General features: G+C 37.7%; 1 pseudogene; it reads left to right on the top strand.

The window, feature by feature from the left end:
- The first annotated feature begins 83,079 nt into the window (after positions 1-83,079).
- LOC116268907 lies at positions 83,080-84,280 on the top strand (annotated as a pseudogene).
- The last annotated feature ends 59,899 nt before the right edge of the window (positions 84,281-144,179 follow it).

The following is a 144,179-nucleotide window of genomic DNA, read 5'->3' as shown; positions in this document are numbered from 1 at the left end:
ATGATACCTTACAGCCAAATCCAACAGACATTAGCTGCTGCTCAGGCAGTCCCAGGATTTGAAATTGCTATCCCCTAGAATTCCTATCTTTCTGTGGCTCCAGGACACCAAGAACTTTCTGCTTTCCCTTCTCCTTCTCAGTTCCTATTTTTCCCTTCCCACCCTAAATTTAGGGAATTTCCAGGACTCAATCTTTGTCCTTCTTCTATGGTCTGTCAAAGCTAATTTTATATATCCCAACAGTTTTAACTACAAATCTGTGCAGGTGACTCCCAAATATAAATCTCCAGCCATAATCACTCTGAGACTCTCCACCTGGCAATCTCAACATCTCAACCTCAATGAGTTCAAAGAGAATTCCTTATTCCCCTCATGAACCTGCTCTTAACGCTGTGTCCCCAGATTGTTTCAATATTATCACCTTCTCCAAGGTCTCCCATACTACATCTTTTAACCTCTTTCAAATTAGTTATTCTACAACAATTCTACCTCCATAACATTTCTAATGCGTGTTTCCATCTCTATCTTCCCATTGAAGATGCCCTAAATTATGATATATGTAATATGGATTTGAGAGACAACTAATTATTGTCACTTTTCACTTCAGCTCCTCTGACAAATTAATCTTGGATTAAGCATCAGAAAACATCTCTCTGGTCATTTTCATTTTCTTGCTCACTTTTGGTAGCACCCCATATCTTATAGATTAAAAGCTAATTATTAGAAGAGCTGCTTATGCAATAATTGTTTAGTAAGTGTTGGGTAATACATCAAACACTATACTATGCATCAATTATCTTACTAACTCTTAGATAGATGTGATTTTATAGTTATTTGTATGATTGTATTGATTAATACATATCTCTTCAATCAGACCATAAACTCCATGAGATCAAGGACCTGAAATACAGGTACTGACTGAATAAATAAATGAAGCCTTTTTTAAGTCATCACTACTAAAAGTATTCTTTTCTTTTTTCCCCTCTGAAATTATATAGCAAACTCTTATGTCCTTTAGCATATTATATATTGTATATTGTGCCCATGTTAAATGTAGAGAATGACTGTAAATGAATTTTAGCAAGATGACTTCCATTTCTGCTAAGGAACTATACTAGAATATTTCAGGATTAATAATATATTTCATCTTCCTGACAGTAAGATTTCCCATCCTCTGTGATCTGTCTTATGCATCTTTCTTTAAAAGTCCAGTCCCTTTTTAAAAAATCAAAATTGAATTAATAAGTAGGTGCTCTCCTCTTAGAACTTCCAAGGGAATTTGTTCAACCAACTTTTTTTTTAATTCAGAACTTACTGAATGGAACAAAATAGGTTATAAGAATACCACAGTGAGTAGTCAGACATGAATCTTGATTTCAATTGATTTGCGGATTAGTAAAGAAAATAAAGCATGTGTTTATGTGGCTGTAATTCCAAGGAAAAATTTGTAGGTTGCATAAGAAATATACAGCTAAATTGTGATGGGAGCTCAAGGTAGGAATCTATCGATTTCAGTTGAGAGGATCCCAAAAAGCTTCATATACAAATACAAATAATTTGTATTTGACATGGTTTATGAAAGATAAGTAGGATTTAGGTGTCCAGGGATGAGAATAACTATGTATTCCAAGAGAAATAGCATTAAGAAAAATGTAGAAGTCTTAAAAATCATGGGATGTATACAAGAAACTTCAGGTGGTAGAATTTATTTGTAATGATTAATTGCATTATGACTATAACATTCTATTTGAAATATGCAAATATATAATGCTATAAAATAATTATTTATGCAGAGTCCATGGGGTTGTTATATCGGTAAAATGACATTTTTACTATGATAATACCACTTTCTAAATACTTGTCACTGACCATTGTTTTTGTTTTCAGCAAGTCTACCCTCTGTAACAGAATAAGGCCTAGAGATTTGGACATCTCAAACTGTATTGAGCCACAAGGGGACTGAGCTTGCAGAACTATTTAGTTCTTAGATACAAATTCATAAGTCTGGGCATTGTAGACAACTGAGGTAATTGGAATCCCTCTAAGTCAATTTTTAGTCCAAATCTTGTTTTTAAAATAGTCTGAGAAAACTTGACTTTGGGGCTAAACATCTCTGGTTGATATTTTGTTTTGTTTTCCCTATTGGGTGAGTTGTTATTTTAGTTGATTTTGGTTTAAGTTTCTTCCCCTTGGATGTGTGCTATAAATCAGGCTTATGGCAGTTTGCATTCCAATGATGCCTTATCTTGGCTGTACAACTGTTATCTCATCTAAATCCCACAGCTGTGTCACTTCCTAACGACCACCATCCCTGCAAGACAGCTGTTGCTCTTAATTGGCAGGAATGAAACAGATGAGCATTAAGAAACTAGCCCAGATGATGTGCTGCACAAAGAATTTACATTTTTTTCCAAACTATTTGAAACTAGAAAAGAAATTTACATTTTTTTTTCTGAACTGTTTGAAACTAGAAATGGGAGGGCAGGAGGCTCCATCACAAATATGTTGATGGAGTATTTCTTGGTCTCCCACTCAAAATTTTACTACTGAGACTGCATACAATCAAGCTGCCTCTTGGCCAGTCAAAACCAGAGTCCCACCCACAAAAACATTGAAAAGCAATTTGAAATATCTTGCAAAGTTTCCTGATGAGCTGATAAAGAAGAAATCTGTCGTAAATCAGTGAAGCTTCTCAAAATCCACTTTTTCCATCTCACCTTCCATAGCACACAGATCGCAGGAATTACCTCAGTATCTAGTGACTTGCTACTCAAAAGTGTGGTTCACAGACCAGCAGCATTGGCATTATTTGGGAACTTGTTAGAAACACGCTCTCAGGCCCCACTTCAGACCTATTGAATCAGAATCTGTATGTTAGCAAGGTCTCCAGGTGCTTTATATGCAATTTACTTATATTTAATTTAAAAACATTGCTTTTGTCTATTAATCTCCTGCTATAGCGTACTGTATGTAAGAATCCCCTGAAGGCACTATTATAATGAAGATTCCTGGACCCCACCTGAAGTGTTTCTGAGCCAGTAAGTCAAGTATTTGGATACCACCCTGCTTTGATAACCAGAACCTCCAGTGGACCACACTTTTGATCTTAGTCCATGAAAACTAAACTCTCATTAATTCACCGTGTTGTTTTTTCTCAATCCCTTGCTTCTCTATTTTCTTTCTATACTTTTTAAATGTGACTCAATCTAGCATATCACGACTTGTGTTTATTTGTTACTAGCTTATAATTGTCTGCTGATTAATCTCCCTATAACTACTCTTAACCCTGAAACTCTTTCAGATAAGTCTCTATTAAACTTAAAACTTATCAAAAGTATACAAGCCGAAGAAAAAGTGGTAACTTTTTCTTCTTAGAGAAAAGTAATAGAACCATTTAATTGTTCTGGCCTCCCTTCTGCTATGGCTATTGAATCAGGATAAAGGTTAAAAGGTCAATTCAGGGTTAAGTAAGTAGGAGAGAGAGAAGCAAAGAGAAATGGGAATATGTATGGAGAGTGATGATGAACACACCCATGAGCCTATGACAATAAAAAATGTAAATATACACACAGAGGTAATGTGGTTTCAGAAGAAAGACCACTGGACTTGGAGTCATGGGAGGCAAATTCAAGTTCTTTGTCCAATCCTGATAACCATTATGGCTGTGAGTGTATAATAATCTCTAGTGACTTCAAGTTCTTGTCTATAAAATACGAATAACATGTACACTACCTGCCTCACAAGGCATTCGATGAAATAAAATTATAATAAAATATGAATTGCGTAAAACTTTGCTGAATGAATTAAGCTGGTGCTGTGGAGAAGAAGGAATGAATAAGGCATAGTCCTACTTTCAGGGAGTTCACTGTCTAGTAATGGACACAGATACACAGACAACAAGCCGTATCGCTGAATTAATTAATGTTGCATTAAAAGTACATGTAAAACGCTAAGAGAACCCTGAAGAATGAATCAACTATTTAAAAGAAGGAAGGGATGCTCGTGACGAATTGACAAGTTAGCTTTTAGGTATTATGCTAATATTCTCTATACCATCCTCATAATAAGGGTTAATTCAGCTGGAATGATGATAATAACAATGTTTATAATTAGTCCAACAAACATTGTTATGGTGCTGATTTAGTTTAAGAAAAAAAAATGTGTCCTAGTAAGTGGGAGGTGATATAATTTGACAAGAAAAGAATAAGACAAAATTAGAGTGCCTAAGAGGTATTTTCCCATTCCACAGCATCTACACACAGAGATGTGTACATTATTAAATATTTAGTTAAGCATTCACTCTAGCTTTATTCCAAAGTAAGAAAATCCTTTCATTAGAATATAAATTCTCATTACAAGCAAAGGGAGTGTCTATGTTGTTCACTGCTAAATGTTACCTGATACATCAATGGAGCTTAATAGCATTTGTCGTGTGAATGAATGAAGGACTAAGTAAGGTCTGCATGGAGCTAATAATTGGCTAGTTACACATGCATACATGTTGCTACCTATGTGAACAGCATATTTGAAGTCAATAAATGGCATTCTGAGTTTAAACTGTGGAATGACTTTTACAAATTGTGAACATTTCCAAATATAATTTGTACCTGAAACGATGACTCCTTATGTGGCTATTATTTAGAAGTAAAGGCAGTCAGAACTTTAGGCTCCCTTGCTAAAGGTATTTAGTTAGCCACTGTGTATTTAAATGCCTTAATATATACCTCCTTCAATTTTTTTTCCAGAAGTACTGGTAATATACGGAGTTAAATAACATTTCAAAGATGGATTTCTGTGACTTTTCAGCTTAACACCTTCTCTAAGTAATAGTTTTTTGTGAGTTTTAATATATTGCATTATATAACTTCCAGAGCCATCTCGTGTCTACAGAACGAAGGTGTTGGACAAGATGATGATAGGGACCTCTTTCTCCAGCTCTAACATTCTATTAATCCTGTAGCCTCCTCTACTTTTAAAGAAATTATGTTATTAAAAGGATTTGGAGAACAAATAGCTTAAGTAGACAGTGCAGTAATTATGTAATTGTTTTCTCCTATCTTAATGTTATGCAGCTATTTCATTTAAAAAAATAAGAAATTACAAAACAGCTTTTCTTTAAAAGAAAAGACTATAATGATTACTTTGGTGGGGGGAAACCACTGCATATAATGGCAAAAATAAAACACAGGTGAGAACACCTATAATTAATATCACAGATGCTCCCCTTTATCTACTATTAAAAAGATCTCTTCGAATCCCAATTTAAAGAATACTTCATATGACTTCTCACAACTTGACTGTTCTCAAAAGCCCAAGGATACACATGTAAGGAAATTGTCATAAAAGACAGTTATTATTTCTTCTTTTCAAAAGCAATTAACCTAGAAATCTTGTCACAAGAGATTTTCAGAAAAAAGTCAAATAACCACAATAATACCACCTGACACACACAAATACATACACACACTCAAAACAGCTAATGAAAAATAATATTTCTAAAATCCTCTACATGAAGATTTTATATATGGAAAATAATTTAGGGCAAGAGAGTAGGCCCCAGTCCTCAGCAAAGCTCTTAGATCTGAGGTAGCAAGCATATAATGTGGTTGACTGTCTGCAGAGATGGCCACCAACAACTGCTTCCATTCCTGTCCAGTCCATTTCCCCCTCCCTACAAATCTGGATTAGCCATATGTGACTTGTCCGAACAACAGAATGGGAGAAAAGTGGCAGTTCTGGCTTTAAGAGGCCTATCAGTGTTCACTTCCACCCTCTTGGATCCTGAGTCACCTCATAAGAAGTCAGTCATTTTACTACAAGAAAGACGACATGCAGAGAGGCCTCTAAGGATCTGAGGATAAGAGGACCCCCTAAACCCCAGACTTTTTGTCGACGCCAGCTGAGGCCACGCTGGATCTTCCAGCCCCATCAGAGCTGCCCCAGCCAAATCACATAGAATGGAATTCTGCTCAAATAGCAGAATCACAAGCAAATAACTGGAAATGCCCCATTCCTAAAACAACAACAAAAAAACTAAATCAGTAGATAACTAAATTAGCACATATTTCAATTCCTTGGTCAGTGAAATATATTAAACCACTATATCCCAATCCTTGGGCTACTGGCTGGGAACACAGGACTGAATAGAATGCCTGCTTTCAAAGGGCTCATCATACCATGGTAGTGACACTCACATAAACAAACCTCTGGCAGGGAGTGTGACAGGAGCTGCATCAGAGGCACACACGGTGCTGTGGGAGGGTGTGGACCCAACTTTCTCTCCTGGAAGTTGATCTGGGGCATGGTCCAGGGAAGAGGAGGTGACACTTCAGCCGTATTTTAAAATCTGAGTAGGAGTTTTCCTAGCCAGGATGTGTGGCTGAGAAGGAGGAACATTCCAGAAAATCAGATTTATCTGTACAAAAAGTATAAGCTCCTTCTTAAAACCTCAAACGACAGTTATTGAGTCTCTGTGAGTATCACCTGCTAAAGGTTTTATCTTCTTCCTAAGTTAGACAGATAGGAGAAAGAGTATTTTTTTGTAGTAAAAATATGTTTGTTGTTTACTCATTTTGCCTCCAACTTTGTAACCTATACATGGCTGAGAGAAAGGAACTCATGTGACAAGCAAAGAAACTGTTAAAAACAAGAATGTATGTGTTCGCTCTTCTCTCTCTCATCCTGCTATAGACAAATGCTAAGTAAAGCATATTGTTTTCTTTATCTTTGTTCAAAATCAGTTCTCAAGGTTCTTAATGAGAGGTCTAGAATCATTTTGCGTTTTTTATGGAAGGGAAAAAAGGAGAATTTTTTACTGGCATTTGTGATGTTAAAGGTCAAACACATAAAACAATTTCTATACAATTTTTATAGCTTACATTCAGTACTAGGTGAGCTGGCAGATGAAGAAAACTAGAATTGGGTAAACTAGTTGATCGCATAGATGGCTGGAATGTTTAGAGACATTTGTTTCCACTTTTGTATTAAATCTCAGTGGATTTGCAACTACAAAGTTCAAGTTTTTGAAGACATCTGCAATTCAGAAGAAGCTACTAAAAAATGTAGGCATCAGAACCCAAACTTGGGAAATAATATTTTTTTCTCCTCTATTCATGCCCTACCATGCCTACTTCCTTTTTTCTTGGATTTGAGACATGAGGATCATGTGAAGTTGAAAAATGCCGCAACCTGCCATATGCTACTTGGATTAGAGCCGTGGCTCTTGAAGGGAGCACACAGTTTGAGGTCTCACACTGAGCACTTTATATGCATCACTCATATCATCCTCAAAAGTCTTTCTTGGTTAGGTATTAATATCCCCATTTTACAGATAAACAAAGCATAGGAAAGATGACTATAAATCTTTTCCAGGGATGCTGATAATCACATTTGTCTGATTCCAAATTCCATGCTTTTACACTCATGCCACAGTTTCTCCCTAAGGTCTTGTGAGATTTATTTTACCTCTCGAATACAGGTTAAATCTCTGCACTCAAAAAAACGGAAATATTTTTAACAAAGTTAGAAACATTGGCATAAAAGAATGTGCACCATTTGACCTGTGCTTTAAGATAACTAGAGTATGTGACGAAAATAATCAAAAGCATGTAATATAGAAGAGGCAGGGAATCAGGTAGAAATAGCATGACTTTGGGACCTTGTAGAATTCTGTTTGAATCCCAGTTTGGGCTCTTGCTATTTTGTGACCTAGAGCAATTTATTCAGGTTCTCTGAGCCACAGTTTTCTGAGTTATAAAATAAAAATATTAATACTTGCTACATCCCCCAGGTTATGAAGAGTCCTAAATTGTGTAATTTATGGAAAAGTACCTAGCACAGCACTGCCTCATTTTCAGTACTCAGAAATGGCAGCTTCTTTCCTTTGCTACAGAAACTGGGAAAAGAAAGAAAATTGTTAAATGTCACCTGCAAGCAGAGGCCTCTGGTTTGAAAGATGGGAAAGCAATGAAAAATCAGGAATTCTTTTCTATAGCCATCAAAATATTTTCCAGCAATGGTTGAAGAAGGACATTTGATCTCAATTTTGCTACGACCATATTTGGAACATCACGTTGAGGGTAATAAGCGAGTTTGTTAATGGGTAAGGGAGGGAGGCAGGTGGGATTGGTTCAAGCGGGAAGACTGAGAGGAACACCTAGGTCTGGTCAAAACTCTGGGCAGAATAAAGAAAAACGTACAAGTTAAAACAGCACAGCACATTTTCCTCATCAGCCAGAGTGGGGACCGGCTGTGTCACTGATACCGCGCAGCAGGACCAAGCAGCTGCCCAGTTCCCAGACAATTCATCAGTCAGTTGATTAGACAACAAATATTCATCAGGTATGTACTATGGGTCAGGCTCTGTGGGGGCACTAAGGAATCCTGATGAGCAAAACCAGGTCAAATACACTTCTGATGATATGTATTTCTGTTCACTGAGTAAGTGAAGGTAAGTCTTGAGAAGCTGGGTAACCTATGGCATTGATTCCCGAAGTATGACATTCCACCTGCAATTTCTTGCACACAAGCTAGAAAGGAGAAAATACTTTCTTTAAGAGATAACAGGTTTTGAGCACTTACCATGGGACAGGCATTATTCTCAGTACTTTATGGATATTCTCCTATTCAATTCCCCCAAGTCTATCAGGTAGTTGCTATTACTTCCCATTTTATAGATGCATAAACCAAGGCTTAGAGATATGTGTGACTTGCCAAAGCCTCAAGATTATTAAAGTCCTGGAACTGAGACTGATCTCAGAAATATACAACTCCAGAGTCTGAACTCATGGTGGAGTACCTAAGACTGGTTTTAACACTCTAATGAGATTTTTCTATTTTAATTGCATCTGTTTAAAGGATTTTTTATCTTTTTACTCAGAAATCGAGAATTAGCTACACTTCATGTTGGCCAATGACCATATGGTATAACAGAATCTGTGCTCTTTCTCTCAAGTTAATTTATGAAAATCTTTTGGCAAGGTCATCATGCTTTTTGAATGTACACACTGCTCCTTTGCTACTCTGTATAAAGGCATTTGTAAATTATTCTAGTTATCTTTAGAATACTTAAAATTACTCTCTGGCGTTTATATAATCAGCAAGAGATAATCAGATGATCTCTCTTTTTTCTAACAATAAGCCACTTCCTGTTCATTATACTTATGTTTATTTATGGCACAAGACGCATTTTCTCTGTAGAAGGTCACCTGTGGGTTGATGTGGAGGATTTCTGTCCTCCTATTTAAACAACTTTACCAGGTTTTGGCATTTGTATGACTGTTGATTAATTATGGCCCTGTCTCAATCATTATAGAAAAAATAATAGCCTATGGTATGGTTCCTTTTACTTGCCATTGGGTTATTCATTAACTGTAAAAATGCAAATTTTTAAAAATTCTTGCATATTTAGAGGCTTCTGACAGATAATCCACACCTATGCTATGTGCGCCCACCCATCTCAGAGGAAGGCCAAATGTTTGAAGTCAGAAGCCACCTGACACAGAGGCCCAAAGAATTAACGGTCTTGAGTCACATTTAAAATTTGTGGTTCCACTTCTTTGGGAACCAGAGCCTTCCTAAATACCAGTCCAAATGCCCCCAGGCTGCCTCCTCACCTTCATGTACTAAATTTGTTGACTATTCCACAGGAGAAGCAATTACTTCCTTTATTAAACTAAACTAAGAGGCCATGCCTTTCATTCTACTTGCACCTAATATAAGAAGTTGAAAAAACTACAGACACCTTCTATCCCAATGTGAAAGACCTTATTGCCCATTGCAGAAGATTTTGCTGAGTTTTGATGCCCTGTATCTGTTTCTTTCCTGTTTAATAATAGCATCCTGAGTTTTTTGGGTTTTTTTTTTTCAAATATAAGATGCTTCCTCATTCAGTCAATGTGCTTCAAGAGGAAACTGCTTTGGCAATGGACCTTGAATGGTTTCAGCTAAACAAGATGTCATGCGCGTCTGTGTGAAGAGACCACCAAATAGGCTTTGTGTGAGCAATAAAGGTTTTTAATCACCTGGGCGCAGGCGGGCTGAGTCTGAAAAGAGTTAGTGAAAGGAGATAAGGGTGGGGCCATTTTATAGGATTTGGGTAGGTAAAGGAAAATTACAGTCAAAAGGGGGTTGTTCTCTGGCAGGCAGGAGTGGGGGTCACAAGGTGCTCAGTGGGGGAGCTTTTTGAGTCAGGATGAGCCAGGAAAGGGAATTTCACAAGGTAATGTCATCACTTAAGGCAAGGACCGATCATTTTCACTTCTTTTGTGGTGGAATATCATCAGTTAAGGCAGGGGCAGGGCATTTTCACTTCTTTTGTGATTCTTCAGTTACTTCAGGCCATCTGGGTGTATACGTGCAAGTCACAGGGGATGCGATGGCTTGGCTTGGGCTCAGAGGCCTGACACAAGAGAGTCTATTCCAATGTCCACAGTGATTGAGTTATACATTGGACTGGTACCCAATGTAGAGCAATAATAAGTAAGGAGATAATTAGATGGAGACCACTAAAAAGAAGATCCCTTGCTCTTCCATTGACATATTCTTTAAGTGTGAACATTTAGGGCCTCCAGAAGCATTGACAGCCATCCTGCATTGATAGAACCCAGCCATCTATTCAATATATTTGCCTTAGAGTCACACCACCTTTGTTACCTTGGCAGTTTGAGTTACATCTCCTGTTATTTGCAACGAGAAGATTCCTCACAATACATCTACCACTGTGACCACAATTACACAGTAATCATGAAACCATGCTGCATTACGGAATTTCTTTGCGCACTTTCTTCATCTAGTACCTCCTCCTATAGTCATAATTTTTTGTTTACTCTTCCCTGAGTTCCATAAGCAAATATAATGAATTACACCAAGAAGCTTATTAGAGAAGTTTAGAATTTTAGAATTTTCTGTATTCTAAAAACATCATCTTTTTTATTATCTTCATGTGGTTGGTTATTGGATAATTATATTCATATTTCAAGGCTTTCTATAAACCTGCCAGCATTAAGTAGAGATCTTATCCGCTTCTGGGCAGAAATAGAAAGACTGCCTGTGTTGGCACCTATACCTTTCTGATTTTTGTTCTTCCTCTCTTGTTCTGCATCCTTTTTGTCTACTCTCAGAAACATCAGCTTTGCATACACTTCTGCCAATGAGACTAGCCGAATCTGAAAGTATAGGGTCCTCTCTTTTTCATGTTTTTTCTTATTTTCATAGCCAGGGCCTAGAGGTGACCGCTAAGGACCAGCTGTAGTGTCTACTGCACACTTGCTTCCCACATTGCTTTGAGGCAGCACTGCAACTTTTTTATTATATCTATCTCTAGGAAATTTCACAGCCTTCGTTCTCAGTAACAATTTCTACATTGACAACTACTTTATGTCCTCTTCCCCTATTAAGAAAAGTTATTTGTCCCCCAGTTGAATAAATTTTCATTTTTTTCATTTTTTTAATCACCCTTTTCAGTGTCATTTTATCACCTTTCACTGTGTGATCATTGGATGCACCCATCCACTATTGTGGCTCTAAGCTTTTTCACCGTGACTTTTCTCAGGGATTTCAAGTCTAAGTTAACTCTTGGTGCTGTTTCACACAGATGCACCTCAGACTGTTGGGAGAGAGAATAAGGATTGTGGTCAGAGCACAGTGAAGATTGAGTTTGATGCCAGGAAAATATGCACATACTGCCATCTTCATATAACTCAACTACATGCTTGGATGGGAGTGGCCTTCACAATTACTACATAGTTGACCTCTGACAGTTTATTTTTCCTTTAAAAAATAGGGTGGGGAGGGGCAGGGAAAATCAACAATTATGTTTGCTCTTGTGACACTCTCAGGTTCCTAGCCATGTGTAATTTAACAAATAATCATAGAAATGTCTTGCTGAATTACAGAGACATGGCATCTAAAGGTGGGGGTTGGGAGGAACAGCACAGAGAAATCGGCACTCAACACAAATTTAGTACAAGATAGGTAAAATGACACATACTCCAGAATTACTTACTTAACAAAGAAAAACTTTTGAGCATCAGCAGATGGCCTATGTATTTGTCTTTTTTAGGGATATTCTCAAATGCCACGTATCACATTATAGTAAGAAACATAGTTGTCTAGATGGCAGGATACCTTCTAGGGAGAGAACTCTCTCCCAGCTGACATGCTTAATAGGAAACCAAATTAAAATAATTCCACTCACACTTCATAGTTTGGAAGGCTTTCACTGATAACTGATCTCTCCCAGAAATAGCTCAAGACCCACTGTCATGTTTCCAAAGTACTCTTTACATTTATTTTATGTCACTCATTTGTTCAATGTTTGTCCCCACCGTGAGCATGTAAGCCCAGTGAATATAGTCATCACTACATTTCCTAGCCAGTCTCCCATGCCCAGTGCTGCATTCACAATGCCTAACCATAGTACCTGGCTCACAGAAGATGCCTAATCTACATTTGAAAGAGCAAGAGGTAGAACAAAGGAAGAAAAGGAGGAATGAGGGGGAAGGATTGGTTTATGGCTCGGTGTATTAGCTATTTGTTGCTGTGTGCCAAATTTCCCCAAAATGTAGCCACTTAAAACAGCACACATCTATATAGTTTCCATGAGTTACAAATCTAGGTGTGGTTTAACTAGGTTTTCCAGCTCAAAAGAGTCTCTCACAAGACCGCAAACTATCGGTCAGGGCCACGTCGTCTCAAGATTCAACTGGGGCAGGATACACTTCCAAGCTCACTCAGTAGTTGTTGGCAGGATCCAATTCCTTGAAGCTTGTTTAACTATGAGCCTCAGTGACTTGTTGGCTGTTGACCAAAGGCTGCTCACCATCACATCCTGTCCACATGGACAACTCCACAGTGCCACTCACGATATGGCAGCTGGCTTCATCAGAGTGAGATAGTCAGAGAGTACAACATAGATGGAAGTCACAGTCTTTCATAACCTAATCTCAGAAGTGATCATCCCATCACTTTTGCTGTATTCTATTTGTTAAAAGCCAGCCTTTTAACAAATTACAAATTGTTATTAGGTCCAGCCTACACTCAAAGGAGTGTAGGGAACAAGATAAAACAGAGCATGAATGTCAAGACATGGTAATAATTTGGAGGCCATCCAAGAAAGGCAGCTTAGCACACATAAGCATGCAATCAAAACAAGAGGAGTTGGTTAAAAGAGTTACCTGTTAATAGAATTGGGCTAAGCTAGACTATTGTATCTTTCTCCACAATAAGGAAAATTACTTTCAATATGGCTATAATAATAAATCCACCTGGAAAATGTATTTTAAAGAAATTATTGTGTATGCAAACGCTACCTGACATATCAGTATCCTTTGGAAGTGATTTTAACAAATCTGACTTACATTTTTAGGTGAGCATTTTCTATTTCATCCAAAAAAATTGAAATCGTCAGACTTCACAACTGAAGGAAATCTGGAAAGAAAATACCTACTTCGGTAGGAAGCAAGTGTGCTGCATTCTCCATATTTCTCCTGTCCCACAGGACATGCTGTGTGGTCTGTAAGAGAAAAACATGTAAACGTAGGCAAAAGTCCTAAATAAACCAAGGAAAGTATTTGTGGGTGGCTCAAAATGGGTGAGTTTCTTTCCATAAAGGGCTGGGTGTGCCACAGTCTTGACCAGCAAGTACATGCTAATGGATCCATCTATAGCTCTAACTAAGTCTAATTCCTGCATTCTAAATAGGCAACCAGGATATTATCATATACACTCTAGTCTTAAAACCTTTTAACGTTTTAACGAGAATCCTTTTGATTCTCTCTGGAATCTGTTACATATTTGGATTGGACTACAACAAGCAGTTCCATGGAAGTCTGTAAAGCTTTCTGATGGTGCACCTCTTTAATTATTAAGCTACTTCAGGGTCATAAGCCAGAGAGAAAAGAATTAGAGCTGATTAGTATGTGTCCCTGTGGCCCTGAAAATCCTTTGGCTGCTGTGGAGGTGCTTGCAGCATTCTGAAAGCTTTAACATAATCCAACCATCCTCCCAAATTCCGAGTTGCTTTTATTCAGGCACATTCAGATGTCAGTCTATAATCCTAAGTCATTGCAAAGAGAAAAGGCATGATCTGCGATCTGCTTTTTAAAGCCCACACTAAATCTCTAACCTGGTAATTCATGTAGAGCATAAGGATCATCAGCTGCCAGAAAGCAAAATCCAACACGCCAAGTAATCTCTCACGATTTTCGCAAACACATTCTGTTTACAAAGGCTAAATTATATCCGAATAGTTGATGCCACACTATTCATGAGACTGCAACATGGTATGTACTACAGCAAAGAAAACATTATTATTTTACTAACAGCTTTGATTTTTAAAGGGTTTGTCTTATCCATGATTATTGCTGCCATGCAACAGCATGAGTTATAAGCTGAACATCCTTTTATATATACTCTGCACTCAGAGGAGCAATTTCACGGATAAATCACAAGGTGACAGCCAAACCATTAACTTCATGACTCAGGGTGAAGTTCCTACAGGGTGAAAACATCTGTAAACAGCTGGGCAACAGCAGTGCCATCAGCCTTTGAAATGAGAAGGTACCATTTTCAAGAAGTGATTTGAGCAGAGTCTATTCTATGGAAAACAGTCTTTCAGGTACCAAGGTGCTCCATACTCAAACCTAAATGCTGGAAATCCATTTCCAATGAAGCATGCATTTATTGTCCTGTTCTGTTTTTTCTCTCACACCAAAGACCCGGTGTGTATTAAAAGTAAATTTTGAAAAACATAAAGGACTCCTTGATTACATTAAGTAATGAACATTTAAATTTTGAGTTCCAAAATAATATTTTAGAAGAGGGCTTGTCCACCACTCTCTAACTTCATACATTCCCCTATTTCATAATTTCTCCTATGCATCCTCTCCAAATTCTCCTTGTCTGGGATTCAAAAAATTGAACATCCATATGTTCACAAACCAAGTCATGAAAACTCATGTAGTATACCATGGCTGAAGTAATCTATAGCTATTTAGGAATTATCACAAAGTAAAATCTTAGGTGTAGAAAGTTGCATAGGACTTATTCACAATTTCTAAGTCTCAGTTTGTTCATCTATAAATGGGAACAGTAACACCATCTTTTAGAGCTGTTGAGAAAAGTTAAAAACAACTCTGAGGCCAGGTGCGGTGGCTCACGCCTGTAATCTCAGCAATTTGGGAGCCCGAAGGAGGTGGATCACCTGAGTTCAGGAGTTCAAGACCAGCCTGGCCAACATGGTGAAACCCCGTCTCTACTAAAATTAACCAGGCATGGTGGTGGATGCCTGTAACACCAGCTACTCAGGAGGCTGAGGCAGGAGAATCACTTGAACCCGAGAGCCAGAGGTTGCAGTGAGCCGAGATTGTGCCACTGCACTCCAGCTTGGGCAGCACAGTGAGACTCCCTCTCAAAAAAAAAAAAAAAAAAGTCTGTACAGTACATGACACTCAATTTATCTCCTTCGTCTCTCCATACCCACACAACAAAACTGAATGGCATGTTAGCGAACTCACAGGCACCGTCATCAGGCATTGCTGAATAGAATCTTTGTGCTGCCACTCACTAGCTTGGCAAACTTGAATAATTTACTTAACCTCTCTGGGCTTTGATATTTTATCTATAATGGTGGATAATTATTTCTACCCAATTAGGTTTAGGGGAAAATCAGAGTTCAACTAAGTAAGGAGCTTACCCTCTGACTGCCATGTAGGAGATGTTCAGTGAAAGCAGCCCCTCTTTATTGCTGGTAAGATGATTCCCTTTGCCACGTGGCTGGGATAGAAATTCTGAAGCCATAGAAGCAGCACTTCAGCTGTCCCCAACATTATTTCATTCTTTTTTGTTCACATGACACTCAGCAATCCAGGGAAACTAACAGAATGAGCATGCCTGAACTTACACCTCAGCGTGGGTCCAAGAAATGTATGAAAGCTCAAAATCTGAGAGCATTGTACCTAAGACGATAAAGTACAGATCGTAAAGGCTTTCCAGACAGCAGCGACGCATGCTCATCACCATTAAAAGAATACATTTCCATGCTTCTATGTGTTTTAGCATCCCACAAATAATTACTGACAACTTATTATCTTATTATGTACTCAGCATTGCACTATAGGATTTTTTGTTTTGTTTTAAGAGACAGGGTCTTGCTGTGTCACTTAGGCTGGAGGGGAGTGGTGTGATCATAGCTCACTGCAGCCTCAAAGTCCTGAGCTCAAATGATCCTCTCACCTCAGCCTCCCAAGTAGCTAGGATTACAGGCAGCATCACTGCTATGCATTCTTCTCAAGAAAAGGTGACACTGGCATCTGTATCAAAGCAGATCCCTCTCTCTTATGACTGTTGTAAGCAATCATGGCTATGGCAAGGTAATACTAAAATAATAATGGTGCATCCTGGTTGGAATTATTTTGAAACAGTTACTTTTAGCTACAAATACCCAAACATTAGCTCCATGCCTCAGCCTCTGAGTGCCTCAATGCTCAATAGATAAGACATTCTTATTTTTTTTATTTTTTTTTTGAGACGGAGTCTCGCTCTGTCGCCCAGGCTGGAGTGCAGTGGCGCGATCTCGGCTCACTGCAAGCTCCGCCTCCCGGGCTTACGCCATTCTCCTGCCTCAGCCTCCCGAGTAGCTGGGACCACAGGCGCCCGCCACCTCGCCCGGCTAGTTTTTTGTATTTTTTAGTAGAGACGGGGTTTCACCGTGTTCGCCAGGATGGTCTCGATCTCCTGACCTCGTGATCCACCCGTCTCGGCCTCCCAAAGTGCTGGGATTACAGGCTTGAGCCACCACGCCCGGCTGATAAGACATTCTTAACATGTCTAAATAGACATAGACATGACATTCTTACATCATTCTTATGGTATGACATAGAATGGCATGTCATTCTCATATCATTTTTATATCATGAAATAGATATGACATGTCTAAATATATAATAGATATGACATTCTTAACATGTCTAAAAAGCTTAGAGAACACCTGAAGTCTGTCTGCATTGCCAAGGGAGTAAGACAAGCTCAAATAGTCAGTTTAGAATATTCTATCTACTTAGCAACAGTGGGAAAAGAATAGAGAACCTTGGGCTAGTGTAATATAATTCAGGTCCCTGAGTTACTATTCAAAGTCCTTACATTTTACAAATGAGTATCAAAATGATGCTCTTTGGAATTCCTAAGTGTTTGTGAAAAGGGTTCGGAGGCCTGCTCAAGGCTCCCAAATGTGTGCTAGCATATCGTACAGCTTGGTTTCCTCATGTGAGGGACAGGAATAATAAGCTTGTTATAACAATCAAAATGAATGCTCTTTATAATTAATAAGGTACAATAAAACCACACAATAGTATTGCTACTGTAATCATTCATTGACACAGAAAGAAAGCTGCTAGAACCAGTTGTATGACTCAAATAAGCACAGAGCCTTGAATGCCAAACTGAAGGGGTTAGTTAGCTCATGTTCAATCAGCAATTGGTAGTTTTTTGTTTTGCTTTGTTTGTTTTTAGCAGAGTATTGTATTTTTTGGGCTGAGTTTTTATAAAGATTAGCAATTGTTGGCAGAAACACAGGAATGGTGGGAAAGAGGTATGGAGACTGAGAGATCAGGAATGAGGCCTTAAAAAAAATACGTTTTTAGCGTCCCTAGAGAAGACAACCCCTAATGCAGCTTGTGACAGTGACACCCGGGTATATGCCAAATTCACATGCAACTTACTGAGCCACTTCATTAGTATCCCTTATTAATCAGAGATGAACTTCAGCCTCAGTGTCAGTGGCCAAATGGTCAACAGAAGGGGCAGAGTAACTATGGCCAGGGTGGGCAGCTACCCGGAGGTGCAGCACAACTGCTGAGAAGCGACAGCCATGCCGTCCAACCCGGTTTGCAGCAAGCAGAAAAGGAACAGCGTTTTTGGAGCAAATGAAGCTTGCAGACTGTGAGGAGAACAGGCAGCGACACAAGCAGGAGGCACAACCAGGGACAGCAGAGAGTCACTTGAGGGCTGGGTGTCCAGCAGGGAGGATGCGGAGCGCAGAGTGTGTTTCAGTCTTCTCAGTGACACTTATCCACATGGATGGGCACACCATCTGGGGCAGCATTTTTATTTTTTATTTTTTTTTTGTGTGTGTGTGTGTGGTGGTGTTTTGTTCTTTTTGCTTTTTTAAATATAAGAAGCAAAGATCCATATATGGTATAGATACAGATATAGATACAGAAACACACATACACATCACAAATTTTACCATTCAAAAACACAGATTTCATGCCTCCACTGAGCCCTGAAAAGAGTTTTCTCAAATTTCTAGCTGATTCCTTTCCCAAGAAACCATTTGCTTTCATAACTTGATGGAATATTTTCAGATCACAACATATCCTTTTGTTTTAAGGACCACTTCATTACTTACAACAGGGAGGTGGCATGTTTTCACTCTCTGTGCTTGAAAGCAGCTGAATTTTTAATAAAGAAAGAAATAGAAAAGTGGGACACCTTTAAAATACAGAATTTCTTTCCTGCTTGGTTTCTAACATTTCCTCACCCCACCTGAGGAACTGTCCCTTGCAAAGGAATAGATTTTAGTTTCTCTTAGGTGGGTAGGGGGTGGGCAGGAGACTTAGCAATGACCAGGTTTGTAAAAACCAAATAAATATGTGCTCCTGTTGAATCAGAAAAATCAAAATGGTATTTTTTTACACTCTTCTGCTCACTTATGCTGAAATACTATACCAGTCTTATGCCAATCTTTGGCAGACAGACATGCAACATTTCCTTTGCCACACAGACAGTAGTGACTTTGCCAAATTATCTAAGGTTAATAGTAGTATCAGAACATTCAACACTTCATTTCCCTGGCCTTTATTATGCAGTGGTGACTCTGAATACTCATAAAATACATATGTTACTGTGTATGTTTTCTAGGTCTATAGATTTGCTTTATCAGTAGAAAGACACCAGAAAAAAATCTCCAATGCCTCATTTCTTTAGAGAAATGCCTCTCTTTAAAAATCAAATAATTTAATAAATGAAGGCAAACCTTGGTAGAATAATCTAATTACACTGTCTTAATCCATTTGGGTGTTATAAAAAGTACCATAAGCTGGGTGGCTTGTAAACAACAGAAATTTATTTCTCACAGTTCTGGAGACTGGGAAGGCCTAGATCAAGGTGATGGCAAGTTTGGTGTCTGGTGAAGGCTCATATCCTCACAGACTGCAACTTCTCCTTGTGTCTTCACATGATGAAAAAGATGAAGTAGCTCTCTGGGGTCTGCTTTATAAGAACATTAATCTTAATCTTGGAGGCTCTGCCTTTATGATCTAATCACCCCCAAAGGCCCTACCTTCTAATACTACCATTTTAGGGGTTTATGTTTCAATACATGAATTTCAGGAAAAACAGCCACTCAGATCATAGAACATATATAATCCAAGTGTCTTCCTTGTCAGACCTAAGTGATCTTAGGAACATGGTTAATGCCTTTATGTTTGACCGACCTTGATAATTACTGATTTATCTTGACTATTTGATCAAGATCCTGGTTTTGCCTCACAGCATATGCTCACCAATTTACCAAGAAATTTGGTACCACTATCTTAGTAGTACCAAAACCTGCTTTTCAGTCTTCTAACCCTTTGTCATAATAAGATAGAAGCCGCAACCCTAAATTCTAATTGTCCTTTTGACAAAAATAGTTTGAAGATGCTCCATTTCAGTCTCAGGGGTAACTCTGTTATCATCATCACTCTTATCATGAACAATGATGATAGCTGTGAACCAGCTACCACTCTGAAGAAGCAAACGTATTTGTTGACAGCTTCACTTCTCTTGGGTTATTCATTCACTAATTTATTTAACCAATAAGCATTTATTGAATCACTGTTGTGTACTAGGCATTGTTCTAAATGTTAGGGGTATAGAGACTAATAAGTTACCATACTTCCCTTGAGTTGTTTATAGTTTAGGAAGAAAGATATCAAGGAAATCTATGAAAATGTATGCCATAAATCAATAATATAAAACATGTAAATCCAAAGTGCTCCATTTAAAAGGGAGGGAGATGTATCTGGCTATCACTTCTGGGAAGCTGTAACAGCCTCATATTCCAGGTGGGACTTAAAGGATGCATAAGGCAGCACAACATTCATTCTTTCATTCAACAAATTTTTATTCAGTATCTACTACATTCCAGGAGCTTTTCTAAACACCAGGGATTCTGCAGTGAAAAAAAAAAAAAAAAAAAAAATCCTGCTCTTATGGGACTTTTATCATACCAGGAGGAGACTAATTTAAAAAAATAACTAAATAGGTCAAATAAATGGTTTTTCAGATGATTATAAATATCATGTTTATGAAGCTTTTTAAAAATGAAGAGAAGGGATCAAGAGTGTCAGGCAGAGGTCAAGCATAGTGGCTCAGGCCTAGAATCCCAGCACTTTTGGAGGCTGAGGCAGGAGAATTGCTTGAGGTCAGGAGTATGAGACTAGCCTAGGCAACACAGTGAGACCCCCATCTCTACAAAAATAATTCAAAAATCAGTCAGGTATGGTGGTATACCTGTAGTCCTAGCTACTTGGGAGGCTGAGGCAGGAAGATCATTGGAACTCATGCGTTTAAGGCTGCAGTGAGCTGAGATCAGATCACTGCACTCCAGCCTGAGTGACAGAGCAAGACCCTGTCTCGAAAAAAAAAAAAAAAGAGTGTCAGGCAGGGGTGAGAGGAGAGGTTGCAATTTTAAATATGGTGGACAAAGAAGCCTCCTCTGAGATAATGACATCTGAGCAGAATCCCAAAGGAAGTAAAGAACAATTCAGGCAGATATCAAGGAAAAGAGCCTTCAAGGCAGAAAACATTATGTGCAAAATCCCTGAGTCTGGGGCATGACTCTCATTCTTGAGAAACAGCAAGGGAGCCAGCATGGCTAAGGCAGTGTGAAACAAGATCATGAGGCTTATGCTGAGAGTTGACTAGGACCTTGGAGTTTACTCTGAGGACTCAGGCTTTCACTCTGGATTCTTCAGGAAGCCGGCAGAAGCTTGGAGTAGAATGACTCCATCTGCTTTCCATACTGAAGGTATTGAGAATAGACTACCAAGGAGCTAGGGTGGAAGTGAGGGGCCCAATCAGGAGGCTACTGAAACAATGCAAGCTGGAGATGAGTCTTGATTCAGGAAGGCAGCAGAGAAGGCAGTGAGAATTGGCCAGTTTCTAGGTATGTTTTGAAGGTAAAACCTACAGGAATTATTGATAGAGAGGATGAGGGCTATGAGAAGAAGAGATTCAAGTATATCTCCAAGCATTTTAGCCAGAGTTAGAAAAATGGAGTTGCCTCTTTAAGAGCCCACTCAATTATGAGAGTGAGAGAAAATTTAAGCATCTCTATGTGTTAGGGTCTGCAGAGAGGAGAAAGGGTAACTGAACAACACTATTTATCATGACAACTTCCACCGCAAAGAGGCTTTTCTCTAAATTTTAATAAGAACAAAATTCCATCTTCAGCAGAGAAAGAAACAGAATCAAAGCTACATTTCTGATCAGGGGCTCACTGATTCAGGGCCAAGGGAGAGAAAATGCTCAGTGATGTCAGGAATTAGACGCAATCCTCCCTCCCTACATTTCCAGGTGATTCCAAACTAAAAGGTAAGAACTAAATCCTGAGGTTAGACTACAATCCTATAAGAATGAATTGGAGAAGTAGTCATAGCTCAAATAAAGCTAAGAGGGAACATAATGTATAAACAGAAAAATAACAATGTAGGTAAAGTTAATTACATAGGAATGCCTAAAATGGAAGAGTGGGAGAAAAAGTTCTCAAAGTAGATTATAATAGTAAGAGGTAAATGCAAAAGAATATTGTGCATGAGAAGGAAAACACCCTCAGCTAGGAAGTGGAAAGTCTGGGTTTTTTCCTAATGTTGACAATGGGTCAAATTAGTGAACTTGTAACTTCTAAACAAAGATATTTTTACCCCCAGGGAAGGTACTAATGTGCTAAAGAATAAAGGTTTAATATTGCATTTAAAATGTCATTTAAATTCTGCTGATGATAAAAGGTTTGTCTTAAAAAAAAAAAAAAGGCCAAGTATGACTATATTATGGAATAGAAAAATAATTCTTAGGTTTTTTTTTCCCATTCATTCATTATTTATTTATTGAGTACTTACTATGCACCAGCAATTATTCTAGGCAATGGGCATATAGCACTGAACAAGATCTAGCACTGCACATGATAGTCACACTCTGATTCTATGGAGCTTATTATTTTACAGTGAAGACAGACATTGGACAAGTAATTGTGGGACAAAGCATGAATTTCGAACAAATCTCTTAGCCGTGGCAGGCCCCAGAGCATCATGGGTGGAGAGTACATATTTATTCTTTTCTAACACCAGAAGTGTTTTGAGGAAATGTCTGATGAAAATTAACTTAAGTTATGAATCGCAGCTTGGAATGGGAAAAGTATTTAGAACTGTGTTCATTGGGTTTGCTATAAAGCAGCTCCCAAGAGCAGATTAAATGTGCAAGCATTTTATTCAGGGAAATGCCTACAAGAGAAAATAGGAAGCTGGAGGAGGCTGGAAGAGTCACTGGATCATGATGCAATCTGACCCCACTGAAAGAGCCAGACTGGATGGAAAGTTGAGTGGAACCATCCTAGACTGCCATGAGGCCTAGGGAAGATTCGCCCCTAAGCCAAAGGCGAACTGCTTATTATTCCTGCTGCCCTCAGTTCCTGGCTGGAAGCTGCCTGTGGGAGGCATGGCCTCTGTGAAAAGTGGAGACAGTTGTGTTAAAAGTGGAGAGCACAGCAGTCACGTCTTTGGCCAATGCTGCTTAGGGCTCTTTGGCCAATTATAATACTTACAGTAGGAGGTCTTTGGGGTGCATTGTCATGGCTGCTGAAACATTTTTTTTTTTTTCTTAATGAGCATAGTCTTTGGAATCAGAAATAACCTTAATTGATTCCAGTTTCAGCCACTTAATAATTTTGTGACATTGGGCAAATTACTTACAAGTTGATTATAAATGTTAAATGAAATAATAGCTGTAATGTGCACCATGCAGTGCCTAGAACATAAAAGATGATCCACAGAGGTTAGGCCTGCCTTCTTTTCCCTTTAGCTGTAAAACACTCTCATTTGTTCAACATGCATTTTTGAGGAACTACTATATGCGAAGTAAGGAAACAGTGATTATGCAAAGGGCCCAACATATAGTCTCTGCCCTCAAAGTTGAATTTATTTAAAAAATGTAGAAGCATAAGGCACTACTAAATACAAAAATGCAATGAGAAGAAAGGATCTTCAAACAGGAGAAAGGAACATTTTCATTTTACATGAATTATTATTTAAGTTGACAGCTTAAAAATTCTTAAAGACAATTCCACCTTCTCAAATGTGATTTTCTGATACTTGGATGAACATGTAGGTGTACAATGTGGGTTTATAAATGCAACTCTGGCAAGACCCTTAATGAAGTGCTGATGATGCATCCTCACTTACCCAGCCCCTTGCCATATGGATATCTGGCTTTTCCAAGCCATTATGTTGCACCTGCCAGCCCTCCTATCTGAATTATCTGCATGTTACGCTGAAGAAGGTACTATGTGTCAGTGTGCCTCTCAGAATGCTTCCCAAAAGCCCTTTCAAGACCCTTTTATTGTCAGGGCAGAGCACTTGGCTCATTGCTCCAGGCATGTGAATTTGTACTTAGCACATCCAGATGGTACCCAATCAAAATCAATTTAGATATGGCTTGATTATACTTCAGTGACATAAGAACTTCTTTCCAAGAATATAGATAACTCAGTGAATATTCTAGGAAAATATTTGTAATAATAATCAATCAAATAGGAGCTGAGAGAACCTGCTTCAATTTTTAAGAGGGTTATAGACTTGCTATATGACACCAGGAGAGTCATTTTCCCTGTCTTGGCCTGTGAAGTCTGTGTGTCCTAGACAGTGGGGGAAGCAAGGGTGGAGAAAGACAGCCGTCATTTACTGAGCACCTCAAATGTGCCAAGTACTAAGATAGGATTTTTGCAGTCATCACCTCAATTAATCAACAAACAATCCTTTGAGGGAGAATCATTTATTCCTCTATGCATTCATTCACTAAATCCTCATTAAGAGCTTACTCTGTGCTAGTCACTGTATTAGGTGCAGAGTAGAAGACAGTGAAGTGAATAAAGTTGCTCACCTCTGTGTATTATGATCACAGTTTCAAGTGGAAGACTTTTGAAACAGAGAGATAAGCTACACTGGTGATTAGCGGGCTGAGACTCCTAATAAAGTCCTTCTGACTCCAAAAACCAGGACTTTTTCTTCCATAGCCAACAGTGTTTCCCAAACATTTTGTCATAATAATGAAAGTCTCCCTTACCCACAAAGCCTTTCTGAACAATTTTTTCCTATTCACCCCTATGAAATAAATGCTATATTTTGTAACAGAGGTTTCAGCTTTGGAGAGTCACAAACCATTTTGGCATCTAACGTATTTTCACCCTGCTCCCAAAATTCATTTTTTCACCTGGTTCCATGTGTTATTCCCCTGTTGAGACGCAAACTCTATACCATTTCCTTTACATCTTTAGAGACACTATTTTTTAGGCTCTATGAGCGTTGCAGTAAAATTAAAAAAAAAAAATGTGAGATATTATCTCTACCCTCAATCACATCATCAGGCTTACAAAACACCCAGCCACAGGATCCCATAGCTCCAATTCTTGATATATTTAGGATTACTTAACATGAATTACAAAGAGAAAATGAGCTACCTATTCAGTAAACAAGAAAAGGTTTTGTCAGCACAGTTACTGAGTAATCGTGTAGTGACCTCTGAATTTGGAGCCTTTAAAAATAAGGTAGATTCTTACTTATCATGGAAAGCCAAGGGAATGGATCTGTTAGCAGCCAGATTGCTACAGAGGGTTGCTCCTCTCTGTATCTTTTATATCATCACTATCAGCTAGAAGACCTTATTGAAATTCATTTGGCTCATGACTCAGCTCATCATAAATAATATACACTCCTCTTGTATCGCTCACCTCCTCCACATTAATGACACAGAATGGGCACCATTAGGGGCTCTTCTTTAATTCAGAAGAAAGGATTTTGATGAATCCACTGCTTACAGGCAGAAGAAAAAAACAGCAATTCAAAAACCACATTTTGAAATTAAACCTTCTGTGGTCTGAAGAAGCATGATTGTCAGTTCTTTTATGCATTTCCAACGTTGCCACAATTAATATTTTAAAAAGGAGCTTCACCAGTGACATATTTAGAAACAGAAATCTTATTCTTTTCCCGGTAGCCACATTCCATTGCTCAGCAAAGTGAAGGAAGCCCCGTGGAAGCAGCAGCAGCCCTGCCAGTGGAAATTGGGGATATGACTGCAAGGGCTTATACTTGAGCCTCTGCAAGTCCTCTCTGCTGCTCACCTCCGGAGAGATGCCCAGGTTGCAGAGGAAATAGGTCTCCTCTTCGCCCCTCCACCAAGCTTATGCCTGGCACCCACGGGATAACCGCAGTTATTTATAGATAATCCCCTCTTGGAAAGGTCAGATTTTATGATGTGTTTATGACCCTCTCTGGGCAAATATGTTCGCTTGCATTGAATTATCTGAGGCAGGGCAGGGGGAACTAGTTTTAAGCAGATTCAATTAATTTCCAAAGCTCTGTGCCTAGTATAGGCAAAGGAGGTTTGGCTCTGCAGCCAGCACCACAAACTAAGAAGGAGCTGACACTTTAAGGCCACTTTGACTCCATCTCTCTTTTTCCTGTTTTAGAGAGATTTATCTGCCTCCATTCACTGACTTTTATTCACACTAAAAGATCCTGAGAGTTGACTCTTTGCACACCAGTCACTTGCCAAATCTTTACTGAGCAATGAAGAAGTCTAGTGTCACAAATCAGCCAACAAATACTTATCAGGCGTGATCTGCAGTTTCCCGTTGGCCAGTCCTTTCTCAAGCTGAGTTGAGAACCAGCCCGTGGGACTGACTAACCCTGTATTGGTTCCTAAATGCCACGCCTTTGACTTCAACCTTCACCTCTAGGCAGATGATTTCCCTATGTTTATCTCCAGTGCCCACCTCTAGCCTGAGCTCCAGGGTCACATTTCCAACTCATTGCTCAAGGTTTGGGGAGTATCAGAATCTTTATATTTAAAACTAAATCTGCAAATTCACACCCCAAAAAGCAAATCTGCCCACTTTTATTTCTATAAATGGCATCATCATTCCTCTAAGTCATCTAAGCTCAAGAACTTGGAGTCTTCTTTGAATTCTCCTTTAACAGATTTCCTAACCCTGCTTACCTCCTGCTCAGCTAATGCTTTTGTTTCCCTCCTCTCCCCTCACATTTACCCTCTGTTGTCTGTGTTGTTGCAGGACAGCTGTCAAAGACCTTCCCTTGTGCTGTTGTTCCAGTTCCTCTCCCTTCTCCTCCAGGGCTTCACTCCATTCATTACCCTCATCTCTTTACATTCTCCCTCTCCCACCAGCTCCCCATGAAACAGAGCTTGGAAGTCTCTATCTTGCTCTGCCATTTACTCTCAGAGTCCCTGCAAATTCACTAAAATTAGAAATAATACCTTCCTCACATGGGAGTTATGAGGATAACCCCAAAGAGCCAATTCCAAGTGCCTGGCTCATTAGCGGCCCTTAAATTCACTCATTCAACACAAATCTTATTAGTTTCCAAACACTTAGCTAGGCACTAGAAATAATAATCAATAACATTTATGGGCCTTCACTACTTGCCAGCCACTAAGTGCTTTTCACACATTAAATCATTTAATAACCACAACAAATGGTTACAATTATTACTAATTGTAGAAGGAATTACAATTATTAGGCCCAGGCATCTTGAAACCAAGACATCAAGAGGGTAAGATCAAAAAGGGGTCAGTGGTGATGACTAGAGTTAACAGTTTTAAGTGTTCTCACCACAAAACAAAACAAAAAAATAAGTATGTGAGGTAATGCATACATTAATTGCCTCAATTTACCCATTCCACAATGTATACGTCTTGCAAAACATCATGCTGTATATGATAAATTTGTAAAATTCTGTCAATTAAAAATAAGCAAAAAAACTTTTTAAACATTTTAAACAAACTGATTATTAAACCCAGACAAATCTTAACCACTGCACCATATTTCCTGTAAGAGTGTCACACTTTCTGGCCTCTCATGTTCTACTGACAGGTAATAAGTGCTCTAATTCAAGGCATCCTGGGGTGTGATGGGAGCATGAAGGAAGGATGAATATTTGCTGAGTCAGCAAGGCTGAGCTTTGAAAAGCAAATGTTAGTTTCCTTTTGTCTTTTGGTCTCTTCCTCATTCAACTGACTCTGATCTTACCGCCAGAGTAACCAAAGTACAGCTCCTGCTCAAACCCCTCAGGTTTCCAACGCCTATTCAATAGTCTAAGCTCCGAAAGTTGGCGTTCCTGTCTTCTCTCCAGCTGGTCTCCAAATATCTGTCTTTGCTTCTGCACCCTCTCATCAACCCTTTGTGTTCAAGTCCTCCCGATTCTTCAAACTCAAATGATTCCTATTCCTGTAAGCTTTCATTAAACTTTCAACAAAACATCATCTTCTCTCTCTCCCCTGAAATTTCATGACCTCATATTCAAACTGGTATTAAATATTTTTATGTTCACATGTTGTCTGTTCTACTGGATGTGAAGCTCCTTGAGGACAAAAACAGTTTCTTTCACATCTTTGTGCAAGACACAATGCTGAAACTATTTTAAATGGAGATCAGAAACTGGGAAAACCTACAAGATCCTTTTGTCTCCCACAGCTCTGTGCTTTCCTCCAACCCAATCATTCACCAAATTCTATTCTCTCTTCCTCCTCAGTACTTCCTGCCCCAGCGTTAGTTCAAGCCATTATATTCTATTACTTCGACTCATGCACTATTCAAATAGAGAAACTTTTACTGCAAAAGGTCAGATGGTAAATATTTTTGGCTTTGCAGGCCTGTGTTACAACAACAGTCAACCCTCCGTATCCACAGGTTCTGCATTTGTGGATCCAACAAACCAGGGATAGAAAATATTCTAAAAAATAAAAAGTAAAAAAACAAGAAGAAATTATTCAAATAAAAAAATACAGTACAGTCATGTACCACATAATGTTTTGGTCAACAAAGGACCGCATATGCAATTGTAGTTCCATAAGATTATAATGGAGCTGAAAATTTCCTATCATCTAGTAACATCATAACCATGCTAACATCATGGCACAACACATTCCTCAGGTGTTTGTGGTGATGCTAGTGGACACAAACCTCCTGCACTGCCATATAAAAATACAGCATATACACTCATGTATGGTACATAATACTTCATAATGATATTAAATAACTATGTTACTGGTTTATGTATTCACTATAATTTTAATCTTTATTTTAGAGTGTGTAGCTTCTACTTATTTTTAAGTTAACTGTAAAAACAGTCTCAGGAAGGTACTTTAGGAAGTATTACAGAAGAAGGCATTGTTATCATAGGAGGTGACAGCTCCATGTGTGTTACTGCCCCTAAAGACTTTCTGGTGGGACAAGACATGAAGGTAGAAGACAGTGGTACTGATGATCCTGACCCTGTGTCGGCCTATGATACTGTGTGTGTTTGTATTTTAGGTTTAAGCAAAAAACTTTCAAAAGTAAAAATAAATAAATAAAAATAGAAAAACTTTATAGAGTAAGGATAAAAGGAAAAAATATTTTTGTACAGCTATCCAATGTGTATCCAAAGCTAAGTGTTATTACAAGAGTCAAAAAATTTTAAAAGAAAATTTTAAATGTGTAAAGTTAAAAAGTTATAGTAAGCTAAGGTTAATTTATTATTGAAGAAAGAAAATTTTTTATAAATTTAACATAGCCTAGATATACAGTGTTTATAAAGTCTATAGTAGTGTACAGTGATGTCCTAGGCCTTCAGATTCTCTCCACTCACTCACTGACTCACCCAGAGAAACTTCCAGTCCTGCAAACTCCATTTGTAGTAAATGCACTTTAACATTTTTTTACTTTTTATACTGTATTTTTACTGTACCTTTTCTATGTTTAGATATATTTAGATACTTACAAATACTTACTGTGTTAAATTGCTCTAGTATTCAGTACAGTCACATGTGTATGTACAGGTTTGTAGCCTATGAGCAATAGGCTACATCACCTAGCTTAGGTGTGTAGTAAGCTGTGCCATCTAGGTTTTTGTGAATACAATTTGTGATGTTCACACAAGAATAAAATAGCTTGTCTCAGAATATATTCGTATTGTTAAGTAATGCATGACAGCATAAAAACTATTTACACAGTATTTACATTCTGTTAGATATTATAAGTAATCTAGAGATGATGTAAAGTATACAGAAGGATGTGCAAATACTATGCCATTTTATACAAGAGACTTGAGCATCTGCAGATTTTGGTATTCCTGTGGGTCTTGGAACCAACTGTACTCAATTCTTTCCTGGTTGTATAAAGGCAAGCCACAGAAAACACATAAACGAATGTGTGTTGCTGTGTTCCAATAAAACTTTATTTACAAAAACAGGTAGTTGTGGACCAGATTTGGCCCTGGCAGTAGCTTATCAAGCCCTAATTTAAATAGATACCTAATTGGTCCCAGCACTGCCATTCAAATTCATTATCTAGGCTAAGTCAAAGTGATGCTTCTAAGTGCAAATCTGATCATGTTCCCCAACAACTCATATGAACTGACCTTTACCTTTGTTACAAATCTCATTTCCTTCCTTTCTCTCCCCCACCATCCCACCTCCATTTTCCCTGTTATCTATCTGACAAATACCTACTCATCTTTGTATTTTTGGTTTTTGTTGTTGTTGTTTTTGTTTGAGACAGAGTCTCTCTCTGTTGCCCAGGCTGGAGTGCAGGGACGCGATCTCAGCTTACTGCAAACTCCACCTCCCGGATTCAAGTGAGTCTCCTGCCTCAGCCTCCCAAGTAGCTAGGCGTAACAGGTGCCCACCACCACACTCAGCTATTTTGTTGTGTTTTTAGTAGAGACAGAGTTTCACCGTGTTAGTCAGGATGGTCTCAATCTCCTGACCTCGTGATCCACCCGCCTCGGCCTCCCAAAGTGCTGGGATTACAGGCGTGAGCCACCACGCCCTGCTCATCTTTCAAGATCTAGCTCACAGAGCTCAACTCTTCCAGAAATTCTTCCCTACCCACCACCCTCAAAGCTAGTTATAGACTCTTTTTCTCTATCCTAAACTTAGTGTAAGCTTCTTTTGATTTGAGAGTCTCACAAATTGAAATTGCAATATTTGTTTTGTTTTTGGGGTTTTATTTATTTATTTTTTTTGATACAGAGTCTTGTCGTGTTGCCCAGGCTGGAGTGCAGTGGCATGATCTTGGCTCACTGCAACCTCCACCTCCAGGGTTCAAGTGATTCTCCTGCCTCAGCCTCCCGAGTAGCTGGGATTACAGGTGCCTGCCACCATACTCACTGTTTTTGTTTGTTTGTTTATTTATTTTAATTTTTTTAGTGAAGATGAGGTTTCATCATGTTAGGCAGGCTGATCCTGAACTCCTGAAGTCAAGTGATCTACCTGCCTCATTCTCCCAAAGTGCGGGGATTACAGGCATGAGCCACCCCACCCAGCCTGAAATTGCAATATTTATTTACATGATGGTCCCACCTACTGTATAGGGAAATCTTTGCAAAGAGAAGAGACCATCTCATTTATTTCTATATCCTTCAGTTCCTGGCACATATTGAGCATTCAACAAATGTTTTCCCCCTTGTACAATGGTTGTTCCCAAGAAAGAAACACAGCCACTTCCCAAGACCCAAAGACATGCTTGCCTCAGTGTTGGTCAGATAACATCAGGACAAGAAGTCAGGGAGTGGCTGAAGATAAAAGGCAGTAGCTGAGAATTCTGTTCAGGGAGTAGAGAAGAGGTTCTTTATGGAATACTCAGAACAGTGTGTGGCAATAATTGTCTTTTCATTCATTTTCACAAAGAATGGAAAATCTCATGTCTTGCCAAGTGGCCTTGCAGATATTTCCTCATCCAGATTACCTACTCAGCAAATTGTTGGTAGGCACGAAAAAAGGCCAGCTTGAATGGAGATGGCAAGCAGATCACGTATGAGAAGGAGGGGGTAGAGTCAAGGAAAGGACAATGAGTTAATGCAAGATAAAACAGAATGGGAGAAAAGCATTTTGTTCCTATAGAAAGGCTGTAATTTTCTCCATGTACATTCATAAAAGGACAAGGAAAAGACAATGAGTCTCTCTCTCTCTCTCTCTCTCTCTCTCTCTCTTTCTCGCGCGTGTGTGTGTGTGTGTGTGTGTATGTGTGTGTGTGTTGGATCAGTTGGATAAGGGCATGGTAGCATGACCTTGAGAGCAAGGTCAAGTCTCTTTATGTATGAGATGGATATATCATAATCTGGTCACAGATGTATTCCTCTTTCCTTTGAGAAATGCCTGTAAAGAGAAAAAGAATAGCCAGGGGCAAGATCAGAGGACCCACAGTGAAAACAGTCAAAACCAATTTGTAAACCATAAGCCCACAGCCCCTGAGACAGGTTCATTTGAAGATTTCTATCCATAGAAGTTACATTTTTGAACAGCTTTTCTTTTTTAAGTTATGAATTCTATGTATCTCTAAAATCTAAATGTCAAAACTTAAAATCTAACTCCAACACTGCTCTTAGATTACAGAAAGAAAAAAAAAAGTCAGAAAAATAAAAAGTCATGTCTATCTTTGGGTATGCTTTTTTTTTTTACGAATTGTTTGGTTTGTAGGGCATGGGATGTCCATGTTCTGCAGCACCTTCTCTCTGGAGCGCTGTGAAGGGCAAGCTCAGCAGATGGCTCATCAGTCTGACCAGGACAGAGAATTGTATGGAGAATTTAAGCCAAAGGAAAGCCTACTCAACAGGCTGACATATTCTGACTGACTTTCCATAGTGGTTAAATTACCCAGAAGACTCTTCAATCTCTCTCCTAAATGCTATAAAATAGTGGTTAAATTACCCAGAAGACTCTTTAATCTCTCTCCTAAATGCTATAAAAACAGAACTCTGTCACCATTTTATCCAGCTTCAAAGGCGAGCTCACTCACTTAAATAAGCAATGCTTATTTCTTAATCTCTACTGCGAGCCAGGGAATGTGGTCCAAATTACAGGTAACTGACATGTGAAGGACTCTTGGGCATGGCCCATCTTTACTGTTAGATTCCACCAGAAGAGATATAAATCTTGAATGCATTCTTTGAGGATTACTGCAGAATTGAAGAAGCCAGCTTTACATAAAACAAAGTGAGGAAAAGGGAAAGACCAGTACACAAGATTATATAATCATCTATCTAATGGTACTGTGATTAAGAGAAAGCTAGTTATCAGAGCTGATTTTTTCCTTCTGCCCTGATTAATTAACCTTTAAGAGACCTGAAGTTAATTTATATTAACCTCAATGAACCTTTGTTTGCTCATCTGTAAATGGAGCTGTTTATTTCTGTGTCTCATTCACAAGCTTGAGGAGAGAATCAAACCATAAATATGTATGAAAGAGCACTGAAACCTACAAGATACAACAAAAGTTATATAAATTTGGAAATTTTTATTGTTTTGTTATTATTGATATATTCTAAAGAGCAAATGGTCACTGTAAACAAGAAAAGACAGGTGTCTTCTAGGTCTCTAACCTGAGTGATATCAGGAATAAGTTTCTTGTATACTTGGATGGGCAAGTATGGGCATAAGTATACAACTAGTTCATCCACTACATAAAGGTGACTGGTAAGATATCTTCCAACTTCAAGATTCCAGTAGAATTCCTGAAATCAGTGTTCCCTGAAATATCTTGTTCCCATTGGGTGGCCAGTCTACTTGCAAGAATTTTTTTTTTTTAATTGAGTGGTAATAATTGCCTTTAATAATATCCACCCATCACTTACTGGAATGAAGATGGGAGAACTTACGTTACTGAAGCTTAATTACCTGTGACTTTCTCCTGAAGCATTTTAACTGCCACCTTTAGGTTGAAATTCTAAACTCTTTGGCTTCCATCTCCTACTCTTTCCTAACTCTCTGGTCACTCTTCCTCAGTCTCTTTCTCTGGTTCCTTTTCCATAAATATTCCTTAATTATTGGTGTTCTTCAAGCTTTGTTTTAACCTTCTCCCTGCTCACCCTGAATGTTATCATTGGATGACTGTGACTACAGATATGTGATGAATACAACCAGTAGGATGATAATTATCAAATTATTTATTACCAGCCAAACCATCTCTAAATTGGCCTTGTGTTTCCAACTGTCCACTGCACACAAGGATCCTACTATCTGGCACTACCTAAATTTGAAGCCTTATCTCCTGCCATCGCCTATATGTAACCAAAGATTCAGATAGGAATTATGTTTTAGTGAGAATGCCTGAATATTAGCTCAAACTAACTCAGATTCAAATCCTAGCTCCACTGTTTACTTGCTGTGACCAAACAGCCAAATTTTCCATTCCATTTGAACCTCATATTCTTAATCTATGATTTTTGGGGGGAATTAAATAATTAAATTAATCTAGCTCAGCTCCTAACACAAATTAGTTGTTCAACAAATGTTGGTTCCTTTCTCTTCCTCTCCAGAAACGTACACTGTTTAGATTTTCTTCATCATGCCATGATTTATTTTCTACTTAACTTGTGTTATTGCATGCGCCATTCCCTTTGCCTAGAAGGCCCTCTCTTCACCTCCCCAACCCTTATGCCTGCCAGGTAAACTATTACACAACTTTAAAGAATGCAATTATCAGGAAATATTTCCTCAACAAGACCACACTGCAGTCAGAGCCAGGTACTTCTTCCTCCAGGCCTTGGAAGCATTTTATTTTTGTGTCTATCACTTTATATCACAAATGTTTATTTATATCTGTCTCCCCGACTAAGCTGTGAGCTCATTAAGAGTTCTAAGTAATCCAAATTGAGCAACAGAATGTCATAATTCCGAAGATATTTCAAACCACTGAGTTAATACAAGCAATCTAAATACATAATAACAAATACTATGTTAATTAAACTATATTTTGTAGAAACAAATTATTCAATTTCCATAGTAGGTACTGGGAACACAAAGTATACCTAGATATTGTCCCCACCCTCTGGTGTTGACAGTGAATCTATTGTGTACAAATTTAAATTTTCAAGTGAAATAAAATGTTAATCTGTATTTACTTGTTTTTTACGGAAAGTGATGCAAATGTTTCATGAATTTTAAGTTTCTTTTTAGATCTACTATGTTCATCACCAAGACTTGTACTATTTGTGTATGTCATCACATTTTTTGAAACAAGTAATTAAAAAGTCAATAAGGAAATTTATTGAATCAAATAAATGAATGTACAGTGAAGAACAAATGTAACAGCTTCTCAAGCAAGTCAATAATATGATTGAGGACCTATATTCTTTCCTTCTCTCCAGTTTTGTGATTGCAAGATAATTGACAGTAATAAGCCAGGCTGCATGTTCGTTCCCCTTTCTCACATCTAAAGGGAAATAATGTATGCCTCTTCCCCAACCATGGAACAAAAGTCCTTCCTCAATCTGATTTGGCCAAAAGGGCTCACGTATTCAACCCTGAGCCATTAACTGGCTCCAGAGGAAAGTCATGAAACAATTGGCTTCGTTCTGGGTTCTTAAGCGGGTGCTAGCAAGGGGAGTAGGATTCTATAATTAGATACAGCAAATCAAAGTTCACCTGGAAGCTGAGGTCAAACTACACTAAAGTCACATACTGGGTGAGGGTAGAAAAGATGTTGGGAAGTCAAAGGCAACATCCACATGCTACACTGTCGTAATTAAGTTGTAAGAGAAAAGGGTGGTGAATCTTGAGCACACACAGAAGCCCACGGAAGATTATTGTGTTTTAACAGTTTATTAATGGTTCTTTATTATGGAGAAAAATGAACTGCATTTATGTTATTTTACTTGATTAATTCATTTAGTATTTCTTCCTTACAATAAAATACATTTGCAGAGTGAATGTTTGTATCTTCCCTCCAACCAATTTACAGGTTGAAGCTCTGCCCTCTAGTCCTCTAAGGTGATAATATTCAGAGGTAGAGTTCTGGGAAGGTAATTAGGTTTAGATGAGGTCATGGGGGTGGGGACCAACATGGGATCTGCACCCTGTCATTTAAGTGATCAAATTTTTTTTTTTTTTTGAGAGACAGAGTCTAACTCTGTTGCCCAGGCTGGAGTGCAGTGGCTCCATCGCAGCTCACCACAACCTCTGCCTGCCAGGTTCAAGTGACTCTCCTACCTCAGCCTCCTGAGTAGCTGGGACTACAGGTACATGCCGCCAAGCCTAGCTAATTTTTGTATTTTTAGTAGAGATGGGGTTTCTCCATGTTGGTCAGGCTGGTCTCAAACTCCTGACCTCGTGATTCACTTGCCTCGGCCTCCCAAAGTGCTGGGTTTGCAACTGGGAGCCACTACGCCTGGCCTTAAGTGATCAGTTCCATGGTATTTTGTTATAGCAGCCAGAGCATACTAAGACACATAATGTGTGAAGTGTTTCTTTTTTAAAAAAAAAAAACTAAACTAAACTAAAATCAACTTTGAGTGTTCAACATCACTGTGGCTACAGGGTTATCTCTTTATTAATTATGTCAAGTACCTAAGTCACCCATCTTAATTTTTTAAACAAACGTCTCAATGTCCAACCCAGTTGTTACAGCTTATTCATTGGAAGCATTTTTTCAAAAACTTCAAAAAGAAGTTTTTCGTTCACTAGAAAATGTTTCATGTTTTTTGCAACTGTCTCTCCTCTATTGTCAATACACTGACATTTAAAAAATATGATTAATCAGTTGCTTTGATTTCTCAGGAATACTACTAGTGAAAAGAAAAACTGTACTTTTAAAGAAATTAAGTGAATTAAATGATAGAATCAAAACAATAAAAATGTACCCCTAACATGGAGAACTAGCCTTTCCCTACCACAACCCACACCCTCCTTTACCTCCACCACCAAATATGCACACACACACACACACACACACACACATACACACACACCCTTCTAGAATTGAGAAGAGAATATACCATTAGGAAAAAACAAGGTTTTCGTTCTCCAAATTAGACTTTTAGAATGTTTTACTGAGCAAATGAGTATGCAATTCTCAGTTCTTCCTTGGCAGAAGAGGCATGCAACATCAGGACAGTCTCAGTTACCTGATTTGACACATGTGTATTCCATGGCTGAGGTCCCGGGGTTACAGGGTTGAGGAGTTAGAATGAAGAGGAGATCAAATATCTCAAGAGTTTCTCTTTTCTATTAAATGTCTTTGGAAATTTGCTGTTAAATATAGGCTGTGACCTTCATTCACCCCCATAAAAGCCTTGATAAATGTCCTAGAGTTTATTTTTCAACTTTCATTCTCCCTATGACTGTTTAATTGTCATCAATTACCGGTTCTCATTGTTCTCTTGAACAATCCTTCTGTTTCTTAAAAAGAACTTTTACTGATAAGGTCAAAGGATGCCAGGTTTCAGGTTTCTGGCTGAGGGCTGTCACTCACTTGTTCCGTTTTCTGCTATTTATGTTCTACCTTGATCCAGGCTAGTATGTCAAGGAAGGGGTCATCTCAGTTTTTTCACGTCTTGAATGTAAAAGAGGCAGACTTAGCTGTGAGATTCATTCTGCAGTGATCTAGCCAGGCTACTACTGCTATAGAAGCAACACAGAGCTGTGTTTTTGAGGAGCAGATTTCAACTATGGAGACTGCTAATCTTTCTTCTCCCTTCGGAAGAAGGAATGTTCCTTCCCACTGTTAATATCACACCAGGTTGGAAAGACTTTCCTGTTCCAAGCCCCCACCTCTTACCTCCAGTGTGCAGATTCATTAATTATAAAATTGAATGTCCTCAGAGAAGGTAATATCAAGCTAAGAAAAGTCTGCCAATGTGTGTCAAAGAACATCACTCTACTTCAACACACAGCCTAGTACTTCACAGAAGCAATACAGGATATACCTTGCAGGAGTTTGTTGTAAAGGCTGAATGAGCTAATTCATGTAAGCACTCAGAACAATGTCTGGCATCAAGTGCTCAGCTATTATTATCATGATAATGATGGTGATTGAGGCAGCCTAGTGTTGCAGAAAGAATGGTGTTCTGAAGAGCAAGAGATCTGGGTTTGAGTCCTGATGCTTCTGCACACTATGTGATATTGGACAAGTCACTCAAGCTCTGAGCCTCAAACTCTTAATTTGAAAAACAAGAATAATTTTACCTCCCACGCAGGTTTATCAAGGGATGATAGAACCACATGAGTTAAAGGTTTTTAGAGCCTTTCATGAGCCATGAAATGTAGTACAAATCATAAGGCTCCTGGACTGCAAGCACATGAGGACAGAGACCACATATAGAATCTGGTCAGATGCTTATTACAGAATAGGCACTCAACAATGTGTTTCACGGATAGGAGTATCCACAGTAGAATCACCATTATGGCTGTCATTACCTCCTCTCACTCAAATGTGTCCTTCCTTTACCAATACATTTTCATTCATTCATTCATTCATTCATTCAAGGCTGACATATAGCTACTAATGTTGCAAAGGCTGTACCCATTGGTAAACAGTAACAACTCAAGCTTTTCCTTATTGAACACTTGTTTCATATTTACTACTTGAACATAATACTCATAATGCCATGTGGCACATTTCAAAGCAATTTGAAGTAAATTTTCAAAATAATTTCCTATGTATTATCTTATCTGATCCTCACTACAACTCTGTGAGGTAGGGATTTTATCATTACTCTTACTTTACAGGTGAGGGAACTGACAAAGAAAAGAAAAGAAAAACTGAGCCCAACAGCAAAATGGCTCCTGATGGCCTACAGAATAAAGCTGAAATCATTTCACAGTGCAGCATCATGGTCAAAAATACACTGTAAAGCCACATTCCCTGGAATTCAAATTCTAACTCTGCCAGGTACTTCTGTGTGACCCTGGGCAAGTTATTGAATCTCTCGGTGCCTTGGTTTCCTTACCTATAATATGGAGGTAATAATAGCACTTACCTCTAAGGTAGTTGAAAGAATTCAGTCAGTATACAAAAATCATTTAGAAAAGCCAAGCACTAAATGAATGAATATTAGTTATTATCATAATTTAGTCTGACATTCAGTATTGTCGGCAGTCTAAACTAAGCCTATCTTTCAGATGCTTCTCCTCTGCCTTTGGATATATTCTATTGTCCAGCCATCCTCATCCACAGAAGACCTAACACAATCATAGATGCTTGAGAAATGTTTGTTGAAAAATAAATGAAGGAGGCCAGGTGCGGTGGCTCATGCCTGTAATTCCAGCACTTTGGGAGGCCGAAGTGGGTGGATCACAAGGTCAGGAGATCGAGACCATCCTGACTAACATGGTGAAACCCCGTCTCTACTAAAAATAAAAAAATTAGCCAGGCGTGGTGGCACGTGCTTGTAGTCCCAGTTACCCGGGAGGTTGAGGCAGGAGAATCGCTTGAGACCAGGAGGCGGAGGTTGCAGTGAGCCAAGATTACGCCACTGCACTCCAGTCTGGGCAACAGAGTGAGAATCTGTCTCAAAAAAAATAAATTAGGTAAAGAAAGAAAGAAAGAAAGAAAAAATGACAAGAAGGAAGACAAGCCATGTTACACCTTTCTCACTTTTATGCCCTATTCCCTTCATCAAAGCCACTACTGGCTTTTTAGTTTCTTCGAAGACTGTATAGTATAATGACTTTTATAGTCAGCAAATCCAAGATGTTTTTTGTGTCTGGTCTGACTTGCTTTTTCTGAATTACTTCTGCTCATCTATATATTAACACCATAAAGGTTTCTCTTCCCCATCATAAACTACCTTTGAATATTTTGCGAGATAGTTTGTATACATTGCAATATGATGAGATGCCATTAAATTTATTTAATTTTTATTCTTGGCATATATCTATAAACAGAAATTATAGCACTGAACGTATTTTTAAAAGTTTTCAAGCCTAGAAAATAATTGCATTCCATCTCCCTGCAGGGTTGAGGGTCATTGTGCTTCTCAGTGCTGAAAAACAAGGGAGGAAGAATAAAATTTCTGAACACTGTAATTTACCTACTCCTTCTGCCAATTTTTTTAAAATTTATGGCCTTGCAAAAACTGATTTTGATCAGATCCTTTAACATTTATAAAATTTTTATTATTATTTATTCTTCCTTAGTATAATCCCTGCCCTTTATGCAACATAGAACCAGTATGTCAATAAATAATGCTATTAGTGTTTTAAAATAAGATGAATGAGTATTTGATATTTTTGTACAGTGATTTTTAATAGCATGCTTGTATGTTTAACATATGTTGTGCTTATAGATACAAAACCTGACTATCTACTTGAATTTTAAAATATCTGTATTCAGACTATCAGTGAGAAGCTTATGTTATCACACTGTTTTCTTAGTATCTCAGACCCAGGCCTAGGTTTTGGTTTGTGCCTCTGTTTTAGTTGGATATTACATTACCCCCAGAAGAAAATGTCTCTATACGTAGAAAGAAAGGCAGGAATTTCTATGTTTTATTCATTTCCTCTCCCATATGTGAGATGGCATTAGTTTCTACTTTCTACTTTACTACCTGATACAAATTTGGGTACATGCACAATACTCAAGAGAGCATCCTAGAAATTAGTTGAAGGAAATCAATATAATGCTTTTTTTGCTTTTTTTTCTTTTTTTGGCAGGGGAGCGGGGGAGCTAGTATTTCTTATACCACAGCTCAGAAAAGTAAACATTCTTGGCCCAAAACTTGGACTTAAGACTAAAATCATAGTCACTATGTTCCCATTATTTCTAATTCTAATATATTTTATTTTATGATTGTTATTTTTCATACTTTTCAAGCCAAGCCCCAAGACTGGGGTCTTACTACCATCAAAAACATGGGAGTTTTGCCCACAGTAAAATTTTCAGCTTGGGGGGAGGAATTTTTTTCTTTTTCCCTACTGTCTATGCTTTTTTTTTTTTTTTTTTCCCATTCCTAAACCAAAATTTCAGTGATAGAGCTACCCAGTATTTTGTGCCTAGCTATTTTCGAAAATGGGACATATTTGATCCTATAAAAAGACATTTTATTTATTCAAAGTGCTTATTTTAAATGGTCCTTCATTCGAGGTGGTATTTTTCTCAGATGCCTGAGAAATTAGGTAAAATTTAATCACGTTCCTACGGCAAAGGAGAAATTCTCCACTGTTGGCAGAATTGAAATTGTGAGTGTAAAATTATGATTATAATGACTGGTGATTCCATTGTTCTCCCAGTAGAGGGGTGGAACAGTTCTTTTTCATAGTCACTTCGTTTATTGACTAGTTAACATAGTCATAAAATCCTTTGGCAAGGAACTGATTTTCTTCCTTTAAAATTAGTCAAGAATCTGTGGATTTAAGTGGGCAAGAGGGGAGGAGAAAGGGTCACTTCCTGGAGGCCTGTCTGGTTGAACTGGTTAGGCAGTCTAATTTTTCCACCGGTAACCAGAGTGTGAAGGTAATGAGGTATCATGGTTCAGTAGTTCACACCCATGGCAGAGAGAGTTTGGACTTTTTCTCATAAGCTCTGTGCATTATTTGCAGGATACATTCAGTCATCTGAATTCAACTGGAAGAAGTTCAGTTCCCAAGTGTTGGAACTATCCTTACATATGAGGTGGGAGGTTTAAATGGAATTTTTCTAAAAAGTCGGTTTAAAATTGAATGTAATTTTTAATTTAAATAATATTTCTCATCCCCAGAAGTATAGCAGCTTCCTAAATTACAAAACACACTAAAAGACTCAAAGGGATCACATCACAAATTTAAAAACAAAAACAAACAAACATAAAGAACCTCAAGAACAGAGACTCTTGGGTCTTGAGTTGAGAGCCACCTTTACAGAGCAGGTAAATGACTACTGGAAGACAACAGAGCTAGAATTTCCACTCTTCCTTTCCATTAGTAGGTTCCAATCTCCCATATACTCCTAACCCAATATGGGTAAAGGCTCATTCTTGTGAGTTTTTAGTGTGTAACAGAGTGTGTTTTATTGTCTCATTCTTGTGAGTTCTTAGTGTGTAACAGAGGTAGCCTGTCTCTTCCGGCCACAGATCTCTCAAGATGCACAAAAATGCCCCATTTCCCCCCCACCCCACCCCTATTTCAGATAACCAAGCACCTTCTACAGTCCTTTGGGGGTCTACCTGTCATTAAGTGCTATCTCCAGAGTGCTACTGGAGTTTGTCGCCCAGGGTATGATGGCTCACAGAGGGCTTCCCGAAACACAGATCAGAGTAGGATTCTGCTCTTATGTTGGGACAGCCAGAACTACTAATAGGTCTCCAAGAAGGGGTATAAAGTTGTATTTTCTAATCAACTTGCTCTAGGCATTCATAAGAGGACCTACAATGCAGCCTTCTTCTGGAGTCAGTGATCCTGGAATCTCTGAAACCATTGACAATATCAGAATTAACTTAGGGATGGGACTCAAGTATTAGAAGTGTCCCACTACCCGAGCTCTTCCCTTCTTTCCCTTCTCTCCCCAACCCCACTCCCCTTTCAATAACAACAACAAAAAATTGACAAAAACTTTCAATTCTCCTCAGAATCCAGCTCCTCTCTTTCATTCCAACACAAAAGAGATCATGCTATTTCTCGTCACCGATATTAGAACTTAAGGGCCCTTCAGGATGTACCCAGGCCAGGCCATAGAACATCAAAGACCTGTACATTCTTCAGAAGAGCAAGAAGGCATGCATGCCATTTCTTTCTGGCCAATAACTCCCTTTTCATCTACCTCCTATGACGCAAGATACTCAGGGAGACTTCTTGGTACAGAAATGAAAACAAAACTCTAGGTAAGGTCTCAGCAAGTCACCCTCCTAGCTTAAGTTTTTGATAAGATGCATGTGACAGGAAAGGAGAGTTGCATCTGAAGAGAATCAAAGCAAAGTCCCCTCTTCCTTCAAAAAGGAAGAAAGGATAAAAGGAAGAGGAGAAGAGAGATGGAGGGAGAAAGGGAAAGAAAAAGAGAAAGGAGGACAGAGAGGTAGGAAAAAGAAGACAAGAGAAAGAAAAAAAAGAAAAATACAGAAGGGCTCTCAAGGGAGGAAAAAAGGAAAGGTGAAAAGAAGAATAAAATTTTAATTATGTGATAAAATGTTTGAAAAAGCAACTCTCTAAGTTATTGACATTTTTATAGTGGTAATATGATGGACAAGGTTTGTCATAAAATGTTAAGGTGACACTGTAAGTTTCAAAACAATAAAAGGTGCTCTTGCTGAAGCATGCGATAAGCCCCATACCCCATGAGCTGTAAAAGGGTACATTAAATCTGGTCACCCTGCCTAGGCAGTATAGGATTGCACACCCAGGACTGTTCTACTGATGACGATGTTGTTGAAACCCTGCCAGCTGACTTTTGAACATGGTGCCTGTGTAACCTAATTCCTTATTCATTAAACAGTCTGCTTCCTCACAAGCAGTTTGTGTGCCCATTATCTTGATGGGACTCATGTAGGATTGCCTCTGTCTTCACACTTGAGTGTGCAACGTCCCTGATGACAACATGGATTCCTACCATACAAGAAAACAAAGCAAATTTATTGAACTCCCAATTGAAAAAGGTAGCATATCAAGCTTGCTAAATCTTGATTTAGCTAAATAAAGCTAACTAAAATTTTTCTCATAGAAGATTAGGTTATCATTTTTAGGGTGATGATCATGAATATTAATTTCTCTACAAGGACTGACTAGGAATGTCCCAGTTCCCTAATGGGAAATTGGCAATTCTCCAAACCAGCAGAAACCTATGTGGTCAACCATTTCAGTTTGCCAGGGACTAAGGGATCACCTAGGATGTGGGACTTTTAGTACTAAAACTGGGAAAGTCCCAGGCAAACCAGACAAGTTGGTCACCCCTAGGGAAACTCCCATTACTCACCATTCTCCTTTCGCCTTCCTCAGACTTGCAGCTCACAGGCTATCCTCAGAGTTCTCTAGGATTTAGCTTCTACTTTGATTTTCACAAACATCTATTTATGTAACCTGCCCCTCCACTGGACACAAGGGCAGAGAGATGGCTTAATCATTTTTATGTCCCAACGTCTGGCTTAGAAGAGCTTGCTGAACTGAGATAGCCAAACAACTGAGTTGATCTTCTGCTGAATGTCAACTGAATGGGGACTGTGATATCCTCAGGCAAGAACTGTATTTTCTGCACAGTGTACACACTCCCTGCCTCCCTAAATTAAACTTAGCTTGGACAGGACTAGAATCTCTTTTAAAGCTTCACTTTCTCACATTAAACTATGTGGTTTTCTGAAGACGCTTTCATACACTGGTAAAGAGTGCAGTTCAGGAGTCAGACTAACCTAGATTCAAACCCAGGCTCCACAATTCACCATCTCTGTCACCTTAAACAAGTCATCTAACATCTCTGTATATTACTTTCCTCGCATGTGCCTCTCATCGTGCTATTGGGAAGACCAAATGAGACACCTACATGTAGACTGTTTAGCTCTTAGCTTTATGGTAAGAACCAACATATGGTAGTTATCATTACTCTACTTGGAGTTTTCTTTCTAAGCACCAAGGGAGCAAAGATGAGACTAATTGGAAAACAATACGTATAATAAGATCTCCCAAGGTGTTTTTTTTTTTTAAGCCTGGAGGCTCCACCATCATGTATTTTTTTTAACACCAAATGTGCACTCTTACAATTATGATAATCTGTCTATGCCTATAATGAGCACAGTACTATAATATAAGGCAAAAATCACCAGCAACTCTACTATGTACACAGCAGGGAAGGGGGAAAGCCTCATCTCCCCACCCTACCCTCCATTTTATTACTTAAACTTCCCATTATGTGAGCCATTTATTCAATTTTTACTGAACTTTTCACAAACCAGAAAGCCACTGGAGTTGGTCCAACCACTATAAAATTTTACTGCTCTCTTTGTTATTGCATAATAATTCCTAAGAGTTAACGTTTTACTTTTCTTCTAAAATAAGGGATTTGCTTAAAGCAAGAAATCCCATTATTACTACTAATGATACTAAACCCAGTACTTTATTGCTCTACTAAGAACTGATAAATTATCACAACAAAGTTTAAAGTTATGAGTAAAGCACAAGCTATTGGTATAATATTATATTTTCTCTTTCTCCTCCCCCTTCTCTTCTTCCTCCTCTTTCTTCTTATTTCCAATTACATATTTATGTTTATACAAGGAGTATATCATTCTCTGGGGATTCAAATTGATATAACACAGAAATAATACTTATTCAATCATAAGTGCTTAACATGCTTTATAATGATGTCTCTTTCAAAATGCTCTGTTTAAGTCTGTTTATAAGATGATGCCACATTAGGTATTTCTGATAAAATACCACATATACGTTCCCCAGAACAATACATTCTGCAAAACACGCACTAAAAATAATGAAGCTTATATAAAATAAGGAGTTAAGAGAAAACCACTCAACACTCATGCAATTTTGAGAATTCTGAGAAGGTGGTGGTAATAGTATAGTTTTTGAAGCCCCCTAAATAAATCTTTCTTCAAAACAAGAAGCAATTAAGCTACCAAAACATATACAACAAAATCAAATGACAAGATGTCCTCTGAATTCCAAAATCCAAACAGGAGAAGACAAAACACCATATATATTCACAATCTTATGACAAAATGAAGTCTGTAAGAAAAAATATATATAGTATATAATTATATTTGCTATGACAATATACCTATATTACAACTATAAAAATGGCAGAATGGGGACACTATCAGAAAAGTAGAATAATCTTGATGATTATCTTACAGTTAGTAAAAGAAATTAAATCCAATTATTTTAATACTGATTAAATTGATGCAGAATACTAGCTAATATCAATATATCTCATAGAATGGACTCAACAGACAACAAACGCAGGGTCAGAACAGTAATGGGTAATTTTTTTAAAGTTAGTATAAAAATTAAAACAAAAGAGCAAGCCTTTATTAATACCGAAAATATGTACTTTAAAAATACAAGAAACAAATAAAATGAACCACCTAGAGAAAGACACATTCTTCAGCGAAAAAGGCAGAGCAGAGAAAATTGTGTAATATGTGCAATATTTTAATTAAATTGTTTCTGACAACCTTGAGAACCAGGATTCTCAGCACGGAAAAAAAGAAGACATAAGTGTAAGGTAGAAGAAGTTAAATTTAAAAAACTTGTGTTCCTAAATTTGAACTGGAAGTATCAGTAATACAGCTTATCTTTTTAAAAGATATATTTCTTAAAATATGTATATTATGTATATAAGTATATACACATAAATGCACACACATACATACATACATGATATACATACATCCATTAGCATTCCTAGGTCTGCATTATAATTTCTAATACCATTCTCAAAAGACTAAAAGAACTGGGATAGAAAATATACAAGATGAGTCTGCAGCATCTTGTCAAACCAGATAGCAAGGAAACTATCATAGACTACAAGGTTTGTATCAGCAGGATGCAAGAGTCAACTTGAAGAAATTCCTGTTCCATTTCACAAAAACTGGGACAATTTGAGCATTAATAATTTTACAAAAGGCAGAAAGTTTAATGAAAAATATGTTTGAATTCATGGGGCATAATTATACTTACAAAAACATATACTTGGTGACCACTGGTTAAAAAAAAGGCAAAAAAAAAAAAAAATCAAGCTTTTATCCAGGATTTCATATGTGAATTGAATTACTATATAATCAATAAGGAAAAATTCACTTATAAAAGTGTTTCAGGTAATAAGTGAAGAAGAAATCATAGAATTAGAATATCACAATTTTGCAAATCGTAGTGAATTAATGGTTCATCAATTGAACATCAGTAGCTGCTGAGATCACCAAAAGAGAGCCAACTAAACATCTCATGCCTCATGATAGAAAAGCACAGAATCAGGCCAGGTGCAGTGGTTCATGCCAGTAATCCCAGCACTTTGGGAGGCAGTGGCAGGGGATCACTTGAGGCCAGGAGTTCAAGACCAGCCTGGACAACATAGCAAGATCGTGTCTATACTAAAAAATTAAAAATTAGCTTAGCAAGGTGGTGAGTACCTGCAGTTCCAGTTACTCAGGAGACAGGGGCAAGAGGATCCCTTGAGTTCAGGAGTTCAAGCCTACAGTGAGCTATGATTGCACCATTGCATTCCAGTCTATGCAAAAGAGACAGACCGTGTTTTGGAAAGAAGAAAGAAAAGGAAAGGGAAATGGAAAGGGAAGGAGGAGAGGAAGTTCATAGCATCATTATGAAGTAGTCATATCAAAAAAAGTATCTAACCTGAATTTAATCAAGCTCATATATACAACTACCAACTTGCAAGAAATATGAAAGATGTAGAAACTTGTTAATATACCCTGCAGGCATGCAATCAACACAGTCAAGACTGTGGGAAACATTGCAAGACAAACAACCCAGTTTGTTCTACAAAGAAACCAGAAGGGGTAAAAAGGATGAAGAGAGAATCTATGATTTAGAAAACATTTAAAAGACATATCAACCAATCACACCATGTGGCTTTGGTTTGGATTTTAATTTTTAAAAAAAGAATCACAAAATAATTATGGCATTGATAACTGAAAACTTGAACACTTACTGGATATGAATATTTTATATCAAGGAATTATTTTAATTTCTGGCTTTGATGATGGTATTGTGATTATAATAACAACAAAAAACCTTTATCTTTTAAAGATACATACTTAATACTTTATTTTATGAAAAAAATCATACCATGTCCAGGACTTGCTTTAAAATAACATGGGAGGTGAAGTAGATAGGGACTTAGATGAAAATTTATTGTCTATGCGTGGATAATTGTTGACCCCAGGTAATAAGTAATGGCAATCAATTATACAATTCTACCAACTTTTGTATAACTTAAAAATTTTTCACAATGAAAGGTTTTATATTTAAAATGAGGTACACCTTGACATATATTATCTAGGTATACATGTTCCAAGTTCCAGGTCCTACAAATACCTGAAAATATAATACAGTATAACATTATTTATCACAATATTATTCACCCTTGCGAAAAACACAGAAATCTCTGCCAAATTGTGTGATATTATCAGTTTAAAAGAAAAAGAACCATAGAAAGCAATGTTTCTATAGTTGGTCTCTGAACTTCAGGAGAAAAAAAAAAAAAAGTGGTTTTATACCTTAATAGCTGTGCCAGATAAACTCACTTCATCTTTTTGGGCAATCTGTCCTGGAAAGAAAATTTAGCAAATAATTCCAGAATGTATATAATGGACCGTTCCCACCTGTATCCTCTTAAAGGATGTGGATTATGTTTCTGCACCTTTTACCCTAGAGCTTCCATGACCTTAAGCTTCCTTGGGAAAACTACGGCAATTTAGTCTCTGCGACTGAGGAGACTGCTTCAACAATGGAACTGGCATCAGCAAGGTTTCCATGACATCTGAGTGAGAAGAACTTAAGGGCAGTGGGTAGTGTTTGTGCCAGGCCAGATGGGTACTCTCAGGAAGCCTCATGGTGTCCCTGCTGCCTGTGTGCCAAAAACTGGGGGAAGGTAATGCAACAAATGCCCTGAGAGAGAGCCACAGGCAGGAAGCTCAGCGGAGTCACCTAGTCTGCTCCTATCAGCAAGGGAGATGCTGAGGGCCCAGGAACACTTTCCAAAGGTCTCTAAAACATGTGTCCATATATATAAAGCATTTATACAAGGAAAATCTCTTTTATAGGCATGTTTTCTTAATACTGATTCTGTTTCCATAGTTTCATTTACAGTTCAATGATATTCTAGAGGGGAAATAAAATTCTGTGTTTTCTATATTTGAGTTTACGGACCAGAAAAATACATAGAATATTTGGCTTATTCTGTATGTGGTTTTTACGGCAAAACATCTCAATAAAACACTGCCAGGGTTGCATTGCCAGTAGCATTATTCCAAGGCACTTTTCTCATCATCGTCATCATCACCATTATCATCATCATCTTAATTACTATTCACTTAGCACTAACTACATGCTAGGCCAACATATATTGTTTCTAGGGAGATATATTCTTCCACAGTGTTTCCACTTCCACTTCTTTGCAGGGAAAAAAAGCATTGTGGACTATAAATAAATGAAAGTAAAATTATACTATTACCTTCAATACATTATTTAAATTTAAAAATAAATTTTTCTCAGGCATTAGTACCATAATGCTTACAAGTTATTTGGAAACTAGTGCATCTCACTGTATTGTAATTAATGTTTGCATGTCTGACATTTGCCTCCATGATTCTGTACTTCAATAAGGATAGGGACCAAGTCTATCTAACACAGACTTGTAGACTCAGAATCTAGCACATAGCAGGGGCTCAATTCATATTTTTCAAATGAGTAAATAATTAAATAAAAAAAGAGCAAATAGAGCTCACAACTGATCACATACAAATTGCACCAAGACATGATGTTCAGTCATTCTATAATACTAGAAATAGTTTTCTTATTGTCTCATTTAATCCTCATGAAAACTCCTACAAGGAAGACACTATTATTATTTCTATATTACAGATAAGGAAAGTAGGTCTCAGAGGGCCTATGAGACTGACCCAAGGTCATGTAATGAAACAGGAAAGAGTCAGCTCATCATGGCTGACAGATTCCAGAACTCTTGGTCTTTCCACTGCCCCAGACCCCTTCCTCAGAGTCTTAGGCTGTCTCCTTAAGGGTGAAGAAAACTGGAGACTGGTAAAAGATTCCCACATTTACGAATTGGATAAGGTGACCTCACAGTCACATCCCAGAGCAAGGACACTGTCCCATTAAGCAGAGCAACTGCCATGAAAGTCTAATTCTAAGAAAAATGTTAAAATGTGTTCACATTCACACACATTTGCCTGTGTGTGGCTTTGGGCTGTGTTCTTTATTTTGTTCTAAACAGATCTTTTTTCTCTTAGTCACATTTCTGGAATAACAGAACATTGTGTTCTGTATCAAATCTCATCACAGCTGCACATTAAAAAGTGTACCTCAAAGTTTCTTATTTAAAATATATAAATGCAAGATTATAATAAAATTAAATATTTCTTTATTATGCCCTTGAGTGGGGAGAAACAGTTTATTCATTTCCTTCTTCTTCTCCTAGGGCTTGGTAGTAACCCTGTCCTCTTTTAAGTTCATGGCTTTTCTGGAATTTCAAATTGTCCATGGAGCCAACCTCAGGATTATCTATCCTTCATAGGATACATTTGGCAAAAATTGACTCATTTTCAGTGGGATGAAGGGGAAAGGAAAGAAATGGTAATGATTTAGTCCCTTGTTAGTGAGGTATTTTTTTAAAAGCAACTTGCTTTTTACTAGTGATGAAGGTTTCCAAGATATTTTTGTTCCCGAAATATTTTTTGGGCTTTAAATGCAGATATAATATTATAAAAATATCCAGAATTCATCACTATCATCAGCTGGTAAATTATTTGTTACCTACACCCAAAGCAATCAAACAGGTGCCCCTAAAGATGCAAAAATAATCCTGGATTCAAAAATTAGAAATTAAAAACCAAACACCCATTTGTTCTGAAGTATATGAGTATCTTTGAACATCTGAATTGGAAAAAGTTTCTATTCACAAATAGAAGTTATCACCAAAATTTTATTTTCAATCAGATAAAGATAGATTTTTAAAGGTTTATTTACAATTGAGTAGATGTTTGTCCCTGATTGAAGGATGAGGAAAGGCTTTCTGTACATAACAAACATAATGTTATTCCTTTTCTTTATTTTTTAATGAATAAAACATCCTCAGAATTATACTTTGGCTATCAAATGTATTCTGAAATTTATTCTATAGCAATTGGACAGTTAAATGAGCATACAAAAGTACCAGAATGTTACCAAAAATGTTCCTCTTATCAACTCCTCCATAAACTACCATCATCATCTGGTAATCATACTATTTTCTAATTATTAAACTTGTACAGTAATCAAAGGAGGACCCCTTTGGGTATTTATATGCTCTATCTTTGGTCCTCTTTCTTTTATAACCTTCTTTCAATCTCTAGCCCGCCGTGAAGCACTTTATCAGATAATAAGAAAATCACTCTCCTACATAAAATAATTATCTTTAAAAACTATGGCAAAGTTAATGATCCTTATTTGCTCTGTCAGATCCTTTATACTAGAACTATATTTTGTCTGTTTTGTACAGTACTTTTGCCAGGCACACAGGGGAGCTGAAGAGATAGTAGTTGATGGTAATTATCATGCACCCTTTGTTTGTTCACAAGGGACATTTGCTGAAGATGAAAAATAAATTCACAACTAATTGACTGTCGGCCATAAGCTGTACTGCTGGGACTTCCAAACTACCAACTGGAGAGAAAACAACTGAGCAAATCTTGCCAAGGGCCAAGCCAAAGATTAAAAACTGCCTCCCTACTTAACTTGCCTACAGCACAACTCATCAGATGAAAGGTAACTTCAGTAGTTCTGCAGTTCCCCAAAGGGCCCACTTTGGGAAATAAACCTTTAATTACAAGTGCTATAGCTGTGCCCCCTAAGCTGCCCCTTTCAAGCCACCAATGAACAATTGCCTACTGAGCACTACCTGTTTGCCTGGCACTTGTAGACTCAGAATACAACGATAACTAAGATATTCACAACTCTTTCCTTTGTGGTATTCAACCCTGGCAACGAAGGAGTATAGTTAGAGACTTTAAGTAGTGAGAGAAAGATGAGGAAGAGAGAAATGATGCATTCCAATGGCAAACACAACTCTACTTCTTAGTTTTATTTATTTGTCACACCTACCTAAAGTTGAAGGCAGGAATCTTCATAGTTCTATACCTCATGCATGAGAGACAATCCAGGAAACCTTAAAAATTGTCTGTCCCAATGAATTATGACCCACAATGGTATAAGAACATCAACAAAATATGAACAACAATGGTAAAATATAGTCACCTCACTAATGAGTCATGTGCATGATCTGTCCGGAGGCATAGGTAAGACAAGACTGGTTTATTTAAGGGCTTAGTTCTCCCTTAGAAATGGAGCTAATCTTATCAGAATAGCAGTTGAGCTATTCATCTCTCCTCTCCCTATCTATCTTTCCCCCTCCCAGATCTTCTCTCTCTTTTTTTTTTTTTTCCCCTTTGGCTTCCTATCTGCATCTACCTTCTTTCTTTCACAAAGCCTGACTTCATAGATGATCGTTATATGGTAGGCATTGTTAAAGTCCGCCAATTTCTAATTATTTACTTTTGGTTAGATAGGAGATTACACTTCCATGTTCCCTTGAAGTTAGATGCTGTCATGTGACTCATTTTGCCCGAAGGCATGTGAACGACACTCTGGACTAAGGCTTCCATGGCTTGTGCTTGACTTGCCAGCTCTTTCTCATCCCCTGCTGGGTAGAACCTTGAAGCTTGGGGTCAATAGATGACAGCGTCATAAAATGACAGAGTCTCCTTCAGCCTTACTATGTGACAGTGATAAACAAAGCTCTCCCTGACACCATGAATGAGAAATAACCTGAAATTTTAGAGTTGTTATCGCAGTATAACCTGCACTGAGACAAGTAAAAGAAGAAAGATACTAACCAGCACATGCAATCATAAGGATGTCGGCAGCAGGATTCCTTTAGCACACATTTACTGAATTGGCATGTAAGTCAAAGAATCCAACAGGGGAAAATAGAGAAAAAATAAAGTTGTTGCCCTCAAAGAGAGGGCAAAAAAAGAAAAAAAAAGAAATAAACATTGACAAATGTAAAAACAATTATGGTAGAAGTTTATGTATCTATTTTTTAAATCAGCCAAATATGGTAAGGAAAAGTGTGGGAAATCTTTGTCTAAAGAGTGTGCAGCTGGAAGCTAGGAGTCCAGCCCTGCCATGTTTTTGTAAGTCATTACCATTGTTATCATCAACCTATTTATTATTATAGAGCATGTGTGACTTTAGGCAAGACACTGAACTTTTGTTTGCATCTTCAAAGTAGAGGGAAAATATTCTTTCTCTTTTTTAGATTATTGAAATGTGATTAATACCCAAGAGGATAGAATGTCTATGTACCCTGAGTTCTTACGACAAAACAACATCCCAGGTAGAGTGTTTAGTGAAAAGCCCCTGGCTGAGGTTTCAATACTTGTGTACAATTGAGCAAAAGTCACTTCCCTGAGACTTGGTCTTTTTATATCTCAGCCAAAGGTATCTATTGAGCTTTCACTGTGTGCCAGCTACCATGCCAGGCTCTAGAGATGGGCCAGTGAACAAGGCATTGTGCTTGTCTCAGTCTATGAGCTGGCAGAGAACGTGAACATTAAACTTTTAAGTATTGTGATCATTAATTGCATAATTACAAATGTTCTAAGAGCTCCACAGGATTCCACTGGGCCATTTGACTTACAGACCTAAGTGGCTTATCAGGGATGGCGGATAAACTGAGTTTGGAGGAATCTGTAAAATTAGTATCACAATATACTTTTAAGGTGGCTATAATGGTTTTTAAAAATAAATGTAAAATTTTGGCAAATAGTTGGTTCTCAATAGATGTTAGTTATTGAACAGTGTCATAGAAATCTGTGCATATGTAATCAAAGGCAATGTACTAAAAGGAAAGAAAAAGGATGCAGCTTTTACCACATATTAATCCATATGCTACTACTATCATTATCACAATCAATATTAACACATCCCACTGAGCTGTTTCATAATTGTATTTTTATGTTTCCCCGACGACTCTTAATTCAACCACTAGGGAAACCCCTGTCTTCCTGTCTGCCTTGTTTTGGTTTTGTTTCATGTACCTTTCCTGGCAACGGGGTCCATTTACTTCACTGGTTACCATAGAAGCCTGCTTGTTCTGAAGGGCAGTAAATGTTCTAGGGAAATCAGCAAACTACAGGAAGGGAAAGACTAAAAGTCTCTTGCCCAGATTATGAGTCAACCAGTAAATTCAATTCACTCTATTCCAAATTTCTTCTAGGTGGGGTCCAATCTGGGGATGCAAGTGGAAGCTTAAAGGTTGTATTACTTCAGTATCTGTGTTCTATAAAATCATTTTTATTTTTACTTGAAAGATTGTAAACAGTATGAATAAGTAAGTCCCTTGATTTTACCATTTTATTTTATTTGATGACTAACTTTCTTTTATTGCTTCATAAAATGAACCTCATGGAATGTTTGCTTACTTCCCATTGCATGAGGAATAAAAAGGAATTGCTTAAGTGTGTTTGACGATCATTGTAAATAGTATATAGAACAGGACTGAAAATATAGACCTGCTCAAGAGTGGGTGTAGATAGAGTGAAAGATATTGAATATTTATATTCACAAATCACAGTAAAATTTTCAAGATGGACCTACAAAAGGAAAAAAAAGGTTAAGTATTAGTGTATAATCCAGAGCTGAAGTTCGGCCAACATGGATTTCAATTGAGTAAATCACTTCATTCATTTGTACAAAAGGGACAACTAACATATACTCTGTCAGACACATATGATTTCATTTACCCCTCCCAATAAACTTTGAAGTAATATTGTTATTGTCATTTTTGAATGAGAAAATTAAAATTAAAATCACACAGAGACAGACAGCAAGTGCTTTTTAAAAGGGCCCTTAGTCCCTCAAGAACAGAAAAATGGGAATTTTATTATTTCAGTTGTTTATGAAGTAAACTAAAATGTATATAGTTCCTAGCAACTTAGCAAAAGTATGATTTTTAAAAACATAAAGAAGAGGACAACTGTGCCATTCATTGCAGCACAAAAGCAAAGTTACATAGAGACAAGAGTACAAAAACAAGGGCCTTTGCTCTGTTGTTTGTTGAAAAGGAAGTGTCATTATATTGGTAAAAACAGCCCTGTCCTTTCATTCAGTGGAAAGAAATCAGAAATCCAACCTGGAACAGGCTTGGGCTCAGTGGAAAAATATGTCCCAGTGCAAAAGTAATGGCTGTTGTAGATTAACAACCATTTACAGCTTTTTATCTTGGTTAAACTGCTATCTTCCAGACTGTAAAAGATAACTTGGGCTTGTTGCAGAGCTTTTTAAAGAAAACACTCCACCTCTTAGGAAATCCATCTCCCTGTGCTTTGCTCGGGAGTTTGAAGTCATTCTGTCAATATCTTGGAAATAACATTTCTGAAAAGCAGATTGTTAGCCCGGAGTTACATCTTCCACCAGTGAAATATTTGCCTTGCCTAAATAGCAGGTGGGGCTTAAAAGTGAGAGGATATCTCTGTAGAGAATTTCTGAGCTTTCCATTACTGAAACACAAAGATGTATTTTAGGGAATTGCAGAACTGCTGCATCCAAATCAATTCAACACTTAATGAGAAAAATGCAGAATCTACCATTATTCCTATTAGCAATTAGTATATATGAGTAGATTTCACCTTGGAGATTCTCAGAGCAAAAAATTTACCATCTCTTCTCTATATACAACAAGATTTCACCCACACTAATAACTGGAGACTTCATAAACTGTAAGGCACACAACCTATCACAGTATAGCTGGTGAGATTTTAAGATCAAATATAATTATTCAACAAGCAGAATCTAAAGGCTCCATGTCTATACACACTTGGTAAACAGCCAGGATGTAAACTGTCAGCCCCAGGATTCAGTGTTTCCCTGTATCTTGCATACTCTACGCAGTTTGCTCTGAATCTTTGTTTAAAAAAAAAAAAAAAAATTCCAATGATTCACTCTCCTCTAATCTTAGTAGAAAGCATTTCCACACCAAAGTGGACTTTATTTTTTCTTCCACTCTCAGTCAGCATGCAGTAAGAGGAAAAGGTCAGGGGCCTTTATGCTAATCCTTTCTCTGCCACAAATCACAAATCACCTCTAAGACCTGGTGTAAGTAGCTTCTCATCTCGGCCTTCCTGCCTGCCTTCATCTGTGGAGTGTGGGGGTTGAGCAGGAAGATTTTGAAAGCCCCTTCCAACTTGAGGATTCCGTGGTAATATAAAGCTGCTCCCAGGTGTCTGGCAAAACTCCTAGTTTCTGTCTCTCTTGTTTCCCGATGTACAGTTAAATTACGGGTCCCTCAACTGAATTTCAATTAAAAAAAGGCTCTTACCCAGGGTTAATTGCAAGTTTTGAAAGGGAGAAGGGAAGAGCCCATATGAAGAGTTGCTGAGAGCCCAGCAATTGCTACCAGGACTAGAATCAGCATATCTGTTCTGCCAAAATTCTTCTCTGAGGTCACAAAGGCCAATCCCCTTAATAAAAGAAGCAGGTTCAGCTAGAATTTTTCCCACCCAGTCTAACAATGACGGAATTTCAAGACATTGTTCAGTTGCTGTCATAGGAAATTGAAGTTTTTAGATAGAAGCTGGTATTACTAGCATCCCTTGTTAAGAGGCAAACCAGAAACAATAAACTTTTATCCAGGAAAGAAAAAGTGTTTATTTAAACCCAGAAGTATCCATCGCTGTCTCTCAATATGCCCAGCCGCAGGGCCATAGTAAGAGGTTCATAGGCTGAGCCCTTCCTGCTCTGGAGTTCCGTCCCACATCATATCCAATATGTTAATACATACATACCCAATCTCATCCTAAATATAACATTTTTCTTTAAACTGCAAAAGGATTTTTATAATTTTGTTTCTGAAACTTTCATTTTGCAGTGTATTTCTCTTATTTTGTAGCCTATAGTTTTTTCCAGGTTTTAAATTTTTTCATCAGCTTTTAAAAAGTTTCATGTCTATAGTGCCCAATAAATTAAAATCTCCCTGATTAGCCTTACGTTCAACATTCTTCTGAAAATACACCAGACTATCAGAACTGGGCACACAGTAAAAGTCACAATCAATGAAGCCTCTTCCAGATACCCCACAAGGTGGCTACATTCCCTGAAACCAAACTATATTCTGGAGACTTCAACGTCAAGTAGGCTGGGTTCCAATTTGACACCAGTATCCTTAGCCTCTGGGAAGACCAAATTCAGGAAAAGAAACAAAAGTAGTAAGTTTCCCTTCAGAATGTAAGTTTGAGGACCATTCAAATATGGACTTCATACCCTTCTAGAAGTTGATTCTTCCTATCTCATTATACATTGACCTTTGAAATGGAGCTTTGCCCTGTATACTGTAGCTGTACTGAATGATGCTTCTGGTTCCTGGGATGGGAGTTTTCAGGCAAAGCAACCTGGCGCCAGGGAAGACCGGGACTGTAAAGCAGAAACTTTGTACTGTAATTGGTATTGGAAAAATAATCAGTCTGCCAGACAGACATCTTCTGTATTCCAATACCTAGTATCTAATCTAGAAAACATTTTAATTGTTCTCACTCATTTTTTTCCATGACAAAACTGTTGGCTCAAGAGGGGAAAAAAGTCCCTGATAATCTTGATTACATTAAGGGGTCAAAGATCCATTTAGGACAGCTATTCTTGCCCAGCGTCATTTTCAACATCAAGAACGTATTTCAATAACGCTCTCTTTGAGTGTTTCAAAGCAAAATCACCTTGAGCCTTCATGCAATGGACTAAGTCAATGAAGTCCACTGAAAATTGAGATGGCAAACCTCTCTAAGAATGTGTAGTTTAGAATCATATCTATGAGAAATTTCTTCTTAACACGTACTGGCCCACTGATGAATGCTACATCTTCCCCAGATCTTTCATGGCTGGGTCTTGGTTAGCACCCAAAAACGTACTATGGTGCTTAGAGACCTGACAGGAGTAAGTGGATATTCTACCCCAACCCAAAACCACACCCCATGCCTGACAGAGGAATAGAATATGTGAAATTCACACTTTCCTGGAATATCCAAAACATAAGATCTCCATGCCAGAGAAGAATCCTCTATGAAATGACACTTCAGGGACAAATGGTAAAATGCTCTCCACAGCCACATTCAGTTTCTACTGATAAATCTGCCTCCTCCTTTTATCCAAGATGGAGGGAAATGGCAGAGAGGGGTGGGGGTACTGGGAACCAGCATTGTCAGCCTACACAACTCTTCTCTTCCCAGGAAAGAACATCACAAACTGCAAAGAAAGGAGAAAGACTTGTGGACAAACTAATTTCAGTTTTTCCACATCTACTCATTCTTGAGATGAAAATCATAGCATATTGAGCCAGTTTTATATTTCAGAAATGTGCTGCCTGGCCTTTTCCTGAGTTGTGTATTATTCCATTAAACAAAACGATAGATATTTGTATAATTTAAAAGTGACTGGCCCAACCTACCTTTTTTATGGTGATGGGGTTTTTTAATTCAATTGGAAGTAGTACCAGGTAAAATAGTAGCTCTTATTCCTGAGTTAATAGCAAATGGATAGTAGCCTGCATATTTGTTTTGTAAGTTATTTTTTAAATATTTACACTCATACAGTCTTATGTGGATATCACTGACTATGTGATATATTAATTGCATCATGTCTTTTCTACTAATTGTGCATTGGGTTAGACAAAATTCCTGGTAAAAGAAAACATTGTGGTTAGGGTATTAAAGCTTTCAAGTAGGATATGACAAAAAGCAGGTAATAATATTCTCCAAGAAGAGGATTATGTTGGAAGAAAATTGAGTTAGGTGGCTTATTAGGATTCTTATTGAATTTTAAGAACTTTCTGATTTGTTTTGCTCTTAGAAGGGGCCCATGTACTGTCCTTTGAAAGCATATTATGTAGTCTGTAACCATATCTGCCATGATTAACATTTTTGAGAGAGTTTAACTTTTAAATGAACTTGGGAGACTTACCACTGAGACTGTTTTGAAAACCAGCTAAGTATTTCACAACCTTATAAAATTATAAAAATTTTAGCTATTTTCTCTGGCTTCTGATTAGAAGTATGTATAGAACCCCATCATTTTAATTAACATTTTTCTTACTAATTTAGAAATTGAGGCCCAAAGTTACGCAATGACTGGCTTCACTGCTACTTACTGGCAAGAGACCTAACATAAAGAGTGCTTTCTATCCCATTCTGGTATTTTGACTTATTTCAATAATTTGTATTAATTTGGTTAGATCTTTGGAAGAAAACTAAATGTCTTTTAGTGCAGCTATTCATGTTTGTACTCGAACAAGGTATTTGAGAATCTTGAAATTAATCATGTATTCATTCATTCAACAGACATTACTGAACCAATACTACATACAATTGATTTTAAGCAAGTAAGGTAGAAGGAGAGTACAAAGTATATAACTCTCAAGAAAGTTTTGGTCTTGCAGAAAATAGATTATGCCTTTACAATTCTCAAGGCCGACTCACCCAGTAGGAACAGTGTCTAAGGCCTACAATATTTTTAGGGGCTATGAAAGGTTTTAATATTAATATCCCTTCAAATCAGAAGAAAAAATGGATATATTCAGCCTAGATTATATTTATCTTTATACCAATACAATCATAAAATATAACTGTCACTAATTTTTTTTTTTTATGGAAAAGGAGTCCCACAAAGGGAAAAGTGCCTGGTGCCCATGAAAGTCGTATTGTAGCTCTGAAAACAATACTCCAAATATCTACCTCCAAAATTTTACCCTAAAACATTGAGAAAGCTAAATTTTCAGAAAGAGTCTCAGAAAGCTGAACATATCATTTACTCCAGTTACCATCTTAGAGGCCTTATAAATCTACCACCTATCTCCATTTCTGAATAGAACTCTTGGGAATTATACTTCACACTAAAATTTCCTTCACAGAGGTCAGGGGACAAAGATAGCTCACCAGCAGATAATGGTTTTCTGATCTCTGGAACCAAGCAGGCTTTCTACACAGACCTCCCAGAACTAAAACTCCACAGCCTCAAGTTTATGCCATTTTATGATCCTGGCACAGCCTTCCAAACAGATTAACTTAAGACTTTCCAAACTATATGACATTAATTGATGTTGCTGGGAAAAAAAATTCTATGACCAGATAATTTGGGAGCATGCTATATATAATATACCCTGCTCTTGTAGGTTATCAATTAGCATAGTAAATGTTATCAGATGTCCTACTGGAAAGAAACCCTGGTTAACTTTAATTCAGCATTTTCCAAACTTGTTTGAATACAAGGCTGTTGTTCAAGAAAGGTTATTAACACTTCATAGGAAACCAGTGTGTCATGGAACATAATTTGGAAAACACTGGCCTATACAAGGCATAAGTAAACTTTTTATGTAAAGAGGCATATCATAAATATTTTAGGCTTTTAGAGCCAGATAATCACTGTCACAATTACTCAAATCTGAAGTTGTGGCAGGAAAACAGCCATAGACATTACATAAACAAATGGGTGTAGCTGTGTATTCCAGTACAACTTTACTTAGAACACAAGCAGTGGGCTGGATTTAGCCCAACGGCTCTAGTGTGCTAACCCTTGGTGTATGCTTTCCTCGAAACCTTTTCAGAGTAGCTATAGCTATACCAAAAATGTTACAAAGTCATCTTTCTTCATGTTAATATTCAAAAACAATCAATCCAATCTAAAGTTTTTTGCAAAGTATCTTTTTGGCCTGAAACTAATGTCAACTCCCATAAATGGCTACTCTTTCCATCAAAGTTCTTAAAAGTGTTTGCCAAAGACAGGAAAGATACCCACTAAAAAATAAACAGTGGATATCATTGGATGTGAGACCACAAAGGATTTTTGTTTTCTTCATTGTACTTTTCTGTAACATTTTTGTAATTAGAAACTAAAACAGTGTAAGTGAGGTAGGAGGCGGGACTCGACTCCAGAGACAGGGCTCAGACACAAGACCAAATTGAGTACTAGCTAAAACAGTATCCCAGGCAGAAGTACCTCTCAATAACACAGGCCCATCGGTGTGCCATGTGAGTTTACCATTGCCATGGCAACACCCAGAAATTACTGTCCCTTTCCATGACAATGGCCTGACAACCTGAAAGTTACCACCTTTTTCCTAGAAATTTCTGCATAAACCATCCCTTAATTTGTATAGAAGTAAAAGTGAGTATAAATATGACTGCAGAACTGCCTCTGACCTGTGCTCTGGGCACACTGCCTATGGAGTAGCCCTGCTCTACAAGGAGCACTACCTCTGCTGCTGCTGTGCACTGACGCTTCAATAAAAGTTGTTTTAGGCCACCGGCTCACCCTTGAATTCTTTCCTGGGTGGAGCCAAGAACCCTCCTGTGCTAAACCTCAATTTTGGAGCTTTCTTGCCATGCATCAAGGGTTATTTTTTTTTAAATAATCTTCCTATAGTTCAGCATTTTTTAAAGCCCTTCTCCCTAACACCCCTTTATATTTGCATGGCACTGGGCAGTTCCCACAGCCTATTTATTTATTTATTTATTGTATTTATTTCCTCTCCCCCTCTCAGCTGCCCTTCTAAGTAAAATAGGACAAATATAGGTTCTGCTCTCAGTTTTCCTCAGTCTCATCTCCAAGTTCTAACTCTTTCTGACAACTTAAATTCTCACCTCTTTAAGGCTATTTCCTAAATGTACATTCCTAGTCCTAATTCATCTCATCATAATCACCTTGGAATTTACTTAATATGCAAAACCCTGGCTGGCTCCACCTGAGACCTAATTAATCAAAATATTCAAGGATATAGAACCTGGGTGTATTTCAAAAAATTCCATAGGAATTTAGACGTGTACTCTTTGTTTGTAAAAAAAAAAAAAAAAAAAAAAAAAACAGTAAATACTTCTTTTGAGAGACTTAATCATGATACTTTTTTTCTTGGTTTATCTTCTGCACCAGATTCTTAAAACCAAGGAATATGGCTTATTTATCTTTTTACACTTTTTATAACTATTTAGCATCTCTATGCTCATTGATGTACAAGATGGATTTTATTTTGGCCAGCAAAACAAATAAATATGTGGTAAACTTAAAAGATATATCTACATTTACTCAATTTTCTTACCTTTTGCGTACTCCCTAAGTTACTACATTTGGGTTTCTTTTTGCTGCCACACCACTGCCATTCTTTCCAAGGGCACCAACAGTTCTTTGGTTGCTAAATCCAAGGAACACATAAGCACTCATCTTTTTTGTTCTGTCTCCAGCTTTTGACACTGACGACCATTCCCTTGCTATTGAAATGCTGCTATTTGATATCTACATAAATGTCCCATAAATACTGCTAGTGCAAACTCCAAACTGAACACATCTTTATGGCTTCAAACGTGCATTTTCTGCTTTGTCCCCCTCTCTCGGAATGGTGCCATCATTCAGCTAGCTTTCTCCCAAAAAATACCCAAGTAGCAGCCTGAAGTCACTGTTTTGTTTACTCCATTTGCCTTATACAATCATCAACAGTTACCCACAATTCCAAAACGAGCTGCTGGCTTGGCAGCAAAACCTCTCTGAAGTGATTGACAATTACTAACAGTCTTGATAGATCTAATTTATTGTGAATATGTGACTTTTACTGTGCAAACATTGATGTCTTGATTACTGCCCAGTCCTCCCTGAGGGTGTGATATAATATACTTTATATATATCATATTGCCTTTCTAGCAATATCAAAAACATTTCTAAACCCCAAAACATTCCATCTCAGCAAGTCCTGGAGATTGTGAACTTGTGCCTCCTATATCCTAACTAGCTCTCAAGGTCTTCCAATTTTATCCATCTCCTTAGAGAAGGCAACTAGTATCTCTTGCCTGGATTGCAGCGGCAGCACCCCAACTGCTTCTGTTGTCCAAAATCTTGCTTCCTTAAATCCTTTTTCCACTTGCAGCCAGAATAATCAGAAGAGTTCAATCTTCTCTCCCATTTTGTTTCTATCATACAGTCCAAAGGCAGAACATGACCTAGAAAGCCCCAGATGTTCAGGACCCTGCCTAACTCTTCAACCTTATTGCTCATCACTTTCTATTCCCAATTCTGCCACACCAAGCACCTTTAAATGCCTCCATGTCCTGCTCTCTTTCATGTTCAGCCTCGAGGACTGGACTCCTAAGTATTTGTTGAATCAATGAATAAATTCTTACTTTCAGGGCTACTAAGAGAGAACTGATAGGTATTTCTTCTGAGCAGAGTCCTGCTATTTTTTAATTCTTCTCCTTTTGGTGCAAGAAATGGGAGGTGGAGGTAGCAATGGCTATAAGTAATATTTTTAGTTAATAAATATAATGGTATAGGGCTGCAGGGCATGGTGGCTCACACCTGTAACCCCAACACTTTGGAAGGTGGAGATGGGAGAATTGCTTGAGCCTAGGAGTTCGAGATCAGCCTGGGAAACATAACGAAACTCCATCTTTACCAAAGTAAAAATTAAAAATTAGCTGGGTGTGGTGGTGCACACCTGTAGTCTCAGCTATTTGGGAGGCTGAGGTGAAAGGATCAACTAAACCTGGGGAGGTCGAGGCTGCAGTATGCAATGATTGTGCCACTGCACTCCAGCCTAGACAACAGAGTGAGACCCTGACTCTAAATAAATTAACTATTTAAATTAAATAAAAATATTGGTATGGATGCAAGCAACTTAAATGTTATGACCAGACACAAATGTCCTGTTGCCCTAATAACATTTCAAAAGTATTTCCTGGAATTTGAGCAGTTTTCTACTAACAATGACATTTAACATTGGCAGCAGTTGTATCTCTAGTTCAAATTACTAAACATCCACCATGCACACAACATTTGATATACCTTGTATAAATTATTACTAATCCTTGTAATAAACATATAAGGTGGGCATAATTATCTCAGTTTTAAGGATAAAGAAACTGAGTGTCCTAGAGTCTGAATGATTTTCCCCAAGGTCACAATTTTAACAAGTAACAAAAACATTCTTCATCTGCGAAACCTTTTCTACCCTCCACACTGAGAATGGGCCACACTGCTAAGCAAGCCTGAAGAGATAATGAATCATGGGTGACAGGGAAGGGAAAGCAGTCAGGGAGGCAAATGGGAGAGTCAGAGTAAACTGGAAAGGAGGAGGGAGGAGGAAAATGGATAGAACTTATAAACTCCTTAATTATTAATGTATCTGGCTAGATTGTAAATTCTATCAAGGAAGGGTCCAAATTCTTTTACTTACTTCTTTATCTCTTATACTGCCTGGGATAAGGCTGGAAACAGAGTGGGTACTTAATGAACACTTAGGAACTAACCACTTATTAATAAGATGTTGACTAATTATTGCCAACATTAATCAGTGCCTACTTCTCCCCACCCTTAAGATAGAATGTAGAAGAGATCAGAGCAAGGTGTGGCAAGTGTAGTGAGGCTTATCAGGAGAAGGAATTGCAGTGCCTATAAAGACTTCCTCATTAAACCTTCTGACCTAGGATAATTCTGAAAAAGTACTAGTTGCCAAAGAACCAAAGTCCTGAGTTTGACTTTCAAGGAACTGAGTTAATGAGGAACAAGTTGGATTTCCATCAATGAACTGTTTAGACATTGGTTCTCATATTTACAAATATTTACTAAGCACTCTGTAGCCAGGTAACGGTAAACACTATGCATGGAGATATTCAAACCTCCAGATATATCCAACTGGTATAAATATGCCTTAAAATGGCTTTTTGTTTGCCTAAAAAGCCCAAACAAAAATTTCCTAAACTATCAGATATGTAAACAATTACCATTTTACCTCCAATATGCCTGAAAAAGGCCCTGGAGAATGTGCTTGACCAAAATGAGGAAGCAAAAGATGGAAAGCAGAGAATCCGGTGCAGGAAAGAAAATAAAGGAACACCCAGGGTGACGATGAGGGGCTGTCTCAGGATGCTAGCTGCATAGCGGGTCTGGAGAACAACGAGTTTAAATTTTAAACAAGAGCAAGGAGAGCTCCAGGGGGATACTTCTATTAAAAATAATAATAATAATAAGACATAAGCTTACTAATGTGTTAGAAGATACTGAAAAGAGGTAACCAGAGTTGGAAGGTTACTATGTGATAGGTACATGGAAAAACTGAGCAAATGAAAACTTTAGCAAATTAAGTTCAACAAAAACTAAAGTTGTTCAAAAAAGAAAGTAAAATCACAGTGTACTAAGTGGCTCAGTTGAGAATAACATGTACATAGCCTTCATAAATAAGGAATATTTATTTTACCATAAAATAGAGCCTTTTTTTTTTTTTTTTTTTTCCAGTAGAAATAGGGTTTTGCCATGTTGGCCAGGCTGGTCTCGAACTCCTGACCTCAGGTGATCCACCCACCTCTGCCTCTCAAAGAGCTGGGATTACAAGTGTGAAATTACAAGTGTGAGCCATTGTGCCTACGCAATAGAGCTTTTTAGAAAGAAAAAACTTTAGTACAGGTTGGAGAGGTAAACTCAAAAGGGTATAACAGAGATTACATCCTCGAAAATATATTCCTTATCACATGGTCAGAACAATGTATATGCCCAAACTTCCAGATGAGACATTCAAAGACCTGCTCCCTTCTCTCTTCTAGACACACAAACTAGGGAAAGTCATATGACTACTACCTAACTCCTTAAATATATAAATAGAAACACCTACCATGTCTGAAACATAGGTGTGTTCAATGTGTTTAAAGCTGCCCATGCCTCAGTTTTCTCATCTATAAAATGGAGACACTCACATTAATCCCCTAAAAACTGTTTTTCCCATTCTGGAAGTGGAATTGAAGGAAGTCCTTTTTCCTCACTTAGTGAGTAAGCCTTTACAATAGAGACACTGGTTCATTAAAATAAATAAATAAATAAGTAAAACATGCAAACTTTGGCCTGCTGTCCTAACAGAGACCCTGTGAGGGAGAAAGTGATTCCTATTCAAAAAGAGTTTGTGTTACACTTTCTCCCCATTCCAGGCTCAGTTCATTGTACAGCAAAGCGGGAGACAGGGGTCTTTTGGGTTAGTTTCTGTCCTCCCACAAAAGATATGTTGAAGTCCTAACTCCTAGAATCTGTGAATGTCACCTTTATTGGAAATAGGCTCTTTACAGCTTTAATCAAATTAAGATGAGGTCTTTAGGTTGGGTCACAGCCCAACATGACTGTGTCCTTGTAAGAAGAGGGAAATCTGGGCCGGGCGCGGTGGCTCAAGCCTGTAATCCCTGCACTTTGGGAGGCCGAGACAGGCGGATCACAAGGTCAGGAGATCGAGACCATCCTGGCTAACCCGGTGAAACCCCGTCTCTACTAAAAAATACAAAAAACTAGCCGGGCGAGGTGGCGGCGCCTGTAGTCCCAGCTGCTCGGGAGGCTGAGGCAGGAGAATGGCGTGAACCCGGGAGGCGGAGCTTGCAGTGAGCTGAGATCCGGCCACTGCACTCCAGCCTGGGCGACAGAGCGAGACTCCGTCTCAAAAAAAAAAAAAAAAAAAAGAAGAGGGAAATCTGGACGCACAGAGAGAGAGGAGGATGGCAGGTGAAGACATTCACAGAGGGAGAAGAATGCAGCAGCCGCAAACCAAGGGACGCTGAGGATTGGCAATCGCCACCAGAAGCTAGCAGAGCCAGGGATGGGTGCTAACCAGGGTCTCAGAGGGAGTGTAGCCCTGCTGACATCCTGATTTCAGATTTCCGGCCTCCAGAACTGTGAGACAGTGAGATTCTGTTGTTTGAAGTCACCCAGTTTGTGGCACTTTGTTACGGCAGCCCCAGGAAACTAAGTCAGTGATGTCTTCCAGATCCTCAACAAAACCAAGTCCTTCTTGTCCACTTCCATCCGCAGTGGTGCAGCTTGGGGGCACATCCTTCTGATGCCCAGAGAAAGACACATCAAGCCTTCCCAGAGTCCAGTCCTGACACCTGAAGGGGCCAGTTGGCAGGCACCTCAGTCACTGACCGCAATGAAGGTGGCCAAACATTCCAAAGGTGGGCTATCAGGGACAAAGTAACTCTCTAATCTATTAAAAGCAAAACAAAACAAAACACAGAATTAAAAGCTGTAACACCCACCTATTTCAAATACGATAATTGTACTACTGGTATTTACAAATTAAAGCGCTGAATTATACTCATCTCATCTGTTAGCTTTCTGTTTAGAAAGTTATAAGCTTCACATACCTTATGGGACAATTTGGTGCCTAAAAGTTCATTACAAAGTGACATGTTTGGGACGACCAAGGCCTCATAGGAGACATTGTGCCAGGAATGCCTTTCCAAGATATTGCCTTGTGGTGTTCCTCTAAAGATAAAATATTAAAATGGCAAAAAGCATTACTCTCAAGGTGGGCATTGTTGCTTGTTTCTTATCAACATGGTTTTGAAAAATAAAAATAAGGAAAAAAAAATTTCTTTTAATCCTCATTAGTTCACCGGTGGAAATTAAATAACAGAGCCAAGAGAAAAGCAATGTATATTCTGACTGCCAGATATGCAAATGGAGTGTGTGAAGAACTGTCCCCATTAGCTGCCTGTCTGCCTGGAGAACCAGGCCTTGCATCTGACATGCCTTACAAGTTAATTGGGGACAGCTGCTTGTTTGAAGAGTCTAGCAGTTATTCTGAGGAACTGGCTAGCCAAATCTATCCTATTTGATTATGAGTAAAAATGCAGAACTTAAGTCTTCTCAAAAGAAACAACAACAACAACAAAAATAAATAAATAAATAAAATTAAATAAAGCATATTTTGAAGGTGGGAGGAAAGAAATCTGAATTTTTCCCAACAGTTGATGCTGACATTTAATATTGTCAAGAATACTAAATTGTCTCATTCAGACTGTTTTTTAAGCCTTATATTACAAATAGGTAAGCTAGGCACTTAATATGATGCAGTTTCTGAACCAGCTGGGAAACTCAATGATTCTAAAATATTCTAGGATTATCATTTACTTCCCTGTCCCTGTAGAATTTTCTGATTGAGGAGGCCCAGAAATACAGACATGAAAGGAAGATTTTATTTTTAGTTGTTGCCTTTGGCAAAAGTTCTCTGCCTAAAGGAAGGGAATTTATTCTGAAAAAAAAAAAAAGGAGTTTTCTTCGCTGCCACATAAAGAAATAAAAATAGCAAAGGCCTCATAAATTACCATTCCACAGTGTCAGGATGTCTAGCTGTGGAGCTGATGGTTAGGTGAGGGCTGTTATAAAGTCACTCTGCAGGCAAGAGTCCCCTGCCTACTTCCTAACACTAAAATGACAACTGGGAACAGGTGAATAGGCCTTTGGGCAAAAACACATTTTTTTTTTTTTTTTCCATGAACAAGTACAGGTTTTAGAGAAGGCCAGAAATGATTAGATTTCCTCATCATTATCACACACCTCCATTCCAGCCACAAAATTCTCAATGTCAGGAAGTAGTCAAACATCTCTCATACTATTCATAAAGGATGTCAGAAGTGAATGTGTTCCTCATGGGTAAAAGCCTGGGCAACTTTCTCCTCACTCTCCTAAGTCACCTTGTCAGTGAGCCGAGGCTCACGATGGGTCAAGATTAGTGATTTGGCTGCAGCCATCCTATGTCCATAGTTTGATCTTATTGACCTAAAGCAAAAGAAGTTTAAATAGTTCAGCACACTGGAACTCAGAATCCCCATTTTTGCCTTTTCTCAAATCCTGATAGTTGCCTTGCCTTCTAGGCTGAATTCTAATATGTCCCCACTCCAGAGGCCACAGTCCCTACTCCCCAGGACTGTGAAGATGATGATGTATCATGTCCCTGATTGTGTTACTTTACATGAAAAAAAAAAAAAAAGTGATTTCGAAATGCAATTAATGGGTAGTAATCAGTTACTTTGAAACAGAGAGATTATTCAAGTGAACTTATTCTAATCACATGAGCCCTTTTAATCCAGCCAGTAGCAGAAGAGGAATCCAGACAGATTCAAAGTGTGAGAGGAATCTGATGCAAAGGAGGTTTGCATTTTCCCATTGCTGAGTAGAGGAAACCACAGGGCAGGACCTGAACACAGACTCAAGGAGCTGAGGGTGGTCCCCAGATAACAACCAGCAAGAAAATAGGAACTGCAGTCATACAAGCACAAGACCTGGATCCCACCACCAAGGTGAATAAGCCTGGAGGTACACTCTTCCCCAGAGCTCCCACGAAGAGACCAGCGTAATCAATATTTTAGGCCTTGTGAGACCCTAGGGAGAGGACTCAGCAGACCCTGCATGGACTTCTGACCTCCAGAACTGTGGGTGTTTTTTCAAGCTGCTAAATTTGTAGTAATTTGTTACTCAGTACTAGAAAACATATATCCCTGCACCAGAGACACTATCCTTGTGGCCTGTCCAATTTCCCAATTCTTCTGAGGGTCCCTCCTTCCTCCTACCAGATCCTCCTGCCTCTTCACCAAAATTTCCAGCCAAGTAACTGGGTCCCTGTTACCTGCTCAAAAGACTCCCCATGTCTTGAAGGATTAGATTATGGGCCTACCTAGATTCCTGAACTCCCTGGCCTCTGACTTACATACTCTGAGGATAACTAGTCACTGGGCTCCCCTACCTCCTCCTACTATGTGCCCACATCCAATGCCTATTAACCACACACATTTATCAAAAGAGCATGAACTTTAAAATCAGTCAGTATTTTTCATCTCAACTCTACCATTTACTACTTACGTGATATTAGGAAACTAATTAAACCTCCAGGGACTCATTTTGTCACATTGTAAAATGGAGATACTACCATCTAGTTTGTAAGATTTTGTGCAGATTAATCCTACTATGCAAAAAGTATATAGCAACTTATTGTCATTACTATCACTTTTCATATCCATCTACACAACTAAATCATGTGTTCTTCCTGTCAAAATGGACATTCCCCCAGAGCATTCAAGCCAGGCCTTGTCCTACAATTTCTGCTTTGGCGGGTGGCATAGTTCCAAGTCATCACTCCCAGTTGGCGTGGAATGCTACCGTTACTATGGCCCAGAATAGGACCATTCATTCATGCATTCATTCAATAAACGGTATCAGGGCCCTGCCTTCTATAGTACTTCCTAAATACTGTAGAAGACACAAGAATGTATTAGTGAGTCAAACAGGTAAAACCTCAGAGTTTACATTCTAGTGTGAGCCTTGCATGAAAAGTCATTCCATAAGATGTGTGAATGTATTGCCATTGTGAAGTTATCTCAGGACCTTGAGAGTCATAACAACCATCATTGCCCCAAAAATGTGTGGGAATGTGATCAACATTATTCTTGCATAAAAGAGCAGCAAGAATTGTGTTTCATAGCTGATAGCTAAGACTTAACATTCCTTCTGCCAGAGAAAAGAACAAAGGTAGTAACTTTTATGTGGTAGTGGGTAGTGAAATGCTCGTGTTATGCTTCAGCAAGTTAATGAAAAAAAAAAAAATCACTTCATTTCAGAGATTTGGGTAATGAGTCCATAAACAGAAAGCAAGGCTGTGGCCGAGACTGGGAGTACTGTAGAAGTATGTGAACAACTTGCTGGTTGGATCTCAGACTAGCTGCTTAAAAGAAAAAAAAAATCCACTTCACTTCCCATTGGAAGCAAGCCCTGACCCGCTTTATTCCAAAGAACCACTGAATTTATCTCAACAGCAGTTCATCACAGTGGGTGTCAAGCCTGAACAGCAGAACTGCATGAAAAGCCTGTCTGTATTGGACCCATCCAATACCACGCGTTTTATTAAAGAGAGTCCTTCACTGAGGTGTTGGCCGAACATCATCAATGTTACCGTTTACAGTTTGTGTTGCAAAGAAGTAAATAAAAAGTGAGGCTAAAAGGAAAACAGAGTCCTCATTGAGTTGCCTCCTATTTACCAGTAATCACACCAAGTGTTTTTTGGATTGGCAAAACCGAGCTCTTTATTTTTATACTGGTAACATTTTCCAGTAGGCTCTACCAAAAGGTATCTGAGCACCTTGTGTTGTGAAATTCAGAGAAATGGAAAACATTAAAACAAATAAGCCTTGTCTTCCAGTACAGCCTACTGGAAAAGAAATTCTGCCTTTCCAAGGGCATTAGCCTAAATGAGGCCTCGGTTCTTAGATTCCTTAATCAGTTGCCTTAGAAACCATGAGAATGTGGTGAGTGCCTCCAGTCTGCAAGGTAATACTGTGATAGGTTTAATCACCTGTTACTGTTCAAGCACATACTTGAGTGAAGGTGAAATTGTTATTCATTGTGACTGATGGGCTGCGTTTTGTAGATCCTTTTGGCGCTGAAATAAAAGTCTGTCTCCTGCATCAGAAGGAATGTTAGGTCCTCTAGTATTAGGAATTCTTGTTGGTCAGCCTTTGGTGATTTATCTCAGCTGGAAAGCACTTTTGAAAAAAAAAAAAAGTAGAATTCAATCCTGTTCAACAAATTATTTATTTAATTCCTACTATGTGCAAGGCACATGGTGAAAAACAGTAGCAAATTATATTCACTCTGATTTCTGAAGAACACCAGAAATTTACAAAATAAAAAATGATACACCATGATGTAAATATTAAAATGGTGAGAGAAAAATGTTCTTCCGATCATTTATTTCATCTTACCAGATAAATACAGACTTTGGATTTTAGGTAAATTTAAAAATTATCTTTTTTAATATTAATTATTTGAGACCTCCAAAACATTATCCAAATATATAAAATTGAAAGTAAAGATTGCAGTGTGGGTTCTAAAATTAGTCCAAATTTCTGCTATGGAAATTAGATTTAACTCTTAACTAACATAGCTAAATGGAAGTTCTGGTAGTTTTCTAAATTCTCTTCTGTGTGTGTGAATCTAGGTCTATTCCAACCCTATAATGGTATCTTCTTCTATCAGGGAATTTAATTCCAAGCTATTAGAAATTTTTGTTTCTTTGCTATTGTTGTTTTCCTTTTTTTCCTCATGTTCTTGCTCAAAGTTGACTCTTTATATATTGCTTTCTTTCCTGCTTCTCCCTCTCTTTTCCTTCTTCCCCTTTTCACTTCTCATCTAAATAACAAATGTTAAACATACAGTTTCACATTTTTCCATACCCATAGACACATGCGGGGTAAAGGGATCATTGTCATTATTTGTTTTACCAAAATGATATTATATGCAAGAATTATATCTTGCTTTTTTTCACTGAACAGTACAGAATATTCATTCAAGTTAGATGATACAGGTCTAACTTATTCTTTTAGTAGATTTATAATGCTCTGTGTTACAAATATACCACAGTTTATTCACCCATTCTTCTATTAATGGTTATTCACTTTATTTTTCAGTGTTGTGCTGCTAGAAACAGAGATGAAATAAACACCCTTTATATGCTAGCACTTTTATTTCTATGGTGCAGGCTCATAGGAATAGAACTGCTGAATCAAATGATGTGTATATATATTTTTAAAAATATTGCCAGGTTGTTTCTCAAAAAGTACATTCTTCGAACAATGCATGCGAATATTCTTTTTCACAAATGTCCACCTACAGTTGGTATAGATCTTCCTTTAACATTTTTCAAACTGATATGTAAAAAGAATGATTTCGTTTTCCCTTTCATCTGTATTTTCCTAACTAGTAAAAAATTTGAACAGCTTTTTACTTGTTTATTGTTCATCTGGGCTTATTTCTCTATGAATTAACTATTCAAATTTTTCATTCCTTTTTCTGTGGTATGCTTGTCTTATTGTTATCAATTTGCAAGCTCTCATTGTATATTACAGGTAATAACACTTTGACTGCCATTTTCTCAACTGTTGATTTTTACATATCGCCCCCTGAATTTTCTTATTCTATTTTTTACAAGTAGTGATTTAATCTACTACTTGGCCCAGAATTGACAGGGCCAAAGGTAAGGGCTTTATTTTATTTTATTTTATTATTTTATTTTATTTTATTTTATTTATTTTATTTTCAGGTAGAAAGCCAGTTTTTACCAGCATCATTTATGAACACTCTTTTCCCATTGAATTTTAAAATACGATTTTTTTTTCCTGCCCCTAATCAGTTTGTCAATTTCCATGCCAGTTGCTTCCCCATTTGGTTTATGGTAATTTTATAGAATGGTTTATTATCTATTATGCATAATCCCTCCTCACTATTCTTGTTTATTAAATTTTATCGGTGATACTGAATATTTATTCTTCAATATGATTTTTTAAATCATCTTGTCAAATTTCCCCCGAGTACACTCCAGCTTTTTAATTAGCATTGTGTTGAATTTGTGTATTAATTTTGAGCACATGGATGTTTTTACAATTTTAACTGTTCTCATCTAAAGTATGGCATCTTGATCTATTTGGTTAGGGAGTTTTATCTATTTATATGAAAATGTATGGGTTTTTTCATGTAGGTCCTATACATTTCCTGATGAATTTAATCCTAAGTATTTCATAGCTTTTTTTTTTTTTAGTAAATAAGTGGTTATTGTCACACACACACACACACAAAACTATTGCTTTTTAAATATTTCTTATATCATCAACTCTGAAACACACATTTTTAACATCTTTGAAAATGGGACATATTCTATAATAATGACACCTTAATTCTGACTTGTTTTTTCCTTCTTGGTGGTTCATAAAGTAACAGATATCTTAAAATATATAATATCTTAGGTTCTTTGAAATATTACATGCCCAGTCCACTTACCAAATTTTCTTCTTCTAATTCATAATAGTGGTATTTTTTTTTAGGTTTTCTAATACAGAAGTATATTATCTGCAATACGATGTCATTTTATCTCTTTTCCAAATTTACACCAATTATTTTACTTTCTTATTGAAGGTAAATATTGCTGTCCTCTTTTTACATTATGGAATGATTAGCACAAACAATTTTAATTGTTTGCTGTTGGTTTTTGGTAGGTTTTAATCATAGATAAGTAACGTTTTCATTTTTCCTATTTTACATAGTTTTTGTTAGGAATGCCTGAAGATTTTTAACAAATTCCTTCTAAGAATCTTGTCTTTATTGATGAAACATGATTTTTCTCTTGCAACATATAAAATCATGCTAATAATTGTCTTGATTTTCAATCATTCTTGCATTCCTGGAATTAATCCTACTTAGTGACAGTATATTATAGTTTCCATTTTTTGATACAATGCTGGGTTCCATTTCATTATATTTGAATTTGAATTTTTGCCACTATGTTCACAGGAAGGTGGACTGTAGTGTTTTATCAGCACTACCTTACTAAGCATTAAGATTATGCTGGCTTTTTATGAGGTTTACTTAGCTTACATGATCTCTAAGGATTTGATCAAACTCAACCACAAAGACATCTGGTCCTATTAATTTCTTTAATGGTTTATTTTTATTAATTTTTCAGTATTTTGTATAGCATTTAGTAAACTAAAGGTGTTCTTTTAGATCAATTTGAGTGAACTACATTTATATAATATTCATTTTCTGTTATCAATTGTGTTACAATCGAGTTTCATGAAGTTTTTCTCATGACTTTTATTATCTTCCATATCTGTTATTGTCATTTTTCTCTTTTTTCTAATCTTTTATTATTTATTTTGCATCTTTTTTGTTTTTCCTTTAACCAGGCTTATGAGAGATTTATCTATTTTATGGTCTTACCAAATAATCAGGTTCCAGGTTTATTTAGTCTTTCTGGATTTTCCATTTAATTTCTTGTTCATGAGTTTTTGATTTTATATTTATTAATACATTCCGATTTATATTATGGGTCCTTCAATTTCTTTCTTTCTTTTTTTTTTTTTTTTTTTGAGACAGAGTCTCATTCTGTCGCCCAGGCTGGAGTACAGTGGCACAATCTTGGCTCACTGCAACCTCTGCCTCCTGGGTTCAAGCGATTCTCCTGTCTCAGCCTCCCGAGTAGCTGGGATTACAGGCGTGTGCCACCATGCCTGGCTAATTTTTGTATATACATTTTTTTTTTTTTTTGTAGAGATGGGGTTTCACCATGTTAGCCAGGCTGGTCTCGAGCTCCTGACCTCAGGTGATCCACCTGCCTTGGCCTTCCAGAGTGCTGGGATTACAGGTGTGAGCCACCACGCCCGGCCTTATGGGTCCTTAAATTTCTTAGGATGAGTACAAAGAACCCTTATTTTTACCCATCTCTTAATAATGATGCCACATATAGCTATAAATTGCATCTAAGTATAATGTTTCCTCAGTTTTACTATGTTTCATGAGTTTTGAGTTACATAGCTATTTGAGAACATGGATTGTAAAATCTCCACTTTTGGTTTTAAGAATTTTTGTGTTTGTTTTTGTTTGGCTATGAACATGATCAATTTTTGTGAATATTCCAGAGATATTTAAAAAACAGTAGTATCTATTTGAAGGATGAAAAATTCTGTATTTGGCTAGTATTCAATTTTATTGATTATAATATTTATTTCTTCTGTGTCATTACTTTTGTTTTTTCTACTTGATCTGATTTTGAATATGTATATTGGAATCTCTTTTTTTTTTTTTTTTTTTTTTGCTTTATAGTTTTTGCTTTTTTGCTTTACATTTAGTAGATACGCTATTTGGTGACTTCAGATTAAAAAAAGTAACTAAATAAAAATATATTGCCTGGCTTGGGAGAGATCATGGGCAGGGGTGGGGTTCTGATCACCATTTGACTATTATCCAAGGATTATATTAACCCACAGAAAATATTCTACTGAGTACTGCAGAGCAAGTTCAGCAAATATGCCCCACTCTATCTGAGCAATATAAGTAGACAAGAATTTGACTATCTGTCCAATTGTTTTTACAACTGCCTATGCTGAGGAGGGAGTGTGTTTAATGGTTTAGACTGGGGGCTCTTAAGGCGAACCGTATGCTCTTGAGTCAGACTGTAGCTCTTGAAATAGCTTTGCTCAGCTGTTTTCACACCTGGTAAATAGGAGATGACAATAACACAGCCTACTCTATAGCATTGTTGTGATAATTCAGTGATGGGATTCATGTGAAGCTCAGAGCCACACAAGCATCAAACACTAAAAAAAAAATCTATTAATATTATACTACATTCTTGAGGCTCTCCTAGAACCATATACATAAATACGCTTTGAAAAGAACATGATATTATATATGAATATAAATCAGCAATAGCATTATTAAAGCAGATGAGAGCAATGCAAATGCTCCAGAAATATAATTATAGAGAGTAAAATTATATGAAATAACATGTAAAACAATGCCAAAAATTAAGTGCTAGTAAAATACAGTAAGTTCTTCAAGGACAAGGATCGTGTTCCACTCCTTTGAAATAGATCCACAGTTTTAAGCACAGATATAGACACACTGCAGATTAAATCAAGCTATTTTTTGATTCTTTGTGAATAGGTACTGTTCTCAAATTCTTGGATTAAATTTTAAAAAATTCTAATTTACTGTCTTATGTCTCTTTCTTACAAAAGGGACACCCCTAAAACGTCTTATAAAAATACTTTTAAAAATATCACTGTAGTAGTATCAGTCAAGGTTCACCATTCAGAACCTCAAAAAAAATAAATCAAAAACCATGCAACCTGACAAACTTTGAAAGACTTTAAAACTCTACCTTCATTTTCTCATACAGAGAATAGGTTTATATTTTTAAAATATTAAGTATCTCAATTTCTTTGGTACTTTGAATCTCTATGAGTCAATAACTTGGTAGCACTATGCAAAGTTGTCTAAGGAGAAAACCAGGTGTTACAACTCCTGCCTTGAATGAGTTTCCATGCAGCTTCAGATTCAAAGCACACACTTAAAAACCTTTCTAAACCAATATATAAAGAGTACAACCTAATATTATGAAACTTGATTACCTGAGCACTGAGGGGAAGAAAACTGAAGAAGCTAGTAATGTGAGATAAAATTCACCATTGGTCATCTGAACTCTCCATCACCAGTAGTTCTCCAATGTTAGAATGCTAAAAATCACCAGACTCATTTGTTAAAATGCAGATTTCAAGTTCTAGTTCCAGAGATTCTCATTCAATAGGCCCACGATACCATCCAGGAATCAGGATTTTAATTAAATTCATAATCAGAAGAATGACATAATGTATCTTTTTCTTCCCCTACAAAAGTGAAACACAAAATAATGCTTAACATGCAAAGACACGACATGCTCTTACTTCATGGTTATCTGCTTACCAGGAAAGAGGAAGTGAGACAATCTATGAGGACTCTTTTAGCTCTAGGAGACATATGTTTGTAAAAAGTCAAGCCATGTGAATAACGCAAACGAATTTAAAATGTACTAAACATCTCTACTATCTGGATTTTCCACCTTTTTTTTTCATAGATAAGTCTTCATGTATAGTAGACTATAGTATAATAACATAATATTCCTAATACCATTAAATATTGTCATCATCACAAATAAATTAAAAATCTACTAGCCAACTAGAAAATATTTGCCGACCATATCACATTAAAGGACGATACAGACCAGGTGCGGTGGCTCAAGCCTATAATCCCAGCACTTTGGGAGGCCGAGGTGGGCAGATCACCTGAGACCAGGAGTTCGAGACCAGCCTGCCAACATGGTGAAACCCATCTCTACTAAAAATACAAAAATTAGCCAGGCTTGGTGGCAGGCACCTGTAATCACAGCTTCTCGGGAGGCTGAGGCAGGAGAATCGCTTAGGCCTAGGAGGCGGAGGTTGCAGTGAGACAAGATCACTCCACTGCACTCCAGCCTGGGCAACAGAGTGAGACTTTGACAAAAGAAAAAAAAAAAAGATTATATAATTAATACATAGAAAACACATATAAATCAATACATAAAAGCTTTAACCATCTAATAGGAAAAGATGGAAAAAGACTATAAGACAATTTACAGTATAAGACATATAATTCACTCAAGGAAACTCTTCAACTTCACTAATGTTTAAAGAAAAGAAAGCTATGAACAACAAGAATTTCAATTAGCAAAGACTATTTTCAATGACAGTAACTATTAAAAATAGTATTAAGAAAAATGGACATTCTCATTCAGTCCTGTTATTGATTTTTTTAATTTTCTGAAAAATAATTTGCAATACATATTAAGAACCTTCAAAAATTCAGATTGTTGCAGTAATTCTTGTTTAGAAGAAAATGCCAAGGAAATAGTAAGAAATTCAGATAAGAATCATTTCTAGAAATGTCCATTATAGCATTATTATAAGAGAAGTAAGTTAAAAACCATCTACATATAAAAATGAGAAGGTGATTGCATGATTATGGTCTACTCATATTATAGAAATAGTATATAATCATTAAAACTGTTTTGAAGAAAAATAACATAGGAAAATGTTCAGTATAAAACGTTAAGTGGAAAAAGGAGGATTAAAATTACATATTTGGAAAACATCCCAAATATTTGTTGTTTTTGTGTGTGTATAACTAGAAAAAATATGCTGAAATATTGCATGCTGTTTCTAAATAATGAAATTATTGGTAATTTCAGTTTTTCTCCATATATATATATATTTTTGTTGTTGTTGTTGTTGTTGTTGGATACGGAGTCTGACTCTGTCACCCAGGTTGGAGTGCGGTGGTGCAATCTCGACTGGCTGCAACCTTGCCACCAGGGTTCAAGCAATTCTCCTGCCTCAGCCTCCCAAGTAGCTGGGATTACAGGCACCCGCCACCGTATCCGGCTAATTTTTGTAGTTTTTAGTAGAGACGGGGTTTCACCATCTTGTTCAGGCCAGTCTTCACCTCCTGACCTCGTGATCCACCCAACTTGGCCTCCCAAAGTGCTGGGATTACAGGCATGAGCGACCACCCCAGCCTTCTCCTTATAATTTTGTATGCTCCCTAAATATTCTAAGAGCTTATTTTTTAAGCTATTCTTTTGAGAGCTTAAAAAAGTTAATACCATAGCATGTCAAAGATTAATAGGATAGAATCTGTTCCCAAAATCAATTAAACACATCATTTCCAAGCAAAGGCAATTGAAAAGCAATTTTTCACAAGTATATGTAATCGGAACAAGGGCTAAATCAAGTCAAGGCACTATATCATTAGGAGTAATATAATCAGTTATGAATACTGCCATAACTTTAAATTAAAAGCCATATGCTTTTAATCATTATGTATTTGGGAAAACTTCAAGCAACAACTCTTTAAAGCTAATTTGTTTTTCTTAACAACTGAGGAAGAATTGATAGCTGAGAAAGTTGGAGGCCACCCAAGGAGAGAATTCAACGCCAACGAGGAAATCAAATTACTTGATTCACAAAATTGTTTTTTATTAAGCTTTTCCTATAGTCCAGATTGTCACTTGAAGGCTGGGAGAGCAACCACCTCCATAGTACTTAAAAGCCTAGTTGAAAGTAAAAAACCTGAAAGAGACTTCAAATCTGCAGGCAAGGAAGATTTGGAAAGACTTCACTGGTTTCTAAACCCAGTTACTACCCAGAAGCACTTACAGAGCTTGCTAACCCTAGATTCCTGACCCCATTCCTAGCGATTCAGAAGGTGGAAGGAAGGTTCAGGAATGTGATTTTAAAGATATATCCCTGGTAATTCTAATGAAGTCCAAGTCCTGAGACCAGCATCTGAGAACTGCTAATATAGAACCAACAAGGAATTTAGGCCCAAAGAAGTAAAGATCAATTATATAATTTAGTTAGTAACAAAGCAAGAAATGCATTTGGATACCTTGACTAGAAAACAATGCTTTTTCAATTACATTTTATATTCCTAAATCACTCTCCCAACAAGAGAATAATAATAATGTAGGTTAGGTATAGGTATAGGACCAGGCAGCCTCAGTACCTGAGTTTCAATCTTACAATGAAAACTGGCAGGACCCACTTAAACCACAAAAGGAATTTGTGTGGCTCTTACAAAAATCCTAAATTTCAGAACATTTTCTATAGTAGCTTAGATAACTCAAAACCCCGTTTGAATACTAAGTAGCAGATATAGTGAGACTTTTTACTAGTTTACACTTTTTCGTTTTTCTTTTTGAAGATCACTCACCAAAAAGCAGTGCATATTTGTTGTGTGATATTACAGGTACAAAATAAGCAAATGTTGATTCCTTAGCTCTTTTATCCTTGGATGTTTTCACTAGTTGAGATTTTGAAATGGGGAATTATTAAAAGAAGTCATACAATTATGTCATATGAACTTTCACATCTGCAAGTAAAGGGATATTCTCTTTTTACTAGGCACCTACTATGCACCAAGTACACTTAGTTAATCTGCACAAACCTTGTTAAGCAATCATTATTGGTCCTCATTTTATTAGATCAAGAAATAAAAGGAATAAAAACTGGAGTAAATATTTTATTCAAGGCCACAAAACCAGAAAGTGGCCAAGTGGGAATTTGAATTCAGAACTGACAGTAGTCTCAAGCTCTTTCTGCTTCCCCCTAACTCTCCCTTCCCCTTCATAACCAAAAATGTCTTTGTCAATAGAGGATATTTGAATAAAAGAGACAAATGTAAATGTTACTCTATATGCTAAACCTTTTCTGTACTTTACCAATAACTGTAATTCTTGATGCGTTATGTTCTTCCCCAAGAGAAATAAAAAAGTACACTCTGCTTATTCTTTTTAAGTTATTATTATATAACTTTATAGGAAGACATTACAGATCTAAAATCATCTCCTTAGTATTTTAGTCCTTGAGTGACAACCTAAATTGTGCACTTGTTCTTTTTAAATGGCCATTGATTGCAGGGTTGAAAAGGCTTTGTATATCAGAGTGGTCTAAATTTTTGAAATTTCCCTGTGGGTCACTGTATTCTCTCAAGTGACACAACCTTTTCTAGAGAATTATGCTGAAATTGCAATGGAAGTTACAACAAGAATTTTACCAGTTGCCAGTTTATTTTTGGATCCAAGAGTTACCTAGGAAATTGTCCTCTTGAAAATTAATCTAGTTTGAAATGGAAGAAGGCCAGTGGCATGGTGGCTGTAACCAAGAGGGTATGAAATGGGGACAGTGCCAATATGTGTTGTCTTATCAGACTACTGCCTCTTCCCAATCTAAAACAGTAGCATGTTCTAATTAAAATGTGGAAGAAGAGTAGAGGAACAACTGTATCATCAAGGAGATAATTTCTAACACATAGAACTATTATTTATAATTATTAGCTTCATTATCCTCATCACCGTTCGTAAAATATCTGAGTTCTAGAGAGGAGTTCTAAAGCGGGTTTCTTTGCAAGAGCAAGAGTCACTTCACATTAACACCAGATTCCACAGATTTTGAATTGGTTCCCAATGGGCTATTTTTACTGGAACTAAAGACAATAAGCTGCCTGCGTGTGGTGTGAGATATCTATAGATATGCATCCCCTGGGCCCTCTCAAATTTTTCTCATTAGTCCTGACTAGATCTTTTGAAACAGAAAGAGGGGTGCTGTCTTCAGTCATCAGATTAAAAAAACAAAAAGAAATAAAAAAGATGGTGAGTTTAACTGTCCACTGACATAATATACTACCCCATCCAGAGGGATTCAGGTCTTGACATAGAAATACAATGAGAATTTACCCCAAATCTAAGTATGCAGAAAATAGAGTGTGAGGATGGGGAGGAATAGGAGGAGAAAATCCAGGAGATGTCATCTATTCTCCCCCCATACCCTTGACTTTCCCATTCCACTTTCCCAAAGAGGGAATGAGGGAATTCTAATGAACCAAAGCTCAATGGAGGATCCATGGAGAAAGAGGTTATCTTTCCTAGTTTAATATAGTGTTAAATTAACAAAACTGGCTGCCTTTTGGGTAAACTAGCATACATCCTCCAATTTCCATTCAGATGTAATGAAATCTTTCAACATAACTCGAGTGGTCTTAATTTCCCATTTCCAGTTATTTTCTCTCTATATTTCCATTCTTAAGAATGCATCTATTTCCATTGCTTAAGTTCTCATGTCTACCAATCCAAACTTTGTAACTCTAACACTAATTTTTCAGTCAGGTTTGTTCCATATTTCCAGGACATTTCCACCAGAACATCCTGCTTTAATTCTATAGGGGCCAAAATTCAAACTAAGGCACGTTCCCACCTGAATAAACCTTTCTTGCTTTAAGTTCAGCTTCATTGCTTTCCATTACATTTCCAAATCACTCAAGCTTAAACCTTAGACCTATCTTCGAGTCTTTTCTTTACTCCTCCCCTAATAATCAGTACCATCTTTTCTTGTTATGATCGCTAGTGTTCATTTCTACACTGCCATTCCCTCAAATTTAGAGTTTTATTCTTGTACAGACTTGCAGTTTCCAACAAATTTTCAGCCTCTCTCTGTCTGTCACAATTAATTCTCTGACACTAAAGCTAAGTAAGTCTTTACAGAACCTCAACACACCATTTGCTTGAACATGTATGCTTTTTCACTGTAGCCTTTCTAATCAAGTCCAAACTTTTTAGCCCAGCATTTGAGATGGTCCATTCATTATCTGACCCTACCTTGCCTATCCAACCAGATAACACTCATTAGAACATAATTCCTGAACCCATATCTTTTGCTTTAGTCAAAGAATTCCCCCTAACGCCACCTTCTTTCCCCAAAGTACACCAAGTATTCAGAATGTCTGACTTTCCATTATCTAGATGCTACACAGCTTTCTGGACTCAATTTCAACTTTGCAGTGAAGCATTTCCTGGTAACTTCAGAATTCTTATCCACTTTTCTAAATGTCCACAACATAAGTCATGTGAATCTAATTATACGCTATCACTTTTAAATAATTTTTTTTCCACTGCTTTGTGTTATAAAGTTGCCTCCTCCTGCATTGCAAGTAGTTGGAGGATCTTGATAATGAGAAGTGGTTTTATTTGTTTCTTTAGCCGGAGAGCAGTTATAAAACTATACACTATGTTTGGTGTTGAGTCTTAATTGTCACTATTTAAAATCTCTTTTTATAACTTTAAAGGTCTTAAATGTGTAACTGCATTTCTAAGAGGGAAATTTCAATGCCCCTGTGTAAGGCCTGAGGTCATTTAGTTGAAGACAAGTTGAAACAGAGTCACAAATTCTCCCTTAAGTATGTCAGTTTTGTTCAGTTCTTTGCATACTTTCCCTGTGCTGAGTTCCCCACCAGCAGACCCTGAGACAAGGATTTATATGCAGGTGATAGGAAGAAAGTGCTGCAAAGACACTTGTAGAGAGGAGGGCCAATGGGACAATGAAGAGGAAATCAAACAAGGGTGCAATTTGAGGCAAAGTTCCAGCCTCAGCCAAATCCCAGAAGAGCTCTGGAGGTGAATTCTTCATGCACTCGTCATTAACTACAGACTGATCTAGTGGGACATCAATTCCCAAGTACTTCCATCCCCTGTGCACTGCAAAAAACTTCCAGGAGCCCAAGGACAGACAGACTTACAGCAAACACACTGAGGCTGGAGGATGAGCCCAGAAACAGCGCATAGACTCCAAGGGAATCTGGGTGGAGTGCAGTGTCTTTATCAGGATCTTCCTGGTTCTGTAACAGACATAACATGAAGGGCTCTTTTATTTCAAATGCCTGTATGTACATAGAAAAAAAATGTTAAAGGATACAAATCTAATTATTAATGGTTGGCTGTGAGATTCGTGAAGGGAGACTTTCACATTTGACTTTCCGCATTTCTACATTATTAGACTTTTATAACAAGCATTACTGTTGTAAGAAAAAAACCTGAACAGATTTTTCCACCAAAAACTTAATGATGTATTGTTTTATTTATTATGACATGTTTTGTTGTTTGTGTTGCAAATAACTCTCGGAAAGTAACACCATCTGAATAAAAATTGATTTATCTAGGCTGTTAAAATGCTCCAGTCCATTCATTAACAAACTGCATTCTCACCAAGCATAAATGATTACCATGGTAAGCCCAGAAAGAAATAAACCTTGTTAAGACTTCCATAAGAAGTGTTATTTAACTGGTTTTGTAGTCTGTGGCCACTAGAATTTTGGCTCTAATTCTAAAATATGGTCCACTAATCACATATAGCCTAATCTATATTGCAGCAATAATTTTAAGTTATCTTTAGAAGTGTAATTTAAAAGTACTTTGGAAATACAGATGAAAGGTAGAGTCACATTTGGTTATAAGGAATGTCTTGACTGCTTTGAATATAATTGGGTAATAGCAATTGGTCAGACCTGTGCATTGAAAAGAGTAATCTGATAGCTACATGTAATATAAATTGGAAGGGCAAAAGAATGGTAGAAGTCAGAACTCTGCCAGAATAAATCAGCTAAAAGGCAGTGAAGATGATAAATAATGAGAAAGAATCAAGCACTTGTCCTACCTTTCATATAGAAGCTGTACTACTGATAATGAAATAGTAGATGAGAACAATGATGATTTAAAAACATTAGAGGACATATGATCGTGATAGTGGAGATAAGAATGAGCAGAAACTACTTAGGGGCTGAGGAAACAGCACAAAGATGACCGAGATAGTTCTTGTTTCAGGGATATAACGTTGAATTTTTAAGAAAATACTGATTTTAAAAAATATATACAATTTTACATTTTATATTTGTTAAATATACCTCAATAAATCTGGGAGAAAAATAAAAGCGTCCCAGTTGATTCTAATGCGGAAAAAAAAAAAGAACTAGGGCTGCGTGCACGGCATGATGGCGGTGGAGTACGTGCCTGAGGAGAAGGGATGCCGGCCCGGTCAGGCCTTGGCGCGGCCTCGGCGCGGCCCACGCGCTTGGCTAACACGCTCGCTCCTGCCTTCCGCCACAAGCCAGCCATCGCGGAGGCCTCGTCCACCAGAGGCCGGGTGCGTCTCATGGAGTTGGAGCTGTACTTCCTCATCGCGCGGTACCTCTCGGCGGGTCTGTGTTGGAGAGCGGCCCAGGCACTGATGCATGAGTTGGAGCAGCACCAATTGTTGCCGAAGAGGTTGGACTGGGAGGGCAATGCGCACAACACGAGCTACGAGGAACTGGTCTCGTCCAATAAGCATGTGGCTCCTGATCATCTGTTGTATTGCCGGCGCACTGGTGCTATGTTGGATAAAGAAATTCCACCCAGTATTTCAAGAGTCACTTCTTCACTTACCGCAGCAAGGCAGTCTTTGCTACGTACAGCGAAAGGTACCTTAATTTGAGGAAGTGTTCTGCTTCATATCAATAGCTTAATAATTATTATAATTGTGAAGTAATGTAAGCATTGTGGAAGAAAGGTGATAATGTAACTATAAATCACGCTGTGGACTATAAAATTCTCTGCATTTAGCATAGAACATTGAATTTCATTACCTAAGTGTTTAAAATGGGTCCTTCTGCATTAAAAAGTTATAAAGATATAGATGTTAAGCTAAAAAGCTTGAATTTATTCTGAGATGTGTTTGAGGTTTTATCAACGTGAGTTCCTAATTTTCCATTTTGTAGCTCACACATAATTTCATTGAATGTAATTGTATGTGTCTAATAAACTCTTTAAATGCTAGAATTTCATTTGATATTTAGATTCTGAAAGCCCTTTGTTATAAAGGGAAGTGATTTTCTAAATTTGGTAGCAGCTTGAAAACAAGCATCAAAAAATGTAAAATTCCATGGTTCTTTTTTTCCTAATTTCATTTTTTGCAAAGTTATGTGCTAGCAAAATGTTCGGAATTGCTATTCTTTTTCTGTTAGCTTGGTGATATATGACTTGGACTAAGTGTGTGTATGTGATATAATCTTTGTGTACATGTGACTAAACTGCTAATAGCCAAATACTGTTGGTTTTTCTGATCCTCAGCATACATCAAGTTCATTCCATGATTTTGTTTTTATTATTATGAGCTATTGCTGATGCAACGCTGTCTCTTAGATGCACCACCAGTATTAAGGTTAACTGGGAAAGAAAAACCCTCCCTCTTGGTTCTGTGCCAGACTGGTTTGTTAGCTTTAGTTGTTTCTTAGTGCCCTAGTCATGCCACACTGTGGCACTAATCAGGAAACTGTTTATATTATTCCTCTTCTGCGTCCCTATTCACTTTGTAATTATTCTATTTTAGCTGGTTATATGGTAGTTATTTAGTGGCCTGTTTTCCTTTGTTTTCTTTGCTCGTGTCAAGTTCCATGTCGTTGTTTTGTGATGAGCCATGATTTAGAGGCGGCAGACCTTAGAAGAGACTTCAGCAAGCTGCTCCAGGGTAAAGGCCATATTTTCTATTTGTTTTGTACTAGTACCACAAGAGGATGCCTTGTAACCGCTCTTTGGTCATGATTGTGGTAATGAATCCATCCATGTAAAATGCAATATGCCTGTTAGTTTGGGGCACCCGAGGCTCAATAGAGGTTTAGTATGATGCCTTCCCTCTCTCCTCTGAGTTGTGAAGAAACTAATTTCTCACAGGGTGACTGCTTATAATCTATGTTCTGCCGCTATCTCCTATAGAGGAGAACAGACTTTTTATTTTCTTAGTGCATTTGCTGGTAGGTCAAGGAGGGATGGACTTTGAATTAGTGTTCAGATTCACAGATCCTACATATGTGCTCTTCAGTAGAGGACTTTCTGTGATCTTAAAACAAAGGGAAAGCTATATAATTTATCAGTACTTCCAAAAGAGAGAGACTAAAGTCATGGCAGTGTTGGCCAAATTAATTTTAAAACTGAACAAGTCATGAATTTTCATATAAATCAAAGACATGAAATTTTTCCTTGTAAGAGCTTCCGTTTTTGAAAAGTTGGATCAGTTGTTAAGACCTTTTATTTTTAATACTGCATGGTATAATTCCACATTGAGAAATAAACACTTGGCATTAAATGGGACTTGGCGTCAAAAGATCTGGTTTTCTGGTCCATTTTTACCAATCATTTGCTGGGTATATCTTTAAAGGTCCTGGAACCTTTGAGTCTCAGTTACCTCACTTGTAAATTGGCAAAAATACCTACCTCAACTCTGGTTGCTGTGAGGATTCAATGAGATAACGTATGTTGAAAGCACCCTGTGAACTGTAAAGGGCTACACAAAAGTTAGTTGTTGTTGCTGCTGTATCTGAGACGTGTTAATTTTTTTTTCCTTCAGAAATAGTCAAACTTACAGGGCTTTTCTATTAAATTATATTAGTTGGTAAACAGTTTATTACAATGTAAAAAAAGAATTAATATGTGAATACAAAATTTTGATATTTTAAAAGCACAGTTGCAGCAGTATTGGAAACTAAAACAACGGCATAGGAAAACATGGCGAGAGAAGAAAAAAATACCTAGAAGGGCAAATATTAACAGAATCAAACTTTATCAGAGAAAAAAAATGGCCTCAGATTCTTACTTTGACGTTTCTGACTGAATTTTATACCTTTTCAATCGGCACTTCTAAGAAGTTTGGCACAAATTTGAGGAATGCCAAATTTGTCAAAGACTCCTCAAACACTAAGCAGTACCTATATCCGAGTTTAAGTTAGCCAGAAAGCAGAGTTACCCATAACACCACTTTCTTTTACTTCTCCCTTCCAACTTTTATTTTAGATTCAGGGAATACATGTGCAGGTTTGTTATATGAGTAAATTGCATGTCACGGGATTTGGTGTGTGTACAGATTATTTCATCACCCAGGTAATAACCACAGTACCCGATTACTTTTTCTATCCTCACTCTCCTCCCACTCTCCACCTGCAAGCAGACCCCAGTGTCTGTTGTTTCCTTCTTTGTGTCCATGTGAAATAGTAAATTTTAAATATAGGTGGATTTAGACATAAGGATATTTGGCAGGCAATGGAAATAGGTGCCTGGGGCTTTGAAAAGGTTGAAAATGTAGATTTGAGCCATCACTAAAAGGGTGATAGAAGCTACAAGAGTACATAAGATAAGCAAAGGACAAACAAAACTGGAGAGAAAGAACAGGGAATGCAATCATGGATAGTACTTGGAAGACAATTGGGAGAGGTTACTTAGGGGTGGGGAGGATTTAAAAAAGTAAAGCATCCCTGAAACCAAGAAATGAAGCTGATGTTCGAAAATGTAAGGGAAGAATATTTTGTAAATGCAGAATATTTTGTTGATTTTTCACTGTAAAAAGTTGACTTATAAAACAACTCTATTTTCCATCAATTTTCACAGCTCGAGAATCAGTCCCAGAAAAGATAAAAATTATTTTTCTACCGGACACAGCGGCTCATTCTTGTAATCCTGGCACTTGGGAGGCCGAGACGGGTGGAACACAAAGTCAGGAGATCGAGACCATCCTGGCTAACACAGTGAAACCTCATCTCTACTAAAAATACAAAAACCAAATTAGCCAGGCGTGGTGGTGGGCGTCTGTAGTCCCAGCTACTCAGAAGGCTGAGGCAGGAGAATGGTGTAAACCTGGGAGGCGGGGGTTGCAGTGAGCCAAGATCGCACCACTGTACTCCAGCCTGGGGGACAGCGAGACTCCATCTCAAAAAAAAAAAAAATATTTTTCATTCTACATTATTGAGAATTAAAATTACTCAAAGAAATATATTGCATTTTATCTGGCTAAATTCCTCCCAGAGAATACAACTCTTGTTCAAAATGTATTCAAATTACCCCTTTGTCATCAATGACAAAATTTCGAATTCTGCAACCTTTGGTCTACCTAGGAAGGAATTAAACCTTTTCTTTTGAGTTACTAAAGATTTCATGGGCTTAAAGTATAAGCTAACATAAACACACCAAATATAGCATGCAATTGTGAGTCAAATAATTTGAGTCAAGTAACCAAGCTGGAAAACACAAACTGGGATAAGCAAATATAAGAAATTATATGAAGATCCAGAGGTGTGCACCAGTTGACAAGCCATGTTTAGGTACAGGAAGGATACAGACTTGAGAAAGAAGGGAAAATTTCACAGGTTAGAGCATACAAGCAGAGTCTAGCACATGAATGATATTCACAGCCTTGGGATCATGGTATCCTGTTGCTCTCGCCTGATCTATGCCTCACTCAAGGGCTTACTTACTTTGCTACAGAGCCTTGACCTGAATTGTCCTACATCTTTTAGCATCTTTAGATGCTAAAACTTCCAGAAACCTTTAAGTATTCAATTTATTACTCATCTTCAGATTACTAATATTTGTTCCTGTCTCATGTTTTTTCCTAGCAGCTCATACCCTGATCCAAAATTCATATTATACATATTTTTTTCTTTTTGGCACTTTATAGATTGTGCTATTAGCTATTTTCAGAAATCCGATTAAACCTTAGACCCTATATTTAAAGTTTAATATTTTTATCATCACCACTGAATTATTCTGTGGTATGAAAGTGACCCAAATTTTCAACATGAAATATATTTGTTATCCTGCCTATTTGCAGTTTGGGAAATCATTTTCACTGCTCAATGGCTTGTATCATATAGGTGCCACTTGTATTATTTTAAGCACCTATATACATCCCTGTTATTAAAGTGATTAAAATAAATATACTTACTGAATGTTTGAAGGAACTTTATAACATTTTTCCAGAAACATCTGTTCAATGCCACTAGATTCTGTGTTTGCACCACCCAAAGTACGCTATAGTATACTTGAGAGTTGATTTGCGCCATTGATTTCATATAGTTTTTGTACATGGACTGAGAAGTAATTTTATTCTCCTTGTCATTCAACATTTTCAAGGATTCATCAGCAATAGCTTTGTATAATTTGCTCTCTTTTTGAGAAGTAAAAGAAAAAATTGGACATGTATGTGTTGCCATCCTAAATAGAAAATTAATTCTATGTAAATCTGATAATACGTGTCAGGATAATAATTCTTAAAATATCTAAATTATTGACTGTTTTGGTAAGGACTATGTATCAATTTTTCATAAAACATATTGACATGTTACTGATTTATATGCCAATCCCCTGTTACTTGGCACCATAGAAAAGTTCTTTGTGTAAGATAAGGAATAAGGAGGAGTATGAAATCAGAGCCTGCTCAATATGCTAAAACTTCAGTTGATCTATTTATAGAAGTAAAGTGATTCAGATCAAACAGCAAATCTCTGCTTATTTTCTTCCCTTGCCCACTAACAATCTCACATACTCACCAGCATATATTCCACCTTTGCATATGTGACAAATTCAGGACAGTTTAATATAATTCTGCAAACATGGATTGAATTCATTGTATATGTGCATTGTTCTTTGCACTACGAGAAGGCAGAGATAATTGGTACAGCCTCTACCCTCAAATAGCTTATAATCTTATAAAGGCAGATGGATAGCTAACTATATATAATACCAAGCAGAATAAAATAAATCTTTACACAGATGTAGAAACAAAATAAAAAACAGAAACGGAGATTAATTCTTGTTGAGAAAAAGGAATCACTGTAGGCTGTCTAATCATTGAAGAGTACTTGCTTTTCTAATAGGAACCTTCAATATTGATTTTTCTGTAAGTCATTGCAAATGACCAAAACAACACAACTGATTTTATATATTTCACTCGATATGCCACTGATCCCTGAATTCATTAATTCAACAAATATATATTAAGCGTCTATTATGTGACAGGTATGTTACCAGGAATGCAACGATGGAGATGATTTGGGGTTTTTTTGTTTGTTTCTTTGTTTCTTTGTTTTGAGATGGAGTCTCACTCTCTCACCCAGGCTGGAGTGCAGTGGGGGCAATCTCAGCTCACTGCAACCTCTGCCTCCCGAGTTCAAGCAATGCTCCCTGCCTCAGCCTCCTAAGTAGCTGGGATTACAGAAGCCCACCACCACACCTAGCTAATCTTTGTAATTTTTAGTAGAGATGGGGTTTCACCATGTTGGCCAGGCTAGCCTTGAACTCTTGTCCTCAGGTGATCTGCCCACCCTGGCCTCCCAAATTTCTGGGATTACAGGCATGAGCCACTGTGCCCAGCCTCAGTCTGGCCCTCAAGGAGACTACATTCTAATGGATAGAGAAAAGACATGAAAACTAATAAATCTTATAAATATTAGAAGTTTTGGAGTAGAACATAACTAAGACATAAAGGGAATAAAAACACATATAGCAGTCAATTCTTTTTCCTAAAAGTGTGAAGTCAAACATCACTAATTATCAGGAAAATGCAAATTAAAAACCACAATGAAATACCACCTTACAGCTGGGTGCAGTGGCTCCTGCCTGTAATCCCATCACTTTGGGAGGCTGAGGCAGGCAGATCGTCTGAGGTTGGGAGTTTGAGATCAGCCTGGCCAACGTGGAGAAATCCCCTTTCTACTAAAAATACAAAATTAGCCAGGCATGGTGGCTCATGCCTGTAATCGCAGCTACTTGGGAGGCTGAGGCAGGAGAATCATTTGAACCTAGAAGGTGGAGGTTGCGGTGAGCCAAGATTGTGCCATTGCACTCCAGCCTGGGCAACAGGAGTGAAACTCCATCTCAAAAAAAAAAAAAAAAAAAAGAAAAGAAAAGAAAAAGCAAAGAAAATACCAACTTACTCCTGCAAGAATGGCCATAATTAAAAAATCAAAAAATAAATGCTGGCATGGATGTGGTGAAAAGAGAACACTTTATTTTACACTACTAGTAGGAATGTAAACTGGTACAACCACTACAGAAAACAGTATGGAGATTCCTTAAAGAACTAAAAGTAGAACTACCATTCAGTCAAGCAATCCCCCTACTGGGTTTCTGCTCAAAGGAAAAGAAGTCATATGAAAAAGACACATGCACATGCATGTTTATAGCAGCACAATTCACAATTGCAAAAATAAAGAACCAACCTAAATGCCCATCAACCAACGAGTGGATAAAGAAAATGCAGTAAATATATACCATGGAATACTACTCAGCCATAAAATGGAACAAAATAATGGCTTTTATAGCAACTTAGATGGAGGTGGAGGCCATTACTCTAAGTGAAGCAGATCAGGAATGGAAAACCAAGTATTGTATGTTGTCACTTATAAGTAAGAGCTAAGCTATGAGGACACAAAAGCATAAGAATGATACAATAAACTTTGGGGACTTAGGGGGAAGAGTGGGAGTGGGTGAGAAATAAAAGACTACATATTGGATATGGTGTACACTGTTCGGATGAGGGGAGTGTACCAAAACCTCAGAAATCGCCCCTAAAGAATTTATCCATGTAACCAAAAAACAACTGTTCCTCAAAAACTATCAAAATTATTTTTTTAAAGCTGAAAGATAATAGAGACTGTTTATTTCATTCCCTTTGGTTGACTACCAAAACTTCAAACTAGCAGGACAATGATCGCACAAAATCGAAGGTACAAGTGAGCACAAGCTGCTCCTGATGCATTGCTAGTTCCTCAAGAAGTGTCCCTAAAGCTCACTGTGCTTGGTGGGAAGAAACCGAGGTCAGAGGATTCAGAACCCCAGGTTCTCAGACATTCAAACTTTTAGGCTGTGGAAGGGACTGTGTTGTCACCCACAAGTCTGCCTATTTAGCAGACAAGAAATTCTTGCTGTACCACAACTATATACCTGCTAACTGCAGCATCAGGCCTATAGCAGACTTGCCCCTGGCCTACCAAGAAAGGGTTCATAGAACATGGTGATTTGAACACACGCACACACACACACACACACACGCACTTACTTATCACCATCACCATTCAAACTTGGCCAGAATAACAGTAAAGAAAAAATTTTAAGTAAAATATAAAAACAAAAACAAAAAACACACACAAGGACAAAGAGAGAAAATGGAGACAACAATATATAAGGCTTATCAGCAAAATTTTGGAAAAGGGAAAGAGTATATGCTATGGTTTGAATGTGTCCTTCAAAATTCATGTGTTGGAAACCTGATCCCTAATGCAACAGTGGTGGGTGGTAAGGCCTAATAAGAGACAACTGGGTCATGAGGTCTCTGCCCTCATGAACGGATGAATACAGTCATCTCAAGAGCTAGTTAGTTACCACAACAGCAGGTGATTTATAAAAGCTAGCCTGGCCCCTCCTGCTCTGTCTCATGCTTGCTTCCATCTTCCATCATGAGAAGGGGTAGGGGAAAAGTATATTTAGACAAGAATTGATGTGCGCCTGATCTAAGGCAATAGCAAAGGGGAAGGAGATATAAGGACTGATTTCCAGGCAGTTTCAGAGTTAGAATCACCATTACATGTCTGAGTAGATGTGGATGTTCAGTGAAAGTATCTAGGATGACTCCCAAGTGTGCACGGCAGGGAACCGGAAGAATGATAATGTCTTTCCCTAGCAAAAGGGAAGGGTCCAGGGAAAAGAAGGTATCTGTTTGGAACATGCTGAGTTGTCATGACCCTACATGCAACTTTCTTTCAACCTGAGCATCTGTACTGGTTCTATACTCTGCTTGGAACTCTACCTAACCCCTCCCTGGATCATATTAATAAAAGCATGGATGAAAGTAAGAATAAATAATTTACAACTACAACCAAATTCACCTTTTACTGCATTTTTGTGTTCCCTTCCAATCTCTCTCTACCTATATAATTTTACTTAGTGATGCAATTTTATACTCAGCTCTTTTCACTTAAAATATTTTTCAGTATGCTTCCCTGTTATTCCATAGTCCTTATAATTACTGCTTTAGTAGCTGCATAATATTAAATCAGGTGGTACATTTTTATTTTACTTATCATCTCCACTATTGTCAAACATTAGGCAGTTCAAATTCTTTGACTATTTCATTGGATAATGTTGTAATGAGAATCCTCGTGCACATATCTTTGCATTTTGTCTTTGTGGATATTAGGAAAGTGATTTTTCTTTAGTGCCAGTCTAGTGCAATAACTCAAAAATAGAAGAGAATTTTATGGATGCCTTTGGTTTGCACAGTCTCTGGAACCTTTTTTCATGTCAAATCGATGTCCCTTCTGGGTTCCTTTGTGCTCACTGCCAATGTCACCACATAATAAATGATGGCACTGCGTTCCACTGACCCCGGGCCTTACTCCAGGCTCTTTCACCCACCTCTGCCACCATGTCCTGCTGTAGACACACATCTTCCCATCCCTCAGCCCTTCAAATCGATGACACAGCTAACTATCCACTTGGTTTGGTTCTAGTGTTTGGAGGTGGGGGTGTGTGGGCAACACACTGGTCTACAGATTGCCTTGACTCTAGCCAGCCAGGAATCCTAACCTGCACCTAGGCCTAAGACATCCTACCGCGTGCAGGTTCAGCTACCTGGAATGCAGTATGTTTAAGAGGAGGAATCAGACATAACGAAAACAGTGAGGCTAGTTCAAACTGTTAGGATCACTTATTTAAAACTGCCTTTCCTACATTTCTCTCACCACAGTGGTTCAGAGCGTGAACTCCACAGTCAGATTTGAAGATGTGTCCCCTGGAGAATTTTGCTTAGCCTCTGTGTACCTCAGTTTTCTCATCTCCTAATTGGGGGTAAATACATATATATATGTAAGTGCTTGGAGTGTGGCACAAAGGAAGCCTTCATAAAGGTTTACTATGATTATTTTCCTCACAACTCTGGGGAAATTAATGTAATTAGCAAGGTCTCCTAGAAAGACATAACGCTCAACAGAAAATAATAATAACTAGATACGTAGAGCACATATGAGAGATGTCATTCTAAGGACTTTACGCATGTCGTCTATTTAAATGTCTCAACACCACCTGGTGCAGATGCTATGACTCCCATTTTAAAGATGAGCAAACTGAGGCACAGAGTGTTAATCACCTACCTGATATCTCACAATAGGATCAAGATACTGGAACTCAAACCTAGGAATATGATTCCAAGGATATACTCCTAACCACTAGCCATACGGCCTCTCTGAACAAAGCAGCAGAAATGTAGTGGCTCATGGAGAGGAAAGTGGCTAACAAATTACCTAATTTTTTAACAATTAGATTGCTCTGTTGCTGCTCCAAGGGAAAATTTAGTCGAGTTCCAGGACACTAAAAACTATTTACAGCCTTCCACCTCCCACTTTACTTAGTGCTTTGAACAACGTCCAAATTGAATTCAGCACTTATGATCTTTCTTCTAATGCCATTGTGAGTTAATGGTTCTTTTAATCTACATCTTATCTCTCAGCTGTTGTCTTTGTGGCTGTTCCTGATTCTTAAAGTGTCAGATCAAGGGATATGAGACTTCCATAATTCCTTCAGAGTTTAAGATTAATGAGAAAAAAAAAAACATGTCTGGTGTCAGTTAGATGATAATGTTCCATAGTTCTGTTTTAAACTTTAGGATGCAGAAATTTGCTTCTAAATAAAAGGGAAAAAAAAGAAAAAACACTTTGTCTTGTGCTCATTATGCAGATGAGAAACAGTAAGGAAACAGCTGTATGAGTGCCCAGGCAGGACCTCTTAGGATAAAAAAAAAAAATTGATAGTAATATTCTTTATATCTAAACATACTGTTACCAAATCACCATTGGTAAGGGCTATGCTGTGACGGTGTTCAGTTTCTCATACTGATAATGTGAAAAAAGCAGAAAATGCTATCACGTGGAGAGGACAGATGATCGAGATAAATTTGGAGGGCATTCTGCCTTTGAAGACAGCATCTCAGAAGTTCAAGAATATACTGGAAGTGGGGAAGGAGAGAAGAGAGAAGATGAAGAGGTAAGGAAAGGTCATATGATAAAAGGTCTTTAAAGCAATCCAACGTGCTAAAGAATGTGACTAGCTTTTTCTGTAGATAATAGGACACCACTAAATGATTTGATACTGGAGTGACCAGCATTTTTGTTTTTTAATGGATTTCTGGTTAAGAAATATATTTCTGGTTTCCTAGGTAGGATGGAGGGAGGGGCAAGGACAGAATGAGATTAGATGGCAAAAGAGTGTGGAGATTGTCTGCAAATAGGGTAATAAGCCAGGGAAAGGATACTGCCGAGGGGCCTGGCACTCCCGCAGCAGCAACGGAAATGGAAGGGTGGGAGATAAACTTGAGAAAGATCTGGAAGGCAGAAAGGACGAGTACTAGTAGAAGGTTACATATGCTTTTTGAGAAGTTGGGGGTATTCTAGGAGAATGTTTCTTTATTTTTAAACCCATGATCCCTTCTTAATAAAACCATCACACTTCCCCTTGGAAACATTCTTATGTATGCCTCTAGCAGAACATGCCCTATCCCACCACACTTAAAAAACACTTCTCTTTAGTTTATCCCTATTAGTCAGGAGATAATGTGTCAAACTTTATTTCTGTAATGTGTATTAAAAACAAAAATTGTTTCCAAATATAAAATTACATTTAATGTAAAATATAAATATTCACTCTACAGAGTAATCAAGACAGACTAATCTACTTCCCCAGGAGCTATCCCAGCACAGTGACTCTAGTAGGTTAACAAGCATTAACTTTTTTCTCAACCTACTAGAGTCATGTCCTGGAGTAGCTCCTAGGTTTCTGGTTTGGGCAGAAAGCTCAATTGTGGTCCTTAAATAAAATGGTGAAAACAAGAGAAGAGGTTTAGCAAAACGAATACTGAGTTTAAAGTGAATCAATACAACGCACTAAACTATAAAGCACTGGAGATAAGAGACCATTTCTTAGCCTTGAGTTACCTAAAACAGTAGGTAAGTGGCCTGTAACTTCACAAAAGTGCATTAATCTGAACTAGGGTGCCTGCGAGACCTCTGGAAGCAGATGCAGAGACTGGGAAAGGCAGGATTAGAGCTAAGGAGACAGGTCTGAAGGGACACGTTACTTTGGGGATGATAATGGAATAAGTAATGATGGCTTTAAACTTTTACTCCCGATTCATTTGGAAAAACTAATGACAGCTATCAGTTTTTCTATATATACATATGTGCACAATAGTGCATACAATCTCTGGGAGATTCATCAACACTCTGAAGTCTCCTTGGATACTTTAAGGGATTGTAGAGCCTAGATAAGAATCTCTGTACCAGTGATAGTTGAATCCTGGCTTAGGTCAGCAAAGTCCAGGAGTGAACAGGAAGAGAAGAAAGGTAAGAACAGAGCCCTGGGGAAACCAATGCTTAAGACACAGACAGAGGGAGATGATCTCCCAAAGATGGGCACAACAATCATAGAGGTACCAAGAAACGGATGTAAGTGCTTTAATTAAATGAAGAAATGAGATTTCTTCAAAGAGGAAATGGGGTCACATAATGCAGAGAGACTAAGCGGATTATTAGTAGGTAGCACTTGGATTTGGGCACTTGTGAAGGCTTGCTCTTTGTTGCCCAGTTTTTATTCTTCTGCCTTCTGGTAAGAGAATTCCAGATTTTCTCTGTTCCCAGGAAGATTTTCTGCTTTACTCATTCTCAGCCATATGAATTGTGTAGGAACTAACCACAGCACTAGTTCCATAGGGCTGTGTCTCCCTGCCATGAGTAACGGGTTCATAGATGGGCATGTAAACGTAAGATGGTTTAGGTGAACCTCAGGATTTTATTGGAAATCCTGGGACATAGATGTTCCAGATTGTGAACAAGGAAGCAAATGGCCATGGGAGTTGATGGCAGCCTTCTCAAGACAGAAAGTCAGCAAGAAACCAAGTCATCAGTCACCCTGATACATTACCAAGTCAAGCCTTTTCTAAAGCTAGATCTACCTCTGGACTTTTCAATTTCATGAGCTCATTTAAATAAGATCTGCTGATAGTTTTAGCAGAAAGCATCCTAGCTGATAACATCTCTTTGCAAGAACTGTCTCAGTAAAATGATGGTGACAGAAAAAAGAAAGTTGTCAGCTAAGGAACGCTTGGGAGATATAATGCTTCAGTCACCCAAAATACATGTATTATTCTTGCGGCAGATTTATTGTGGTCATTTAAAACATAATATTAGTGTCTTTGTTTTAAATTTCTTTCCTCATATGGGCTTTTGGGAACATCAAAGGACAGTGTATTCTTTTTTTAATCCTTTTCTAGGGCATAGGTGATAGAAGAACAGCTTAAGTGGGGCTTCCCCTAGTTTGTTAACATACATTGGTCAGCCAGCATTTAACTTTTTATCCACCACTTTTCCTTTCTCATGTAATGTTATACAGTGTAGCCCTGTTGACTCTAGATTTTCCAACTCAAAAAAGCACAGGTAGACATTCTAGTGGAAGTTCCCTATCCAAACCTCAGCTCTCCCCTGGACCAATGAAACAGCACGCACACCAATATGCTTCTTTATTTTCATTCTTGCCCACTTTCAGTTGCTCTCTGCACAATAGAGTGATCACTCTTTAAAATGGAAAGAGGTCATATTCAGAATTGCCCAGCTACTTTCCCCTGAACTTGGAATTAAATATTTAATAGGATTTTTTGAGAATCAAATTAGGTTATACTTGTAAAGAGCCAGGAGTTGTGGCTATGCCTGCAGTCCCAGCACTTTGAGATCCTGGGGTGGGAGGATCACTTGAACCCAGGAGTTCAAGGCTGCAGTGAGCTCTGACCACACCACTGCACTCCACAGTCTGGGAAACAGAGATACTCTGTCTCCAAAAAAATAATAATAAATAAATAAGAGAGCTTAGAATAATGCCCCTCATGCCTAAAAAAGTGTTAGCCTCATTATTACCTGCTGTTTGCTCTGCCTGAAATAACCTTCTCCCACCTTGTCTGCTTAATAGCATACATCCATTTCAAGGCTCAATTCAATCTCCTCCCCTTTCCTTAGCAAAGCTAAGGAAGTTCTGCTCTGCACTCCCACAGACCCTAGTTTGTAGCTCTGTAATGTAACTTCCTGAATGGAGGTGCAATTTTCTATTTACTGGTCAGCATCAGGAAGCTCTGGAGAACTTTGTGTACCCAACACAATGTCTATCATTATGTGACTAACATGTTCTATGAATAAGTGGAATTATGTTCACTACTGTCTCTTTGCCCTCAGCTTCTAGATCCCAAATATTAGCAAATTATCTTATCCTCTTACAAAGCCCACATTCCTATTTATTGTAATGAATTGGTGATCATTTTACCTGCTGTTATGGTTTCCAACAACTGACCAGATGTAAAGATAATCTGCTTACCTGTCAGTAATAGTAATATTTGTTTTCTAGAGCACCTATTGTGCTGAAGAGACCCCAAAGGGATATGGAGCTCCTGGCTATGAGTAACTGGAAGGTGGTATACCTGAAGGAATGTGTCTCTGCCAGGATTTTGGTAATGCACTTAATATCACTAATCAGTTTCTTTGCCTTTAAAACCACTCTCAGAGTTGCTATGCAATTCAAGTGGAATAACAGAAACAAGAACTATTTATAAACACCAAAGGACTATAAAACCTATATCAGCCATTCTGAAACTTGACAGTCTAGTGCTATACTGTCCAATATGGTGGACACTCACTACATGTGCTACTGAGCACTTGCAATGTGGCTGGTCCAAAATAAGATGTGCTGTATGTGTAAAATTCATTACCGGTCTCAAAGACTTAGTATGAAAAAACAAGTGCAAAATATTTCATTAATAATTCTTAAGGCTGGGTGCAGTGGCTCACGCCTGTAATCCCAGCACTTTGGGAGGCTGAAGTGGGCAGATCACCTGAGGTCAGGAGTTAGAGAACAGCCTGGCCAACATGGTGAAACCTGTCACTACTAAAAGTACAAAAATTAGGTGGGCATGGTGGCGGGCACCTGTAGTCCCAGCTACGTGGGAGGCTGAGGTGGGAGAATTGCTTCAACCCGGGAAGCAGAGGTTGCAGAGCTGAGAACATGCCACTGCACTCCAGACTGGGAGACAGAGTGAGACTCTGTATCAATAATAATAATAATAATAATTTTTACATTGAGAATATGTTGAATATTTTGGATATAAGAGATTAAATAAATATATTATTAAAATCAATTTAATCTCCTTTAATCTGGCTGTTAGAAATTTTTAATTACGTATTTGGCATACCTTATATTTCTATTTCTACTTCTCTAGACAAGAACTCTCAACTTCTTATGCATTTACAAACATATTGTCATGGACCTTGGTGTCAAGTATGCCTTGCAAAAAGGCATTTCAGATGACTTTTCCAACTCTTTGACCAAAGGGGTTGAAATATTTGTGATTTTTCATACTTGTGGGGACCAATATTACATTTTTTTAAAAAGCCAATCAAACAATGGTGGTACCATGAAAGTCAACCCGGAGTTGACCTCATTTACTTACTAATGTTTTTACTCCCTTCCTTGGTTTCTATAGTATTTCTGTCACGTCTATGTCCTTGACGCTATAAAATTATTTCTAATTCAGAGTAGAGAATTATCTAGGTCTTGTTCTAAATATGCACAATTAATATTACAAATGTTGGTATGAGTAGCAAAAGTAAAGTTTATTTCTTATTCTACCAGAACTACTTAAAATGTCAGCTGAAACAGATTTGTTTTCTGGTGGCTACTTTGGGAATTTCTCCATGAGCTACCTGCCTTTCATACTCATACAATCTCTTCTCAGAGCATTAACTTGTTTCTTAACCATAAATGAAATGGAAATCTAGTCACTTCTCCATTTCTCTGTTGGACACAGAAGTGAAAATAACCTTCCTATAAAAGCAATGGGATGATGGTGCAAAAGAGAGAAAATCAGTTACTCTGTGGTTTGAGCAGTAAAGGGTAAAATGTGGGGCCATTCTGATGAAAGGTAGGGCCTCATCAACTGTCACTGCAATTCTACTTTAAAGGAATTATAATCTTTTAATTAAAATGTAAGCAGAGAAGCATGACTACAGAGGAGCTGATGGCATCTCAATGGCCAAAAAAAAAAAAAACAATGCAGCCTTTTAGTCATCTCTGTTATGACATTATTACCTGAGCCACTGAGGGGAGAGGAGATTAAGTGTGGCAGGAGATGAGTATGTGTTCTGGGTGTTTTGGGTTTGTTTTGGTGTGTGTATATGTGAGTTCTTAAAACTGGGCCATTTCATTCATTGGTTCACTTAATAAATATTTACTGACATCCTCTATGTACCAGGGCAGTGTAGTAAGCCTAGGAGACACAGTACTGAACAAAGTCCCAAACCCCAAGGACTTTACATTCTAGTCGAAATTCCATGGAGAAAGCCATTTACCTATGCCTATAATTTAAATTTCTCTTAATAGCCTGCTCCAGTGGCCTGCATTTTTCACCTTCTATCAGCTCCACACCAACACTGGGGCCATATGAATTAACATGACATACACATAGAATCCATTTTTAGAATTCACAGGGAACTGGGGATGATGGAGATTTAATTCTGGAACCCCCTTCCCAACTGGCAAAGCCTTCAGAGTTTTATAAATAACTCCTACTGAAAGGAACACTCTGTCCTTTTCTTAGGGCTGATAAGAAAAGGGAGCCCTTGTTACCTTTGGGTAAACAGCAATCGCCTTGTTCTTTGTCATCCTCCCTTCTCTCCTATTCACTCTAATTGCTCTTTTTGGTGCCCGCCTCCCTGGGAGGGAAGGGGGAGGGAACAGAGTGCTAGAGGATACAGCGTCGGACTGTGGTGATGCCTCAGTGTGAAAAGGGCATTCTATATGTGAGACAGAAGTCCACTTAAGGAGGTCAAGTCCTGATCCTATCATGAACTAACTAGGTGACATTGGGCAAGCCACTAAATGTCCTTGGGCCTGATTTCTGTAAAGTGAAGGTATTGAAGTAGAAAAACCTCTAAGACTCTTCTCAGTCTTATTAGGCCTTTAAATAATTTATGTAGCACAAGAATAAGTGAAGACAGAGAAATTAGAAAGTAGAGAACTAGGCCAAGAAGGAATTTGTGGGCCATATTTAATATTTATTGATAGCAATGGAAGATCAGTAAGGAGAGAAATCCAGCGTGCCCTCCAAAAAGCGACTTCAATAATGTCACCCAGTGAATAAAAGAACAGAATTTTTCCTACAGCATCTCTTAGCTATATTTTTTAGTAAGACTCAACCTATTACACAGGGGCAATTTCTCAACTGGAAGTTTCATATCCGTATTATTCCGTTTTCATACTGCTATAAAGAACTGCCCAAGACTGAGTAATTTTTAAAGAAGGTTTAATTAACTCACAGTTCAGCATGGCTGGAGAGGCCTCAGGAAACTTACAATCATGGCAGAACGCGAAGGGGAAACAAGGCACCTTCTTCACAAGGTGGCAGGAAGGAGAAGTGTCAAATGAAGCAGGGAGAGCCCCTTATAAAACCATCAGCTCTCATGAGAATTCACTTACTATCACAAGAATAGCATGGGGAAACCACCACCATAATTCAGTTGCCTCCACCTTGTCTCTCCCTTGACATGTGGGGACTATGGGGATTACAATTCAAGATGAGATTATCAATATCTGCAGTAGTCCCCCCACATATTGTTATAGTCATTCTATTTTATTACTAGTTATTGTCATTAATCTCTTACTGAGCCTAATTTATAAATTTAATTTTATGATACGTATGTAGAGAAAAAAATATAGTATATATAGGGCTCAGCGCTATCTTCTGTTTCAGGTATCCACTGGGGGTCTTGGAATGTATCCTCCTACACATAAAAGGGGATTACCAAATATAGATTTGTCTACAACTGTAGCCAACTGTTTTGTTGGAAGTAACACAATCTCTGAGCCTATTTTCTATCAACCAATATAAACCCTGAATCTGGTATTTTCCAAAAACAGCTTTTTGCCCTGAAACCACAGGCCTAAGCTAACACTGCTGTCCTTAAACATAAAATGCACACATACTGAGGGACGTTTTACCCTGGAAATTTTTAGGGTGTGACCTAAAGACTGGATTTTAAAAAAAAACAGCAGGAAAATATCTTCTACATTTTTCCTTTTCCTCTGCTCCCAAATTGGAAAATATTCACATGGGGAATCCTTAGAAACCAAAAAAAAAAAAAAAAAACAGTTTTTTCAAAATGCCTAATTTTTCCAGTCCTTCACATTTCTAATAATGGTGGGCCTGGCAGGTTCCACAAATGTTTTCCAAACACTACACAGACCACATAACTGATATAAATAGAACTAGGTCTAAATAACTAATGAAAATAGCACTCAGGGCCCCTGTGGAGGCCATCTGGGAGATGATCCCTTCCTAATGAGCCTGTGACTTCAGGGAGTCACAGATTCACCCATTTCGATCCAAACCCTTTTGGAGAGATTGGATGACACTTTCTTTTCTTGGGGGTGGGGGGTGGCGACATAATTAAAAGTGTGTGTAGCTCAGTGGGGAGAGGGCAGGTTGATGAATGGAGAATGACAAAGATGATGCATATGTCTAAATTCCAAAAACTAAAGCATGGTAAGGAATAGGGATAGTTTTTGCGGCTGAATCCCTCTACTGCTGAAAACATTCAATTCCGTGCTCTTTTCTCCCCAAATTCTCTGTAAATACTCCACATTAAACTCATAGCATTTATTAAAATATCCTGTATTTACTTAACCATCAGTTCTGTTTATTAGGCACATTCCTGATGGAATTTGCTCAGCATTTTGCTTCCCACCCCTGTTTATTATGTCTACCCACTACCTGACTGATGCGAGAATAAACCTGGAGCCTAAGGGTGGTTGGGAAAATGAGGAAGGGGTAGCCTTGTAGGGCAGTGAAGATTACCGGGAGGAGAAGCCTGGAAAAGGTAGCTGAAATTGGAGTTGCTCTCTTAGAGTGGATTTAAATGGCGAAATCAATGGAGTCATTCAAAGCTAAAAGAAACCATTTGAAACATCTTTAACAACTGAATCATTCATTTAACCATTTCGTAATTTTCCATCCATTTTGCTACTTTTCAAACTCTGGGAATTTATCATGAAACAATCCCATCAGATAAATGTAAATTTTAAAATTCCTCTAAGAATGCTCACTACTCAAAGTATCCTTAAACGAAAGCATTTAGAATCAGCCTTGTTAAATGTTTCTGAAAAGTAGATATTTCAATGGACTGTAACTATACCAAGATGGGAAGTGTCTGTGGGCATTTCCATATGGTTTTGGAATTACACACTAGCTTCCTGGAATTATACACACAAAGAGGCCACATTGCTCTCTGATTATTGGATGTAATTTAAGATAACATGCTTTTTAAAATTGAAAATTCTAAAGCCATAGTAAAGTTCAACAGTGAATTAAAAAATCCATGTGATGTGCACACACACACAAATACATTTTAATTTTCAATACCTTGAAAAGTAGTAAAGAGAGTTCTACATTCAACATGTCCATAAATGTTAACAATTTAAAATGTAAAATAATTATGGATCCTCAGGAAACAGGCACAAAACACAACATTTTAATATTTAAAACATTTAATTTACAAATTTTTTCTAAATTTAAAAATTATATAGTTTGCAAAAATGTATCATAAATTAGACATTACTCTAGCAGAATTCAGAACTCTTTCTTATTGGAATTATTGAGGCTACAGAGCTGTGTAAAAGTGTAAAAATAGAAAAATCTATGTAAGATTTTTTTCTTAATTCTTGTTTTATCTTTTTACGGCTCTTAATGCCCTTCAACCACTGAAACACATTGCCTACTTTTCTCAAGACACATAAGTTTGCCGTTCCTGACCATGCTCTGCTTTTTCTTTCTTATCAAATCTTTCTTAACCTAGGTCTCATCATCCCAGGGACCTCTGTTCCACTTTATACAATGGTACTGAATCATCTGATAAGCGTATTCATGATATCTAATACCTTTTATCCCAAACTTGCCTAATAACAAAAATCAGATCATTGGCTAATTAAAAACATCAGTTCCTGGACTTCAACCCACACCTTCTAAATCAAAATCTGTAAGAGCTAGGCTTGGCAATCTGTGCTTCAGTCAAGCATGCCCATGTGAACCCTATTATCTGACAGGCGTGGGACTGCTGGATCAGTGATTCTCAGCCCTGGCTAAATAATACATTCACCTGGTGGTACTCAGGCATTCCCTGGAACAATCACGTCCGAGTCTCTGTGGGTGATGCCTGAGTATCAGTGGATTATAAAAGTTCCCTGGGTGAATCTAATGTGCAATCAGAGATGTGAACAGCAAACCCATGTTTCTCAACATTTGGTCCACAAAAACTCTGCATCAGAATCACCTGGAGTGTTCTGGAACAATGCAGATTCCTGGACCTCCATCCCAGACTTACTTGATCAGAATCTTTGGAACCTGGGCATCTGAGTATTTACCAAGTGCTCCGGGTAATTCTTATTTACACAAAGTCTGAAAATTCTCTCCTTAGAGCAGATGTTCATGTGTAGGGGAGGAAAATTTCTCCTCCACCCTCCTAGGATTCCACCGGGGCATAGAAATTAAACTGCCATGAGACATGAATGAGAGAAAAGCATACAGATTTTACTAACATTTTACATGCACTTGAGGGCCTTACAAGAAAATAAAGACCTGAAGAAATGAGCAGAACAGAAAGTGTGTATACCTTTATGAGAGGTGACAACATGCTAGCAGCCCTCACTCTCCATGCCTCCTCGGCCGCGGGGTCCACTCTGGTGGTGCTTGAGGAGCCCTTCAGCCCACCACGGCACTGTGGGAGCCCCTCTCTGGGCTGGCAGAGGCTGGAGCCGACTCCCTCTGCTTATGGGGAGGTGTGGACGAAGAGAGGCGTGGGCGGGAACCAGGGCTGCGCATGGCGCTCTGGCGCTCGCGGGCCAGCTCGAGTTCCGGGTGGGCGTGGCCTCCCCGGGCCGCACTCAGAGTTGCCGGCCAGGCGCCACTGGCACAGGCAGTGAGGGGCTTAGCACCCGGGCCAGCAGCTGCAGAGGGTGTGCCGGGTACCCCAGCAATGCCGGCCCGCCGGCGCTGCGCTGGAATTTTTGCTGGGCCTCAGGTGCCTCCCTGCAGGGCAGGGCTCTGGACCTGCAGCCCGCCATGCCGGAGCCTCCCCTACTCCGCCCCCGACGTCGGGGGCTCAGGTCCGCCCCTAGCCTACCTGACAAGTGCCGCCTCCTGCCCGAGGCACCTGGTCCCATCGACCGCCCAAGGGCTGAGGAGTGCCGGGCGCACAGCGCGGGACTGACGGGCAGCTCCGCCTGCAGCCCCAGCGCAGGATCCACTAGGTGAAGCCAGCTGGGCTCCTGAGTATAGTAGGGACTTAGAGAACCTTTTTGTCTAGCTAAGGGATTGTAAATACAGCAATCAGCACCCTGTGTCTAGCTCAAGGTTTGTAAATACACCAACCAGTACTCTGTATCTAGCTAACCTAGTGGGAACTTGGAGAACTTTTCTGTCTAGCACTCTTGTCTAGCTAAAGGATTGTAAACAAACCAATTGGCACTCTGTGTCTAGCTCAGGGATTGTAAAGGCACCAATCAGCATTCTGTCAAAATAGACCAATCAGCTCTCTGTAAAATGGACGAATCAGCAGCATGTGGGTGGGCTGCCTGAGCCCGCGGTAGCAACCGCTTGCGTCCCCTTCCACACTGTGGAAGCTTTGTTCTTTTGCTCTTTGGAATAATAATGCTCTTATTATTGGTCACTCTTTGGGTCCATGCTGCCTTTATGAGCTGTAATACTCACCACGAAGGTTTGCAGCTTCACTCCTGAAGCGGGTGAGACCACGAACCCACCAGAAGGAATAAACTGTGAAGGCGTCTGAACATCAGAAGGAACAAACTCCAGACACACCACCTTTAAGAACTGTAACACTTACTGCAAGGGCCTGCGGCTTCATTCTTGAAGTCAGACCAAGAACCTACCAATTCCGGACGCATTTAGACAAAGAAATGATACATTTGGATTATCAGCAGTGAATTGTGGGGAAGTGACTAAGAGACATATTGGGGAAATCTAGTGGAAGATAAGGGTTATTTCAATAACTTGGTTACTTATCACCCGATCTCTGGGGATAAGGATGTTCTTCTGGTACAGGGAAGCATCTTTCTTACAGGAAATGTTATGGCCTGCTTTTCGGCAGAAAAAGGGAGATCAGAAAGTCCTTCCTGCACCTGCTGTTTCTTAAGTGACTTCAGCTTGAAAATAATCAATATGCCATCCACACAGCCAACAGATACATGAAAAATGCTCGACAACATTAATCACTAGGGAAATGAAAATTAAAACCACAATGAGATTTTCACCTCGCATCTGTTAGAATTGCTATTATCAAAAAGAGGAAAGATAACAGTGTTGGTAAGGATGTGAAGTAAAGAAAACTCTGGTATACAGTTGGTGAGAATGTAAATTAGTGCAGCCTTTATGAAAAACAGTATGGAAATTCCTCAAAAAACTAAAAATAGGCTTATCATATAAGCCAGCAATCCTACTACTAGGTATATATACAAAGGAATTAAGATCAGTTTGTCGAAGAGATGGCTGCACTACCATGTTCACTGCAGCGCAATTCACAATAGCCAAGATGTGGAGTCAACCTAAGTGTCCAACAGTGGATACGTGGACAAAGAAGATATGGTACATATACGTGATGGAATACCATTTGGCCACAAAAAGAGGAAAATTATGTCATTTGCAACAACATGGACAGACCTGGAGTACATTACAATCAGTGAAATGAGCCAGACACAGGAAGACAAATACTGCATATTCTCACTCGTATGTGGAAACTAAAAAAATTGAAAACATAGAAGAAGCAGAAAGCTAAATGGTGGTCACCAGAGACTAGAGAGTGAAGAGAATAGGGAAATGTTGGCCAAAGAATATAATGTTTCAGTTAGGGGAATAAATGATAACTATTTGAGGTGAAAAAAAGCAATATGCCACAGCTGCATATTCTGGGGTAGCATGTCCTGAATTCCTTCAATAATTAGAGTACATATCAGAATTGTGAAGAGATGATCCTTGCCCACCACAACCTCTGCACCAGCCATTCTGCCTTAAGAGACGTGGTGTGGGTCCGGACAAGTCCTGTCCTGCCATGCTCTTTTATGTGATTTTGATACGTAGTTTCAGTTAAACACAATTATATTGAATTTTAATAGATGAAAATGTTATCAAGGCGAATAAGTTTGAGAAATGCTCAATCGTATGTTCTCTTTGATTTTCACAGTACACTTTACCAGCGTGGAACACATTCTGGGGAAACCTGTTTCAATTTTAAAAGATATATATCGTTGATTTTTTTTGTACTCTTTTATAAAGTACACGTACATTTTGTCAATGAACTCTCAAATCACAGTTTAGAACACTAGATTAAGAAATGTGAAGTGACTGTCTAAGAACTCTGCTAGTAAATGACTGAATGATCTTGACTACAATTCTTTGGATTCTTCCTTCTGAGGAGATCCCATAGTCTTACAGCCCATCCCTGTGATCTAGGTAGTACAAGAACCACATAAAAATACAGTGATGAATAGCAGGTTTCATGCATTTCTTTTGCAGCTGTTATTTTTTCTTTTGAAATATTTCCTTTGAACTGATTTCCCTACTACTATGAAGAGGAAGGGAGGGAAGATAACACCCCAGAACAGGTGTTTGTTATAATGGCGGCCTCCTGCTACCAGATGACCCATATTATCTCCCATCTGTCACAAACCTAATTCATAAAGAATGAGAAATAGCACATTTTAAAAAAATTCTCTATATGCAATCCTTTGTTCTGTTGCATTATTTCACTGATACGTTAACTGTATTTTTGATGTCTTCTTAATCTAGATGCCATACAATAATATTAATTTTAATTTTTAAACAATTTTAATGGATGCCAAATAGTCAAGAACACAACTATACATGCAATATTCCAACTAAATGATAAAACCCATTGAAAGGAGGGCCATAATACTCTTCACCTTCAGCCCATCTCTGTGATAGTCATTCGGGCCAAGTAAAATTATTGAATCCATTTGAAATGGTAGGAAAGCAATTCGAATGGTTACTTTTATTTTTTGAGACAGGGTCTTCCTCTGTCACCCAGGCTGTAGTGCAGTGGCACAATCACAGTTCACTGCAGCCTCGACCACAGAGACTCAAGCCATTCTCCCACCTCAGCCTGTCAGTCGCTGGGACAACAGATGTGAGCCACCACTCCCAGTTTTTTTGGTTTTTTTTGTTTTTTTTTTTTTTTTTTTTTTTTTTTTTGGTAAAGATGAGGTCTTGCTATGTTGCTCAGGATGGTTTTAAACTGCTGGGCTCAAGTGATCCTCCAGCCTCAGTCTCCAAAAGTGCTGGGATTACAGGCACAAGCCACCTTGCCGGGACCCCAGATGGTTACTTTTAAAGTAAACAGCTAGTAGCAAGTCGAGTTACCAGCTTGCTAAGTAAATGACTTTAGCCATTATTTTCAAAACATGAAAAATAAATACAGCCTTTTCCAGCTGAAAATAAAACCTTCCAATAACCCAACAACCCTGTGAAAATTAGACACCCAAATAAATTGTCTAGAGTGAGTGACACACCAATATTTAATGCAAGTTCAGTGACTTTATCTCTACATCCTTTTATCTCTGTAGAGACACAAGTGATTATATCAGTGCAGATTATTTTAGCAACTTAGTAAAGGAGAGAACATTTTTCATTTGAAAACATTGCCTAGCTTTTATTATATGTCTCCCCTAACATTTTGTTTCCTAGTAAAATATTTGGGGAGTGTATCTCAATATTAATACATTTAAAAGTGAGGCTATTTTGTTTCATCTCTTACGTTGGGGTTTAAATGACTTGGTGTCAAAGAAATCTCTTGTGTTATTACATCCTGTTTTCATCAGCTATAATGTCCTAAGCATGTTCATGCTAAGGTGTGCTCCTGAAAGTTGCTGGGAATTTTTGAAAAATTGAATCATATTGCAAAATACTCTAAAAATGTTTGGTATGAAAAAGAGACTGAAGATGACTCATTTTATAAAGCAATATGTCTATTTTTTCCTAGGAGTTCTGCAAGACTGGCCCAGAAAGACTGACAGCAAACTGGGGATTACCAAGGGTGATGTCAGAAACAGACAAAATGCAGGGTATGGCATTAAGTAGGCAGGAAGGAAAAAAAAGGTCAGATAGGCCAATGTTGATTCACTGTGAAGGCTAGAGAATGGAATTCATATAGGAAAACAAATTGGAAAAAGAAAGAGTTCAGTAAGAACATGAAATATTTAGTCTCCCATTTATTCACTGAGTATTTATTGAGATCATACAACGTGCTGGTCAGTGAGCAGTCAACTAACTGTAGAGATACAGCTGTGAACAACAGAAACACAAGTCCTGTCTTCATGGACATTACTGTCTCATCTAGTGTTGCTCAGATTTGGGGAATGTAAGCCTCATTCATATGGACACAAAAACAAATCCTCCCAGACAACTAGTGCTAACTTAAATTAATTGTATCACAATGGTAAATAAAAATATATAAGCATACAACTAAATATTAATAAATTATATATCCAGCTCTTATATGGTTGTATTAGTCTGGTTTCATACTGCTATAAAGAACTGCCTGAGACTGAGTAATTTATAAAGGAAAGAGGTTTAATTGATTCACAGTTCAGCATGGCTGGAGAGGACTCAAGAAACTTACAATCATGGCAGAAGGCAAAGGGGAAACAAAGCACCTTCTTCACAGGGTGGCAGGAAGGAGAAGTGCTGAGCGAAGGGAGAAGAGCCCCTTATGAAACCATCAGATCCCTTGAGAACTCACTCACTATCATGAGAACAGCATGGGGGAAACCGCCTCCATGATCCAATTACCTCCACCTGGTCTCTCCCTTGACATGAGTGGATTATGGGGATTATTGGGATGATAATTCAAGGTGATATTTGGGCAGGAACACAAAGCCTAACCATATCAACAGTCACAAAAAGGTATCAGAATTATAAAACAGAGTTTCGACACCAGTAAAATTCAAGTTAGCCTCATCAATTAAGTATAATGGATATTTTGTTGAAAACAACAGTAACTCACAATATACTCCACTGCCCTAACAAAGTGTACTATCTCCAGCATGTCTTTTTAATATAAGTACCTATAAGTCTTCAGTTACGTGGCACACTGTGACATAAAATTTTCACTTGACACAAATACTCCATTTACTTGTGTTCACCTCTGTTCCACTCTTACTAACCCATGACGATTAAAGGGTCACAATTTGGTGCCAACATAATTGAGAATATATATATGTATTTTACATTATAACTATATATAATGAAAACACAAAATTTAGCTAAACTTGTCTAAACTTGCAGATAATTGATAGATGTCCCCACCCCTGGCCAAATAAATCTCTTCACCCCTTTTGCAAGGAGATATAGGATGAGAAGCTTGATTAAAAGAATATTGCTCTGGTGAGGATGCAGACTCTAAATATATAAGTTATTATAGGGGTGCTTGGCTTTACTCAGTGACAGTGTTATGAGGGCAGAGCAGAGGGATCTCCAGCCCAGTCCTTTAGGATACCTACTTGAAGAAGTAATATTTAAACAGAGACTTGAGGAAAGAATTGGTTTTAACCAAGAAAGGAGTACAGGAGAATATGAGGGCTAAATTTTTCAACATGTTAACACTAGAGTATCTGTGTACCACTTTGGATCAGCCACTGACCTTGTGGGACTGAATGTTAAGTGTTTTGCATGTATCCAGTAGCTTGAAGAATCTTCATCTATGAAATAAGGGCTATCATACCAACCTTATAGCAATCCTGGGGTCATTCAATGGGTTACAGTATGTTGGTACTAGGCACAAGGTCTGGTGTGAAGTAAGTAACTTTACTGGAATTGCAACAATGGTGGTGATGATTGGAATGATTCTAAGTAATCTAATCAGAATCATATGTTGCTAAGACTGATGGTATATTTGTTAAGTATAAAAGCAAAATTTTATCTGTGCCTAGGGCCAACTTTCTTATCCTCTCCATGGATGAGAAAAAGAAACTGGACTCTGCTGTTTTTGTTTATTATACACATCCCAGAACACTCTTATGCAGCATTTGAGAGGAAAAGAAGAATACTTTTGGCCCCTCAGAGGACAAATAACTTTGAAGATTTATACTGTAACTTTTGTAGGGCAATATATTTTTTAGTCTATATAAGACAATTGCCGTCTCTTCCCTGCACATTTAAAGGAGCTATTAAAGGACTCTGACATAGCATGGCCTCTGCCCCGCAGACATTTGTGCCTTTTAGCAAAAGATCAATAGTCTTTTGCCCTCAAAGAAATCCCTTCTCTCTGAGCATCAAGAAACAACTGAAGTTCATACTCTCTGAACCCCCAGTGGTAAACCCTCATTTCTGCCCACACTCATGAAGCCCTACCTTATTTTGGTTCATAAAGGATGGTTCAAGGACACTATGCCCAAGCTCTTCCCCACACCCAATAATCTGGGTCCAGAGTAAGAACAAGAGTTGCTTCCATATTTCTAATGTCAGTAACCACAGACATCTGATTTTCTAATGGTTTCTTATAGACTAGAAGTCAAAAGCCCATCCAACCATGAAAACAAACTGACTTATAAGTTCAAGACGAAAATAAAAGCAGTATTCAGAGTCACAAATAGATGAAATCTCAGATATAGAAAAACTCCAATAATAATAAGATGGGATTCTGTTTAGAATTTGAATACATAATTTATAGGCCAGTTGTCCCAAAGGCTCCCCTTTGTGGAACACAGCACATATTCTAGCAGTAAGTGGACACCTAAAATCAATTGTTGGTACAATACGACCCCTTGATTGTACCAGTCCTTTCATTTTGCTATTGATTTCTTGGTATAAAATAACTTACTAAAGGTCACTTGGCTAGCTAGCCTCTAACCTAGGTCTGCATTGTTGGCCTCCCGATTCTTAATCTAGTGATCTTTCTGGTATTTATTATTGCTTCTTCTTTTTCCTCAGGTTTTATTGAAAACCACACACACACATTTAAAATTCTTCCACCACTTGTACCAGTTTGCACCCAGGAATCTTTCCAAGGTTCCCTTCCCAAAGCTGACCTGTCAGTCTTTCTGTTGCCATCCCTTTATGCAAATCACATTCTTGCTCTCTGCCTGCTTCCCTTGAACTGACACTTAACACTTCCCTTTACTACCTGTTCTGTCTTTACCTAATACTTTAGCACCAGTACTCTTGGCTTAATGCCCTACACCAAATGGCAATACCCTGGAGATCTGACTTTTTACTCCTCCTTCTTTTGGGTTAAACAATAACCTCACCAGCTTTCTAGCCAGTTTCTTCTCTTGGAACCTGATAACTACTCTGCCATAAAATAGACAGAGAAATGAGGACCCATAAAATTCAACACCAGCCTGAATGGCTCTAGTCACATTATTGACCTTTTACCTAATGCCTGCAACCCAGGGTTAATTCTGCTAATTTCCACCAGGGTTGAGGCTATGTCTATTATCTCCTGACCTTGACTCTATCCTGACTCCTGCTACTTCCTTGGCAACCTTTCCTCTCCAGAAGGGACGTGACAGTCAAAGGAGCCCAAAAGCAACTGGCACCTGACAGGATATTGGCAAATGCATTTTCTACTGGCCCATCTAACTGGTGAGCAACAGAATCATCTTGGGAGGAGAGTGAGGTGGCATTCACAAATATGGATGTGAGTAATGAGAGCTTGTCAGGCCTTATGCTTCTAAAAAACAGATTTTTGTGACAGAATTAGATAAAGTTTTATTTCAAACTTGCATAACTCAGCATTATGCTATGTAAATCTTCATGCTTTTAATTTTCTGCTAAATTTCATGGTCCAAAAAAATCAACAGATGCTGAAGAAAATTATATTTATGTAAAAAAGCTTCTAATTCAATATGAAAATAATAAAAGAATGAAAGCTTACTCATGCAACTGAAAAAATCTGGGCAGCATTTTGAAGTCCAAGAGCTTCCCCTAGGGGGTACTGGCACGTTACAGTGACCAGATAATATTGACGCAACCTTTTCACACAAGTATACACCCCTCTTCCCCAATACCAATCACAGTCTTCATAACACTTAACTTCACCTCTTCTCCAGTGACTTAAGTAAGTATGATGCTTTTGCTGCCACAGCCCCAACTTTTATTTTTATACATTCAAAATAATTACATTTAGAGAAAAGATGTTTCAAAAGCACAGATACCACCCAGCCAGACATCTTACAAATAAATGCCATTGGGCTCAAAGCAAACTTTAAGAGAGTGTTAATGTCTCTATGTGTTTTGATCAGCATAAGAAGTCACTCTAAAACTTAGTAGCACAGAAAGCCCACAGTGATTTTTTTGTCTCTAAAGATATATGGGTTAACTAGGCTTAGCAAGGCAGTTCTTCTGCTTCATGTCCTCTTGGCTAGGGCTAGCAACAGAATCAGTCTGGCCACTCCTCCAGAGGCCAGACTGAGCTAGAATCCACGATGGCACCCACATGTTGTTGGAAGTTCAGCTGGTACTGTTACTGAAGCACCTCCATTCTTCTTCCAGTGGACTTTCCATGTTACTTGAGATTCACACAGGTTTTCAAGAATTCACATTACACAATATCACTTCTACTACATTCTGTTGCCAAAATATGTCACAGGATCAAGGGGAAGGGAAAAAGACTCCACCTCTTTACGATCCATCACACTATCCAAATATGTTATATCTCTCCATATATATGGAAGAAAAACAAATCGAAGATTTTATTGTTGAGGCAGTCATCTCACTGCTTATGAAGTACCTTCCCTTGATTGACTCAATCCCAAAAGGGACCCAAGAAGCTGACTCACTGCTTTTGAATTTTCTTCAAGGCAGGAACAGAGTGAGAATTTCTCAAATTACCCATATTGTAATCTGACTTCAAGGGGCCCTAGGAAATCTTGAGGCTATTTAAAAATCAAAGGCCACATAGGCTTGAAAATTCCTGTGATTTATAACCCTGCTTGGGATTTACCTTGAACTCTATAAATGTAAAAACAGCCCAAATAATACTCCAACAGATTCTGCCAAATGAAAACATAGTGGGCCACCTAGGTATGATTGTTAGGAGGGAGAGGACTACAATGGTTCTGCCTACCAAAGGGTTAAATTTAAAAATTTTTAAATCAATACTCATTTGCATTGTGTTCCAGCTCTATTAAAATACAGGGCTAGAGGTTGGGTATGGTGGTTGGCTCATGTCGGTAATCCCAGCATTTTGAGAGGTCAAAGCAGGAGGATCACTTGGGCAACATAGTGAGACCTCCATCTCTACAAAAAAAATTTTTTTTAAATAGCTGGGCATGGTGGTGCATGCCTGTAGTACCTACTAATTAGGAGGCTGAGGTAGGAGGATTGTTTGAGCCCAGGAGTTCAAGGCTGCTGTAATTCATGTTTGTGCCACTGCACTCCAGCCTGGGTGATGATAGAGTGAGACTCTCTCTCTCTCATCATGTATAGAATCATATATATATATATGATTTGTTCTCTCTAGTCCTATATATAACATATTATAATATAATATATGTACTTAATACATAAGTGTAAATATATAGATATAAATATGTATTATAATATGTACTTACATATATAAGTAAAAATATATAATATATTTTTATATATATAGGACGAGAGAGAACAAGATGATGAACTGAATTCCAATGAGAGAACTCAAGCTTTGCATTTACCATACCCCTAAGCCAGACTGGTCATTTCATAAACTTGCATCTTGATTTACCAATGGATCTGGAAGAAAGGAGACAGGTCAGTGCTCCTCCATTCTTGACACTGAGAACACATAAACCAGCGGGCCTTCTCTTGAATATTGAACTTCTTTCTACTTCTCTTTATCTCAACCTCCTTCCCTCACGAAAAGTCAGGAAGAAAACTATTTAGCTCTTACTATGTGTAATCCACTGTACTAGCTTTTTAAAAAATTTTCTTCTTTGTTAAACCAATATCATGTAATTTAATTATTACCATTTGGAGTTTTGCACACTACAGGTATTTAATAAAAAGTTATCGTTTGACTTGCTAAGTTATGTGGCTGGTAATCAATCACGGCATAAGCAGTGTTTCACTCCATGAAAAAATCTCACATATTTTTGAGGACAGCCTCCTTTGGTTCTCAAGTACAGAAGCTGAGTATCCTTGCCAGGCATAAAAATATATTATTTTTTGGCTCAGATCAGCTCAGGATATGATATTAAATTTGCAAAACATGGTAATGAAATCCTGAAGAAATAGAAGACATTTTCATAATTGTACTTTAACCTATGTAAGATATTTTATTACTGAATATTCGTACAAAATGCCATTTGACCATGAGCTGGAGACATTGCTTATTGCAAGCATTTTACAAGCTAATTTTGGATGAATGTACTACTTTAGCAAATTTGCACTTCTCAAAAATAGGAATTTCATCTCGAATGGAATGGCAATTTTCCCTCAGGACATGAATGATCATTCTCATTTTGTTAAAATATTTCAATATACTGAATTTAATCAGTATGGTTTTAATTATCCCCTCCTCTGCCCCTTGTTTCCAGTTCTGCTTTTATCCTTAACTCCCAAATTTTTTTTGGCAGATGATTAAAATCTATACATTTTCCTTTGTACAATAATTGTTAATTTAGTCTACCCTGAAGTTAAAGTTGAGAAAGATTTCAAATCAGAATAAATCATCACTGGAAATCGAAAGGCATTTTAATGATAGTGTAACTTATCTGACCTTTAAAAAATGAGATCGCTCTAAAGAAATCTTCTTATCAAGAAGTCAGAATGAAAAGTGTTTAGAAGATCTTTTACCAATTTTAAGGGTATAAGACAAGATAACATGTGAAGAAAGAAAAGGAAAGGATGAAACAAGCATTGAACTGTAGAAAGACTTAGCCATTACCAAAAAAAAAAAAAAAAAAGAAATTTGAATCTGATCCTATCTTGTACAAAACATTAATATTATTTGCTTATTTAATTAAGATTTGTTTTCCAAAAGGATCTTTTCTCTCACTCACTTTTATGTCTAACAGTATCCTGTTTTCTGGATTAAAATGCATAGTTCTCAGTAGCATAGATTTTATTTGGTAGGTATGTTACACAAGATTCCTAGAATATTGCCATGCACATGTAGGTAATTAGTACAGTTCAAGTGTATAGACATTTTCAAAGCAAAACTGTTGTATCTTTTTGTATATGTATATGTGGGGGTATACATATATATATATGTATGTGTGTATATATGTGTATATCAAGATATGTGTGTGTCTTTATATACACATATATACATACACACACATATATACACACACACACACATATATTGCCAAAAATTTGATTAAGTGTTCTGCCTCTTTTCTCTTTTAAAAGGCTGTTAGTTTTAAATTCAATGTTCTATCTCAACAAGAGTTATCCAACTACCCACTATTTCTATTCTGTGTCTTCACAGGTACTGATTGTCACACCTTGTAAAAAATTGGAGCCACCAAATTTCATAACTGACTCCCTGTTCCAAGTTTTCCTGCCTCCAAGAATCTGACCTTTCATATCACACTCAGACACAGATGTGCACAGACCACTGGTGTGATCGGTAAACTTTCCTATTCCCTTTAAAGAATGGTGCACTTTGAACCCGGTCTATGCAAACCATCTATGTGAGTACGGTGAATTTTCAACGGTGTTTTATAATACAATATATTGGAATGATTAAACAAGTTTCTCTGTAGTGCTTTCATAATAAATGATTTCAGTTCTTTAAGTTGAATCTCATTTCTGAGAGTTCACATTCATAATGAAAATCTATCATCTAAGAATTAGTAGCAGCCTCATAGATGTCTCCAAAATGACTACAACTTACCCATTGGGATCTCCTAAAATAGGCATTCAGGTGCCAGAAGTTGATCATGTAGCCATTCTGTGACGAGTCTAATTACGCCAAAGAATGCCTACATTTGTCTTAAATCTACTTTTAGAAACCATTGTCAAAACAATCCACAATGTGTGGATCTGCGGGTGAACTTCATAAACAGGTGTCACTATATTTTTCTGTCTTGAAAACTACATCAAGTAGTGTCTGCTAACTGCCAAACAAAAGATTACATAGAAATACTGTTGGAGAGGCGGGGCGCGGTGGCTCACGCCTGTAATCCCAGCACTTTGAGAAGCCAAGGCGGGCGAATCACGAGGTCAGGAGATTGAGACTATCTTGGCTAACACAGTGAAACCCCGTCTCTACTAAAAATACAAAAAATTACCCGGGCCTGGCGGCGTGTGCCTGTAGTCCCAGCTACCCGGGAGTCTGAGGCAGGAGAATGGCGTGAACCCGGGAGGCGGAGCTTGCAGTGAGCCGAGATAGCGCCACTAGACTCCAGCCTGGGCGACAGAGCGAGACTCGGTCTCAAAAAAAAAAAAAAAAAATACTGATGGAGAAACAGGGCCAATAAGACATCAGCTCATCCTTAGCTTGTGTGTTTAAAATCAATCAGCTTTATAGAGTGTCCCATTTACATTCCTCATATCACAATGTCTATACTCCCTTGCAGAAAATTTCTTGTCAGGATTTAAAAGAGGCCATCATTGATAAGATTAATGAGCTCCATCTAAGAAAATGAGCCCATTACCATGTTTATCACCAATTTTCCCCCAATAGCTATCTCTGTAATATATAATAAAACTCTGCAGACAAATTCTTCTACCCTCTTACCTTCTGCCTTTGTAAATTTGCCTTGTAGTGACAACATTTATTCATACAGCAGAGTGCTTAGAAAAGTATGTGTGGTGTTCTGAATGGCCGCCACATTTTATCTCAGCAGAGTTCCGTTCTGTGTTCGCAGGCAGAGCAGTCCTCTTTCATTGACAGTGTCAAAATAGATACATCCTCGAAAAGTTCAGAGGTCTGTGGTTCATGCTATTAGGGTTAACCTCAGGTTCAATCAGCTACTATAGTCCGAGAGGAAAATGGACTCCAAAGTAAGCTCCCAGATCCAACAGGGTATTCATCCCCTCCATAAAAAGCTCCCAGATGAAGATCCGAAGAGGCGTTTATAAGCTGATCCCCAGGGTCCCTGGGAAAACAGTGTGAGGTCATCTATACAAGGTAATGGGTTATGACAACATAACAGAAGATAATACCAAAACAAAAATACTTCTCCCAATATTATCTAACACCTGATTAGAAATGATAAATAGAAGAAATATTTAAATGACTTCTATTTTGACAGTTAATAGACTTTCATTCTATATCCTCAGAAGAAACAAATTTCTCGGCTATGTTTTTGCACCGAAATAGTTAAATCTGAAAGACAATGTTTCTCTGAAATCTTATATATCATCAGTCAGGCTAAGATCAAATATCCTCTTATTCCCTCTCTTCAATTGTGTTCTGTATTGCAAAAAAGTTTAAGCTCCAGATGAAAAGGAATAGATAAGTATTTTGCAGCATAAAAATAAACTGCCTGTTAAGTATGATCTCTTAAGGAGTATAAAATTTCTATAAGCTAGTATACGTGTTGCATGTGGCTCAAAGACTATCCTTCATTTTCCACCAGTCTGGTTTTTAACTGGCTGTTCCAAGGCCATAAACTCTCAGAGGGAAGCTCTCTGTAATTTGATATGGAATTTCATGATTTCGAGGCCCATGGCAGGAATGATGGAAAGGGAGTTTTCTCAACTCAAAGCTCCTATAGGGAGATCAAAGCTAATTATCTGAATCTTGGACTAATTTATTTTACAAAGCCAGAAACTAACATAAGCTTTGTTAACTCCTTCAACTTTATTCTTTGGGTGAAGAATTCTAAACACTTTCCAGAAATGTATATTCAATGCCAATGGATGGAGGCAAAGAAAAGCTAAGTACATCCAATATGTTGGAGGACAAATAGTGGGAAATCAAAAGTTAGAAGATTAGCCTAGTTTTTCATAGAGACAATCCTTCAAGCTTTCCCAGGAAATAAAAGGCTTCCAGCGAGGGGAAACAATAGACCTGAACAGCAGGAGTATTTGGGACGGGAGCCAGTGAGCAAGAGTCACTAACAGAGAGTGGTAATTTGGAATGAATTGCTGTTTTGTGTTGTGAAGCACCAGGACACAGCTGGTGTACTGGCTAACCTGAGGATTTGTAGTGACTGCATTGAAATGGTAATGAAGTTTTTATTTTATGATTGCAGATGTTTGTAGATTATTGTTATTAAGCTTATTAGAGTAACAGTACAAATATGAGATTTTTGTCTACTTGGTCTCTTATTTATGGGAGCTTTGTTAGTCTTTTTAACCCACGTCAAGAAAACACAAGGCATGCAGTAACCAAAATGTGGTAAACCATCAGGCAATCCTGTGTGTGTGTGTGTGCGTGTGTGTACGTGTGTGTAGGGCTCTCCTACATTTGAGGCAAATCTGAAAGTTTCCATGATTGTTGTGCCTTAAGTAATATTGTCAAGTGATCTGCTCAAAGGTAAAACAAACAATCATTATATTAACAGTGTTTAATATCACTGGTCTGGAGTTGGACTGCCTAGCCAACTATGCCATGTACAAATTGTGTAATGTTAGTTACTTGACTTCCTTATGTCTCAATTTCTTCCTATGTAAAACTGGGGTTAAGAAAAATGCTACCCCTTTCATAAAGTCATTGTGAAGATTCAATGAGATAATCTGAATAGAGCCCTTGGCAATTAATGTTCACTGTCACCTAAAAGGGTCTTTAGATGTGGAAGAAAGTTTAAGCATTTTATTCAAAAGGCTTGAGACAAAGAAATTCATTGGAAACTCTATTGTCTTGCAGAGTGCTCTGTTTAATCAAGTAATCCAAAATACACACACATGTTTTATGTGAATAACTAGTTTTAGAAACAATGAAATAAATAATATTTAGTTGTTTTATTGTTAGGCATAGATGATCTCGTTTTAATAATTTAGAAACTGCTGAAGAACCTTGAAATCTCTCAAGAAACTGTCAGCAGTGACTACCAAGTAGTATCATAAGATATACTGACAAAAGCGTTGGAGATTCCAGCTATAAAACCCCCAAATGATTTTGCTTTCATTATGGTTCTCTTCCTAGCTGGCCAGAAGGACACAATAAATACACAGGAAGAGAAATGAGCATTCACCAGGGAATTCAATTTCTAACTTGACAGAACAATTTCCTTAGGTTAAAAAATTCAGAATCCCCCAAAATAACCCATATGTAAAAATAAAGTCATTATCGTTATACATTTCAAAATGAAAATAACTACTAGTTGGCCAATTAAAGTGAAACCTCTTTCATATTGACTGCTCACCAATTCCTTCCAGTGTTGTGATGCTGATGATTTAGTACCAATTTGAGAAACTAATGAAGAATCCTGTGATTCAATGGAATATATTTGGTGTCTAGTCATACATTTTCAATAAGTTGAAAACTAATAACAATTTTCAAATAGGTATATATTTTCTGGAGTTTTCTAACAAAATTCAATTGAAATTGGTTCATAGTCAGAGGTTATAGAGTAATAGCTTAAGATATTTTAAGGGTTTATTTTAAGTACTGTAGTATAGAGTTTATAAAATTGTATGTTCACCTCAGTGTATCGATAACCTATTTCATTAACCCAAGGTACCCATTTTGGGTTACGACCCTGGAAGTAATAAAAAAAAAAAAAAAAACCACACTGTAAATTATAAAGCTCTAACTTGGAGTAGGGTGAATGTCAGGGAATTGGGAAGACAATCAACTTAAATACCTCTAAATTCAAAAATGATTCATTTCAGATAAGTTCCATTCTCTAGTAGATATTTTTCCCAAGTGGAATTTGTAGATTTAAAAATGATGTAAGCCTGGAGCTGCCAAGGATCAACACATAAGGAAAGATTGTGCGAGAATGAAACTAACTCAGAGGAAAGCTAAGCCAAGAGACTGAGGGGGACAGTCCCTGGTGACATCATTTGAGGCCTCAGAATTCAACCATGCCTGGGCTTCTTAGTTCTGTGAGCCAGTAAGCTCTCTTCATGGCCTTTGCCTGTCAGAGCTGGATTTCTGTCACTTAAAAACAGAGAGAACCCTGACTTACACAGAGACTGCGGTCAGAAATTTTGGGGAAATGCTTCAAATGTCTCTTGCAGATTCTTATTGCGCACTAACTTATTAAAAGAGCTGGGGAAATCCACTGTAAGGAAACTTGTTTATCTTTTTTGACCAGTGTTTTCAGTCTTGGTTGATGATGGAACCTCCTTTCACCCAACACCTATGAACATGTTTGGGAGTGGGATATACTCTTCTAGGGCATGGTGGAAAGACAATTGTCAAAAAAATATGTGCTGATCGCTCCCGTTTGACCTCAGCAGCATTCCAGAGAAAGAAAGCCATTAAGTGAAGTAGTCTCCTATTTATTAGGTGAGCAAGTCTAAATGAGTAGGGAGCTGAGGTTCATCCTCCTTTGCATCCTATTTCCCCACTGCACAAGGGCAGGATGGTGGACATCTACCATCTCTTCAAATGGCAAATTCTAAGGTGCTTACTATAACTTGCTGGTCCTTCCCTCTGACGTGCTCTAATGTGTAAGTGGTTTTTCCTGACTTCACTTCTCTCTTAGTGTTGGTGCTGCCATAACAAAATGTCTGATATTGGATAATCTATAAGGAACCTAATTTTTTTTCATGGTTCTACAGGCTGGAAAGTCTAAAACCAAGGCATTGACAGGTTCAGCGTCTGGTGAGGGCCTGGTCTCTGCTTCCAAAATGTCACCTTGAACACTGTTCTCACATGGCAGAGCCCTGGTGACCTAATCACCTACTAATGGCCTTACCTCTTAAGATTGTTGCATTGGAGATTAACTTTTAAACTGAATTTTGGTGGCAACACAAACACTCAAACTATAGCATGCTGCCCCTTATCCCCCAAAATTCATGTTATTCTCACATAAAAATTAAATTCGTTGTATCGTAATAGCCCCACAAGTGTTAACTCATTCCAGCATAAACTTTAAGTCTAACATCTGATCTAAATACCACTTAAATCAGATATAGGTGAGACTCGAAGTATGACTCACCTGAGATAAATTGTTCTCTAGCTGTGAACCTGTGAAATCAACAAGTTATATGACTCCAAAATATAATGGTAGGACAGGTACAAAACATATTCATTTCCATCTCTGAAGGGAAAAGTAAGAAAGAAGAAATGGGTAATAGGTCCTAACACCCAGTAAGGCAAATAACACTGAATCTTGAGGCCTGAAACAACCTTCTTTGACCACATCCTGTGAGGCTTGTGTGCCCAAGACTCTAGGCGACTCCACCCCCATGGCTCTTCTGAGTGCAGCCTATGCAATAGGTCTCATATGTTTGAGTCAAATGCCTGCAGCTCTCCCAGGCTGAAACAGTATTCTGGAGGCTCTACTGTTTTAAGATCTCAGAGATCTTAGACAGTAAGATTCCCCACTCCCATGACTCTGCTGGTCGTGGTCGTAGCAAGACATCCTGTGAGGCTTTGTCCCCAGGCCTCTAGGGAACTCTACCCTCATGGCTCTTCTGAGTGCAGCCAGAGTATCCCACTCCCAAATATGTTCATAGGTGTTGGGTGACAGGAGGCCCCATCATCAACCAAGATTGAAAACAGTGGTCAACAAAGATAAATAAGTTTCCTTACAGTGTATTTTCCCAAATCTTTTAATAAATTAGTGCACAATAAGAATCTGCAAAAGACAGATTCTAGTTTGTGCTATAGATAAATAGTTTGAAGCATTTCCCCAAAATTTCTGACCACATAAGCAAATGATATAAAATTTACATAGTAATCTGATTTTTAAAGGAAGGGATTCTTTAATAATTTCTTTTTTATTTTCATTCTGAGAGTAAAAATCAGCATACTCATGACTCATATAAACTTGAGAAGAGCTCTTCATGAATTCCCCATTTCATTATTTTATCTTTAAATAAAAGGTGAATCATGTTAAGTATTTTAATCTGCTGTTTGGAAAGCCATCATAAATAAATGCTTCCCTTTATGAGTAACATGGAAAATAAGCGCTGACACACGATAATCCTGAAGATTACTGCTGTTCAATAGCCTTGTGTACTTCACTCTTTGGGTGTTTAATAAATATTTGCTGCCTGATTAACTTTAAGGAATAGAAAGGTTCTCTAACTAGTGTGAATATCAGAAGTGATTGTCACACACCCTGCGTTCTGCTTTTATTCCCTTTCATTTTTTTTTCTTATGTCTGCTAGAATAAGAAATTTTAAAAAATACAGAAGTTCATGTTTGGAAAAATATGAGAACTTAACATGGATATGAACAAATTGTTACCAAACTGCATGTAGCATGAGTATATAATATTGAGTCAAAATTAATGTAACAGAACTTAAAACTGGTCAAAAATTCACTATTTTCCCTAGCATTTGGAGAATCTGTCAAATTTTACTAACATTTTGAACATGTAACTATATTTGAGTAATATTGCTTTCATTAGAAATTTGTTCTTTAACCTAAAATGCATGCTAAATTTTTTTTGAACCCTTAAGTGTGCTTCTATTATCTACAAGACAATTTTTATCACACTTAATTCAGTCAATGGGTATTTATTGAACACCCCCTATCTACCAGGTACTGTGTCTGCAGTGAAAAACACACATGGTCCCAGCGCTAATAAAACTTGTATACTGGTAAACAGTCTCAGATTGTATAATATAAACCATTGGCAAAATGGAGTTCTGCTTTCAGAAAAAAAAAAGTGCACTTTATAGCAAACTTGGCTAAAACACAAATATTCCAGTAAATAGGGCATAACTGCCTGTGCTGTTTCAGAGCCACAAATCTGAAACCAAACACAGACTTTGAATGAAGTAGAGCTTAGTTCAAATTCAGCTCTGCTCATTTTTGGATTCATGACTCTATCTATAAAATCAGATTAATAACCCTAAATTCACAGGCATAATGTGAAAATTACATGCAATTCGTACAAGGAAGATTAAGTAGTAAGCCCCCCAAAAGTGACAGCTCTTGATACTGCTGCTACTTCTGCTTATATCTTACTTTGTAAATCAGAAGATTGAATTGAAATCAGAAAAACCTCAATGCTGGTACAGGGCATGTCCTGGTACATTTACATATATCTGGAATTTTTTATTTAAATATACTTGTTCATAAAGCCTTTCTAATTACAAAAGCCACTGTTTTTCCTTTTAGAACTCTTATATAGTGTTAGAATAGTGCAGTACTTTTCAAACTTAACAACTTCTGGACCTTAAATTGAAGAATACTGCATTATATATGTTTGAACCGATGACTCTCAGTAAGTGTGAGCGTGCGTGTAAGTGCGTGAGGGTGGAAGACACTTCAGTGCTTCCTTCCCAGGATTATTAATATGAATTAACTATTAACTGATCAATAATAAAGATGATGCAGTGAGTGAGAGTCAAGTTGAAACTGGACTGACTTCCAAGGTTATATCCTAATATCAGTAATTGCTTTATAACTCTTAGGAAAATCCCTAATTTGACTTGTCGCGTAGGCTGGAGTGCAGTGGTGCGATCTCTGCTCACTGCAACCTCCACCTCCGGGGTTCTCGAACTCCTGACCTCAAGTGATCTGCCTGCCTCTGCTTCCCTAAGTGCTGCAGCTGAGTTTTCTTACCACTTCTAAATAACACACATAGAAACTTGCTTCTCCTTCACCAAATGTTTGAAGAGCACATTTAGAAACTGTTACTCCTTGATAGCAGTGGAAGGATCACTTCAAATTGGAGTTGGAGAGAGTCTGATTTACAGAATGATAGTCTTAAAGCATTTAAAATGAGGATTATTTTGCAATTATCTAGGAAAGATTAAATATGTAGTAATAATTTTATTATTGTTTGCATTACAGGATTTACTGCTGTTTGTGTATTTGGTCACATGTTCTCTTTTTCCAATAAAATATTTGTGTTTTAATATGACAAAAATTGATCAATTATAAATTTGATTAAAATAAAATTTCTAGAATGATTTCTAGCATTTCCTTCCTATGAATAAGTATTTGATAAATCTTTAAAATCACACATAAAGGCCTGTTTCCAAACAATAGGATTTATTTTTCCATTACATATGATGATACCCTTGGCCAGGGCAGCCACATGTCATTGTTTATTCATTTATGCAAGATTTACATTTCATAGATGTCCATGAACCCTTTTATCCTTAAATAAACAGTTTTATAAAAAGATGCATTACTTGTAAGTCTATATCATGAAAAGAACTTTTTCCCTTTTTGATCTGGCCTCCTCCTACCCTCACTTCCGTCATTTAAAAAAAAAAAAAGGTAAAAAGAAAGGGTCAGAGGAAATAGCTGGAGTTGGAGGGAGCCTAAAAGACTAAAAAAGCAGTTTATCTGGCAGCTGGTGGTTGCTTATTTGACACAGAAGTGACCAGACTCTTTCTAGATGTTTTCCTCCTGTACACTGTCTATAAACTTATGAAAAACTTAGAATATAAAACACTTATTATAGATAACACTTATAATAACAAATATAAGTAAGCACTTTATATGTGACAGATATGATTACTGTCTATGAGGATCTCTCAGTGTTTTGCAGGTCTTTACTTTTTAAATAAATAGTTTTTTAAAATATTACTGTAAAAAGAGCATAAGTCAGATATTTCAATTTTTAAAGGCTAGAGTAAAAAGTAAACATGAAGAGGCTAAGTCAAGGAAAGTGCTCATGAAAATTCAGCTCTGGCACAGAATGCTGGGGGTGGTGTGTGTGTGTGCGTGTGTGTGTCCATGTGCACATGCATACATGAATGTGTCTCCATTTTTGTCTTTGCATCTCTATGTCTTAGGATTTTTCTGTTTCTATGTCTCTCTAACTGATCTCCTCTCTTACTTGCTTTATCAATCAATCCTTGGCAAAGCTGATTTTCCTTTATCTTGTCTGGAACTTATGAATTGTTCTATTACATTTATCTTATATAAGCCATAAGTTTCAACCCTTGCCCTAAATCTTGGTGTCTGCTCCACTAAAATATGGCAAATGTGGGTGAATACATGTGAAACAACACATTTGAGGATTCCAAATGCCCTGATACATGTGGAGAAGGGAGTTGGGGAAGCAATGCTGATGAATAGGAGAGAGGGGTTGCAGATATGTGGTGGAGATTTTTATATGGAGAACGTGATCAGAATCCTATAACTTCTACCATGACCAAGGTGAAGGTATGGTACTGCCCCCTTAACTCCTACACAGTCAACAAACCCCTACTGGGCATAGATGGGAGGCAAAAACAAATGAGGCCATGCTCTACCCTCTTGAATTTATAATTTTTTAAATGTAAACATTCCCAATTATAAAGTGAAATATGTTACAGTGAACTACAAGGTTTTTTTTTTTTTTTTTTAAGAAGCTCTGGGAGTATGGAGGAAAGAGTAGTCATATTCATTCATATATATAATTTATCTTCCCCCTTTAGGCTGCCTTAAAGTTCAGTCTAATCTGATATCATCTTTACAAAATTTCAGGCAAAGAAGGACAACAAAGAAGATCATAAAATATAATTTGCACTGGATTATTATTATATCCTCAATTCTGCCCCCCCACCGCCCCTGCCATTTGAAGGCTTCTTGTCCTGTTACCTAAGGACAATCTTGGGCTTGCTCCCAAAACCGCAAAAGTCCCATTAGTAATTGCAACGGTAGACTGAGCCAGAAGTGTCATAGTTACATCCTTCTCAACAAACACCCTAACAAGTCTTTTTGCCTCTGAATAACAGCAACAAAGACAAACCCCAGCTACCTAGGTCTGTGGGTTGGTAGTTCCCATCTTCAAGTCATTCTTTAATTGAAATATATTTTTGATTTGTTAGAAAGAAAAATGGCAAAGTTTATCAGGAATATATTAGCGTAAAATGTCAATTCTTAATTTGTAAGTAATAAGGTGGAAAATGGCAGATCATTAATTCCTGATTTGGTCAGTAATCAAAAGCTGGGAGACATTCTGAAATGCCTGATAGTGGATCTTAGGCAATTAAAACATCTCCCAATGTTCCTAGAATATTTTCACTCAGACTGTTGAATATGTCAAACTGGTTGGCAACATGCCAAAGTCAGAATAGATCCATACCAATAAAGCACTTGGGAACCGGGATGGAGTTTCTTAGAAAGCAAAGACACCAATCTGGTATTGTACAACCAGCAAGAGATAAATTTCAGCCAAAGGAAGGAGAATTTTATCAGCTCCTGCAAAGTGAGGTACCAAGGTTGATATGGATAACTTTGCTTTTATTCCGTTTCCAAAGAAGCTACTTTTTCAATGCCAGTTTTTCAGTGTTTTGGCTACATTTCTAATTCTGAATGTTCACAGAGGATTCAGAAAAGTATGTTATCTACAGAAACACCAAGAAAGACAAAAAAGGGTTTGTTCTAGTAAAAAGTGTAGCAAGTGGTCAATTTGATATCATAAGATGCAATAAATTACCGTGACCTTAAATTTTCAAGCACCAAGTAGATTTTTGCCCTAACTAATATAACAATTAATTGTTATTCTATAAATACCTCTTAAATTCCAACAGTGCTCGTTGTGGCACAGTGAGAAGGCACTCCTCGTTATTGACAATAAAATCATCCTGAAAACTGCAATCATGTGACCGTCTTATACTATTCCTCCCATGTGTGAGAACCACATATTTATATGCAGCATACCTCTTCTTTAGACTTATCAGTCTAAATGAACTACATGGAGAAGAAATTCACAATATGAGTAAAGCAAAATGCCCCCTCCCCTTTATTGCCCCCCCCCCCCCCCCCGCCACACACACACACAACTGATTTGAGCCTGACGAGAACTTGAGGTGGGCATGACAAGAAAAGTAATTTTCATACTTTTGAATATTTCACCAAAAAAATACCTTGAATCCATTTGCAGCATCATAAATGGGTCTATGAAGAACATTACATATTCATTGATCATAATATATTTTCCCTTTTTTAAATTGGCCTAATGACCAAAATCTCATAGGCTCAATCATTGAATAGTCTGTGCTCTCTCAATGGTTTTCAGCTTATACAAATGGGTAAAAAATCAGTGCAGCACTGGTGTTAGCAGCTTCACTAACAACATCGCTGCTGGCATTTACTTACAGCCTTTTATGTGCCTGGTACCATATTAAGTATTTTATATGCATGATCTCAATTAGTCCCTCAACAATTCAGTGTGACTAGTACTGTATAATAATTGCATCCATTCTCCAGATGAGAAAACTAAAGCTTCAAGAAATTCACTAAGTTGCCCAAGATCACAGGGTAAGAGGCAGAGCAAGCATTAAGCACACAGGCCTGTCTGATACCAAAAGATCATGCTCCGAGCTCCCAATTCTCAAACTGCCTATTTTCAACTTGAAAACAGGTGCTGGACTATTGTAGGGCACTCTACATGAACTATATGTGAAAATCGAGATGTATTAACGTATCTGTAGACTTTCTTCAGTGGAAAGGTTTTATTTATTTATGTAATATTCCCTATTTTGTCTTGAAGATAAAACAGATTTGAAACAAAAATAGAAAGCAGTTGTTCAGAAAACTAATCCAGCAAAAACAGAAAATGTCTGAACCAGAGTTACACTGGCCGCCTGAATGCCTGTCACTCTACACCTTCTTCCTTCCCAGGGCCTAATGGGAAAGCATTAAGCTGACCTAAACTCCAAGTTTCCTGGGGTTTGGCAGGCTGTGTCTTATTGAGGGTTGGTATGACCACACAAGCAGTCTAAACAGCTGCTCTGGGACCAGGCCACTCAGGGTGTGGTCATTTAGACTGGCGTGGGTGGTAAAAGCGCGCTGACCACACGACCACGTTCCTGTAATGGCCCCTTCAGAATCCAGGTGGTCAAGGGAGGTCTCTGTGTTCTTCCCCAACCCCCTCAAATGCTCTGCTTAATCCTGAAGGGTTGAGTGGATAGAGGGAACCTTCCACTCCAAGCAGAGGAACAAGTTGAGGAGCCAAAATCCCTTGCCATCTGGGGGCGTGCCAGGCTTCCAAGCAGCCATGCGCCAGTTTGCAGGAGCACTTGAGTATTAAACCGACCTGTCAATACACCATGTCAGCCTTCATCCCACTGACGTGACTAAGCTGGGAACTTGCTCTGCCGTGGGGGTGGGCCTGTCCTTTTCATTCCTCTAAGGATTTCCTGTGAGTTGAAGGATCACGAGGAGCTGCCAGAATGAGCGTGTGCAGATGGCAGGTAAGGTTTCACCTCAGCAAAGAACTAGCACTTTTGTTTTTTCTCAGGAGTGACAAGTCAAAAGCTAGCTATTAACACAGGGGGCCCGCTGGGGGAGTCCAAAAGAAAAGCATATTGGCATTCGCATTAGGCATTAAAGAATCCACAGAGATGTTAGAAAACCCAGAGGGAAATAGAAGTCAGAGAAGTTTCCCTACTTACACACTAATGATGTTTATCTGAACAGAAGACTGCTTCTGTGCTAGTACTTTATATACAATTTAGAGGCTATTAAAATTTAATTTAAGGTAATTCATTATAAGTGTATTTTCTATTGGAAGTTTCAGAATAGTAACTCAAGCATTTCAGAAATCTCTGTTTTTACTTATACTGTGTTTTGCCCTCACCACTGAATAAAAAGCTCAGGTACAGTAGCCCACCCAAAATAATTGACTCCTCCCTCCAACCTTGCTTCTGAATATTCAGACACAGCTGTGGGAGTGAAGTGAGAGGCAGAAAACCTGACAGTGAAGAAAATCTCTCTGTTTTACATAAACTCAGGCACTTTGGCGGTTAGGAGGTGTGTTTTCCAGAGTGTTAGACACACTTCTTCAGTCCTAATTGAGAATGTTGTTATCAGCATCCTGTAATTGCAAATGCCAAATTTAAATATCAATTTTAATCAAACAGGAGTGAACAAAGAAAAAAATTCAAAAGCACCCTGATAGATAAAGTTTCAATTTCCTAGATTATCTGCATCAATGTATATGGATACTTATCTAGGTCCGTATCTAGATATTGCATTATCAACATGAAGTAATGGAATAAATATAAACATTAGAATCTAGGCCCTATCCTTTCATATGACATTGGACAAATCATGTATGCATTCTATGCCTCAGGACCCCGTCTGAAAAATGAGGGAAAATTATAGCTAGGTATTACAGCATAATAGAAAATGTAATCTACCATCAGTTTGTAAACTTCACAAGAATAAGGAATCCAAGTTTTTTGTGTCTTTCATTAATCCTGATCTGACTCCACCTTCATTCCCCCCATATTAATTCAAATGTTTAAGGCTGAATTATTTTGACTCAAAATGGTGCTATAGGTTTATGTTCAGATATTCTTACACATTTCCACTATGAATTAACTTTCACTACTTCTTTCTTTTAATCCCCTTATCAGGTCCATTAGCAAGTACTGTTAATTCAACCTCCAGGACTTATTTCAAAACCATACATTTCTGCCCACCTCCACTGCTGCCATCGAATCCAAGCCACGATTCCCTAAATGGACTCCTGAAATAGCCTCCTAACTGGTCTTCTCTCCCATTCCACCACACCTTTACAGTCCATTGCTGGATCTCTAGTCTTGTCTTGTACCATTTTCCCTCTGCCCAGCCTCCAACCATCCAAACCTCCTTTCTTTTCCTCACTTACCAAGCTCATTCTGGTCTCAAATCTTCATGTTTATTATTAGCTCTTTCTGGAAATGCTTTTACCCCAGCTCTTGTGTGGATGGCTCCCATACATGTACTAGGTCTCGGCTCAAACATACCTGTTCAGAGAGGTTTTTCCTGATTACTGCATTTTCTCTACTATGTTTCATCATATTCCTTATGTATTTGCTCACTTAATCTAGACTAAAGGCTGACGCCACCATTTGCTGGCTATGGGAACTTGGGCAAGTACTTAACCACTGTTATCCTCGATATCTTCACCTGTAAGATAAAGGTTATAATATTATCAGCCTCACAGAGTTGTGATGAATAAATGAGATGTCATGTGTAAAGAGTTCTGAACATTACCTAAATATGTACTTACTTAATATTAACTGTTTTATTATCTTATTGTTATTTTCATCTGTTGAAATACAGGTTTCTCAATGTCAGGGACTACATCTGTTTTTATTCATCAGTGTATTGTTACTTGCTAGAACTGTGCTGGTGCCAAGTCATCAATAAATGTTAGCTAAATGAATAAATTATATCTGAACAGGCAACATACATTTCTGCTGAAGAGGTACTCATAAATACACATGGAAATTTAAGCAAATATAGGTTAATTTGCTATAACTCATGATATAAGAAACAAAAGAAAAATTGTTATCTGACCATTTCTCACCAACTCTTCCACCAACTATCCTGGCCAAGCCACTGGGATTACTTTAGTAGCTTCTAATAGATCTTCCTTCTACTCTTACCTCCCTCCAATCTGTTCTCTACACAAAAGAGTAATCATATCAGCACATCAGATTGAGTCATTCTTTTGCTTAACAACCTCCAGTGACTCTCCATTACACTTGGAAGAGAGTTCAAACTCCTTCCACAGCATAAGGCTTACATGATCTAGCTCCTGCCTGACTCTTCAAACTCATCTTCTACCATTCTGTTTCCTGGTACCACCTTTCTTCATGCCTGACTCCTTCTCCGCCAGTTCCACTAATGTTACTCCAGTTAGGAAGGAAGTAGAACGTTTAAGTCAAATAGAAATTAATATAAAATTGGACTTATCAAGGAGAATAGACATAGCAAAAAATATAGTAAGAGATGTACAGGTAAGAAAGCAAACAAAATGAATAGGAATAAAGATCAAAGAAGTATTTGACAGGTAGACGTGGTGGCTTATGCCTGTAATCCCACCACTTTGGAGGCCAAGGAAGGTAGATCACCAGAGGTCAGGAGTTCAAGACCAGCCTAGCCAACATGGAAAAATCCCATGTCTACTAAAAATACAAAAATTAGCCAGGCATGGTGGTGGGTGCCTGTAATTCCAGCTACTTGGGAGGCCGAGGCAGGAGAATCACTTGAATCCAGGAGGCAGAGGTTACAGTGAGCTGAGATTGTGCCATTGCACTTCAGCCTGGGTGACAAGAGCAAGACTCTCTAAAAAAAAAAAAAAAAAAAAAAAGTATTTGACAAAAAACAGAACTGAAAGACTGACAAAGAAGATCCAATATTTGCATACAGGGAGTACCCAAAAAAGGAAAATACAACATTTTAACAAACAAATATTTAAAGTTACAATTTAAGAAAATTTTCTTAAAATATAGATTTGAATTTCTGTATCACAAAGATACACTGTGCTATGACAGAAAAAACCTGACCCAAAATAATCAGTAGTCATATACTAATAAAATTCCTTAATGCTTAAAATAAAGAATTAGACAACGAGGCAAAAACATCAAGTTACTTATAAAGAAAGGAAATCATATTGGAATCAGGTTTTTTCACAACAATTATCAATACCAGAAACATAAAGCAATGTTTACAAAATATTCCCTGAAGAAAGGGTGAATCAAGAATTCTATACCCAGCCAAACTGTTCCTCAGGAATAAAAATTACAGATGATTTTAAATACACAAGGATTTGTGGAATACTGTTCTCATGGACACTTCTCAAGGAAACTACTTGAAGAAAAACTTCTGCCAACCAATAAACAACTAGTGAAGCTATGGCAAAGTGACTGCTAGTGATTATTGAATATATGTAACTGTACAATTAAGACTAATGCAAAGTGCAGTTTATGGTGAAGGAACATAGTGTAAATTTTAAGTGCCTGACAAGGAGCACTCAACTTTTAAAAAATTGGAGAGAAAATGGAAAAAATGTGAGCAGAATAGAAAGCTCTTTCGTCTGCAATAGCCAGGAATCAAATGCTATTATTTAAAACTGACTTATAATCATTATAACTTTACAAAACAATAAGAAAGATAATTAACTAAAATTGGCGAAAGAAAGAGAAATGAGGAAAGAACAGTAAACAAACCACTTTTATCATTGTTCATAAAAGGAAACTAATGGATAATATCTGAAGACTAGGAGTAATGGTATTATACAAAGACATAATTATAAAAACACTAGAATAAAAATGTAAACCTCCCCAAATACCAGGAAAACTCCATGCTGGATACAATAAGCAGACAAAGCAAACAGACCATGTAGTAACAGATGTTTGAAAGTTATAAACCAGAAACATAGTATGAATTAATATAACAAAACAAAGACCAACATTTCTTTCATATCAGTAAATGCAAGTTGCCTTGATTTATCTATGTAAAGGAAAACATTTACACATTGAATCACAAAGCAAAACCCAATTGTATGCCAAACACAAAGGAAAATCTAAGATAAAGTGATTCGCAAGGGCTGAAAATAAAAGGATGGTCACGTATCTACAAAACAAAAACAAGAATATAAAGCAGAGGTCACAATCTTTATGCCAGACTGTGTGAAATTCAGAACAAATAGTATTAAATAAAACAAAGAATAGTACTTGATAATGCCAAAGTGTGCAATTCATAGTGAAGATATAGTGATTAAATTAGCACCAAATAACATAGAAATGACATTCATAGAGCAAAAATTACAGGAGATATAAGCAGAAGTAAATACAAACACACTAATCTTGGGAGACTTCAGTTCATCTGTCTAGTACACAACTTATCAAGTGGACAAAAAGTAAATAAGACTGAAATGACTTAAGTATCAGAATTGATATAATGCAAATGATTAATATATTATAAACCCTATAACCTGAAAATAGAGAATACACCATCCTTTCAAAGAATGGCCCAGTTGAAACCTTTCATAAATTCTAAAAAAAAATCATGTAAATAATATTCTTTGATCACACTAACTAGAGACTAATTATACTATAAATAATAATATAAATATTCTAAATAATGTGTTAGCAAACTGAATCCAGGAGCTCATTAAAAACCACACCACAACATTAATACCAAATGGAGTCATAATTGTTCATATTAGAAACTCTATTAATGTAGTTCATCATATTGACAGATCTAAAGAGAACACCGTAAGATCTGTTCATAAGTGCTGAAAAAGCATTGGAGAAAATTCATCACGTTTTTCTGATACAATAAACAAAACAATAAAGAAAATATTTACTGAAATAGAATAGACAGAGGCTATGTGATCATGATAAAATGTATCTTTTTCCATTCAAAGCCATCAGACTTTTATGGCTAGTATTCACTAATACTACTACTATTTAACATTGTGCTAGAGCTACTAGTCAACACAATTATCCAAGAGAAAAAGATTACAGATATATATATTTATTTATTTTATATTTTATGTAAATGAAACATATGAATAAAAGTTTCACTAATTATAGATTACATGGTAGTATAATTGAAAGATTCCAGAAGGTTTTCTAGTAACTACTACAAACAGTAATAGAATTCAGTAAAATAATGAAGCACAAAATCAATGGACAAAAATCAGTAGTTTTCATATCATGATATTTGAACATCAGTTAGAGTATTTAATGAAAGAAATGATTCTGTATATAATAGCAATGGAAAAGAAAAAAATACATAAACGTTGTTATCAAGAAAATGTAAGTTCTATTAAAAATGAAATTTAAAATACTACTGAAGGCCACAAAATAGTATTTCTACAAATAGAAAGCCTATGTTATTGGTTATGAACACTCAATATTGTGAATGTGTCCATTCTCCTTAAATTAACTTTTAATTGAACATAACCTCAGTGAAAATCCAACAGTTTTAAGCTACACACCTGATGCTAAATCTAATAAGAAAAATAAACATAGAAGAGGGACTAGTACTAAAGGTTATAAAAATAGTTTTTAAAGCCTAAATACAGTATCATACTGGTTCATTAGCCAAATAGAAAGCCCAGAAGTGTACCCAGATAATTCAGGAATTAATTGTGTAAAAAAGACTCCATCTCTGATCATTGGGAAAAAGTAGGACTAGTGAATAAATGGTCTAGGGATAAGTGAAGTAATATCCATGTCTTTCCTCATTTGCCATAATAAATTCCAAATATATCATTAGATGTAAATGTTTTTAAGTGCAACAATAAAATAATAAGAAGAAAACTTGGAAGTTTTCATTATAAATCTTGAGTTAAGAAGGTCTGTCTAAACTTTTATGACTCAAAATTCCAAAGTCATAAATTGATATTAATATATTTTGTCATTAAAAAAATCAAATTTTTTTTTCATGAAAGAAGCATTGTAAGCAAAGCTTTAAAAAGAAAAACTGAAATATTTGCAACTCATATCACAGACAAAGGACTAGACTCCCTAATATTAAAAATTGATAAGACCCATTAAGAACATAGAAAAGGAAATAAAATTTCTCCTAAATAATAACGAGATAATTGACTTCGCTCTTTAAAAAAAGAGAAGTGAATTAAAACTACAAATGAATATCATTTTTGACCTCTCATTTGGCAAAAATCCAAAGCTAGCTAACATGATCTGTTGATAGGACTCTGAGGGAAAAGTATTTTCTCATGTATGGGCAATGTGCTAATACCTTTATCAATTACAAATGCATATATTTCTCAGCCTAGAAATTTCACTGCTAGGAAATCCCAGACATATATAAGGAATATGTGAAATATTGTATGTACAAGATTACTCATTGCAATGAAAAATTTGGAAATATCCTAATGTCCACCAATATATATCTAGCTAAATAAATAGTGTATATCTATGTCATATATTTGTAGTTGGTTATTAAATACTGAATGCAGAAAGTCTCCATGTACTGAAATTGAGTGGTATCTGAGTTATATTAAATGAAAATAGTGTAACTAAGTGAAACATTATAGAACAGTGTTTGTTAAGTGTAAAGAGTGTGTATAGTATGTAATCTTTTGAGTAGGAAGGAATAAAATTTTATATATATATATATATTTGCTTGTATATGCATGAAGAAATTCTAGAATACTACTCAAGGACTCAATAATAGCTGTTACCTATAGAGTTAGAACTAGGGGCTGAGTTAGGAAGACATTTGGATGTAAACAACACTTTTCATTGTATAACATCTTATGTGTTTTTGAACCACAATAATGTCTTAGCTATTAAAAATTAAATTTAAAATATATAAATAAAAAACAATTTGTTATGAAGCTAATACTGGTTTGTGACTTTTTCATTTTTCTTAAGTTTATGCATTATCTGATATAGCTAATAAAATTTTGAAGGTCTTAGTTGAGTCTACATCTCACTCTACATCATTTCCTTTTTAATAAAATTGTAACATTTGCATAATCCTCAACATTTCTAACAGAAAATTACGTAGGAAAGACCAACCATAAAACTGATGACTTTTCAACAGCAAATGGTTTCATTTAAAATAGTTTGCCAAGAGTGTATCGTTTCCTGACCGTTTGTTCTGATTGGTAGAGTTCATAGAATCAAAGAATTTTTTTAGAAAAAGACATTTTTAGAGCAGTTTTAGTTTTGCAGCAAAATTGAGCAAAAGGTACAGAGATTTTCCATATAACCCCTGTCCCCTACTTTCATAGCCTCCCCCATAAATCAACTTGCCCTGCCAGGGTAACAAATTTGTTACAATTGGTGAACCTACATTGACGCATCATTATCACTCAAAGTCCATGGTATACGTTAGGGTTCAATCTTGGTGTTGTACATTGCATGAGCTGGACACATGTATAATGACATATATCAACCATTGTAGTGTTAAATTATATAATTACAGTTAAAGTGAACAGAGTAGTTGCACTGTTCTAAAAAATCCTCTGTGCCCTGCCTATTCATCTCTCCTTTCCTGACAACCACTAACCTTTTTTCTGTCTCCAGGGTATTGACTTTTCCAGGACGTCATATAGTTGGAATCATAAGTATGTATCCTTTCCAGATTGGTTTCTTTCACTTAGTAACGCACATTTAAGGTTCCTCCATATCATTCAATGGCATGAGAGCTTATTTCTTTTAGTGCTGAATAATATTCCATTGCCTGGATGTATCACAGTTTATTTATCCATTCACCTACTGAAGGACACCTTGTTGGCTTCCAAATTCTGGCAATTATGAATAAACCTGCTATAAACATCTGTGTTCAGGTTTTGTTTGGACATAAGTTTTCAAGTCCCTTGGGTAAACATCAAGGAGCACAATTGCTGAATCGTGCTCCTTAGTATCTAAACCTATATGAGAGTATGTTTAGTTTTCTAAGAAACTGCCAAACTTTCAAAGTGGCTGTACCATTTTACATTTCCACCAGCAATGATGGAGCGTCCTTGCTGCTTTACACCCTCACCAGCATTTGGTGTTGTAAGTGTTCTGAATTTTGGACACTTTAATAGGTGTATGGAGGTATTTCATCGTTTCAATTTGCATGATCAAAGTGTTTTTAATAATAAACAAAAATGCACTTAGAACACAAATACTGACAATAAGTATCAAAGGCAGTTAAATCAATAGTTATAAAAAGATTCTAGTGTTGTGACATGCTATTTAATACTTAATTGATCACTTCATAGGTGTATTAAATATAATAAACTCCCTCATATCTGTGTATTAAAAGTAATAAACACCATTTATCACTCACTCATCCCAAAGTCTTTCAGGAAGTTTGATTGGAAACAGTAAGAGGTAGTCAATTCCTCCTGCTCCCATCCCCACATGCATGACCATCCAGACTGCACATTAAGCAGTTCTCCCACATTCCCCTTCTCTCATGAGTCAGCCAACCAATGGAGCCACTTCAGTTCCCATGTCATAGAGCTCTGTCAAAGATCAGAACCGGCCTTATCTCCTTCTGATAAAAATAAGAAATAACCCAAAGAAGACACTATTCCTTTTTGTTATTATATCTCTACACTTAATTTAGAAAATAATATTCAGATAGGTAAAAAAAAAAAAAAATACTTCTGAGGCAAAACTAAAGAAGGCTGTGAAGATTTAGCTATAGGCATTCAAGTTTCTATAACAATTGCAATACAAATAGTTTGTTTAGCCAAAGAATGCCTCTTCATGTTTCAAAAGCTGCCTGCAAAACAGCCCCAGGAACGCATTCGAGGACTAACTAGTCAGTGGCCATGGTAAGCACCACAAATGCAAAGGGAGTAGAAACACACACGTGCTTTTGATTCAGCTTAAATTTCAGCCTGAACTTGAGTAGCATCATTGCTGACACAATACATTAATAACAAGAGGAGAGTTTCCTGTTCTTCTTTTTACAAAGCTTTGTAACCTTGGTTTCTGGGTCTCCTTGTTTCGGGGAAAAAAAAAAAAAATCACTTCCTGATGACTTTTCTGCTGAAGAAAAATCTGACTAAAACATAATTAAGAAAATAAATACTCTTTACATAAAGATATGTGATACTTTTGTATTGTTTTTGCCTCATCTTAAAATCTGACCACACATTATTGTTTTTCTCTCTGTAAGTATGCACAAGAAAAAAAAAAACTAAAACACACCGCTTTCTGGGTGCTGCTAATAGGTGTTCAGTATCACAAAGATCGAACAAACCACATAATTGTGACAATTACTATGGCAACTAACAAAATTTTCAAATCAAAATACCCACTCTCAAGGCCGCCCACACAGAGCTCTTAGAGCTAGCATCCACTTCCACTTCAATGTACAGTGTGCAAATTTGGAAGGCCCTGCCATCTTGTAGCCACAGCGAAGAAAACTGCCTACGTTAACTCTGCTACTTTATTTTCAGTTGACTGTTTCGTATGTCAGACAGCATCTCTTGCAGCACTCCATTCAAAAATGGAGACCAAAGAGTCGGCTGCCCAGTCTGTAGAAAACTGCACATAGAGCCTGAAGCAGACATGGTACTAAATTAGCAATACCATCCATATGTTTTCTCCTCTGGGCACTCAGAGTCACGAAAATAAGTTCTCCAAAAATAACTCTTCTATCACATAGTGTATCTTCTTTCCTCTCGTGAATCAGATCGTCATTTTAGTCTGTCTGATTTAATTTTCTAAAACCAACTCCCTCATATCCGAGAGAGCCTTTCCTCAAATAAATGCCACACAGGAAAGCTGATACGTAATAAAATTGTAAATGGATCTGTTTAAATTTGGTTGGAATGTTCTGTTTTGTTTTGAGAGACAACAGAACTTTAGGAATCTTTCAGCTCACCGTCATGCGCTGATGAGGAAAGCCTCAGGATAGAGATCAAGGCCTCTTGGAAAAAGCTGAAAAGATGGGGAGAGTGTAAAGAACAATCCACGTCTTGCCCACACGCCCTCCTAATTGGGGAAAAAGAAGTCACTGGACAGAATCTTGCTCTGCTCAGCAAACATCACTGTGTCACTTTCTCTTCCTGCTTCTGCTTCGGCAGAAACAGGAACTCTTAAGGCAAGAAAGCCAGAGGAAGTGACCTGCATTTTCTTGGCAGGACAGGCATACAAGCAGATTTCTTCTGCTAGGACACATGAAGTTAGGTGAATCCACTATTGAGATGGAAATTGTTCTAACTGGCAGCAAAGACATCATTGTAATAATAACAATTAACAACCTGACACTCACTGGTGCTTACAATGTACCAGCCATTGTTAAAGGTGCTTTACAGAGACAAATTCATTTAATTCTTATGTTCAGTGTAGCCCCATCATGCCATTTTACAGATAAGAAAACTAAGGCACAGAGTGTTAAGCAACCAGTAAGGTATAGAGTGGAGCCAGTATTTAAATTCAAACAGCCTGTTACAGACTATTAAACCTGAGAAGATTTTAGGTGTCTGGAAAAGTGTACAATGTTTTATCTTGAAATTTGTTGGCTTTCAAAATCTGTACACACCACCCCCTCAAAAAAAAGTACAATGTGATGTTTGATGTTACCAGTGTTTAATGAGAAAGTATTTCTATATTTGGCAGAAAATGTAATTCGTGTATGCCTCAGACTTGGACATAAGAACTACCCACCCTCTACACCCCAACCAGCCTAATGCAGAGCACCTGTGTGGCTAGAGCTGCATTTTAAAAAGTGAGTAAGCCTAAAGTTGTTGAGAAAGGAGCATGCGGTAAACAACGGCAAAATACAATCAACTCGATTATTGTGAGTTATAACCGGGAGCACAGATCATTCAAACAGTTACTTGAGTCAGTAATTCCAACTTTCTGCCCATGAAAACTTTTTTGTATTCATTTTATTTTACTGCTGGAACAGATTACTACAAACTTTGTAGCATAAAACAACACAAATTGAGTATCCTATTGTTCACTAGGTCAGCAGTCTAGCATGGGTCTCAGCAAGGGGCTGTAGGCTGCGTTTCTTTCTGAAGATTCTAGGGGAGAATTCATTTCCTGCTCATTTGGGTTATTTGCAGTTTACTTCTTTGTAGAGGTAGGCCTGAAGTCCCTGTCTTCTTGCTTCCTGTAAACTGAGGCTCATTCCCAGCTTCTAGAGGCTACCACTTTGCTTGGCAAGTAGACTTCTTCCTCCATCTTCAAATCCAGCAATGGCAGGTTGAGTCCCTCAAATCTCTCCACCTTCTCCTGTCTCATCTCTCTGACCCAACTGAGAAAGGCTCTTTCCTTTTAAGAGATCATGTGATTACACTGGTCCCAAACCATTAATCCAAGATACTCTCCTGATCTCCAAGTCTACTCCTTTAATCACTGTACACCTGCAAAGTTCCTTTGCCATGTAAGGTGACATGTTCACAGTCCTACACAGTTCCATATACTTATGTCTCCAGAGATTAAGACATGCACATCTTTGGGGTATCATTATTCTGACTCCACACTTGGGAACAAGAAGCCAATTCAAAGATTTTCTTTGTTTCTCTTTTTCTCTTTAGCAGCTTTATGGAGGTATAATTGATTGAAAGTTGATCCTTGAATAATATGGATTTGAACTGCAAGGATCAACTTAAATGTGAATTTCTTCCTCCTCTGCCACCCCTGAGACAGCAAGACCAGCCCCTCCTCTTTCTCCTCCTCTTCAGCCTACACAGCCTGACAACAAGAATGAAAACCTTTATGATGAGCCACTTCTACTTAATCAAGAGTAAATAGACCAGACGCAGTGGTTCATGCCTGTAATCCCAGCACTTTGGGAGGCTGAGGTGGGCGGATCACTTGAGGTCGGGAGTTCAAGACCAGCCTGGCCAACTTGGTGGAACTCTGACTCAACTAAAAATACAAAAATTAGCCGGACGTGGTGATGGGCGCCTGTAATATGAAATTACAAAAATACAAAAATTAGCCAGGCGTGGTGGTGGGTGCCTGTAATCCTAGCTACTAGGGAGGCTACGCAGAAGAATTGCTTAAACCCAGGAGATGGAGGTTGCAGTGAGCCAAGATCGTACCACTGCCCTCCAGCCTGAGCTACAGAGCAAGACGACTCGGTCTGAAAATAATAATAATAATAATTTTTTAAAAGGAGTAAATATATTTTCTCTTCCTTATGATTTTCTTAATAACATTTTCTTTTATCTAATTCACTTCAATGTGATAGTACAGTATATGATACCTGTAACATACAAAATACGTGTTAATAGACTTGACATTATTTGTAAGGCTCCCAGTCAACAGCAGGCTGTTAGTAGTCATGCTTTTAGAGAGTTACAAGTTGTATACAGATTTTTGACTGCACAGTGGGTCAGCACCCCTAACCCTTGAGTTGTTCAAGGGTAAACTGCACATTAAACTACATATCTTTTTTAAATGTATCATTTTAAGAGTTATGACATATATACAGAGTATACACCCGTAAAGCTATCAGCTCAGTCAGAGTAATGAATATACATCACCTCTAAAAGTTTCTTCATGCCTCTTGGTAATCTGTCCCTCCCTTCCTCACCCCATCCCCCGGCAACAGCTAGTTTCCTTTCTTCATTATAGATGATTATACATTTTCTGGAGTTTCAAATAAATGGAAATATGCAATACATACTCTCTTTTTGTTTATTTGTTTAGGTCTGGTTTCTTTTGCTCAACATAATTATTTTAAGATTCAGCCATATCATGGCATGAATCAATAATGCTATACAACCCAGTTATTCTATTTCTAGGATACTACTCTCTTTTTGTTTCTGTCTGGAACAATGTGTTAGGAAGGGAAAAGAGACTAAGAACGACTATCGCTTTTCTGACCTCCTATTGCAGCCAAAAGTCCCAGAGACAAATACAAACCCCCAGAGAACTTAGACATTTGAAATCCATGACACTCAGACAACGCCTTTTTTTGTTATTATTTTTATACTTTAAGTTCTAGGGTACACATGCACAACGTGCAGGTTTGTTACATATGTATACATGTGCCATGTTGCTGTGCTGCACCCATTAACTCGTCATTTACATTAGGTATATCTCCTAGTGCTATCCCTCCTCCCTCCCCCGACCGCATGACAGGCCCTGGTGTGTGGTGTTCCCCACCCTGTGTCCAAGTATTCTCATTGTTCAATTCCCACCTATGAGTGAGAACATGTAGTGTTTGGTTTTCTGTCCTTGCAATAGTTTGCTCAGAATGATGATTTCCAGCTTCATCCATGTCCCTACAAAGGACATGAACTCATCCTTTTTTATGGCTGCATAGTATTCCATGGTATATATGTGCCACATTTTCTTAATCCAGTCTATCATTGATGGACATTTGGGTTACACTCAGACAATGTCTTATTACATCAGTTGGGTTTTGCTGTGTAAGAAACTACACCCATAACTGAGTGTCTTAAAATAATAGTCATTGTTCTGTGAATCAATAATTTGGGCTGGACTTTGCTGGGCAGTTCTGCTAGAATTGGCCAGGCTCACCCATGCAGCTGCAGTCAGTGAGCAGATCAGCTAGGGAGTGATTCAACATCTCACTCAATGTTTGGTGGCTGGTACTGTCAGTTGTTGTTGGCTGCCAGCAGAGTGACAGAGATGACTGGTCACAGGTCTCCAGCAAATTACTCCAGGTTTATATTTACCTGGTTGCAGTCACAAGGCTCCCAAAAGCAGCAAGAGTGGGCAAGCCCCAATACACAATCACATTTCAAGTTTCTGTTTGTATCGCATTTGCTAATGGCCCATTGATCACAATAAAGTCACATCACCAAGCCCAGTTCAAAGGGTGAGGAAATAGACTCCACCTCTTGATGGGACTAGCTGCAAAGAAATGTTGCAAAGGGACAGGCAAACAGGTAGAAGATTTTGTAACCACGTCTGCAGTCTGGCACATTTTTCTCTCTTCTTCCTTCATTAGCTTCACTTTTTCACTACCTATTCATGCCTCAAGCCACACCTCTGATCCAATTTCTTTACCCATCACTCAACAGAATCTATTCTATTCTCTCCTAAATTACTAATGACCTCCTTGTTTCTGGCTAAGTCCAGGGGACCGTTTCTCTCATCGTCTCATTTGGAGTCTCAGTATCACTTGACACTATCTTCTCCACTGACTTTGATAGTACTACTCTTTTCCTTCTTTTCCTCTTAGCTATTTGTTCACAGTCTCCTGCATAGAAAAAGTGGGTAGCAGGGTGCCTAGCACAAAATATGCATTTAAAATTGATTTGTTGAATAAATGATTAAGTGAATAAATTAGTGAACAAATTAAATGGGATTACGTTCTACCCACTGATTAAATGTTAGAGTTTGTAAAGCTTCAGTTACTACCTATGTGCTAACAACTTCCAATTACATGTCTCCAGCTCAAATCTCTCTTCTGCACTCAGGCATGTGTATGCAACCTCTGAATAGACTCTTCTCACTGACACTTCAAACTCAATGTATCTGAATCTGATCTCACTAATCTCACTTCCAGACCTCCTTTTCTTTCAAATTCTTTCACAATCTGCACAGTCATCAAAGCCAAAAATTTGAGTGTCATCCTAGGCTCCTTTCTATGTGTCACCAAGTCTTACTGCTTTATCATTTTGTTTTGTTTTATTTTGAGACAGGGTTTCACACTGTCATCTAGATTGGAGTACAGTGGTATGGTCGTAGCCCACTGCAGCCTCTACCTTGTGGGCTCAAGCAATTCTCCTACCTCAGGCTCCTGAGTAGCTGAGACTACAGGCATGAGCCACCACAACCAGCTAATTTTTAAATTTTTATCTTGGAAGGACGAGATCTCACTATTTTGCTCAGGCTGGTCTCAAACTCCTTCTGCCTTGGCCTCCCAAAGTGCTAGGCTTTAATTCTTTTTTTTTTTTTTTTTAATTTGCTGCCTTCTCTCCAACCACATTGTTTCTACTCCTCTTGTTTAAATCCTCATTATTCCGCACCTAGATGCCTACAACCTCCACCTAACTCAGTGCAAAATCTGAAAAGGCAGGAATCATCAGAGTTGCTTGTTCAAAACATAGATTACCCAACCTGCTCTAAATCTTCTGAGTCAGCATCGACTGTAAAGGGGTCTGGGGATCTGCATATTTTAAAAGCACCCCAGATGAGTCTTGTTATCAGGCAATTTTGGGAAACACTGTCCTTATTTGCCTCCCTGCCTCCAAGAGTTGCCTGCCATCATGCACTCCACTCTCCACACTGTTGCCAGACTGACCTGTTTAAAATGCAAATCTAATCTTTTCACTTCTTTGCTTAAAATATTTCCAGAGTTCTTCATGGTGTCTAGGAAAATAACCACATACCTTACCAAAGCCTTCAAGTCTCTCAGGCCTTATCTTTTGATGCTCCTCAGTCATGGACCCTGCGTTCTATTCTTTACTGTCTTCTAAATGCAGCATGCATGTCGTTTCAAGCTATTGCACCAGTCGTACCTGCTACCCAAGACACTCGCCATCCTCCCCCTGTATTTATTCATCACACACTTATGTAACACTTAAGCAAGACACACTGTTTCAAGTACTTTGGAAATATCAACTCATTTATTCATCCTTACAAACCTGGGATAGGTCAGTGGTAGGTACTATCGTTATCCCCACTCATGGAGAAATTGAGGAATCTGAGGTTGAAGAATTGAGAAATTGACATTGAAATTGAAGAACTGAGAAACTGAGTTTAGGAACCTTGCCTGGAGTCATGCATAGTTACTGGAAAAAACAAGACTTGAGCCCAGACAGGCGGGCTGTA

This window comes from Papio anubis, chromosome 9 (genome assembly GCF_008728515.1).
Source record: "Papio anubis isolate 15944 chromosome 9, Panubis1.0, whole genome shotgun sequence".
Taxonomy (NCBI): domain Eukaryota; kingdom Metazoa; phylum Chordata; class Mammalia; order Primates; family Cercopithecidae; genus Papio; species Papio anubis.
The sequence above is the reverse complement of the archived record's forward strand: the minus strand, read 5'-3'. Positions and strand labels throughout refer to the sequence as shown.